At 37.0% G+C, this 134707-nt stretch overlaps 4 protein-coding genes across 12 annotated transcripts; 3 read left to right on the plus strand and 1 right to left on the minus strand.

The window, feature by feature from the left end:
• Positions 1-47793: 47793 nt before the first annotated feature.
• On the plus strand, positions 47794-49146 carry LOC137246368 (putative nuclease HARBI1). Its single transcript, XM_067777463.1, has 5 exons — positions 47794-47822; positions 47881-48200; positions 48261-48364; positions 48452-48740; positions 48802-49146. Exons 1-5 carry the CDS (start codon positions 47803-47805, stop codon positions 49050-49052), a joined length of 984 nt encoding a protein of 327 aa, XP_067633564.1. The 5' UTR covers positions 47794-47802; the 3' UTR covers positions 49053-49146.
• Positions 49147-55923: 6777 nt separating this feature from the next.
• Positions 55924-91300, plus strand: EndoB (endophilin-B). 2 transcript variants are annotated; one of them, XM_067771631.1, is made up of 7 exons: positions 55924-56171; positions 56490-56923; positions 57001-57064; positions 61313-61348; positions 61448-61638; positions 74176-74425; positions 74498-91300. In XM_067771631.1, the coding sequence occupies exons 1-7, from the start codon at positions 56094-56096 to the stop codon at positions 74633-74635; spliced, it is 1191 nt and encodes a 396-aa protein (XP_067627732.1). In that variant the 5' UTR covers positions 55924-56093; the 3' UTR covers positions 74636-91300. The 2 variants fall into 2 exon arrangements, with proteins under 2 accessions (XP_067627732.1, XP_067627734.1); XM_067771633.1 differs by lacking the exon at positions 61313-61348.
• LOC137243679 (protein MTO1 homolog, mitochondrial) lies at positions 90542-94000 on the minus strand. The gene has a single exon (XM_067771630.1). The coding sequence runs from the start codon at positions 93769-93771 to the stop codon at positions 91771-91773; it is 2001 nt and encodes a 666-aa protein (XP_067627731.1). The 5' UTR covers positions 93772-94000; the 3' UTR covers positions 90542-91770.
• Positions 94001-103893: 9893 nt separating this feature from the next.
• LOC137243682 (uncharacterized) lies at positions 103894-120998 on the plus strand. Of its 8 annotated transcripts, none has more exons than XM_067771634.1 (7): positions 103894-104049; positions 105856-106687; positions 106742-106849; positions 106909-106962; positions 107037-107556; positions 119142-119186; positions 119245-120998. In XM_067771634.1, exons 2-7 carry the CDS (start codon positions 106044-106046, stop codon positions 120913-120915), a joined length of 3042 nt encoding a protein of 1013 aa, XP_067627735.1. In that variant the 5' UTR covers positions 103894-104049; positions 105856-106043; the 3' UTR covers positions 120916-120998. The 8 variants fall into 8 exon arrangements, with proteins under 8 accessions (XP_067627735.1, XP_067627736.1, XP_067627741.1 ...); XM_067771635.1 differs by having other exon boundaries at positions 103905-104027; positions 105722-106687; XM_067771640.1 differs by having other exon boundaries at positions 103906-104027; positions 105915-106687.
• Positions 120999-134707: the final 13709 nt, after the last annotated feature.

A 134707-nucleotide genomic window follows, 5' to 3' on the forward strand; every position in this document is an offset into this window, starting at 1 on the left:
ATATTTCCGCTTGGAAAACGCTACAGTAATCCGGCAGCCTGTAGGATCTGCTTAACTCCGGATCAGCGCAGTATACCGCAGACCCTACTCCTTCCACTATTTTGGAACCATCGGTGTACACATGTATCGCCTCGTCCGCCATTTGCGCACCCTTGCGCCAACCGTCCACCTCTATTGTGGCCTTAAGATCTCCCTCAAAGTGCAGGTAGGGAATCATGTAGTCTGTTCGTCTTGTGACTGAGGACGCTATACTACTATGGCCATATGGTCGGCGCTCAAGCTGCCCCGAAGCATCGAGCCTGGTTGCGGTCGTTAACGCTTTGTTCTTTGCTACCAGGTCTACAGGTGGAATGTGCAGAATGGCATACAGTGCAGCCGTCGGGGTTGTTTTCAGGGCTCCCGTAATGCAAAGCATCGATAGTCTGCATACCCCCTCTAATTTTTTGAGGTATGTTGTTTTTTGTGTGGCTTTCCACCAAACAAGAACTCCATAGTATAGAATAGGGCTTACAATCGCTGTAAAAACCCAATGAGAAAGAGAGGGCGATAGGCCCCACGTACACCCCAGCATTCTTTTAAATGCATAGAGTGCGTTGAGGCCTTCTTGACCCTCTCCTCCACGTTGAGCTTCCATGACAGCTTACTGTCTAGGATGATTCCTAGATATTTTGTGCAAGGTTTCTCCTGTAAGGTCACCGCTCCTAACTTAGGCCTGGTCCAATTTGGGACCTTGTACCTCTTTGTAAACAAGACCATATCCGTCTTCTCCGCATTGACTTTCAGCCTGAAATTAGATGCCCAGGTATTAATATCCCGAAGCGCCCGATCCATCAAAGAACTAATCGTTGGAAGGCATTTTCCACTTATGACAATTGCAACGTCATCTGCGTAAGCCGTAAGTTTTACGGGTCCCTCATCGAATTGCCTGAGCAGTTGGTTGATGACCAGTGTCCACAGCAGAGGTGATAGCACCCCTCCCTGCGGCGTGCCCCTGTCCACTGATTTCGTGGCCTCGTACAATCCCCATTGTGATGTAATCTTTCTGCAATTTAACATGCAGCCGATCCATCTGATTAAGGCAGGATGTACTTTAATGTAATTAAGACCATCCATAATCGCCCATTTTGCAACATTATTGAAAGCCCCGGCAATGTCCAAGAAGACTCCTAGAGCATACTCCTTATATTCCAGGGATTTCTCTATGCTTATTACCACCCTATGCAATGCGGTGTCTACCGACTTGCCTTTGGTGTACGTATGCTGTGTTGTGGAGAGCACCTTTTCATCCACGTTGGACTTTATGTACACATCTATCAGCCTCTCTAAGGTTTTGAGCAGAAATGATGTTAAGCTAATGGGTCTATAGTCTTTGGGATACACGTGACCGATCTTCCCCGCCTTTGGTAGAAAAGCTACACGAGCAGTTCTCCAAGAGTGCGGTACATGATTCAGTCTTATGCACCCATCGAATATTATTTTAAGCCATTCCACGACCGCCCTACTTGAGACTTGTAGCATGGCCGGGAATATACCATCTGGGCCCGGCGATTTAAACTTAGAAAACGTCTTCACTGCCCACTCGATCTTGGTATCGGTCACCAAGCCCGGCACCACTAGCTCCGTGATCGAAGTGTGAGTGATGTCTGCTGGTTCTTCTAAACCGTCTCCCGATGGGAAATGTGTATCGAGAAGCACCTCAAGGGATTCCTCACTATCACGTGACCATTCCCCGTTCTCTTTCTTTATTAGTTCCTGGACTATGTTTCCCTTTGCTAGGACTTTTTTCAACCGTGCTGTTTCACTGGAGCACTCTATGTCCGTACAGAAACTTTTCCATGAGTTTCTCTTCGCCCTGGTAATTTCACGCTTGTAGATCCTCAGTAGATCCCTGTACTCGTCCCGACACGCTTCGCTTTCCGCGGTCTTTGCGAGTTTAAACATTTCTTTTACCTGTCTTCTTAGAAGACTCAGCTCATTGCTCCACCATGGCGGCTTTGCTTTTCCTCTGAATCTTCTTAGAGGGCAAGCTTTGTTATACGCAGTCATAAGCGTCCTTGTTAGGAATTCATTCGACTCCTCCAGTTCCTCTACATTAGCAACCTCTTTGGGTTGTCCCAGTTTCGTTTCTACATGTTTCTGGAATTTAGTCCAATTCGTTGCCCTAGGGTTTCTAAAGGTTCCTCCCTTCTCTACCCTCTTTAGTGGGATGCTGAAGCTTATATACGCATGGTCGGAGAAGGATGGTCTATCGAGAACCATCCAATCATACCTTGATATATCACGCTCGGAGCTCAATGTAATATCCAGAACATTGCTGGATGTTGGACCAATGTATGTAGGAACATTTCCCCTGTTGGCTATCTGCAAATTGGTTTGCAGGATGTAACAAAATAGAGATTCGCCTCTCTCGTTCGTATCTGCTCCTCCCCACGCATTGTGGTGCGCATTTGCATCTGCGCCTATGACCAACCGCCCTTTGCGCCCTTGCTCCTGTACTAGCCTTTTGCACTCCATCGGTGGAACCTCCGCAGCATGGGCCATGTAGCAGGACGCCAGGATAAATGCCTGCTTATTCTTTTGCTCAACGGCCACCGCTACGAGATCCTCGGTGGTGTAATTAGGCAGCATATATGAATGCAGCTGTTTCCTTACCATTACTACAGCTCGCACCCGTCCTTCCGTTTGTGCGTAGTAAACGCCAAACCCGCGCGCGCTAAGTCCAGAAACCTTTCCTCCCGATGAGAGCCACGGCTCCTGGATCAGCGCCACGTCAAACGAACCCTCCTCAAGGGTTAGGAGGAGTTCGCTCGACGCCACTTTACTGTGTTGGAGGTTTATCTGTAGGACTCGCAGCACCATTGGGCTGTTTGTCCCCCTCCAGCACCTTCTTCTTGACGTCGTCGTCCTCCTCTTGCCCTTTTGGTTTAGAGTATTCGAGGCCCCCTTCAGCCCCTCGTGAATGTTGTGCCGTGTGTTCCTCTGTGCGAGTCACAGCACCATTTAGCGGTTGGTCCTCTTCTAGCACGTTGGTGGTGACGTCGGGGACCTCCACCTGTATTTTTTTCCTTAGGCTTCTGAGGTCCTTTTCGACTTCGCCCACTTCCAGCGTGTTAGGATTTTTATCCTCGGGACTTCTTTTCCTGAGTCGCATGTAAATTTTGCCAGTGCCAAAGGACATTTTGCCAAACTGCGTGTACAAAATATCCTCCGCCTGCTTGTTTATTTGGAAGATGTAGAACTGACCATCCTCGGTAGGCCGAGATACAGTAAGTACCTTCCAATCCTGTGTCGGTATGTTCGGATTCTGTTTCCGCAGAAGTCGCAGTGTATCCTCCGACTTCATCACGCATGGTATCCATACCTTAACTTTTGGTACCGTGGGGATTTGCGCTTTATCCACCACCTCAAACCGCGCGTTCGTGCCTTGCCTTTGGAGGTTTGGAACGACTTCCTCCAGCCACCGCAAGCTCGCGATGTTGTCGCACGCTATCATCTTCACACCATTATACCATCCCCCCGAATCAAAGGTTGGAAGGGGCTTACTTGGTTGTTCCCGCATCATCTTAAGCATTAAGCTAATAAGCTCCCTTTCCACAGATCTCCACCTTTCAGTAGTCATTTGTCCGAACGGTCTGCTACGATCAACCAGCGCCACAGTCAGTGACTGCTTTGCCACATCACTCATCTTCTCGGGAAAAGCAGGAGTCTTAGTGTTATCTCCCTTTGGAACCTCCGAGAAAGCCGGAGTCTTAGCGTTATCTCCCTTTGGCTTATCTCCTACTTCCGTAGTTGGAACTTCCCTCTGACTGGCAGCTTTCGAGGTAGTTGCTACCTCGCTATTGGAACCAATCTGTCTTACAGCTTTGGGCCTACTTGTCTTGTCTATGCGACTGCCCTGCCTCGCGGCTCTAGGACTGGGTCCTTTCTGCCTCTTGAAAGCAGGCTTGTCGCCTTCTGCCGAACGTTGCCTCTTCATTCTGCCATTCGACGCTTCTTCCTCCTCGTACCGGTTGCAGAACCGAGGGTTTCTCGCAGCAAACCTTTTGAACTGCCTTCGACCTACTTCTACCGCTTCATGGGCCCATTCCAAGCGCTCGATCTCCACTTCTGTTGGGTCGGCCACTGCTCCCAAGCGTTGTACAATTCTTAGTGCTGCACGGTACTGCGAGAGAGCTCTTTTACTTCCTCTGCTCCGTACCCTTCTCCACTCTTCTACTCCGTTTTCATTTCTGTGCTTCTCCAACACGGAGTTCATTGAATCAGCACTACTCTCGCTCCCCGAGTCCGACGCATCGCTTAATTCGTATTTGTCGTCCTTGGATTGCGACTCAGTCCTCCTCTTTACATCCTCCTTATTACATTCAGGTAATGAGTTGTTCATCTTGGTCGTACGACCACCTGCCCGACAAGGCGGGCTCAGCGGTCCAGTATTATATACGGGGAAAGAACCGTCCGCCACAGCAGCGCCCCTTACTGCGGTAAGGCCATAAATACTTCCCGAGATGGCCCGGTATCGGGAAGGCTTACATGTAGAGCTGCGATTTTTCCTGCAACAACCTTTGAGTTGTCAGGGTTTATTCGTGCTCGTAGGGAAAGTTTTATATCGCTGGAAGATGAAATGCTCATAGGAAGAGCTTCTCGAGCTTTTCCTTCCAGTTTAGGTTTCAAAAATGATATTAGGGTGGATATTAAGTTTTCCTCAGCTAAACTTTCAACAAGATCTATTTTATCGATAAACGATTCGAGAGCCAGTGGGTCCCCGGAATAATTTTCACGAATTATATATAATTGTTACAAATGATTTTTTTTGCTCTACGGTAGCCATATTTGAATTTTTAGAAATACTCGCGTTTGGTTCTTTAGTGAATACGTATTGCTTATCTTGGAAAGTAAGTAAATTATCTAAATTATCTAACGCGTTTAAGGAAGCGTGCCGTTTAATATTTTTTCCGGAAACTTGCAAAGTATCATCTACGAATTCGTGACCTGATTCGTAATCTTTAATAATATCTTCACGCAGTAATGAAGTAAAATCTTGTGGAACCTTTATTTTGCATTCTAGCTTAGCAAAACATTTGATAGGCTGCTCTCTACAACGTACTATAATATCGTTGATGGATTTTACGTTAACACTACAAATATTTTCTAAGTTTAAAGATATAATGGAATTATTCGATTCGATAAGTAGCATTTGGCATTGATCGCCTTGTATGCTGATATGTAATGCATTAATATATGGGAAAAAAAGATTAATATTCAAAAATTCATATTTCGAAAACAACAAGCGTTGGCCAATGGATATTTAACCAAGTTGAAATATAAACTGCTCACTCGATACAGAAAAAGTTTAAACAAAAAACAATAACCGTTTTTTTTAAATATAAATTTTTGAAAAAAAGTCATCAGTTTTTACTAAATGCTGTTGCAATGCAATTGTTTATAAATTTAAATAAAATTAAAAGTAATAGCGAACATTTCAAAGAAAAAAACATGAGAATCGGTTAATTTTTGACAAAGTTATTGTATGCTGTAATGCATTGCATCAATAAATGGAGGGAAAAAATATTTAATATTCAAAAATTCATATCTCGAAAACAACAAGTTTCGGCTGATAGGCATTTAGCCAAGTTGAAACATGAACTGTTCACTCAATATAGAAAAAGTTTAAACAAAAACAAGTAAGGAAGGCTAAGTTCGGGTGTAACCGAACATTACGTACTCAGTTGAGAGCTATGGAGACAAAATAAGGGAAAATCACCATGTATGAAAATGAACCTAGGGTAATCCTGGAATGTGTTTGTATGACATGTGTATCAATTGGAACGTATTAAGGAGTATTTTAAGAGGGAGTGGGCCATAGTTCTATAGGTGTACGCCATTTAGGGATATTGCCATAAAGGTGGACCAGGGCAGCCTATAGAATTTGTTTTTACGACATGGGTATCAAACGAAAGGTGTTAATGAGTGTTTTAAAAGGGAGTGGACCTTAGTTCTATAGGTGGATTCCTTTTCGTGATATCGCAATAAAGGTGGACCAGGGTGCCTCTAGAATTTGTTTGTACGATATGGGTATCAAACGAAAGGTGTTAATGAGTATTTTAAAAGGGAGTGGGCCTTAGTTTTATAGGTGAATGCCTTTTCAAGATATCGCCATAAAGGTCGACCAGGGGTGACTCTAGAATGTGTGTTGTACGATATGGGTATCAAATGAAAGGTGTTACTGAGTATTTTAAAAGGGAGTAGGCCTTAGTTCTATAGGTGGACGCGTTTTAGAGATATCGCCATAAAGGTGGACCAGGGGTGACTCTGTAATGTGTTTGTACGATATGCGTATCAAATTAAAGGTATTAATGAAGGTTTTAAAAGGGAGTGGTGGTAGTTGCATATGTGAAGGCGTTTTCGAGATACCGACGAAAATGTGGACCAGGGTGACCCAGAACATCATCTGCCGCATACCGCTAATTTATTTATATATGTAATACCACGGACAGTATTCCTGACAAGATTCCAAGGGCTTTTGATTTCGCCCTGCAGAACTTTTTCATTTTCTTCTAATTAATATGGTAGGTGTCACACCCATTTTACAAAATTTTTTCTAAAGTTATATTTTGCGTCAATAAACCAATCCAATTACCATGTTTCATCCCTTTTTTCGTATTTAGTATAGAATTATGGCATTTTTTTCATTTTTCGTAATTTTCTATATCGAAAAAGTGGGCGTGGTCATAGTCGGATATCGGCCATTTTTTATACTAATACATAGTGAGTTCAGATAAGTACGTGAACTGAGTTTAAAAAAGATATATCGATTTTTGCTCAATTTATCGTGCAAACGGCCCAGCGGAAGGACAGACGGTCAACTGTGTATAAAAACTGGGCGTGGCTTCAACCGATTTCGCCCTTTTTCACAGAAAATAGTTATCGTCCTAGAATCTAAGCCCCTACCAAATTTCACAAGGATTTGTAAATTTTTGTTCGACTTATGGCATTAAAAGTATCCTAGACAAATTAAATGAAAAAGGGCGGAGCCACGCCCATTTTGAAATGTTCTTTTATTTTTGTATTTTGTTGCACCATGTCATTACTGGACTTGAATGTTGACATAATTTACTTATATACTGTAAAGATATTGAATTTTTTGTTAAAATTTGACTTAAAAAAAAAATGTTTGTTTTTAAGTAGGCGTGGTCGTTCTCCGATTTTGCTAATTTTTATTAGGCATACATATAGTAATATGAGTAACGTTCCCGCCAAATTTCATCATGATATCTTCAACGACTGCCAAATTACAGATTGCAAAACTTTTGAATTACCTTCTTTTAAAAATGGACGGTGCGACGCCCACTGTCCAAAAGTTTACTAATTTTCTATTTTGCGTCATAACGTGAACCCACCTGCCATGTTTCATCGCTTTAGCCGTCTTTGGTAATGAATTATCGCATTTTTTGGTTTTTCGAAATTTTTGATATCGAAAAAGTGGGCGCGGTTATGATCCGATATCGTTCATTTTAAATAGGGATCTGAGATGAGTGCCCAGGAACCTACATACCAAATTTCATCAAGATACCTCAAAAGTTACTCAAGTTATCGTGTTAACGGACGGACGGACGGACATGGCTCAATCAAATTTTTTTTCGATACTGATGATTTTGATATATGGAAGTCTATATCTATCTCGAATCTTTTATACCTGTACAACCAACCGTTATCCAATCAAAGTTAATATACTCTGTGAGCTTTGCTCAACTGAGTATAAAAAGTAATAGTAGGAGAGCTGGTAAGCATTTTTGAGCAGGTATTTGAGTCACAATGAAAATTATGTACAATGCTTTTTTAAAGGTATCTAAATATAGAAACGCAGAACTGGCTAAGGGGTGGCGGCGCTGAAACAACCCTTGAATTTAACAAAAAAATTAATTTTTGAATGCTAAAAATGTTTTTGAGGCACTTTGAAAAGTAGATATGTTAAAATTTAATATTTGAAAAATGTAAAAAGAAATAAGCCAAATTATTAGACTTGGTCTAAAACTTTGCCAGGTCGTTGCAAAATAATTTTTTTTTAATTGAAAACATGTTTTTGAGGCACTTTGAAAATTAGATATGTTAAAATTTAATATTTGAAAAATATAAAAAGAAATAAGTCAGATTATTAGGCTGGGTCTAAAACTTTGCCAGGTCATTGCAAAATATTTTTTTTTAATTGAAAAAATGTTTTCGAGGCACTTTGAAAAGTAGATATGTTGAAATTTAATATTTGAAAAATTTAAAAAGAAATAAGCCAGATTATTAGGCTGGGTCTAAAACTTTGCCAGGTCGTTGCAAAATAATTTTTTTTTAATTGAAAACATGTTTTTGAGGCACTTTGAAAATTAGATATGTTAAAATTTAATATTTGAAAAATATAAAAAGAAATAAGCCAGATTATTAAGTTGGGTCTAAAACTTTGCCAGGTCATTGCAAAATATTGTTTTTTTTTAAATTGGAAAAAATATTCTTGAGGCATTTTGAAAATTAAATATGTTAAAATTTAATATCTGAAAAATATAAAAAGAAATAAGCCAGATTATTAGGTTGGGTCTAAAACTTTGCCAGGTCATTGCAAAATATTGTTTTTTTTTTTTTAAATTGGAAAAAATATTCTTGAGGCACTTTGAAAATTAGATATTGTGACGAATATTAGTGACACTAAGTGATACTCCCATCACTAATGTGATACTAAGTAAATAAAGCCACAACAACAGTGAAGCAAGCTGCTACACTTGTATGTACGTAAACGAATAAATCATTATGTCTACACATATGTACGTACACGCAGCAGAAAAGAAATGCACAAACACATGCAGATATCTTATCTGAGATGCTCCCAAAATAATGCAATTGTAATTGTGAAAGTGTCGATCACAAATACACGCATATGAGAAGCTATATACGTGCATCTGTAGTTATAATTATATGGCGGTAACTAAGTAAATTCTGGAAACGCCTTGAAGATGCCACGAGGAAATCACAGAGTATAAAAGCACCAGCGGTAGAGACGCTGGAAGCAGTTTTCAGTTAAGCACGCCATCTGTCGGGCAATAGATCAGTTTCGTTTAAGCTATCAATCAGTTTGAGTTAAGCAAGTTATCAGTAAGCGAAATATAAGTGTTATTGTGAAGTACTTTAATAAAGGCCATTTTGCATTATTGAGGAGTGGAGTTATTTATTCAACAGTTTAGTGATTCGAACTTAGCAGAAGGTTGCAAATAAGAGGATTTGCAGTAAATTCGTTACAATATGTTAAAATTTAATAGGCACTTTGGAAACTCAATATCTTAAAATTTAATATCTGAAAAATATAAAAAGAAATAAGCCAGATTATTAGGTTGGGTCTAAAATTTTGCCAGGTCATTGCAAATATTTTTTTTTAAATTGGAAAAAATATTCGTAAGGCACTTTGAAAATTAAATATGTTAAAATTTAATAGGCACTTTGAAAATTTAATATCTGAAAAATTTAAAAAGAAATAAGCCAGATTATTAGGTTGGGTCTGAAACTTTGCCAGGTCATTGCAAAATATTTTTTTTTTAAATTGGAAAAAAGGCGGCCACCGTGGTGTGATGGTAGCGTGCTCCGCCTACCACACCGTATGCCCTGGGTTCACACCCCGGGCAAAGCAACATCAAAATTTTAGAAATAAGGTTTTTCAATTAGAAGAAAATTTTTCTAAGCGGGGTCGTCCCTCGGCAGTGTTTGGCCAGCGCTCCGGGTGTATTTCTGCCATGAAAAGCTCTCAGTGAAAACTCATCTGCCTTGCAGATGCCGTTCGCAGTCGGCATAAAACATGTAGGTCCCTTCCGGCTGATTTGTAGGGAAAATCAATAGGAGCACGACGCAAATTGGAAGAGAAGCTCGGCCTTAGATCTCTTCGGAGGTTATCGCGCCTTACATTTATTTTTTATTTTTTTTATGTTAAAATTTAATAGGCACTTTGAAAACTAAATATGTTGAAATTTAATATTTGAAAAATATAAAAAGAAGTGAGTGAGAATTTTGCCAGGTCATTGCAAATATTTTTTTTTAAATTGGAAAAAATATTCGTAAGGCACTTTGAAAATTAAATATGTTAAAATTTAATAGGCACTTTGAAAATTTAATATCTGAAAAATTTAAAAAGAAATAAGCCAGATTATTAGGTTGGGTCTAAAACTTTGCCAGGTCATTGCAAAATATTTTTTTTTTTAAATTGCAAAAAATATTCTTAAGACACTTTGAAAATTAAATATGTTAAAATTTAATATTTGAAAAATATAAAAAGAAATAAGCCAGATTATTAGGTTGGGTCTAAAACTTTGCCAGGTCATTGCAAAATATATTTTTTTTTTTTTGAAATTGGAACAAATGTTCTGCCAGGTCATTGCAAAATATTTTTTTTTTTAAATTGGAAAAAATATTCTTGAGGCTCTTTGAAAATTAAATATGTTAAAATTTAATATCTGAAAAATATAAAAAGAAATAAGCCAGGTTGGCTCTAAAACTTTGCAGGTCATTACAAAATAGTTTTTTTTTTTAAATTGCAAAAAATAATCTTGAGGCACTTTGAAAATTAAATATGTTAAAATTTAATATCTGAAAAATATAAAAAGAAATAAGCCTGATTATTAGGTTGGGTCTAAAGCTCTGTCAGGTCATTGCAAAATATTTTTTTTTTTTTAATTGAAAAAAAAATTCTTGAGGCACTTTGAAAATTAAATATGTTAAAATTTAATATCTGAAAATTATAAAAAGAAATAAGCCAGATTATTAGGTTGGGTCTAAAACTTTGCCAGGTCATTGCAAAATATTTTTTTTTTTTTTGAAATTGGAACAAATGTTCTTGAGGCACTTTGAAAATTAAATATGTTAAAATTTAATACTTGAAAAATATAAAAAGAAATAAGCCAGATTATTAGGTTGGGTCTAAAACTCTGCCAGGTCATTGCAAAATATTTTTTTTAAATTGGAAAAAATAATCTTGAGGCACTTTGAAAATTGAATATGTTAAAATTTAATATTTGAAAAATATAAAAAGAAATAAGCCAGATTATTAGGTTGGGTCTAAAACTCTGCCAGGTCATTGCAAAATATTTTTTTTTTAAATTGGAAAAAAAAATCTTGAGGCACTTTGAAAATTAAATATGTTAAAATTTAATATTTAATAAATATAAAAAGAAATAAGCCAGATTATTAGGTTGGGTCTAAAACTCTGCCAGGTCATTGCAAAATATTTTTTTAAATTGGAAAAAATATTTTTGAGGCACTTTGAAAATTAAATATGTTAAAATTTAATATCTGAAAAATATAAAAAGAAATAAGCCAGGTTGGGTCTAAAACTTTGCCAGGTTATTGCAAATTTTTTTTTTTTTAAATTGCCTTAGATCTCTTCGGAGGTTATCGCGCCTTACATTAATTTTTTTTTTTTTTATGTTAAAATTTAATAGGCACTTTGAAAACTAAATATGTTAAAATTTAATATCTGAAAAATATAAAAAGAAATAAACCAGATTATTAGGTTGGGTCTAAAACTTTGCCAGGTCATTGCAAAATATTTTTTTTTTTAAATTGGAAAAAATATTCTTAAGGCACTTTGAAAATTAAATATGTTAAAATGTAATAGTCACTTTGAAAATTAAATATGTTAAAATTTAGTATCTGAAAATATAAAAAGAAATAAGCCAGATTATTAGGTTGGGTCTAAAATTTTGCCAGGTCATTGCAAAATATTTTTTTTTTTTAATTGGAAAAAATATTCTTGAGGCACTTTGAAAATTAAATATGTTAAAATTTAATATTTGAAAAATATAAAAAGAAATAAGCCAGATTATTAGGTTGGGTCTAAAACTCTGCCAGGTCATTGCAAAATATTTTTTTTTTTTTTAAATTGGAAAAAATATTCTTGAGGCACTTTGAAAATTGAATATGTTAAAATTTAATATCTGAAAAATATAAAAAGAAATAAGCCAGGTTGGGTCTAAAACTTTGCCAGGTCATTGCAAAATATTTTTTTTTAAATTGCAAAAAATAATCTTGAGGCACTTTGAAAATTAAATATGTTAAAATTTAATATCTGAAAAATATAAAAAGAAATAAGCCAGATTATTAGGTTGGGTCTAAAACTTTGGCAGGTCATTGTAAAATATTTTGTATTTTAATTTTAACATATTTAATTTTCAAAGTGCCTACTAAATTTTAACATATCTAATTTTCAAAGTGCCTCAAAAACATTTTTTCAATTAAAAAAAATTATTTTGCAATGACCTGGCAAAGTTTTAGACCCAGCCTAATAATCTGGCTTATTTCTTTTTATATTTTTCAAATATTAAATTTTAACATATCTAATTCAAAGTGCCTCAAAAACATTTTTTGGATGCAAAAATTTATTTTTTTGTTAAATTCAAGGGTTGTTTCAGCCCCGCCACCCCTTAGCCAGTTCTGCGTTTCTATATTTAGATACCTTTAAAAAAGCATTGTACATAATTTTCATTGTGCCTCAAATACCTGCTCAAAATGCTTACCAGCTCTTAGACTATAACGTTTTTTGAGAAATTAATTTTTGAAAAAAGTCATAAATTTTTACTAACTACTAAACAAAATTTTTTTTTTAACTAAATGCTATTTTTTATAAAGTCATATAAAAGTAAATATAATAGCGAACATTTCAAAGAAACAATCACGAGAATCGGTAAATTTTTAACAAAGTTATTGACAGTTGAATAAATAGGTGAATAAAATACCGACTGCATTTTATGGAATTCATTTGCCGATAAATCCGAAAAAAAATTTTTTTTGAGGCAAAAAGAAATACACGTGTTTCATTATTTTGACCAAAGAACAACATATTAAAATGTCATCGAAATCAAAAATCATGTCCTGCGCGGAACGGGTGTCGTGAATGGAATGAGCCTAGGACATGATCAGTCTTCCTTATGTTATACAAAGATATGAAAAATAGTCGAAAGTTTTGCCAAAATATTGGTGGTTGGTTTGTTTTTTTTTTTTTTGATGGTGTGTTCAATTTATACTTAATATTTAAGAATTCATGAGCTTAACACCGGAAATGAAAAGAGGAACTTTACAAAAATAAATCTACATAACACACAAATCAATATAGAGACAGAATGTCTCAATTGTGTTGTTAGCGTAAAAATGAGATAAACTGAAATAAGCAAGAAAACAAATACAAGAAGGATAGCGTAGTGCTTAAGGCTGCTGCAGTTTAATTCGCGGTTCGACTCTCGGTGAAACCTTTGATAATATTACGAAATTTGTACCATCGCAATATGCCAGTAAATGTTTCTTTCTTTTCGGTTTCTCTTAAACAAACATAATAATTGAATATTCAATTGTTATAAGCCGGTATTAAGGTCATAAATCCTTAGTAGTTGCAAAACGTGTTTTATTTGTAAGTAAAAATTTAGCCCTTCAAGTCACCAGGGCCGGATGGGTTGTCTCCGGTACAACTCCAGCAAACAATCGAGCTGAGTTCTTTGTGGTTGTATAACATCTTCAAAAGAATTTGTGCTCTTAACCATATTCCACGGGGTTGGCACGATTCAAGGGTCACCTTTATACCAAAAGCTGGAAGGACTAGTCACGTGACCCGTAAAGACTTCAGACCGATTTTTCTGACATCCTTCCAGCTGAAGACACTCGAGAGGTTAATGGACTTTACACTAAGGGAGTCTTTGGAGGGAAAGTTATCGACATCCCAGCAAGCGTATGTTGTTGTAGCGATAAGGTTGCTCCCCGAAGGATTTGGGGAGTGTTACCGATGTTATGGTCCTTTGCCAGATACAGATCCGGTAGGCTCCGGTAACAAAGCACGATTTATATGGCCACATTAAAATTTTAGGCCATCCCTCCCTACCCCCAAGTTCCATGAGGAGCTTGGGGCACCAGAGCCTCGTCTGTTAGTGTAACAGGATTCGCCGCGGATAGGGGAGTTTGACAACTGAGTTTGGAGAAGCTATATATTGCGTAGGCAACCTGAGGGGCTGCGCTACACAGCTCCTTGAATCTGGTATTTTTAATTGAGTGTGGGCACATTGATTCCATCATCATCAATTGCGGAATAGGGCTCATCATTCCTGTACGGTACATCGCTGTCTCCATTTAGGAGAGCAAAGAGGTGTTCCCTTCATAATCCAAGTACTCTCTGTACATTGGTAACTTAAAACCTTTCGTCTGTCGTTGAATTCGGTACAATTTGCAGGCGTTATACCTGGTGGCTAGCATCTCAAGCTCCTCGCTTTCACGTCTTTCTGCCTCTGCTTATTTTTACCTGTAAAGGCGTCTCGCTCTTCTTGTTGCCATGTAGTCAGCGTTGTTTTTCCGCGGTCGCACGTAACAATTTTTTTCTTCGGAATATGCTCCCACTGCTCCTGTATTCCATCGAGTTGAGTTGTGCTTTCAATGAGCAGGTGTGAAGGCCGATTTGCGAAATAATTGGCAGTATGTTGCGTCTAACTTGTCTTGTGTTTTTTGTTCCTTGGTTTAAGCTGCGCAGAGGCGGGTGCGTATTTTGACTGCGACGAGATAATGTTCCGAGTCGATGTTAGGTCCTCATATCGTGCACACATCTAAAACACTGGAGGCAAACCGTCCCTCTATCACAACGTGGTTGATCTGATTACGTGTATTTCGATCGGGGACAGCCATTTAGCTTAATGTATGTTTGTATGCATGAACCTCGTGCTGGATATGAACATGTTTCGAGCACCCTTAAAGTCAATCAGCCTCAGTAGAAGTTTCATTGTGTACGCTAAACTTTCCGACAGTGGGGCCAAAAACATCTTCTTTTCCCACCCTGTCGTTAAAGTCGCTAAGCAACACTTGTATATCATGGCGGCGAAATTCCATTCTTTAAAATGACCAACGCACTTTTTAGAATTTGTCTTCACCCAACAAACTTCTTTCTTGATTAAAAATTGTTTATTAATTAAAGAATATGGGTTTCTCTTTCCAAAATTGGTAAATGGTTAAAAATCAGTCGATAACTACAAAAATTTTAGTCATATTGGTATGAAAAGGGTGGTTCTTAACTTAGACAACAATGAGCCAAGTAAACATTTCTGAGTCACTTTGATAAAACTAACATCTTTTTAACATTTGGATCAGGATAGTTTCGGAATTGCCACTGGGTTATTTTTGTATAATTTTCGTGCCTTTTTAGGAATAATATCGGGATTTATTTAATATTCATATCAGACCCATTCCTGGAGCATTTTAGGATAGTTTGGGAATACAAATACAAATACGAAATACTACGCTACTGTTAACTGATCATATCGATACTGATAAGGTATATTTTTGTGAATAGTTTATGACTCATATTGAAATTATTTCTTTTTCAAGAACCTTCTATATGGTAGGCGAGCACACAAATTCCTTAGAACGGCAGCCGCTGCACGGTGGGGAATTTCATCAATCTAGCTGGCCAAAAGTAGATTTTGCAAAATATTCCAATTTTTTTTTTAAATATACTCCCTGGCATTCCTAGATGTCCACTGAATAGTATACATACCCCAGAACCCATCTGCAACGTCAACGGAGCTAACCGCGCACATCTAAAGTTGTATAAAAATTGCATGCGGTTCAATGTTTTTTTGGATTAAAGAGCAATATACCCTTCTAACCTAAATACTTGTTAACTGGTTTAGCCTTAATCAAATCTAGTTACATTTTCTTTTAGGACAGGTAAATGTGTTTTTAAGTCATATGTTACATTTTTTATACCGCATGTTTTAACTGATTTATTCTATTTGTCATACTACTACTTTTCAATAATAAAATTTTTAAAAACCTTGCAGATATATCTTTTTTTTTCATGGCATATCATGTCAGTAATTTTTTGGCAATACATAAGCTTGTGTTTATTTTAAATTTTAATAACAAAAACGGCTGCGTATACACGCCCTTTTTGGGTGGTGATCAATTTTGTAAGAGACTGATACCCCTATTGGCAAAAGGTGGCAACCTTGTGAAAATATCCTCAGTGGCAACACCTAGGCGAAAAGTCTTAGAATGTAATACTATATCGATGTACCAAATTTGATTGAAATTGGTTAAGCCGTTTCCTATATGGTAGTGGATATACAAAGAAATATAAAAAAGGAGGTGAGGTGGCAACCGTAAGTGGCAACCCTACTTAAAAGTGTCAATAGAAATGCGTGGTAAAATACCTTTCGTTTGATACCCATATTGACATACATATCTCATGTAATGCCAAAAAATGACCTCGGGTCCCTCCGAAACCGAGCGCTTGATCCATAATCATTCTGCATGGAACACCATGAATTTACTGTCAAATATTTCATTTCATAACACTGCAGTGAGACAACCACTTTTTTAACCGAAATAACTGCTGTTTTATTTCTTGCCAGCTAGATTGATCAAATACCCCACCGTGCGCTGTTCGCCCGCGATAAGCCATAAAAAAATTCAAGAATAAATGAACCTAGAGTTACAGAAAGTTTCTTATACTTAAACAAGTGGCCTTAATAAATTTTACAAGTTTTTTCAATAAGTTTTAAAATAAAAGTTTACCAAGTAAAGAAAGTATATCTACCACTTTTACTCCAAAAAAGAGAAAAACGTTCCGAGTTAGATACACTAAAATAAATAACTACTTTGAGCAATTTACCTCCGATAAGATTTGGTTCGAGGTACTCTTCCAATTTGTGTCGTTTTTCTTTTTAATTTTTCTTATGAATTGGCGGGACGTGACCTACATGTTTTATGCCGACTCCGGACGTTAGCCTTGAGGCAGATACATTTTCACTAAGAAGCTTTTCATGCCAGAAATTCACTCGGAGTGTTTGCCAAACCTCTTTCTAGGGGCGATCTCGCCTAGAAAACTCTTTTAAAGCAAATAATAATACAAATCTTACGTAAACGCTCCGGTACCCGTTTTCTCAGGTGGTACGTATCAGTGGTTCGTTAATAAAAAAACGTGTTTATTAAAATATCGTCAACCAATTTAATAAATTAAACTAGCCAACCTTTTATTAAAAACATCAAAATATATTCTCTTATTATCTGGACTTAAATCATCATTAATAAAAGAACTAATCGCTCTCTCTCTCTCTTTAATGCCCAAAGGAAATAAAAACTACTGTCTGTCACGCTCAGAACCATGATACAAACAAGAAGGTAGTTCCACTCAAAATGTTTTGACATATTTGGGAATTTTTGAAGTTTCACAACGTTTGTTGTTTGGCCAGAAGCGTTGCCATACCGTTACTATTTAAGGCAAAATTGTGGTTTTTCAAGACGGAAATTTCCTTTAGGTTGAAAACGCAATGGTCATCTGAGACAATAATAATATGCTTTAGCACGATTTAAGTGCATATATATCGATTGAGAATACAGTAAAACATGCAATTTTACTGAAAAATAGTGGATAATGACTCATATCTTTATGTCAGCTTAACCCCTAAGCAGAAAAAATGCATTAAAAATCCTGTTGTTCTAGCATGACGCTATTATCATGCCGCTACAGTGAATATTTCTCAAGGCATGTTGAGAAAAAGTGTACCTCCAAAGTCTGCACAACTATGTCAATGCTAAAAAGGCACAGAATGTGTATAGGCGGGGCTGCCCCAAGGTGACTCCTGGTACAACGGGCAAAACCACTCATAACTAGTGGCTAACTTGCAGAGCTACAGGGTAATGTTCTCCCTAAAAAATGCTTTAACAATTCCCTCCTAAACCGCAACGGTTGAATTATACAATAAATAAGAAATGTGGACCTGTAGCCAATTTATCAAGGAATTGCGTTGTCGGTATATAAGGACCTCCTTTGAGCAAGCAATTGGCAAACGTGTATGTTTCGTCAAAATGTTCTGAACAAACGTCCCTTGCTCTGCATACTTCGATCTATGTTCCTTCCACCAAAACAATTTTCGGGAGCTCGAAAATCTTATTAAAACCCTTTTTTTCTAGGCTGATATTTCGTATTAAAATATTTCATTGTTTTTTCTTTTTTATTTAAAATAACTATGAAAGTAATTTAGTCGTACTCGTTAATATAAAATCCACCAAAATTAGAAAAATTCGTAACATTTTTCATTCTGGTAGCTTGTTTTTGGTGAAATTGTCATTGTCCCCGCAAAAGTCAAGTGGCTAATGTCACACCAAATAGAACTACCTCCATTTTTTGTATCATGCTCAGAACCATAAAAATTGTGTGAAGCAAAAATTTTTTTAACAACTTGCTTAATACAGTTGTGTGCAAAATTATTTTTATTCACGTGACACTTATTTTATCAAAAGTTTTTTCTTGTGCCATCCATACACCCCCACTAGGGGGTATGAGGGCTTAGACGAACTCCATAGCACCCGACTATGAGGCGGAGCGGTTTAGGGCTGGCATCTACGCCGTTTGGCCTCATAGGATCTCGGCGGGATGTCGATGACCAAGAACTACCAACCAAGAACCCCCTAACCAGGGTGTTATGCGGACCGTGCCTATTGGTATTTGAACGGAGCCCTCCCTCGGGAAGTATTGATGGCCTTGCCACAGTAAGGGGCGCTGCTGTGGCGGACGGTTCTTTCCCCGTATATAATACTGGACGGCTGAGCCCGCCTTGTAGGGCAGGTGGTCGTACGACCAAGATGAACGACTCATTGCCTAATTGTAATAAGGACGACGATAAGGGGAGGACTGAGTCGCAAGCCAACAACGACAAAAACGCATTAAGCGATGCGTCGGACTCGGTGAGCGAGTGTAGTGCTGATTCAATGAACTCCGTATTGGAAAAGCATACAAATAAAAACGGAGTAGTAGAGTGGAGAATGGTATGGAGCAGAGGAAGTAAGAGAGCTCTGTCGCAGTACCGTGCAGCACTCAATTAACATTAAGTCTCCGGCTTTCTCGAAGGTGCCAAAGAGAGATAACACTAAGACTCCGGCTTCGTTGATCGTAGCAGTCCTTTCGTACAGTTGACTAGTGAAAGGTGGAGATCTGTAGAAAGGCAGCTTATTAGCTTAATGCTTAAGATAATGCGGGAACAACCAAGTAAGCCTCTTCCAACCTTTGATTCGGGGGGTGGTATAATGGTGTGAAGATGATAGCGTGCGACAACGTCGCGAGCTTGCGGTGGATGGAGGAAGTGGTTCCAAACCTCCAAAGGCAATGCACGAACGCGCGGTTTGAGGTGGTGGATAAAGCACAAATCCCTACAGTACCGAAAGTTAAGGTATGGATACCATGCGTGATGAAATCGGAGGATACACTGGGACTGCAGATTTTGAATCCGAATATACCGACACATTATTGGAAGGTACTTACTGTATCTCGGCGTACGGAGGAAGGGCAGTTCTACATCTTCGAAATAGACAAGCAGGCGGAGGATATATTGTATACGCAGCTTGGCAAAATGTCCTGGGGAACAGGCAAAATTTACATGCGACTCAGGAAAAGAAGTCCCGAGGACAACAATCCCAGCACGCTTGAAGTGGGCGAAGTCGAAAAGGACCTCAAAATCCTAAGAGAAAAAGGGCAGGTCGTCACCACGAAGGGGTTAGAAGAGGACCAACAGCCAAATGGCTCTGCAGGTCGCACAGAGGAACACCCGGCATAGCATTTACGACCCGAGAAAAGAAGTCCCGAGGATACCAATCGCAATTTTCAAGAAGTGGGAGAGGCTGAAGAGGGTCTCGAAAACTCCAAACCAAAGAGGGAGAAATAGCCCAATGGTGCTGCGAGTCTTACAGATAAACCATCAACACAGTAAAGTGGCATCGAGCGAACTCCTCCTAACCATTGAGGAGTATATCAGCTTGAGTATCCCCCTAAAGAGGATAGAGAAGGAAAGAACCTTCAGAAACCCTAAGTCAACGAACTGGACTAAATTCCAGAAACAGATAGAAACAAAACTGGGACAACCCAAAGAGGTTGCCAATGTGGAGGAACTGGGGGATGCTAATGAATTTCTAACAAGGACGCTTATGATTGCGAAAAGCAAAGCCGCCATGGTGGAGTAATGAGCTGAGTCTTCTAAGAAGACAGGTAAAAGAAATTTTTAAGTTAGCAAAGACCGCGGAAAGCGAAGCGTGTCGGGACGAGTACTATGATCTACTGAGGATCTACAAGCGTGAAATTTCCAGGGCGAAGAGAATCTCATGGAAAAATTTCTGTACGGACTTAGAGTTCTCCAGCGAAACAGCATGGTTGAAAAAAGTCCTAGCAAGGGGAAACATAGTCCAGGGACTAATAAAGAAGGAGAACGGGGAACGGTCACGTAATAGTGAAGAAACCCTTAAGGTTCTTACCATCGAGAGATGCTTTAGAAGAGCCAGCAGACTGCACTCACACTTCGATCACGGAGCGGCTAGTGCCGGGCTTGGTGACCGATTCCAAGATCGCATGGGCGGAGAAGACGTTTTCTAGGTTTAAATCGCCGGGCCCCTATGGTATATTCCCGGCCATGCTACAGGTCTCAAGTAGAGCGGTCGTGGAATGGCTTAAAATAATATTCGATGGGTGAATAACACTGAATCGTGTACCGCACTCTTGGAGAACCGCTCGTGTAATTTTCCTACCAAAGGCGGGGAAGATCGGTCACGTGTATCCCAAAGTCTATAGACACATAAGCTGAACATCATTTCTGCTTAAAGCCTTTGAGAGGATGATAGGTGTGTAAATAAGACGTAGATGAAAAGCTGCTTCCCACAACACAACATGCGTACACCAAAGGCAAGTCGGTGGACACCGCATTGCCTAGGGTGGTAATAAGCATAGAGAAAGCCCTGGAATATAAGGAATATGCTCTAGGAGTCTTCTTAGACATTGCCAGCGCTTTCAACAATGTTTATAAATGGGCGATTATGGATGGTCTTAATTACATTAAAGTACATCCAGCCTTAACCAGATGGATCGGCTGCATGTTAAATTGCATGAAGATTGCATCACAATGGGGATTGTATGAGGTCACGAAATCAGTGGACAGGGGCACGCAGAAGCGGGGAGGGGTGCTATCACCTCTGTTGTGGACGCTGGTCATCAACCAACTGCTCAGGCAGTTCGATAAGGGACCCGTACAACTTACGGCTTACGCGGATGACGTTTTAATTGTCATAAGTGCAATGTGCCTTCCAAAGATTAGCTCTTTGATGTCAATGCTTAGCATTACGGGAGCCCTGAAAACAACCTCGACGGCTGCACTGTATGCTATTCTGCACATTCCACCTGTAGACCTGGTAGCAAAGAACATAGCATTAACAACTGCAACCAGGCTCGGTTCCTCGGGGCAGCTTGAGCTCGGAACATACGGCCATAGTAGTACAGCGAAATCAATCACAAGACGAACAGACTACCTGATTCCCTATCTGCGCTTCGAGGGATGTCTTAAGGCCACAATAGAGGTGGACGGCTGGCGCAAGGGTGCTGAATTGGCGGACGAGGCAATACATGTGTGCACAGATGGTCCAAAGTAGTGGTAGGAGTAGCGTCTGCGGTATACTGTGGTGATCCGGAAATAAACAGATCCTACAGGCTGACGGATTACTGCAGCGTTTTCCAAGCGGAAATATTAGCCGTAACCAAAGCAGTAGAAACACTGGAAGAGAATAGCTTAAGCTGCAACCGTGTTAACTTTTCATTGACAGTCAAGCAGCAATTAAGTCAATAATCTCGCATAGCACAGCATATAATTCGTGTTAGAGTTAAGCAGTCTCTGGAGAGAATCGGGACAGAGAGAAGCATATTGGGTTCCAGGGCATATGGGAATAGATGGGAATGAAAAAGCAGATGAACTAGCTAAAAAGGCCGCATCCCTGGAAGCTTGCTCCGTAGACGTCCCAGTTAGACTGGGCGAGATTAAGCGAAGGCGAGAGGTGCACATGATCGACCAAGCGGGAAAGGCGTGTAAAGTGTCGAAGATTATGTGTAGGTTTTACAAAATTAGACTAACAAAGTTAAAAGAGAGAGGACTATAGGAGAGAAGACTGTAGACTCATGACGGGTGTTCAGATTGGACACTGCCTTCTGGCGTCACATGCCTTTAAATTAGGGAAGTGCGGGTTGGAGGAGGAAACGATCGCGCATGTTTTGTGCTCGTGCCCTGCGCTTGCCAGGCTAAGACTCCAGCTATTAGGAGTGATAAAGCTGTCAGATCTAGAAGCAGCAAGTGGCTTAATTCCTAGGAAGCTTCTGGTATTTGCCAAGAGGACGGAGTTATTTTATTGTATTTTGTATTGACTGTAGTAAAATATATATATAGCCAACCAATTGTTTTTTGGTTTCTCCCCATATCCATAACTAAAAATATTTGAGTTGGTGAATTTAATAACTTTTTGTAGATTTTATTCATTGTTTTGGATAGGTTATGACTAAGAGGCATATTGTTTGTGGAATATGTTTGTAATTTTTTGCGATTTCTTCATTTTTATGAAATTTTCACGATTTTTACGTTAAGGCACCATTAATCGATCACATTGGAGGTGGTTTAGTATATGGGTATGGTTACGACTATGGCGTTAGGATTAAGGAAGTTTAGTTAGCCCTTATGGAAATCAATGAGATCGTTTAATGGTGCCATACCATAACGCTAAAGCCATAACCATAACATAGCCAACCAATTGGTTTTGGGTTTTTCGCCATATCCATAACCTAAAAGTATTTGAGTTGGAGAATTTATTAACTTTATGTATATTTTATTTATTATTTTGGATACGTTTTGACTAAGAAGCATACTGTTTGTGGAATATGTTCGTAAGTTCTTGCGTTTTCCTCATTTTTATGAAAATGTCAGCTATTTAAGATTATGGCACCATTAATCGATCACAATGGGGATGGATATGGGTATGGTTACGACTATGGCGTTAGGGTTATAAAGCTCTTTTTTGCAAAGATGTAGCTTATTTTATTCGTCCACGACCCTTTTAAAAATATTTTATATAAAAGTGGGCGTTAATTTTTCTTCGAGTTATGGCTCCCGAAGCATAGAAAATTGCGTAGTCATAAAAGGCGCGGTGCCACGCCCATTTTTTTAAATTTGAAGTTTTTCCTATTTATTGTTATAAATCCACTTGGGAAATGAAATACCGTTGTTATAAAGCTCTTTTTTGCAAAGATATAGCTTATTTTATTCGTCCACGATCCTTTTTAAAATCTTTTATATAAAAGTGGGCGTGGTCCTTAACCGATTTCGTAAATTTTTCTTCAAAGCATTCCTTATAGTAAAGGCAACCTCTCTGCGGGATTTTGTTACGATAGGTTTAACGATTTTTTATTTATGATTAATAATATTTGTAAAATTGATTTTATCACAAGTGGGCGGTGCCACGCCCATTTAAATTTTTTTTTTTTTTCAAATTTTCATCAATAGTCTCGATATCAGTCCACACGTCAAATTTCAACATTCTAGGTGTATTATTTACTAAATAATCAGGTTTTTTGTGTTTTCCAAAATGTTATATATATAAAAAGTGGGCGTGGTTATCCTCCGATTTCGCTCATTTTCAATACCAATCTACTCTGGGTCCAGATAAGCTCGTGTACCAAATTTGGTGAAGATATCTCAATATTTACTCAAGTTATCGTGTTAACGGACAGACGGACGGACGGACGGACGGGCATGGCTCAATCAATTTTTTTTTCGATACTGATGATTTTGATATATGGAAGTCTATAACTATCTCGATTCCTTTATACCTGTACAACCAACCGTTATCCAATCAAAGTTAATATACTCTGTGTGTAAAGCACGCTGAGTATAAAAACTAACGAAACTTTATCGGAAACTCAAATTAGCAAAACAATTTCCAACAAGAGAAAGAGAGACCAATATTGTCGTCAAAATAAAATAATTTGACATGTGTTTGTTTATGTTTTAAATTTTATTTTTTCATTAACATTTTTCACAACAAAAACAATGCCAATTATAATCATACGATTGTAAATTAGTATATAACATATTGCACAATAAACTTTTTTCTTTTTCATTACCATCAGTCAAAGGCTCAAGACGTATTATTGGCGACGAGTAGGTAAAATATTTTAAAAATAGCCAAAATATATTATATTTCGACAATTTGAAATAATATTTCACAATGACGGAAACTGAGCAAATAAAAATGGTTCATTCCTTGCAAATGCCGGAATTTTCAACAAGTGAAAATTGGGAGCTGTGGAACGAGCGATTGGAATTGCATTTTTTAGAAATCAAATGCAATGATGAAAAGGCGAAAATATCGAGTTTATTAAAATTGATTGGTGCGGAGGCATATAGCACGTTACACAGTATATGCAGCCCAATATTGCCATATAAAAAACGTACGCTGAACTATGTGGCATTTTATCACAGCATTTTATGGCCCCAACAATTTTATTTCAAGAGCGTAAAAAATTTTATGATTTAAGGAAATCGAACGAAGAAAGTGTATCCGTGTGGTTCGCCAAAGTTAAGAAATTTGCCCTTAAATATAATTTTGGCACTGCATTGGATCAAATTGTAATGGATAAATTCATAGTTGAATTACCAGCTCAAATTTTTGAAAAATTGTGTGAAGAGGACGAAATCCTTACATTGAAAACAGCTTTAAATAAAGCATTAATTAGGGAATCGAAAATTTTGGCAAAGAAAGAATAAATGGAAGGGACTGCCTTGTGCTGTGCGACACCGGTGCTCCGTGCTCACTCATGTCAATACGCACCTTTAGTAAAGATTTTTCGAATGAAAAGTTGGGATCATATACACTTCCATTGACAGGTTACGGTGGCGAATTATTGAAGACGATTGGTGAGTTTAAAGCAACTTGTAGTTTTAATGGCCAAAAAGTTCTTGGAAAACTAATTGTAACAGAGGCAGACAGACCAACCTTTCTAGGCAGAGATTTTTTGCGTGCATTTGGATTCGAGTTAGTTCAAAGTAAAAATTTTTCAATGCCTGGTAATTTCGTGAACTCATATAGTGAAATTATAAATCAAATTAAAAGTGAATTTTTTGAAGTTTTCATGAATGGTTTAGGAAGATACAAATTAGGAACTGTAAGTCTCAAAATAGATAAGGAAGCGACGCCAATTTTTTGTAAACCACGTACTGTTCCTTTAGCTTGGAAAACAGAGTTAGAATTGCAAATAAATGAACTTGTTAAGAGTGGCATTTTAATACCCGTTGATCATTCTGATTGGGGTACACCTCTAGTTCCAGTAATCAAACCTAATGGTAAATTAAGGGTATGTGGGGATTATAAGACCACTATTAATAGATTCTTGTCAGATTTCAAATATCCGTTGCCCAGAATTGATCAAATTTTTGCTTCGATGCAGGGTGGACAAATCTTCACCAAACTGGATCTGTCCAATGCATACAATCAACTTGTTTTAGACGAAGAATCACAGAAACTTTGCACATGGAGCACGCACAAAGGAATTTACAAAATGACTCGACTGCCTTTTGGAGTAAAACCAGCTGCTTCAATATTTCAAAAAACTGTTGATTGCCTCTTAAGTGAATTTGAAAAAGCATTCGCTTATCAAGATGACATTGTAGTCACTGGTTCAAACTTTGCAGATCATTTAAAATTGCTTAGGAAAGTTTTACACAAGATTCAAGATGCAGGACTCAAATTAAATATCGACAAATGCGAATTTTTTAAAGATAAGATTTCCTATTTAGGGTTCGATATCGACAAAAATGGTTTGAGCAAAAATAGAGAGAGAATCAAAAGTTTGTTAGATTCACCAATTCCCACTAATGTTAGTGAGTTGAAAGCATTCATAGGCATGGCTAGCTATCATTCAATGTTTATACAAAACTTTGCTCAGAAAATGGAACCGTTGTATAAACTGTTAAAAAAAGATGCAAAATTTGATTTCAATGAAGAGTGCAAAAAAGTGTTTTCTATCATAAAGCAAGAAATATGTTCGGATCGTGTTTTGGTACATTTTGATCCAAGTTTGCCTATAGTTTAATCGACTGATGCGAGTAATGCAGCGGTAGCAGGTGTACTCTCTCACATATGTTCCGACAGTAATTTGCGGCCAATAGCTTTCGTTTCCAGGGCGTTAAATGATGCCGAGAAAAGATATAGTACTATCGAAAAGGAAGCCTTAGCTATTGTATATAGTGTAACAAAATTGCGACAGTATCTTTTGGGTATGCCCTTTATTTTGCGTACCGATCATAAACCGTTGCTGGCGATATTTGGTGAACATAAAGGTATTCCTGTTATGGCTGCATCTCGTATGCAAAGATGGGCGTTGATTTTGTCAGGTTTTAACTATAAAATTGTATACGTAAAGGGCACTTTGAATAATGCTGACGGATTGTCCCGCATGACACAATCAACGATTGGTGGAACTGAACAAGATCCTAGCTATATAAATTACGTAGGATTTGTAAATGCCTTGCAACTAGATTACAAAGATGTTGCAAAAGAATCACGTAGAGATCCGATACTTTCAAAAGTAATTGATAGTGTTCATAATGGCACGGTATCTCAATTAAATGGCAACGAGTTTGAACCCTTTCGTTTAAAAGCAGTTGAGCTAACAGTAGAATCTGGCTGTCTTATGTGGGGATACAGAACCGTAATTCCCTTGAAATTACAAAAAGTTGTGTTGGATATTCTACACGAGTCTCATCTGGGAATAGTGAAGACTAAAATGCTAGCTCGTTCGTATATCTGGTGGCACAATATAGACAAAAATATAGAAGCCTTGGTTAAACAATGTGTTTCTTGTCAAAAGACACAGGCAAACCCTGAAAAAAGCCCACTAATTCCATGGGTACCAACAGAATCGGCTTGGAAAAGGGTACATATTGATTTTTGTGGTCCAATTAATTAATTTTATTTATTCATAATTATAGACTCTTTTTCTAAATGGGTAGAAGTTTTCAAAACTAAGGAATTAACGTCCTCTTTTGCTATAAAACGAATTCGTGAAGTTATTTGCAGGTTCGGATTATTTGACACCTTGGTTAGTGATAATGGTAGGCAATTTACGTCATCAGAGTTTGAGGTTTTCGTAAAAAAAAATGGTATTAACCATGTATTTACTGCCCCTGGACATCCAGCCACAAATGGTCAAGCCGAAAATTTTGTGAAAACATTAAAGAAGTCATTGTACGCTAATATATCTGCCAAAGATAGCATGGAGTTTGATACTTCCTTACAACGTTTTCTTTTTGATAATCGTATCACTAAACATTGTTCAACCAATGAGTCACCTGCTAAGTTATTGTTAGGTAGAGAGTTGAAGTCTCGTTTCAATTTATTAAAACCACCAGTTACGAAAGCTATGATTGAGGTAAATCAACATAAAATGATTAAAAATTTTAATGGCAAACGTAGCATCAAGCTTTCAGACGGGCAGAAGGTATATGCTAGAACATACAAGAATCCAAATAAAGCAAGTTGGTCGCCTGCGGTTGTTAAAAAGTGTTATGGTCCAAGAAATTATGAATGTCTATTAACTAACGAAAATCGCGAAATAAAACGACACATCGATCAAATAAGACCTCGTGAAGAGCTACAACTTGATGAAACTTTAAAAGAAAAGCCGAATGAGCCCGAATCGCAGTCAGAAGCTGGCCCTTCCATTTCCAGAACGAATGTTATTAATCAGTGCATAAACAATACAGCTGAAAATGGAGAGGAACAAGTTGAGTCAGACATATCGGCACCAGATATATCAAAACGCCCTGAACCTCGTTCAGCGGCCACTAAAGCTAAGGAACGAATTTCAAAGATATTTTAAAGTTTATTTAAAAAAAACATACATCTTTATAAATAACCAAATTTTGAGAATATTCATATGTTAATATAATTTCAATAATCACTAAACACAACTTAAGAGATGGGTTGTAATGTAATAGATTAGTGACTGAAGTATCATACCTATTTGTACCAGATTACTTATTATTACTTATTATCATTTTTTATTATTTCTTTTTGTGACGTTTACCATCATATAAAACGGTATAATCATACGATTGTAAATTAGTATATAACATATTGCACAATAAACTTCTTTCTTTTTCATTACCATCAGTCAAAGGCTCAAGACGTATTATTATGCATAAAATTTTCAAACTAAAAACAAAATTTTGATTTGTCAGAAAAAATTAAGAAAAACAACCGTATGTCAAAAAAAACCTAACGAAATAAAAACTGGCTCGTTTATTTTTCACAAACTAGATCAAAGAGGATAAATACGTGTATGTATTAGTTGGTTGAATAGTGGCATTCATATACGTACATATGTAGGTGGACCCACTACGACGTCGAACCTCAAAACTGTTATAAAATAACTCCGTCCTCTTGGCAAATACCAGAAGCTTCCTAGGACTTAAGCCACTTGCTTCTTCTAGATCTGACAGCTGTATCACTCGTAATAGCTGGAGTCTTAGCCTGGCAAGTGCAGGACACGAGCACAGAACGTGCTCGATCGTTTTCTCCTCCAAGCCGCACTTCCTACATCTGCTATCACTGACCAAGCCTAATTTAAAGGCATGTGACGCCAGAAGGCAGTGTCCAGTCAGAATACCCGTCATAAGTCTACAGTCCTATCTTTTTAATGATAGAAGCAACTTTGTTAGTCTAAGGTTGTAATACCTACACATAATCGCTTGAACCCACGCCTTTCCCGCTTGGTCGATCATGTGCACCTCTCGCCTTCGCTTAATCTCGCCCAGTCTAATTGGGACGTCTACGGAGCAAGCTTCAAGGGATGCGCCCTTTTTAGCTAGTTCGTTCGCTTTTTCATTCCCATCTATTCCCATATGCCCTGGGACCCAATATAGATGTATGCTTCTCCATGTCCCGATTCTCTCCAGAGACTGCTTACACTGTAACACGCATTTAGATGCTGTGCTATTCGAGATTATTGCCTTAATTGCTGCTTGGCTGTTAATATAAAAGTTAACACGGTTGCAGCTTAAGCTATTCTCTTCCAGGGTTTCTGCTGCTTTGGTTACGGCTAATATTTCCGCTTGGAAAACGCTACAGTAATCCGGCAGCCTGTAGGATCTGCCTAATTCCGGATCAGCACAGTATACCGCAGACCCTACTCCTTCCACTACTTTGGAACCATCTGTGTACACATGTATCGCCTCGTCCGCCATTTGCGCACCCTTTCGCCAACCGTCCACCTCTATTGTGGCCTTAAGATCTCCCTCGAAGCGCAAATAGGGAATCAGGTAGTCTGTTCGCCTTGGGATTGATGACGCTATACTACTATGGCCATATGGTCGGCGCTCAAACTGCCCGAGGCACCGAGCCTGATTGCAGTTGTTAATGCTATGTTCTTTGCTACCAGGTCTACAGGTGGAATGTGCAGAACGGCATACAGTGCAGCCGTCGGGGTTGTTTTCAGGGCTCCCGTAATGCTAAGCATCGATAGTCTGCATACCTCCTCTAATTTTTTGAGGTATGCTGTTTTTTGTTTGGTTTCCACCAAACAAGAACTCCATGGTATAGAATAGGGCTTACAATCGCTGTAAAAACCCTATGAGAAAGAGAAGGTGATAAGCCCCACGTACACCCCAGCATTCTTTTACATGCATAGAGTGCCGTTGAGGCCTTCTTCACCCTCTCCTCCACGTTCAGCTTCCATGCCAGCTTACTGTCTGGGATGATTCCTAGATATTTTGTGTAAGGTTTCTCCTGTAAGGTTACCCCTCCTAACTTAGGCCTGGTCCCATTTGGGACCTTGTACCTCTTTGTAAGCAAGACCATATCCGTCTTCTCCGCATTGACTTTCAACCCAACATTAGATGCCCAGGTATGAATATCCCGAAGCGCAAGATCCATCAAAGAACTAATCGTTGGAAGGCACTTTCCACTTATGACAATTACAACGTCATCTGCGTAAGCCGTAAGTTTAACGGGTCCCTCATCGAATCGCCTGAGCAGTTGGTTGATGACCAGCGTCCACAGCAGAGGTGATAGCACCCCTCCCCGCTTCTGCGTAACTCTGTCCACTGATTTGGTGGCCCCGTACAATCCCCATTGTGATGTAATCTTCCTGCAATTTAACATGCAGCCGATCCATCTGATTAAGGCGGGATGTCCTTTAATGTAATTAAGACCATCCATAATCGCCCATTTGGAAACATTATTGAAAGCCCGGGCAATGTCCAAGAAGACTCCTAGAGCATACTCCTTATATTCCGGGGATTTCTCTATGCTTATTACCTACCTATGCAATGCGGTGTCTACCGACTTGCCTTTGGTGTACGCATGCTGTGTTGTGGAGACCAGCTTTTCATCCACGTTGGACTTTATGTACACATCTATCAGCCTCTCAAAGGTTTTGAGCGGAAATGATGTTAAGCTAATGGGTCTATAGTTTTTGGGATACGCGTGACCGATCTTTCCCGCCTTCGGTAGGGAAGCTACAGGAGCAGTTCTCCAAGAGTGCGATACATGATTCAGTCTTAAATCATCAAAATATTATTTTAAGCCATTCCACGACCGCCATACTTGAAACTTGTAGCATGGCCGGGAATATACCGTCTGGGCCCGGCGATTTAAACTTAGAAAACGTTTTCACTGCCCTTTCAATCTTGGTATCGGTCACCAAGCCCGGCACTACCCGCTCCGTGATCGAAGTGTATTTGATGTCTGCTGGCTCTTCTAAAACGTCTACCGATGGGAAATGTGTGTCGAGAAGCACCTCAAGGGATTCCTCACTATTACGTCACCATTCCCCGTTCTCTTTCTTTATTAGTCCCTGGACTATGTTTCACCTTGCTAGGACTTTTTTCAACCGTGCTGTTTCGCTGGAGCACTCTATGTCCCTACAGACACTTTTCCATGAGATTCTCTTCGCCCTGGAAATTTCACGCTTGTAGATCCTCAGTAGATCTCTGTACTCTTCCTAACACGCTTTGCTTTCCGCGGTCTTTGCGAGCTTAAACATTTCTTTTACCTATCTTCTTAGAAGGCTCAGCTCATTGCTCCACCATGTCGGATTTGCTTTTTCTCTGAATCTTCTTAGAGGGCAAGCTTTGTTATACGCAGTCATAAGCGTCCTTGTTAGAAATTCATTCGACTCCTCTAGTTCCTCCACATTGGCAACCTCTTTGGGTTGTCCCAGTTTTGTTTCTACCTGTTTCTGGAATTTAGTCCAGTTCGTTGACCTAGGGTTTCTAACGGTTCCTCCCTTCTCTACCCTCTTTAGCGGGATGCTGAAGCTGATATACGCATGGTCGGAGAAGGATGGTCTATCAAGAACCATCCAATCATACCTTGATATATCACGCTTGGAGCTCAATGTAATATCCAGAACATTGCTGGATGTTGGGCCAATGTATGTAGGGACATTTCCCCTGTTGGCTATCTGCAAATTGGTTTGCAGGATGTAACAAAATAGAGATTCGCTTCTCTCGATCGTATCTGCTCCTCCCCACGCATTGTGGTGCGTATTTGCATCTGCTCCTATGACCAACCGCCCTTTGCGCCCTTCCTCCTGTACTAGCCTTTTGCACTCCATCGGTGTAACCTCCGCAGCATGGGCCATGTAGCAGGACGCCAGGATAAATGCCTGCTTATTCTTTTACTCAACGGCCACCACTACGAGGTCCTCAGTAGTGTAATTAGGCAGCATATATGAATGCAGCTGTTTCCTTACCATTACTACAGCTCGCAACCGTCCTTCCGTTTGCGCGTAGTAAACGCCAAACCCGCGCGCGCTAAATCCAGAAACCTTTCCTCCCGATGAGAGCCACGGCTCCTGGACCAGCGCCACGTCAAACGAACCTTCCCCAAGGGTTAGGAGGAGTTCGATCGACGCCACTTTACTATTTTGGAGGTTTATCTGTAGGAGTCGCAGTACCATTGGGCTGTTTGTCCCCTGTCTTTTTTCCCTTAGGCTTTTGAGGTCATTTTCGCCTTCGTCCACCTCTAGCGTGTTAGGATTTTTATCCTCGGGACTTCTTTTCGTGAGTCGCATATACATTTTGCCAGTGCCAAAGGACATTTTGCCAAGCTGTGTGTACAAAATATCCTCAGCCTGCTTGTTTATTTGGAAGATGTAAAACTGACCTTCCTCGGTAGGCCGAGATACAGTAAGTACCTTCCAATCCTGTATCGGTATGTTCGGATTCTGATTCTGCAGAAGTCGCAGTGTATCCTCCGACATCATTACGCATGGTATCCATACCTTAACTTTTGGTACCGTGGGGATTTGCGCTTTATCCACCACCTCAAACCGCGCGTTCGTGTCTTGCCTTTGGAGGTTTGGAACCACTTCCTCCAGACACCGCAAGATCGCGATGTTGTCGCACGCTATCATCTTCACACCATTATACCATCCCCCGTATCAAAGGTTGGAAGGGGCTTACTTGGTTGTTCCCGAATCTTAAGCATTAAGCTAATAAGCTCCCTTTCCACAGATCTCCACCTTTCAGTAGTCATTTGTCCGAAAGGACTGCTCCGATCAACCAGAAACGGCGGAGATGTCAGTCTTAAACAGCTCCGCCTCATAGTCGGGCGCTATGGAGTTCGGCTAAGCCCTCACACCAACGACAAGGTGCCTACCCTAGTGAGGGATTTATCCTCTTTGCTTTGACTAGATTATATTTTTCTTGTATTTTCTTTGTTTTTTGGAATATAGCTTACACACTTACACCAGCACTGAAGCCGTATTAGGAGGCAGTGCGACAAAAAATTGAAGAAAAAATACACGAAAATAAAGTAGTGTCATATAGGTAATAGTATTAATTTTCAAACTATATTATCTTTGATTTTTTCGTTATTAGGCTATTTTCTGAAGCATATTGAAAGACGATCATTCAATAAAAGTTTTCATCATAGTACAGGTGTACAAGTATGATATGTATGAGAAGGAAACAATTCCTTTCTCTTTCTAACACACTGCAGTTTGACACTTCGGTCAGTGTCAAACTAGCGTGGAACCCAGTTGCATCCCTGCAAAAATTGTTGGATTACGTGTTCCATTTTCTTCATGTTGCAGTACTCTAACAATACTCCGTTACAATGCGTCTGCGGACCAACATCAGCCGATCATTGCTCGTTTTTTAACAACCTTGATTACGACACGATGACGATCGAACAGAGTTGCCAAAAGTAAAAAATTGCATGCAAATAACTGATAATAAAATTTTACTATGGCAGCTCTGATAAAATGCAACCGCGCACTGTTTTTATGTATACATACTATAGCAAAGAGGATAAATACAATGAGCCGTCACTCGTTATTTTTTAGGCATTTACTCGATGTATACTGAGAGGTAGTCGCTACTTTTTTTTTGGGCGAGATGTTTATAAATGTCTTCTATACATTTTCGTGGGGCTTTTGTGTTTATTTTTCCGACTGTATTTAACTAACTTATTTAATTCTCTTTCCAAAAATCACAGTTGCGCAAGGGGCCTACACGGCATGGATAAATGCGAGACAATTAAAAATGTCCCTTTCAGAAAACATTCGGCATAAATTTTTTCAATTTCCAGCGAAATACTCGCCACAAAATAACGAGTGACGGCTCTTATTGTATTTATCCTCTTTGGTATGTATAGAGAAATATTAATTTCTTTATTCACGCAAATGCTAAATCACATAAGAATATTCGTAGTATAAAATGTAAAAGTTGTATTGCCCCCTTCATTTACTTTTATTTTAAATTAAATTCACTTCGATAATTCCTTCCGACACAATTCCTCTTTAGTACTTTGGCATATGATCCTCTGTGGGTGCTCCATGGAGTACTACAGTTAAAGTACTTTGGAAAGTACTCTCACGTATGTACTCTATGGAATACTTTCAAACAAAGCGAGAGTGGGATCACCTACTCCTCTCCTAGGACATCGCAATGTTAATTGGAGCACATTTTTTGTATGAATACATATTAGTTTTGGAACACTCCTATACTCCTAAAGGAGTATTCCTTACACTATTTATGGAGTACTCGCGTTTTTTGAAGGGATAGTGCAGGTTTACAAGTATGATATGTATGAGAAGGAAACGATTCCTTTCTCTTTCTAACGCACTGCTGTTTGACACTTGGGTCAGTGTCAAATTAGCGTGGAACCCAGTGGAACCTGCGTGGAACATGCGTTTGACACAGAACGAAGTGTCAATATTACCGGGCTTGCGTCGAGGGAAGCGACGCAGGGAAACAAAAAAAGGAGCAGAATATCAGATATGGGTTTCTGTGATGGTAATATTTTGAACGAATTTAGTATGAAAATGTAGTGCACCTATATGGGTGCTACAGAAAATTATACAAAAGTCTTGAATTGGGGTATATGAGGACGCGGAGTTATTCCAGCGTTAAGAATACAAACAGGGGTGCTAAGTTTTTCTACCCGTTCAAAAGTTATCCGCGAAAAACCGTTTGAAACCGAGGTCGACTGCAATAACCCGTCCACAAATGTGGAAAGAGAAATGAAAAGACGCATTTTGTCCTGTTATCAATAATACAAAGAGAAAAAGTATTCGAATTATTGGAAACGAGGCAAAAACGCGTCTATTAATACCTCCCCCGACGGTTTTGGTCGTGTTTTAGCAATCGTCCCCAATCACAATTTGTTAATTAAAATTGTCCAAAACATATGGATTTTAAAGAGAGATGCAATTAAGTCCTCATTTGAAAGTAAATAAGGATATTCCTTTGTAATATAACAATAAAAATTTTACGCAGTTTTCGTTAGCAGCTACTACATTTTTGGATCTAAGAAGTACAACAGTGCCAAATAGCATCCACAAAAAAAAAACGAACAAGAACAAGCATTTTATCAGATGAGCGTGGATGTGTGTGCTGCTACATATTCTACTTGTAGACCGTACTATGGTTTTCATGTATCTAATTTGTTATATTAAAAGGCATTTTTTATTTTCATCCTATCCTATTAAAAAAAAACTTCGAAATAAAAAATTCGAAGAGATTTTAGGCGGAGTGTCTCTTCCAATTTGCGTCGTGCTCCTTTTAATTTTTCCTATGCCGACTGTCGATTAGATTGCCAGACCATGCAATACTTTTCGTACATACGTAGACATATCAACCCTGTCAAATACAACTCTGAATGCGACTGAGCCATTTGAATGAAAACAGTCAGTTGAACATAGTGTACAAGTACAAGTGTGTTGACTTATCTGTCAAGCATTCTGACAGGCACTCGCTGGATTCGGAATGACAGCGAATTCAAAATGGATACCATTACCGAATGCTCCGAATGATTGAAAAATTGAAAAAGTCGAGACGATTGGTAGACAAAAATTTTGTCGTTGAGACCAAAAATGCGACTCTAGACCTGAGATTTCCATCAGGTGAGCAAGGCTGTTTGTAGTTTTGACGTTTATCGCTTAGTGAACACACTTGGTATAGGTACACTATGGTTGAACTCAGAGAAAGCACCAATTCGGTAACGTGGTAATGCGCTAATGCATTTAAATGTCATAAATTTATAAATCTATACAAATAACAGTCTCACTTTATTTCAACTATTCTTATTAATAAATATTGTTAGCCACGAAGGCATTTTAAATACAGTGTTTTTCTTAATACGGAGTAACTAGACGACACCGACTCCGCACGGCATCTGCAAGGCAGATGAGTTTTCACTGAGAACCTTTTCATGGCAGAAACACACTCGGGGTGCTTACCAAACACTGCCGAGGGGCGACCCCACTTAGAAAAGTTGTCTTCTAATTTAAAAAGTTTGTTTCTAAAATTTTGACGTTGCTTTGCCCGAGGCGGAACCCAGGATCATCGGTGCGGTAGGAGGAGGCGGCCATGGTATTCGAAATATGGTATATTTATAAAAAAATTGCTCAACTCTAATTTCGCTTTATTTCGATAATTGCAGATAGCATCCCCGTAAAAATTATAAGTGCGAGCATGAAAGTAGCAGCAACTATTTTCAGCATATTTAATAAGTTATTTTCCTCTATTATTTATTTTTAATACTTTTAGAAAATAAAAAATGAATGTGCCATTTTCAAAAACAAACAAACAGTTTACAAGTAAAAACGATTTTAGTCAAACAAAGTACATGCCTAAAATCTCTTATGGTCAACGACTGTTTAGACAATTTTTTATTGAAGGGTGTTTAACATTTTTTTTTTTTTCATATAAAAAAATAATGTTAGTAACCGACGCGCAAGTTCAGCCGATTTGAAACTTGAATTTTGTTAGACTTTAGTGTTAACGGCCCATTACTGATATTTAGCATAGACTTGACTTGACTTGGCGTAAACTTGGCAACTTAGCCACGATTATACTCCACTTAGCGCATACAATCTGGCATCATAATCAATAATTGTCAATTTGTATGACAAAATGTCAAAATGAAATTGAGACAAACAAATGGCATCTCAAAATGTAAACGTCACTTAGAACTTACATAGAAAATCAAAATTCAGGGCCCGTTACTGATACTTAGCATAGACTTGACTTGACTTGAGAACTGTCACTTACAGTTCTGTTAAATGAACATTACATGTTACTGATTACTCAAAATTTAGCAACACTTAACTTGATTTGGAAGTCTGTTGAATTTTGATTTTCTATGTAAGTTTTAAGTGACGTTTACATTTTGAGATGCCATTTGTTCGTTTCCATTTCATTTTGACATTTTGTCATACAAATTGACATTTATTGATTATGATGCCAGATTGTATGGGCTAAGTGGAGTATAATCGTGGCTAAGTTGCCATGTTTACGCCAAGTCAAGTCAAGTCTATGCTAAGTATAAGTAATGGGCCCTTTAGTCTGCAAACTCTAAATAGCCGTGTTTTTTTTACACGCGTATACGTTTAGTTTGCGCGTGAAAAAAAACGCCTATCCTCGCTTAGATAATGCTTAGGAAACCCATCTAGCGGCAATGGTTAAACAACACAGGGTGTAACGAAAAGCGGAGACACAATCCTCTGTTGTATTTCTGTGTATAACATATAGCTGAATCAGTTGTGATAAATAGTGGACGCGCATAGAATACATAGAATTAGTGCAGAGAGTGAAACATAGAGACATATTTCAGTTACATTGAAATTTAGTAGTACAAATTTTATGCGTAGGAATTTCAGAGGTGTATTTAAAGTTTGTTGTTGTTGTTGTTGTAGCAATGCTCGCCCCACCTAATAGCCGCGACCGATCACAAATTGTCATCAAAATCCTCTAACGGGAGTCCAAGGAAACTTGCCGTTTCAACAGGGGTGGACCATAAGGAAAGGGGTGTTAGAGGCGTTGGTTCCACATTACAATTAAAGAGATGGTTGGTGTCATGTGGGGACACATTGCAAGCAGGGCATACATTTTGTATGTCGGGGTTGATTCTGGATAGGTAAGAGTTTAGCCTGTTACAGTATCCAGAACGAAGTTGAGCAAGAGTGACACGCGTTTCCCTGGGGAGTATGCGTTCCTCTTCTGCGAGTTCTGGATATTTTTCTTCAAGTACTGGATTCACCGGGAAATTCGCGACATAAAGGTCCGACGCCTGTCTATGGAGTTCACCAAGGACCTGCTTGTGTTTTTCCGCTTCATACGGCTGGGTTCTTAGGTGCCGTATTTCCTCAAAATGCTTACGGAGATGACTCCTTAGGCCCCTAGGCGGTGCTGGTTCGTCAATCAGATGTCTGTTGGGATGCCCAGGTTTCTGGGTATTCAACAGAAACTGTTTGGTCAGCATCTCATTTCTCTCCCTGATGGGGAGTATTCTCGCCTCATTATGCAGATGGTGTTCTGGGGACATAAGAAGACAGCCCGTGGCGATTCTGAGAGCAGTATTTTGGCAGGCCTGTAGTTTCTTCCAGTGGGTGGTTTTTAGGCTTGGCGACCATATGGGTGACGCGTAGCACGTAATCGGCTGGCTAATTGCTTTGTATGTGGTCAAGAGCGTTTCTTTATCTTTTCCCCAGGTACTGCCAGCAAGGGATTTGAGGATTTTATTACGGCTCTGAATTCTTGGAACAATTGCGGTTGCGTGCGCACCAAAACGTAGATCCTGATCAAACGTCACACCCAAGATTTTGGGGTGTAGGACAGTCGGTAGCGTAGTGCCATCGACGTGGATGTTCAATATGGTCGACATTTGGGGCGTCCATGTTGTAAATAAGGTCGCGGAAGATTTAGTCGGTGACAATGCCAGGTTTCGCGAGGCGAAAAAACTGGAGAGATCAGGGAGATAGCCGTTTATTTTATTGCATAGCTCATTGATCTTTGGGCCTGGGCCTGTGGCCATTATTGTGCAGTCATCGGCGTAGGAAACGATAGTGACTCCTTCCGGTGGTGAAGGTAGCTTAGATATGTAGAAATTAAACAAAATCGGGGATAGGACACCACCCTGTGGCACCCCTTGTTTAATTCTCCTTTGTTTTGATGTTTCGTTTCTGAATTGCACCGATGCCTGCCGACCACCCAGATAATTTGCGGTCCACCTTTTAAGACATGGGGGAAGGGTAGACCCTTCCAGATCTTGCAGTAACGAGCCATGGTTGACCGTATCAAAAGCTTTTGATAGGTCTAACGCTACGAGTACTGTTCTATGGTGGGGATATTGGTTCAAACCGCAATTTATCTGGGTGCTAATGACATTTAGCGCGGAGGTAGTGCTATGGAGTTTTCTGAAGCCATGCTGATGAGGGGCTAGCTGCAAATGTGCTTGGAAATAAGGGAGCAAAATGGCTTCAAGCGTCTTTGCCACTGGCGATAGGAGAGATATCGGACGATATGACTCACCTACGTCAGCTGGTTTCCCAGGCTTTAGTAGCGGGACCACCTTGGCCATTTTCCATTTCTCGGGTATGACAAAGGTGGAAAGAGACAGGTTGAAGGTTCGCTTCCCAAGGCAGTCGGTTCTATGTACCGGAGCGACTCGGGATTTTTCCCGACCAAGGACTGTCATTTCAGTGTGACCCCATTTAATTTGTTTCGTCCCTCCCACAAATTGTCATCCTCCCAGCAGCTCCTTGCAGCAGGACTGCTACATATTCTCTTACTCCGGGAAGGTATCGAACCCAATCCGGGTCCGTCTCCTGACCCCGGTCCTGAGAAATGGTTTTGCTGCATTTGCCAGAAAAGAATCTTTTTAGGACGGTCATACTCTGTTCAGTGTGTCTCGTGCAAGGGATGGTTGCATCGGACAGGTTGTTCTGGGCTTGATCCCAAAACCCGACGTCCACGTAACTTTTATAAATCTTTTGTGGCTCCTTGCTGCTCACGCCCCCAAGGGCGTCCCGTAGTCTACGCCTAAGCGTATCCCCACTACCTTCCAGCACCTTCGCTGCTCAGCAAGCCACAACAAGTACCCGCTGCTGCTCGCGCCCCACGGCGCCAACAACTCAAACAGCTGATACCACTCATAACTACTACCTTCGTAGTAGAGCTGGTAGCAATGCTGAGCATCAGCCCCTGCCCCCGTCTTCTTCTCCCCCCCTCTTTTCTGGCAGCAATCGTGCAGGTCAGGGAAACAGACTCTTAGTCCCTGCCTCCGTTTGCACCGTCTGCCAGCACAGAATATATAGGTTTGCGACATCCGCTCAATGCAGCTCCTGCCTTGGGTGGTGCCACTTTCCTAGATGTTCTGGTCTCCACGACGGCAACCCCTCGACGGGTTTCATTGCGCCATGTTGCCAGGTCGCAAACCCAAATCATCCGGGTACCCCAATGCTTGCCCAAGGGCGCCCAGTCCCAAGGCCACAACAGCAATTGCGTCATGGCCTTCCACAACCTAGGCGTAGTCACCCCTCACTTACCCCTAGAGTGGCGGCGTCACCCCTCATGCACTTCAGAATTCTGCAGTTCAACTGTAATGGACTAACTGGGAAGATTACGGAGATAGTCGATTTCATGAAGCGGCACAACATCCGCATTGCTGCGATTCAAGAGACTAAACTCACAGCAAGATCTGCATTGCAGACCTGCTCTGGTTATAATGTCCACAGGAAAGACCGCGAGAGCGGAAATGGAGGCGGCCTCGCGTTTATTATACACCACTCTGTGCAATATCATATATTTGATCCTGGCATCGACCGCAGTGACAATGTCTTAGAACGTCAAGGCCTATCTGTCCGGTCAGGCGATGCAAATCTAGAAATCATCAACATCTACATCCCTCCTGTCACCTGTTGCCCCAGTGGATACCGCCCTAATATCGAGGCCTTACTCACTGGCAACAATCGCATTATCTTAGGCGATTTCAATGCCCATCACGACCTATGGCATTCAAACTTGCGGGCGGACAGTGGGGTGAGATGTTGGCGGATCAAATAGACGAAACGACGTTCTGCACAATAAACGGAGACGCCCCCACACGTATGGTAGGAAGCTGTCATAGCTCGCCAGAGATCTCAATCGTGAGCGCAGAACTCGTAAACTGCGTCAACTGGCAGCCGATGGTAACATTGGCATCCGACCACCTGCCCATACTTATTTCGTTCGAGCGTACCGCCGACTTCATCGTCACCGAAAAACGCACTTTCATAAACTTCAAAAAAGGAAAGTGGGAAGAATATAAATCTGCAACAGACAGCAGCTTTGCTGCCCTCCCTATCCCGACTGATGCCCGCCAAGGGGAGCGTGCCTTCCGTAAGGTCATTGAATCCGCCTCGGCACATTTCATTCCCGAAATCCGGCCCCACTTCCCGCGGAGGCCGCGAGCTTAGCGAGGGAATGCGACCTTATAAGCTTGATCCAGGCCGACCCCCAAATAAGGGATATAAACCAACGCATCAGATTGCTTGTGGACGAACACAAGCGGGCGAAATGGGAAGAGCACCTAAGAGGTTGTAACCTCTCTACCGGTGTAGGTAAACTTTGGTCCACCGTAAAGTCCCTATCGAATCCGACTAAACACAAAGACAAAGTTTCCATCACCTTTGGCGATAAGGTGCTGTCGGATGCGAAAAAATGCGCGAGCGCTTTCTGCCGACAATATATAATGCATCCTACGGTCGACAAAGATAGACGGAGAGCCAATAGACACGCACATAAACACAAACTCAGCGCGTCACCAATTACCATCACCGCTAGAGAGGTTGAGGACGCCATTGGTCGCGCTAAACCATCCAAAGCAGTATTTAAAGTTTGTCGCTTAGCAGTCCATATAAAGTTTAAGCGTAAACGTATATACATGTGAAAAAAAACACAGCTCATATAAAACTTTCCAAATTTTCATGAGAGTTTCTAAACATTTGTCAAATTTGAAAATAATTTAAAATTTTTTTGAAACTGCTGCTACTTTAATATATAAGTTAACACAAGCTAATGCTTCTCAATAATTCTGTCCGCGCATGGCCTGTGTCAGCGAATATCCATTCTCACGCTGACGGATAAGCCACAACGATTGCGTAACATGAGCAGTGCTATGAAACAACAATTTGCGCGCATGGCCTGTATCAGCGAATATCAGTTAACACAAGCGAATGCTTCTCAATAATTCTGTCCGCGCATGGCCTGTGTCAGCGAATAACCATTCTCACGCTGACGGATAAGCCACAACGATTGCATAACATGAGCAGTGCTATGAAACAGCAATTTGGCCTGTGTCAGCGAATATCCATTCTCACGCTAGCAGGTGCAGCTCAACGCTGGCAGCGATTAAGAACGCAAGCGTCTGTGTCGCTTTGGCTGCCTTCAAGACTAAGGTGCAGGGTTTTTAAGTAGGCACTTTAGAATGTAAGTTCAGTTAGTTTTTGGCATGACAATGAATAAAACGTATTATTGTAATAAACTCTAAACTGCAAATGACTTTTAATGGATTACCATGAAACGGTAAAACTGGCGCTCAACAACGGTAGAAAAAACGGATAACAACAAGCAGCAGTGACAACAAACATTTTTAGCATTTTTATTTTAAATTAAGTGGAGCAGAAAACAAAACCAAGCATAAGATGAAGAGAGTATTATCAATAGTTGTAAAACAGATGTAAGTAGAGTGTTGCCAAACAAAGAAATATGTGTCAATTAAGTGTTATCAATGTTTATAAACAAAAAACTTGTGTTTATTAAAATTTTTTTTTTAAATACGACCCTCTAAAAAAAAAACAAAAAAATGACGAAATTTTCTTTTAAAGCATCAAATTATCTGTAAATCTTTGCACGGGTTGAGTAGAATTAGATGTGTTGTGGACCAAATTTATTGGAATAAAATCAGGTAACCTGTTTCAGTTGTGCTGTAAGCCTATGAGTGACCAAGAATTAGATAGGCTATTTGAGAACATAGTGGTAAACAGAAGACAGCGTAACAGTGGTCAGGATAATTGGTGGACGAATAATAGGGTAACGACTGAGGAACGACAAATGGCTATAGAAGCAGATCAATTGAAAGCTCTTGTCGACACTGCTGTGGCTCATGCACTTTCAGTGCAAAGAGAAAGTTTCAAACAGAGACTGGCGACCATAAACCAGCGTCTAAACGACGTTAGCATTAGTGCACCCACAATAGAAACATATTCTGAAGCACAAATTGTCCCAGGTATCAAATGTGAGGAACCCCTTGACATCGTTAAATCTCTACCAGATTTCGATGGTAAACAAGAAAACTACGTATCATAGAGACAGGCAGCACACACCGCCTACAAAGTTTTTCAGGAATACGAAGGCAGCAGCAAACATTTCCAAGCTGTCGCCATCATTAGAAATAAAGTACAGGGTCCAGCCGACATGGTTTTGGCCTCATTTAACACCGTTTTGAACTTCAAAGCGATAATTAACCGCCTTGACTTTAGTTATTCCGACAAACGACCAATTTACTTGATCGAGCAAGAAATGTCAACCCACCGCCAGGGAAATTTATCTCTTCTCCAATACTACGACGAAGTAGAGAAGAAATTGACGCTTCTGACCAACAAAACCATAATGACTTACGAAAAGTCAATAGCTGCTTCACTTAATGAGAAATACAGATTGGACGCATTGCGCGTATTTATATCAGGGACCCAGAAACCGCTTAGCGATGTACTATTCTCAGCCTGGCCTAAAGATCTGCCTTCGGCCTTAGCACTGGCACAGGAGGTTGAATCGAACCATGAGAGATACCGATTCGCAAGCACCTATGCCAGGAGCCTAGAAGATAAGACACAAAAGCTAGACTCAAAACCACACTCTGGGGAGAAAGTTACAGGGGGAAGATACCAAACAAACGATATGTATCACTCAAAAAACCCTTACTTTAACAGAACTCGGGACTTCAACAACAAGAGTCCCCAGAAACTGGATAAGGTAGAACCGATTGATGTCGACACGTCACAACGCTTCCGTCAACCTACTGCAAGGCAGGAAAACACTGGCTCTTATCGATACCAAAGTAATCCAAATCAAAAATATCCGCAGGCTGTGAAAAGGCCAAACAATGGCTCTGGAAAATTTACAGGACCAAAGCAACAACGAATAAACTGCCTTTCAAGCGGAAATTCCACTTCTAATCTGGAAGATTCCACCTATAGTGATGTGGCAAACGCGGAAACATCAGCAATCGAGGGCGACCTTAACGATCCCGACCAGATAAATTTTTTAGACAGAACTCCCTGCTACCGTTCATTGAAAGAATAGTTGCAGGGAAGAAAATAAAATTACTAATAGATACGGGTGCATCTAAAAATTATATAAAACCCTTAAAATTCCTTAGGCACATTACACCGGTCGAAAAGTCTTTCTTGGTAAAATCAATTCATGGTTTTACTAACATTAAAGAAAAATGCGCGATAAACCTTTTTAACATAAATAGTACCTTCTTTATTCTTCCTTCTCTTTCAACGTTCGACGGAATAATAGGTCTGGATTTGCTTACGCAGGCAGACACGACTATAGATTTAAAGTCAAGAAAAATAATAACCAATGTTGGTTCAGAGGGTATAAAATTTTTAAAGTGTGCTAATGTAAATTTCACACGAGTAGAGGACATAGAGGTTCCTGAAATTGTGAGGGTGAAATTTCAAAGAATGGTAAAAAATTTATTGAAAGTTTTCTCTGACCCCAACGAGGCACTCCCATTTAACACAAACATAGTCGCCACTATTCGCACCGAGAGTGACGATCCGGTTTATTCCAAGCTATACCCCTATCCTATGGGCGTAGCAGAATTCGTAAATACTGAAATTCGCGATTTACTGAAGAACGGTATCATCAGACCGTCTCGGTCACCATATAACAACCCAATCTGGGTTGTTGATAAAAAAGGAACGGACGCACAAGGAAATGTAAAAAAACGACTTGTCATAGACTTCAGAAAACTGAACAAAAAAACTATCGACGACAAATATCCCATCCCGAACGTAACGGTTATACTATCAAATCTAGGAAAGGCCAGGTATTTTACAACGCTTGACCTAAAATCAGGATTTCATCAAATAACGTTGGCGGAATCCGATAGGGAAAAGACCGCTTTCTCAGTAAGTAATGGGAAATATGAGTTCTGCAGGCTTCCCTTCGGTCTGAAGAATGCACCCAGCATTTTTCAAAGGGCGATCGACGACGTACTAAGGGAACAAATAGGGAAATACTGCTACGTTTACGTCGATGACGTTATTATATTTTCAGAAACCGAAGAGGAGCATGTCGAACATATTGAGTGGGTCTTAAAAAGGTTACATGAGGCTAATATGAGGGTTTCTCGCGAAAAATCGCAACTTTTTAAAGAGGACGTTGAATACTTGGGCTTCGTAGTATCTAGAGGAGATATTAAAACAAGCCCTAGCAAGATAGATGCTATTCACAAATATGAGAAACCCTCCACTCTTTTCAACGTTAGATCATTTCTGGGTCTGGCAAGCTATTACCGTTGCTTTATAAAGGATTTTGCTTCAATAGCGAAACCACTAACGGATATGCTGAAAGGAGACAATGGCAAGGTTAGTGCCACTCAATCAAAAAAAATAAAAGTGGAATTAGACGAAAAACAATCACAAGCTTTTAATAAATTAAAAGAGGTCCTTACATCAGAGGACGTCATGTTACTCTACCCAGATTTCAGGAGGCCATTTGATCTAACGACGGATGCCTCGTCTTTGGGTTTGGGGGCGGTGCTCTCACAGGACGGTAAGCCAATTACCTTTATTTCACGAACTCTGAAAGATCGTGAACAAAACTTCGCAACTAACGAGCGCGAGCTACTCGCGATAGTCTGGGCCTTAAAAAGTCTTAGAAATTATCTCTATGGCGTAAAGAATTTAAATATTTTTACAGATCATCAGCCACTGACATTTGCGGTTTCAGACCGAAACCCAAATGCGAAAATTAAACGATGGAAAGCGTTTTTAGACGAGCACAACGCTCAAATCTTTTACAAACCCGGTAGAGAAAACCATGTTGCCGATGCTCTGTCACGACAGAACATCCACACTCTAGAAGAGGAAGGTCAATCAGATTTTGCTACAGTTCATAACGAAATATCGCTATCTTATATGGTGGAAGCATCCGAAAAACCGCTAAATTGTTTCCGAAACCAAATTGTTTTGGAGGAAGCCAACTTGAACCTAAAACGGAATTTTATATATTTCGGCGAGAAAACTCGTCATGTTATTCAATTCATAAATAAAGATAATCTCATTGAAGAAATTAAAACAGCTGTGAACCCAAATGTGGTAAACGCCATACATTGCGCTTTGCCAATACTGGCCAGCATACAACATGAACTTATAAGGTGCTTTCCGGCAACAAAGTTCTGGCACTGTAAAAATATGGTGACCGACATTGTAAATAAAGACGAACAGAGGGAGATTGTTCTTGCCGAACATAATCGAGCTCACAGAGCTGCCCAGGAGAATGTCAAGCAAATCCTTCGTGATTATTACTTCCCAAAAATGACCAAACTGGCAAACGAAGTGGTCGCGAATTGTAAGATCTGCAGTAAGGTCAAATACGATAGGCACCCACGAAAGCAGGAGTATGGTGTAACACCGGTCCCATCCTATACCGGAGAAATTTTGCACATTGACATATTCTCAACAGATAAAAAATACTTTTGGACATGTCTCGACAAGTTTTCGAAATTTGCTGTGGTACAGCCTATACCATCTCGAACAATCTCAGATATAAAATACCCAATTATTCAACTAATGAATATATTCCCAGGGACAAAGACTGTTTATTGTGATAACGAGGCCTCTTTAAATTCTGAAACGATAGCCTCGTTACTAAAAAATAGCTTCAATGTTGACATCGTCAACGCGCCACCTCTTCATAGCACCTCGAATGGGCAGGTTGAACGCCTCCATAGTACACTTTTGGAGATAGCCAGATGTCTGAAATTGGACAGAAAAATCTGCGAGACGACAGACCTTATATTACTGGCAACAATTGAATACAACCGAACGATTCATTCGGTGACCAATGAAAAACCGATTGATATAGTTCACGCTACACCAACCGACATGAGAAATGAGATAACCATGAAAATAACGAAAGCACAATTGGAAAGAAATAACCCTTCCAGACAGAATAGGGTGTTCGACGTAGGGGAACGCGTACTAGTAAAGACGAATAGACGACTGGGAAATAAACTGTCCCCTTTATATGTCGAAGAAAGGGTTGAGGCAGATCTAGGAACCACGGTTCTCATAAAAGGGAGGGTGGTCCATAAAGACAACCTGAGATGAAAACCGTAGAATATCTTTCAATATTATAAGGTAAATTAAAAGAAGGTTATTTTCCCCCATCTTTCAGGATCCCCATTATGATGCTCTCCATCCAAACGGCAATAGCAAAATTGACGGACTACTCGACTTCCGATTATATACCGATCCAGGATGGCGACGTAATAGTTTGGACACACTTCGGCTATCTTAAGCATAGCACCAATCTTACGGTATATAAAGAAATAGCAGAAGAAACGAAAGGACTAACAACGCATTTCCCCTTATCCCATATGAGAATGCTACTCGACTCAGACATTTCACACATAAAAGTTCTTTTAACAACACTGGACATTCACCATAGACAGGCTAGGAGTATTAACATTTTAGGTACTGCTCTAAAGGTGATTGCAGGAACACCCGACTTCGAAGACTTTGAAAACTTAAAATTTCGGCAGCAAGAGCTAATAGAATCAGAGGGACATCAGAGAGAAATAAACACAAGGATACAGGAAAATTTAAACCAGCTAACGGAAACAGTTAACAAAATTATTAAAAACGCAAAGGCTGTACAGATCGATACTCATCATTTGTACGAAACGCTGCTTGCGCGAAATAGAATCCTTATAACCGAAATCGAGACTTTAATTTCAACCATAACCCTTGCAAAGATAGGAATCATAAATCCCCTGATGCTAAACTCGGAAGATGTAAAAAATATTTTTGAGGCACGCTCTACAAATACAACAATTACTGACCTAATGGAGGTATCATATATCAAAGCCCTTTTAGATGGGGGCCTTCTGAATTTCATAATAAAGTATCCTAAACCTACATTAGTTTGTAAGAAAATTATTATTTTCCCTGTTCAACACAATGGAACTATCCTGCACCTTGGGAACAACAACAACGTTGCTGACTGTGGGAATCAAAATTTGGCGATTGGGAACTGCAACACAACACTCACAACAACTTTTTGCAAAAGATTGCAGCATCCCACATGCGCAAAACAGCTGGAGTGGCTTTCCGTAATTCGATGGTCGACACTCGTCGGTACGATACTTCAATTCGATATCGAACCCTCGACGAGGCCGTTTTGGTTTCCGTATTTCGATAAAGGCACTCTCGTTCTCATATTTTGGGAAGTGTTTGGAAAGTGATTTGTGGCTGTCAAAAAGTGTGTGCCATAAATAAAAAATAAAAAGCAAAAAATGTTTAATTGGCGTTATTTTTTGATTTTGGACGATTTTAGTGCGGAAAACTCATCAATTAATAGGAGAAAGATAAGAGATGCATCTAATCCTATGGAGTTGCCACAAAAACAGTAAGATTATACACATTTCAAAGAGTAAGTTTTAAATCTGTACATTTGCATTTCACAGCTTCCAAACAAAATACCGGCTAACCAAAGAGATTTTTATGGAAGTATTAAGAGAAATCAACCTAAGGGAAGGTGTACGAAGCACGTATATTCCTCCGATTTTGAGGCTAGCAGCAACACTGGAAATATTAGCAGGTGGCGGTTACCAATGGCAAACTGGTGGAGCACACACAGCACCAATGGGGCATAGTACATTGTCGAAGGTTTTTCGCAGTACTTTGGTATCTATGGATGAACATCTTTGTAGAAAGTGGATACTTTTTGAAAAAGACTTTCAGCCATGCAAGGAGTGGTTTAACCAAAAATATAATTTTCCTGGAGGTAATGCAGCTCAATAAATTAATTAATAACGAAAGTTTAGTTTTTTTAAATTCATTCCAGTCGTTGGTGCCGTTGATGGTACTCATTTGCAGTTGCTAAGACCTGTGGAAAATGAACATATATATTTCAATAGAAAAGGAAAGCATAGCATTAATGCAATGATTGTAAGTTTATATGTTCGTGCATACCTATATACATATGTTCTTTAGAACTGTTTATTGAGTAAACGCATTGGACATGCTTTATTACAGATATGTGATCATAAACTAATGATCAAAGCTATATGCCCACAATATGGAGGTGCTGCACACGACTCATTTGTGTGGAAGGCCTCAAAAGAGCGACTGGTAATGGAGCGAAAATACAACAGTGGGAATAGAAACTCGTGGCTATTGGGTGATTCGGTATACCCTCTTGAACCATGGCTAATGACCCCGTACCGGTTACGAGAAGATGAGCCAGACGAAAGGAAAAGCTTTTTTAATGATACTCACAGCAAAGCTAGGAGCATTGTTGAAAGAACTATTGGCGTTTACAAAGGTTAGTTTATTAATTAAATCTATTTTAAATATATTAACTTTAATTGCATCGTCCCGTTTAGGCCGCTGGAGGATATTATCAGACGACAGAAAACCAAGATATAGCCCAACAATTGTTGCGAAAATTGCAAACGTGTGTGCCGCTCTTCATAATGTGTGCATTAGCCGAAATATTCCTTTTCGTACCAACAATGAAGCTATAACTTCTAGGCAAGAAGGAGTGATAGAACCTACCCCACCAGACACAGGCAACCGAGAAGCAGATAGAATAAGAAATAGAATAAAAGACCATCTTTTCCATTCAGCTATGTAAGAATTTTATTTTAATTGGTAGCAAATAAATTAAAATTGTTTGTAAATTGCTAATAAATAAAATATAATTGCACTTCATTCTCGTAAAAGTTCACTCATAGGACGAATTAATTAAATAAAAAAATAGATAAACATTGTACTTATTTAACACATACATATAGGTAGCTTCATTTGTTATTCATTTTTCGTTTCAGCAAAGAGAGTTCAACTTTTACTTTTTCCAAATCCGCCTCCATTACTTGCACTTTAATTTTCTTATACTGAACTTCAATTGCAATTTGTTTTTCCATTAACTGCAGCTTCTTTTGTCCAATTTCGTTGCTTTCTTTTAAGAGCCTTAACATTTCAGTTTGAAATTTTTCCTGATTATCTATTTCTTTTTCAATAATTTTCATTTTGGGATCTGTAAGTTTTCTTGCTCTGGGAGTTTGTGGTGCCTCGTTGTCGCTTACTGATCCTGAAGTTATATTATCTCTTGGCGACTCACTTGGTGCTTTATTCTCGTCGTTGCTAGAGGAACTATATGCGCTCGAAATTGCTGTGAAACAGTCGTTTATGAATGCTTCTTCCGACTGCTTAGAAGAACAAGGATGGTCTGTATTGCTTCCATGTGACGTAGCGCCTGGAACTCCCAACAAATGTTCATTTATTTTTGCTACGGCAATTATTCGTTCTTCCGTGTCGTTTAAAGAAACGGCGTCATATGGACCACCGCCAGTTCTTTTCAAACTGTTCATGCGTTGTGTTAGTTTCCGTTTTGTGTTATATTTGTAGTCAGTCCATACCTAGAAGAAATAAAAGTATGTTGTAACCGCAAACAATACATCTTCAAAGAGAATTTGTATAATTTCTAATGCCACAACGCACTTTCTGCCATGCCTGCGTCACCTTTACAGGAGGGCCGTTACTATTTAGCAGGTCCGTTAATTTGCTCCATAGCTGTTTTTTCTTTGCGCGGCCGTTATTAGTATTTTGTAAGCTATTTTTAGCTAACGCATTATGCTTTTCCATAAATTCAACTAGTAATTTCAGTTGAGCAGCGTTTGTTTGTTGGCTCCTATGTAAATAAATATCAAATATGTTAAATCACAAAAATATTAAAATTTTTAACTTACATTTTGATGCGGTTAATAGCTGCGAAAAAGAAAAACGATAGCAAAATTGGTGTCGAACTGTTTACATCGAACGTTCGATACAACTCGACGATATTTTTTGTTAGAGAAAGCAAAAACGATACTTTGGCACTCGTTTCTGCTCGATATCGAAATACGGAAAGCCACCCCTGGATAGCGTTATTTTTTGAATTAAATAGATTGAGAGTTTGCTCGATTTTGTCTCTCTCAATAATAACAAAACAATCGTCAACATATCGGCAATAAAAACGTGGGAATAGAGAGCTATGAATTAGTTGTTCTTCAACTGTCTTCATGAACAAATTGCATAGAAAGGGACTTATACTTAAACCCATTGGTAAGCCCTCGGTTTGTTCATAAAAATCGCCTCTGAACTGGAAAAATGATTGTTTAATACATGTAGACGTTAAGTCAAATAATGCGCTGGCGACCGATGGATTAATGTTTTGTCTATCTAACCAAATTTTTAAAGAGTCCAACGAACCATTTCTTGGTACATTCGAAAAGTACGATGTTATATCGAACGATGCGAAGCATTCATTCATATTCAACTGCATATTTTTGATCTTATCAGTTAATTCAAGAGAATTCGTTATAGAAAAATTATCGAAACTTTTTAAATTCTTAAAGTAATTACTCAACCATGATGCGATATTTGCGATGGGTGAGGTGTAGCCAGCAATAATGGGACGAAATTTGTTACCAGGTTTGTGAGCCTTGTATAAACCATACAAACATGGCACACGGACATAAGATTTATGCATGTTTTTGTTCCACTGACGACCGAACAAATTAGCATACTTTTTACGACACTCAATCACCTGTTTCTTCATCTTTGGGAGAGGATTCTTCACTTTAGTATAATTTCCTTCCTCAATAAGAGCGATCATACCACTGTTGTAATCAATTTCATTTAGCACGACCACACAATTACCTTTATCGGCTTTTGTTACGTAGATATTTTTACGGTTTAGCGATTTTACCGTATTATAAAAAAACGTTGAATTGCTATGTTCTTTATACCTGGATTTCGACAATAGAGCTTTCTTTGCACAAAACCGTACATTTTCTGCCACTTCTGTATCCACTTTTCCGAGGGCTAACTCAGAATCCACTATTATATCCTGCTTTGTTGAAGATTTGTGCGGTAACGCGAAGTTGAGGCCTTTGTTCAGTAGACATATTTCATTCTCCTCCAGGGTCACATCAGATTTGTTTATAATTAGATCAGGGATGAACTTACTCGACGACTTTTTGGGCCTTTTTGTTTGTCTTAGCTTCCTCAACTTAATTCTTTTCCATTGCAATTGCTGTCTAGATAACCGGTCGATTTTCGCATTTAGTTTTATCAGGAAATGTTCCCAACGACCGGTTATCTAGACAGCAATTGCAACGGAAAAGAATTAAGTTGAGGAAGCTAAGACAAACAAAAAGGCCCAAAAAGTCGTCGAGTAAGTTCATCCCTGATCTAATTATAAACAAATCTGATGTGACTCTGGAGGAGAATGAAATATGTCTACTGAACAAAGGCCTCAACTTCGCATTACCGCACAAATCTTCAACAAAGCAGGATATAATAGTGGATTCTGAGTTAGCCCTCGGAAAAGTGGATACCGAAGTGGCAGAAAATGTACGGTTTTGTGTAAAGAAAGCTCTATTGTCGAAATCCAGGTATAAAGAACATAGCAATTCAACGTTTTTTTATAATACGGTAAAATCGCTAAACCGTAAAAATATCTACGTAACAAAAGCCGATAAAGGTAATTGTGTGGTCGTGCTAAATGAAATTGATTACAACAGTGGTATGATCGCTCTTATTGAGGAAGGAAATTATACTAAAGTGAAGAATCCTCTCCCAAAGATGAAGAAGCAGGTGATTGAGTGTCGTAAAAAGTATGCTAATTTGTTCGGTCGTCAGTGGGACAAAAACATGCATAAATCTTATGTCCGTGTGCCATGTTTGTATGGTTTATACAAGGCTCACAAACCTGGTAACAAATTTCGTCCCATTATTGCTGGCTACACCTCACCCATCGCAAATATCGCATCATGGTTGAGTAATTACTTTAAGAATTTAAAAAGTTTCGATAATTTTTCTATAACGAATTCTCTTGAATTAACTGATAAGATCAAAAATATGCAGTTGAATATGAATGAATGCTTCGCATCGTTCGATATAACATCGTACTTTTCGAATGTACCAAGAAATGGTGCGTTGGACTCTTTAAAAATTTGGTTAGATAGACAAAACATTAATCCATCGGTCGCCAGCGCATTATTTGACTTAACCTCTACATGTATTAAACAATCATTTTTCCAGTTCAGAGGCGATTTTTATGAACAAACCGAGGGCTTACCAATGGGTTTAAGTATAAGTCCCTTTCTATGCAATTTGTTCATGAACACAGTTGAAGAACAACTAATTCATAGCTCTCTATTCCCACGTTTTTATTGCCGATATGTTGACGATTGTTTTGTTGTTATTGAGAGAGACAAAATCGAGCAAACTCTCAATCTATTTAATTCAAAAAATAACGCTATCCAGTTTACGTGTGAATACGAATCAAATAACGAGCTCCCATTTATGGACCTAAAAATCAAACACAATGTCGATGGAGCTATCGAATTCGATATATATCGGAAGCCGACTTCAACTGATCGATTTATTCCAATTGAGTCCAATCATCATTACTCCCACAAACTAGCTGCCTTCAATTCCATGGCTCATCGGCTAGTAAACGTTCCACTCAGTTATGCGGCATACAAAAAAGAAAGAGATAAAATTGTGAGCATTGCAGAAACAAATGGATATAGCTCTAACAGTATAGAGCAGATAATTAAAAAGCACCACAACAAAAAAGAGCGAAGGGAGAGTAGCTCATTTTTTGATACGTTGGACGTTGAAAACAAAAAGACTTGGTGTAGCATGACCTACGACTCTAATTATTTTAACGATTTACAAAAATGCTACAGACAAATAAATGTGAATTTGGCTCCTAAAACAACAACAAAATTAAAATCATTACTTACATCCACAAAAGACAAATGCGAAAATTTGGACAAACCTGGCGTTTATTCAATCACTTGCTCCCAGAAAAACGACAACGGGAATGTATGCGGCGCAAAGTACATCGGCCAATCGACCCGCACTGTACGAATCAGATTACTTGAGCACCTAAAATATATTCAGAATATTGATCCGAGAAGTGGAATCGCTGAACATGCTTTAGCGAATGAGCATTCAATAAGTGAGGACGATTGCCAGTTAATTAAGTCGGAATGTAATATTAAAAAATTAAACATTTTAGAATCTCTACATATATATGTAAACAAAAATGATTCTGTAAATCGTGATACAGGCCCACTGTACTCGACTCTCTTCTCAGCATTCCAGTAAACTTAGATTGTTCCATATATTTTTATTACATATTACATACATATGTACATAATTACTTTTGTATTTTGTTGTTGTTGTTTAAACTCTCTTTTTATTATTTTCGCATTGCATTAGCTTTTACAAAAATTTTGAATGTTTGATTTTCATAGGCATACTTTGTTTATATTTGTAGACAATGGTTAGTTGATAACTAGAAACTGATGATGACACGTCGCGAGTGTCGAAACAATTGTTTTGCCAAATAAAACAAACATATATATATATATATATATAAACGACTATAAGGAGTTTCAATTTTAATTCTTTATTGTGTGAGTCGTTTACCGCTCTATATTAATTATCTAGTTCACAGGATAAGTATGGAAAATCTGCGCTTTATCGCAAAAATTGAATCAAGAACTATGACGGGGCCAACAATATCAGGCTTCGCTAGCATTATATTGATTATCGTTTGTTACACTCTAGTTAAAATATGGCAGAGGAGAAGGAAAAGACGCCAATGCCAAGACCTTCAGCATGTCATTGATAACTTTAAGAAGTCCGTGGACGGCCTTCACTTAGAAGGGGAGGAGTTAACACAAGCTAATGCTTCTAAATAATTCTGTCCGCGCATGGCCTGTGTCAGCGAATATCCATTCTCACGCTGACGGATAAGCCACAACGATTGCGTAACATGAGCAGTGCTATGAAACAACAATTTGCGCGCATGGCCTGTATCAGCGAATATCAGTTAACACAAGCGAATGCTTCTCAATAATTCTGTCCGCGCATGGCCTGTGTCAGCGAATATCCATTCTCACGCTGACGGATAAGCCACAACGATTGCATAACATGAGCAGTGCTATGAAACAGCAATTTGGCCTGTGTCAGCGAATATCCATTCTCACGCTAGCAGGTGCAGCTCAACGCTGGCAGCGAGTAAGAACGCAAGCGTCTGTGTCGCTTTGGCTGCCTTCAAGACTAAGGTGCAGGGTTTTTAAGTAGGCACTTTAGAATGTAAGTTCAGTTAGTTTTTGGCATGACAATGAATAAAACGTATTATTGTAATAAACTCTAAACTGCAAATGACTTTTAATGGATTACCATGAAACGGTAAAACTTATACAAATGTTTTATTAATTGATTAAATTTTCATTCTTGCTTCAACAATTACGTACTTTACTATATGGAATTTCATTATAAATTTGTTATGGTTTAATAAATAAAAATATTAACCTATCTATTCAGATAACGTTTGTGTGTTTTTTGTTAATTTTAACTGTGCTTGTAAATTTTGATTTACATAACAAATTTTATATACGATTATTAATACTAAATTTTCTACCGAGCTTTGCATTCGTTTGTTTTTTAACAATAGCTGTGTTTTTTATACACGCGTATACGTTTACATTTGCGCGTAAAAAAAACGCCTATCCTCGCTTAGATAATGCTTAGAAGACCCATCTAGCGGCAGTGGTTAAATAACTAGCTACAGCCACAGGGTGTACCGAAAAGCGGAGACACAACCCTCTGATGGCCATAGCGTATAACATATGAATCAGCTGCGATGAATTGTGGGCACACATAGAATACATATAATTGGTGTAGAGGAGAAGCATAGACAAATATTTTAGTTACATCTGAGTATAATGCGTATTGAAATTTAGTAGTACACATTTTAAGCGCAGCAATTTCAGAGGTGTATTTAAAGTTTGACGCTTAGCAGTCCATATAAAGTTTAAGCGTATAGACGTTTACGTGTAAAAAAAACACGGCTAATATTCGTATAACACAATTCTTTAACCTTACATTTTCTTAAGAGCTAATTAAACTTCCTTAACCCTAACGCCATAGTCGTAACCATATCCATATCCATAACCATCTCCATCGATCACGAATGGTGCCTTAACCAAAAAATCCTGAAAATTTCATGAAAATGAAGAAAAGGCAAAAAATTACAAACATATTCCACAAACAATATGTTTCTTAGTCGAAACGTATCCAAAACAATAAATAAAATATACAAAAAGTTATTAAATTCACCAACTCAAATATTTTTAGGTTATGGATATGGCCATAAACCAAAAACCAATTGGTTGGATATGATATGGTTATGGCGTTAGCGTTATGGTATGGCACCATTAATCGATTACATTGATTTCCATAAGGTAGGTTGTATCAGCTGTTTTATCTGGTTATGGTTATATGGTTATAAGTCACCATTAATTGGCCCTGCAGGCAGAACTGTTTTCGGGACTACCTTCTCTAGTAAATTTTTGATACCATAGTATTACGAAAAGCAACTCTGTGTTTTTGTGTTCTTCCCTTTCCATTTTTACAAGGCATATCAAAACTTTGCTTTCGTCTTGTTTCTTATTCTTATTAGAATCCAATGGGTTTTTTGCAGTCGATTTTTCCAAATTAAATTGAACGGAAATTAAAATAATTTTTTATAAATATTCAAAGGTACATAATTCCAAAAATAGGCAACAAATAATTCTAAAAACACCTATCAAAACTAATAACGCGGAAAATGAATATAAATTTACCAAATTTCAATATGAAAAATCTAGTAAAGGAGGCGGGGAGTACTCTTTCCAGAGTGGTGCAGGTAATTGTGTGTAGTATGCCTCCTGTCCTCTATGCAAAATATTGCCAGTGGGTGGTAAGTGTGAAACATAACACATCTGTTATGACACTACTATGCTCACGAATAAAATATTGTTAATTATTTGAAGGACTATGTGATTGCAATACAAAAGTAATATAATAACATTTAGCATTTAAAGACGACAATTTAAGGGGCAAACTTTGTTTTATTCTTTTATTTATTCTTTAATTTTTCGATAACTACCTTCACATCAACACTCCCAACATCGATTCGTAACAACGTGACGTAAATATGTATGTACTTGCTGCTGGTCATTAGCTAACGGAAGAAAAACTTGGTACTACCGAACGTACGGAATATGATACCGAGTTTCTAAATTTAGCTGAACGTGCGGATGTAACAAAAGCATGGACAGAAAAAATTGTACGCGACACTGAAGCGGTACTAATACCAAACCCACAAAATCGTATTGAAGAATTCATATTTGATAAGATCGAAAAGACGAAACCACAACGACTAAGCAATTTGGAACACTTGGCTTTGGATATGATTGAAGCTGGTGGAGATTTTGGACAAGATTTACCATATGGACAAGCTTTGATAAAAGTCGGACAAGCCGAACAAAAATTAGGGCAATGCGAACGCGATTTCATTGCATCTTCTGGTATTTGTTTCACACAGCCTTTGCGTAAATTTTTAGATGGCGAAATGAAAACCATTACGAAGGAGCGTGGCATATTGGAAACAAAGCGGTGAGTTGTAATTTGCGAAAGGTGCTTTACCTTATTTATTTTAATTATTGGTACTAATTTACACTTAAATATTGCAGGCTTGACTTGGATGCAAGCAAAAATCGTCTTAAAAAAGCTAGAAGTATGTTGGGACAGCAAGCGGTAAGTTAAATACAGCAACCAATGGTTAGGAATATTATATAAAAAAAATTACTTTACGGTTTAAGTAAAAAATAAAGGCGTTACCACACGCATCCTTTGACAGCTTTCATGGTGAAAGTAAAAGGCCACTCATCCCATTTTCCACACATCGGAGGAGGGACCAGGAGCATTTTTGAGATAACATCGAATTGTCATAAAGACAAGTGATACACTGATTGGAGATGAAGTTTCTGACGAAAGCATTGTTTAAGCAGCTTATACCAATTGCACACACAGAAACTTTATCGAACCACAAGTTTATTTAAAGCAATAATTAAGTTTTCATTTTCACATGGAGCCGCTTGCTTCATTAAGCGATCATCTGTCAGCAGCTTCAAAAAATTGTTAAAATAGGTAGTAGCCGTTTCCTCCTAAACTGTAAAGACAATCAAAATTAAATGCGTGCGCAACTGCTCATAAATTATGCCTAACCAAATATGTGCCTATTTTGGAAAAAGCCATGTTTTTGTTGTTATTGGTGTTGTATTAACGATAAAAACGTCACCTGCCTGGGGAAGCCGAGTGTCTGGTGACCCCAATTTCCTCATGGATCTAGGGGGTGGGAGGGCGGAATGACCTAGAAGGTATCATGGCCATACTACATCGTTCCAGAGAAGGAAGAGCTGGTACCTTAATGGTGCTTCTTACCGATTCCCCAAAACTCTCCGGCGAGTTTTCTTTTTGCTACAACAACACTCGCCGAAGGTTTTGGTGTACCCCAGCGGGCAAAGGATCATCAGCATGTATAACACTCCCCACAACCTTAGGGGAGTGTCCTTATAGCTACAATAATGTTTTGAGGAATGTTATCGATCTTGATGCTTCTTTTCCGTATATAGATCCGGCACGTTCTGGCAACACGCACCATTAAAGAACTAGCCAGACCCTCTCGGAAACGATTAATAAGACCACATTAAACCTTCTAAACCCTACCGCCCCCACCCACTGGGTCCATGATCGGATATCCCTCGCGTGGGTGAGGTTGACAATTTGTATTGCGCTTGAGTCCTTTGGAAAACCCATATTATATTTTGTTGCATTTGCAATTTTGAATTTTTTTCGTGTTTTTCTATTTTCGTAAATTATTGAAAATAATTTATTTTTGTGTGTCATTTGTTGCATTGGCAATAAAATCTGAAACACCAAACACAACCAACTCATACATACATGGCTCATTCCATTTCAAGACACCCGGTCCGCGCAGGACATGATTTTTGATTTCGATGAAATTTTAATATGTTCTTTGATCAAAATAATGAAACACGTGTTTTTTTTTTTGCCTCAAAAAAATGTTTTTTCGGATTTATCGGCAATTGAATTCCATAAAATGCAAGAGGTATATTATTCACCTATTTTTCCAACTGTCAATAACTTTGTCAAAAATTGACCCATTCCCATGATTTTTTCTTTGAAATATTCGTTATTATATTTACCTTTATATAAACAGTAGCATATAGTTCAAAAAAAAATTTTGTTTAGTATTTAGAAAAAATTTGTGACTTCAAAAATTTATTTCTCAAAAAAGGGTATTTTTTTGTTTAAACTTTTTCTATATTGATTGAACAGTTCATATTTCAACTTGGCCAAATGCCTATTAGCCAAAACTGTTTTCGAGATATGAACACAACATTTTTCCCCCCCATTTATTGATGCAATGCATTACAGCATACAATAACTTTGTCAAAAATTAACCGATTCTTATTCGAAAATTCATATCTCGAAAACAACCAGTTTTGGCTAATGGATATTTACCCATGTTGAAATATAAACTGCTCACTCGATATATAAAAAGTTTAAAAAAATAACGGTTTTTTGAAATATTAATTTTTGAAAAAAAAAAGTCATAAATTTTTACTAAATACTAAAAAAATAATTTTTTTTAACTATATGCAATTGTTTATAAATTTATATAAAAGTAAAAGTTATAACGAACATTTCAAAGAAAAAATAATGAGAATCGGTAAATTTTCGACAAAGTTATGGACAGTTGAAAAAATAGGACCGGGTGTCTTGAAATGGAATAAGCCACATATATTTTTCACTCCATTAGGCATTCAATAAAGCAATATGAGATAATTAAGAATTCGTATTGTAACGAATTTTGGGAAATTTTGCTTATTTGAACCTTCTGCTAACGTTCGAATAGCTAAGCTGTTGAATAAATCACTCCAATATTTAGTATTGCAAACTGGTCTTTATATAGATTACTTTGGGAGTAATACTTCACAATTATATTTCACAACCAATAGCGTGTTTAAATCAAACTGATTAGTCATTCCTCAGCTTGCGCTGCTTTTATACTCTCTGTTGCCTCGTCAGCATATTTCTCCAAAGGTCTAGACGTTTCACCTTCTAGAATCTCCTGCTTGGTTACCAGCGATATACATGTTTATGCGTTTCTCATAGTCATATGCGTGTGAGTGAGTGTGAGTAACTACTTCAACTGATGACTGCATGTGTGTGTCTCACAATGTTCGTTATAACTTTTACTATCTCTTCGCCGCCTTCTAACTATGTGTATAAATGATGATTTACATATGTGTTCACGTACTCCAGTGTGGCTCGCTTTAATGTTTTTGTTGTTGCGTGATTATTTACTAACAGCCTAGTGATGTCAACATTCGCCACAGTATTTTGTATGGAAGATTGAGTTCAATAAGACTTTAATGTAGAAAACTTAGCAAATTATTTCATTAAGTCTCTGTGTGAAGTTGGCATTAAGCTCGCCCATCTCTTGTTGTTTTAAACGCTCACTTAACTATACTGAATGTTATAGATGTACATATACTGTCCTCTGCTATGCATAAAACTAGTAAACGCTGTTTTCAGAGCAATCACTTTCAATATAAGTTTCAATCGAACATTTCGGTCGGTGGAGTTGCCGCGCAACCGGATGTCATTATCCATAAAATGATAGAAGTTTAGGGTAGGCCTCGTACTTTACCAAGGTAGATTGTATTAGCGTATACTTACGTGGAGCCTATGTTGGGTTGGTGGTCTACATAAAATTAGATCCGTTGAGCCTACGAGCACCTTGAGGTTAGGTCATCTTTGACAGGTACTTTAGACTGCGTAGAAAAAAAATACAAAAGTCCGCCCATGAATTTACAGCTTATGGTGCCAGGGTCTCTTGGGTTTTTTTTTTTTTAATTCTTTTTTGATCCCTGCAAATACAGCCGAAACTGTTTTTTTTTTTTGTTACTTTATTATTTAATGTATGAGTACCTGGGCGACCGAGCTTTGCTCGGCAATCTTCGAGTATGCGGCATAACATACTTTGTTCTACATGTCATCATCCTACTCAAAAATGTCCCTATTGTAATGAGGAGTGAAATACCTTTCGTTTGATATCCATATCAGCATATCTCATGCAGTTTTTTTTTTATTTCGAATACGTGGCAACCTTGTGAAACATTTTGAGTGACAACACCTAGGTAGAAAGTATTAGAAGGTGATACATTATCTTTGTCCCAAATTTCCTTTAAATCGTTTGAGCCGTTCCCGAGATCGTTCGGCTATACAAACATACAAATATACAAATGACCCTACTCAAAAATGTCCCTATTGTAATGCGGAGTGAAATACCTTTCGTTTGATACCCACATCGGCATATCTCATGCAATTTTTTTTAAATGGCAACACCTAGACAGAAAGTCTTAGAAGGTGATACATTAGCTATCATCCGGTGGCAAAATCCTGAGGCAGATATATAATTTTGCATGTAAATGCAACAACAACGATTTGAGCCAGATAAATCCAGATAGAAGTCTGATTCAATTTGTGAGCCAGATAACTTGTTAATTACTTCTTTTTAGGTTGGCAACGCGGCCTTTAATATACCTACTTTTTCAAAAATAGATGTCGCTGCTTAGCCTTTCGCTGTATGAGTTAAATTAAAAGCAACGGCGACATCTGCCTATCACATTTCACGTGTGCGAAAATTTCACGACATCTGCTTCTCAAGTCTCTCAATGATCCAGAGAATTCCCGTGAGAATTGAGCGTGAGCCGGAGCTGTAAAACTCACTGAAAGACGGCAATTATCTCTGTGCCAAATTTTATTTAAATCGGTTGAGCCGTTCCCGATATCGTTCGGCTATACAAACATACAAATATACAAGAATTGCTCTTATAAAGTTATAAGATTTTTTTATTTAACATCCAAATTAAATTTGTATTATTACATGCTGCATAAATATGGCACAATTAGAAAGATGGTGTCTCACCAGAGGCCATACTTGAGCAGGTACTTAGATGAGTTAATAAATTCGCTGTATCTTTGCAGCAAACAAGAAATTTTAACAGGCCTTTTAATTAAGAATATATTTATGAAAATATTTCACAGGCTGAACGTGATCTACGTGTTGCGCAAGCGGAATTCGATCGCCAAGCAGAGATAACAAAAGTACTACTTGATGGCATCAGTACTTCACAAGCTTCACATTTACGCCATTTGCACGCATTCGTTGAAACACAAGTACGCTATTATAAGAACTGCATGGATACAATTAATAATTTACAACGCGATTTAGCAAAGTAAGTACATACTGAAAGACAAATGTCTAGAACAGGGATCGACTGCTAATACGCGTCCAAAAATATTGAGAGAGTTGTCAGACACGTATTGACCTCGACAACAATAATCCGAAGGCGGAAAAGAAAAATTGTATCTCTGTCCGGAGTATTTGCAGTTGAGGTTGGCACTTTTCATGTGGTTGTTGTTATGTTGTTGCGCACTGAAAAAATTGTGTCTACAAGGAATTTTGCACGCATTCAACTTTAATCCCACTCCATTGGTGGACCGGCCAGGGCAATTTTTATAAGCGCGGCCGAAGGCCTCCACCACAGAAAGGTGTTAATAATTGTACAACGCCTGGGATCAGTGGTCGACCCAACAGAGGCCGAGATCGAGCGCTTGGAATACCCCCAGCGGGTTAGGGGGTCAGAATATACCCGCGGTAAGTATGCCTGTCGTAAGAGGCGACAAAAATACCAGATTCATGGGGCTGTGTAGCCCAACCCTTCAGGTTTCCAATGCAATATATAGCTTCTCCAAACCCAATTGTCAACCTCACCTATCCTGTTTCACTAACAGACGAGACTCTGGCGACCCCAAGCTCCTCATGGAACTTGGGGGTGGGGAGGGGTGTATGGCCTGAAGGTTTAATGCGGCCACATAAATCGTTCCCGAGATGGTCGGTCTAGCACCTTAATGGTGCTGTGTTACCGGAGCGTACCGGATCTGTATACGGCAAAGGACCATCACATCGATAACATTCTCCAAAGCCTTCGGGGAGCAACCTTATCGCTACAGCAACAACAACAGCGCTTGGAATGGGCTCATGAGTGTGTGAAGATGATAGCGTGCGACAACATCGTGGCTGGAGGAAGTGGTTCCAAACCTCCAAAGGCAATGCACGAATGCGCGGTTTGAGGTGGTAGATAAAGCGCAAATCCCCACAGCACCAAAACGTTAAAGTATGGATACAATGCGTGATTAAGTCGAAGGATACACTGCGACTTCTGCAGAATCAGAATCCGAATCTACCGACACAGAAGTGGACATTGGGATATATACATTGATATCCATTGTGTGGCATTATCACCAGTCTCAGTGCTATGATTCTAGCTCACCTGATATACGTTTAAAAATTAATTAAAAGATTCTCTAAAGAAATTCCGCCAGGTGCTAACGTAACCTAGCGCGACAACTTTTCTCATATTAGGAATCTCAACTTGAATACTATGCGGCTGGTAAATTAACACAAACGGGCAATTGGGAAGAGCACCTAAATAACTGCAACCTCTCTTGGGCGACCACAGTGGTGTGATGGTAGCGTGCTCCGCCTACCACACCGTATGCCCTGGGTTCAAACCCCGGGCAAAGCAACATCAAAATTTTAGAAATAAGATTTTTCATTTAGAAGAAAATTTTTCTAAGCAGAGTCGCCCCTCGGCAGTGTTTGGCAAGCGCTCCGGGTGTATTTCTGCCATGAAAAGCTCTCAGTGAAAACTCATCTACCTTGCAGATGCAGTTCGGAGTCGGCATAAAACATGTAGGTCCCGTCCGGCCAATTTGTAGGGAAAATCAAGAGGAGCACGTCGCAAATTGGAAGAGAAGCTCGGCCTTAGATCTCTTCGGAAGTTATAGCGCCTTACATTTATTTTTTATTTATTCTGTTGGGTGTCGATAAGCCGTGGTCAATTGCCAAATCCTTGTATAACCCGAAAAAACACAATAATATATTCATCGCCTTTGGCGATAAAACTCTGCGGACTCGAAGACATGCCTGCGCGGTTTTTGCCGGCAATTTGTAATGCTTCCATGAGTAGACAAGGCCAGATGACGTGCAAAGAGAGGGGAACATAAAAACAAATACGATTTTGTACCATCACCCCAGAGAGGTTGAAGAAGCCATGAAAAAAGCCAAACCTAAATCAATAGGTCCATATGGTGTAGCCAGTATTAGCAGTTTTTAAGCCTGGAAAACCGGCTAACCAAAGTGAGTTGTTGTTGTTGTTGTAGAAGTGCTTCGCCCATCCAATAGGTGCGACCGATCAGAAATTGTCATCAATATCCTCTGACGGGAGTCCAAGGAAACTTGCCGTTTCAACAGGGGTGGACCATAATGAGAGGGGTGTTAGAGGCGTTGGTTCCACATTACAATTAAAGAGATGGTTGGTTTCATGTGGGGACACATTGTAAGCGGGGCATACATTTTGTATGTCGGGGTTAATTCTGGATAGGTACGAGTTTAACCTGTTAACAGTATCCAGATCAAAGTTGAGCTTGAGTGACTCGTGTTTCCCTGGGGAGTGTTGCGTTCCTCTTCCGGAAGTTTTGGGTACTGTTCTTTGACTACTGGATTCGCCGGGCAATTCCCGGCATAAAGGTCCGACGCCTGTTTGTGGAGTTCGCTGAGGACCTACTTGTGTTTTTTGGCTTCATACGGCTGAGTTCTCAGGTACCGTATTTCCTCATAATGCTTACGGAGATGACTCCTTAAGCCTCTGGGCGGTGTTGGCGCATCAATCAGATGTCTGTTGGGATGCCCAGGTTTCTGAGTATTCAAGAGGAACTGTTTGGTTAGCATCTCATTTCTCTCCCTGATGGGCGTCCAGTGAGTTATTATGGCCTCATAAAATCACCACTTGAAACGCAAAAATATTTTTTATATTTATTGACTTTTGGCTGGCTCTAGGTCATTAGGAATAAAAACACATGTTTGTTAAGTTTTTCCCCAATATATTTCGGTTGCACATCGGTAACCGTTCTCAAGGGTAACTGCAATAATGTTATTATAAACAAATTTAACTTAAAAATTACATACAAAATTTTTGTAAACATAAACAATTATAAGCATTTACATACATTCATTTACACGTCTGGCTGCTTTGACGTGGAGCTCAATACTGTCCGTTTGTTTGTCAACAAGTGTCTGTAGATGTGTGCAATGTTATCAGTGTCCCTTTTGTAATTCATTCTTATGTTCGGCGGAATGTTTATTATATGTAAAATTTCCAATGTTAGGCGTTTGGTGTAGCATTGTTCTTGTGCTAAAATTGATGCTCTTTCGAAGTTTGGAGAATGGCCGGTAGATGCACAGTGGGCCATTAGTGCTGTTTTCGCGATGCTTGAATGCTGACATTGTTTGAAGTTCGATTTGTGTTGTGATACTCTAGTTTTTAATTTCGACTTTGTTGTTCCTACGTATACATTGTTACAAGTTTCGTGTTTGCTTCCGTTACAGGGGATTTTGTAAATTAGATTGCTTTTTTCCATCGGAGGTATTTTGGATTTTGTATTATTAAATATCTTGTTTTAAGTGTTTGTGGGTTTGTGTGCTATTTTTATAGTTTCTTTGTTGTAAATATTTGATCTTGTTAGCCGTTCTGATAGATGTGGTACATATGTGACTGATTTATACATTTTCGGGGTTTCGTCTTTTTGCAGATTTCTCGTAGTTTTTGCTCTCTTTATTAAGGTTTTTATAATATTTTCTGGAAAGTCAGATCCAGTTCAGTTCCACGAACACCGTCCTATGATGGGATAAGATAAGACTCGCCTTCGGTAGCTGGTTTGCGAGGCTTTAGTAGCGGAATTATATTTGCCATTTTCAATTTTTCGGGAATAACGAATGCCGGTTCTTCGCACCAGAGCGACTCGGGATTTTTTTTTCCCGATCAAGGGCCGTCATTTCAGTGTAACCCCAGCCACTAGGGTGTGAAATATTTGCAAACCTTTTTCCACTGAACACCCAATTAAAGTTTACTTAAAGTCTGAAAACAAATTATTAAAGCCATAAAATAATTGAAATGAGCAGAGCTCACAGAGTATATTAATTTTGTTCGCATGACGGTAACCTGTAACAGCATAAACTAATCGATATAGATATAGACTTCTATATATCAAAATAATCCGTCCGCCCGTCTGTCCGTAAACACGATAACTTGAGTAAATTTTGAGGTATCTTGATTAAATTTGGTATGTAGGTTAGGTTAGGTTGAACTGACCGGTCCATGAGACCTCACATAGACTGATTGAGTCCGTAGTGTTACCAGAAGTTTGTTTTAACGACCAATGTTATAAAATACAAGAAGCTTCCTAGGACTTAAGCCACTTGCTGCTTCTAGATCTGACAGCTGTATTACTCTTAGTAGCTGGAGTCTTAGCCTGGCAAGCGCAGGGCACGAGCCCAGAACGTGCTCGATCGTTTTCTCCTCCAACCCGCACTTCCTACATCTGGTATCACCGACCAAGCCTAATTTAAAGGCATGTGACGCCAGAAGGCAGTGTCCAGTTAGAATACCCGTCATGAGTCTACATTCCTTTCTTTTTAATGATAGAAGCAATTTGCTATGTAAGTTCCTGCGTAGTCATCTCAGATCGCTATTTAAAATGAACGAAATCGCCCACTTTTTTCGATATCGAAAATTTCGAAAAACCGAGAAAGTGCGATAATTCATTACAAAAGACGGATAAAGCGATGAAACTTGGTAGGTCGGTCGACCTTATGACGCAGAATAGAATATTCGCAAAATTTTCGACAATGGGCGTGGCAACGCCCACTTTTAAAAGAAGGTAATTTAAAAGTTTTGCAAGCTGTAATTTGGCAGTCGCTGAAGATATCATGATGAAATTTGGCAGGAACGTTACTCCTGTTACTACATGTGTTCTAAATAAGAATTAGCAAAATCGGATGACGAACACACCCACTCTTTAAAAAAGATTTTTTTAAGTCAAATTTTAACAAAAATTTAATAATTTTACAGTATATAAGTAAATTATGTCAATATTCAACGCCAGTAATGATATGGTGCAACAAACTACAAAAACAAAATAAAATTTCAAAATGGGTGTGGCTCCGCCCTTTTTCGTTTAATTTGTCTAGAATACTTTTAATGCCATAAGTCGAACAAAATTCACCAATCTTTGTGAAATTTGATAAGGGCATAGCATGGCGGCCACCGTGGTGTGATGGTAGCGTGCTCCGCCTGCCACACCGTATGCACTGGGTTCGCACCCCGGGCAAAGCAACATCAACATTTTAGAAATAAGGTTTTTCAATTAGAAGAAAATTTTTCTAAGCGGGGTCGCCCCTCGGCAGTGTTTAGCATGCGCTCCGAGTGTATTTCTGCCATGATAAGCCCTCAGTGAAAACTCATCTGCCTTGCAGATGCCGTTCGGGGTCGGCATAAAACATGAAGGTCCCGTCCGTCCAATTTGTAGGGAAAATGAAGAGGAGCACGACGCAAATTGGAAGAGAAGCTCGGCCTTAGATCTCTTCGGAGGTTATCGCGCCTTACATTTATTTTTTTATAGCTTCTATGACGATAACTGTTTTCTGTAAAAATGGACGAAATCGGTTGAAGCCACGCCCAGCTTTTATACACAGTCGACCGTCTGTCCTTCCGCTCGGCCGTTAACACAATAACTTTAGCAAAAATCGATATATCTTTACTAAACTTAGTTCGCGTATTTATCTGAACTCACTTTATCTTGATATTAAAAATGGGCGAAATCCGACTATGACCACTCCCACTTTATCGATATCGAAAATTTCGAAAAGTGAAAAAATGCCATAATTCTATACCAAATCCGAAAAATGGATGAAACATGGTGATTGGATTTAATTTGATAACCATATCATACAAACACATTCTAGAGTCACCCCTGGTCCACCTTTATGGCGTTATCTCGAAAAGGCGTCCACCTATAGAACTATGGCCCACTCCCTTTTAAAATACTCTTTAATACCTTCCATTTCATACCCATGTCATACAAACACATTCCATGGTTACCCTAACCCCAGTGGGTTAGGGGATCAGAATATACCCGCGGTAAGTATGCCTGTCGTAAGAGGCGACTAAAATACCAGATTCAAGGGGCTGTGTAGCGCAACCTTAAAGGTTACCCTAGGTTCATTTACCTACATGGTGATTGTACCTTATTTTGTCTCCAAAGCTCTCAGCTGAATGTAATGTTCGGTTACACCCGAACTTAGCCTTCCTTACTTGTTTTTTTTTTTTATAGTTTATCTAACGTTATTTAAGCACTTAAAAAAATAAATAAAAACTCCAATTTTCCACCTAAATATGTACATTTACATATGTATATCTATGTATGTATATAGTTAAAATTGCATTGACTTAACAAATGAGTGTAAAAATTAAGTTAAATACGTCAATCGGTTTGCAGAATGTGACCTACAAAGCCACGCCTACGTATAAACAGCGAAGATGTGGATGGGCCTCCCAATACAACTAATCAGTCAATAGTACATCCAACTGAAGAGACGAATAGCAGCGACATCGATGGTCATTTTGATGATAGGGAAATAGATAGTTTTCAAACAATTGATATAAATAAGGAAATTCTTAATGTTAATGAAATTCCGAAAGTTAATAATAATACAAATCCATTTGAGACAGCAACGACAACAATTTTAGAAAAATATGAGATCGAGTTTGATACTAGTGCTATAACATCGGTTTAAACTAGAGCAAATGTAGGGCTAAAGAATTGTGGTATACGAATATTGTTAAAAAACAAACGAATACAAAGTTCAGTAGAAAATTTAGCATTAATAAGCGTATATAAAATTTGTCATGTAAATCAAAAATTTACAAGCACAGTTAAAATGAACAAAAAACACACAAATGTTACCTGAATAGATAGGTTAATATTTCTATTTATTAAACCATAACAAATTTATAATGAAATTCCATAAACTAAAGTACGTAATTGTTGAAGCAAGATTGAAAATTTAATCAATTAATAAAACATTTGTATATATTAAAGTAGCAGTTTCAAAAAAATTTTAAATTATTTTCAAATTTGACAAATGTTTAGAAACTCTCATGAAAATTTGGAAAGTTTTATATTTAATCTCTGAAATTTTTTAGAGCTTACGATTTCTCGAACATGTTCGAGAAGAGATTTCTCGCGAGTCTCGCCTTCTCGCGAGATTCTCGAACCTCGAATTACTCGTAAGGCTCGTGAGATTCTCGCTGTTTTATATAGAGCTTACGATTTCTTTGGAGCACAAGCCAAAATGTCCGCAAAACCACAAGTAAAAAACCCCGAAATATATAGAATATTGCCAATGCAGCGACTGAATTGAAAGTCGAGAAGATCGCTAGTATTACGAGTAATTCGAGATTCGAGAATATCGGGGGCCTTACGAGTATTTCGAGAACCTCGCGAGATTTACGAGGACTTCGAGACACGAGAATCTCGCGAGAAGAAGAGTTCTCGATTTTTCGGGTCTCGAAAAACTCACTTGTGTTCGAGAAGAAATCGTAAGCTCTAAATTTTTTAGAGTTTGCAGACTAATTAACTGAAGTCTAACAAAATTTAAGTTTCAAATCGGCTGAACATGCGCGTCGGTTACTAGCAGTTTATTATATAGTATAACTTTTTTTATATATGAAAGAAAATGTTAAACACCCTTCAATAAAAAATTGTCTAAACAGTCGTTGACCATAATAAGAGATTTTAAGCATGTACTTGGTTTGGCTAAAATCGATTTTACTTGTAAACTGCTTCCTCAAAAAACTTCGAAAACCTCAATTTTGCAAATTTTTCGAAATTGGCACATTCATTTTTTTTTTCTAAAATTATTAAAAATAAATAATAGAGAACAATAAGTTATTAAATATGCTAAAAATAATTGTTGCTTCTTTCATGCTCGCACTTAAAATTTTTACAGGGATCATATCTTGAATTATCGAAATAACACGAAATTAGAGTTGAGCAATTTTTTTATAAATATACCATATTCAAAATTTTAGAAACAAATTTTTTCAATTAGAAGAAAACTTTTCTAAGCGGATCGCCCCTCGACAGTGTTTGGCAAGCACTCCGAGCGTATTTCTGCCATGAAAAGGTGCTCAGTGAAAACTCATCTGCCTTGTAGATGCCGTGCGGAGCAGGCATGCTTAACCAACGAACCGATATCATTTCGTTACGATAATTAACGTTAATAAACGAAACAAAGTCATTTCGTTTCGTTTATTAACGTTAAGAACGTCAAATTAACGAAATAATTTTGTTTCGTTTTCTGCCATATCAAAACGAAATCAAATCGTTTATGTTGATTATTAATTTCAAACTATGCTGGCAAAGCTGATTGATGGCGGAGTCATTAAAGGTGAAAGCATTAGCCAATCTGATTGCAACTTTTCTCATGAATTTTGACAGTGCGAACATTTCTCAGAGTATTTTTGACATTACCACCAACGAATTACACAAACAAATTACATGGAGTTTGTGTGTGTATGTCCGCTCGCTGTTACCACCTTACGGCTCGACCATGGCTATAGCATTGCCAGCACAATTCAAACATAAAGTATCACGTGTTTGTTAACGTTTTTAACGTTAACGAAAGCTTTTCGTTTCGGTTAAAAACGAGATACAATTTATCTTGATAATTTCTTTATCAATAATATTTCGAAGTGTTTCAACAGAAACGGTGGAAATTTTTTGATAAACGATTAGCTTAACGTTAAGGTGCATCCCTGGTGCGGAGTCGACATGAAACAAGTAGTTCCCGTCCCACTAATTTGTAGGAAAAATGAAAAGCAGCACGACGCAAATTGGAAGAGACGCTCGGCCTAAAATCTCTTCGAATTTTTTTATTTCGAATTTTTTTTGTAATAGGACAGCATGAAAATGAGAAATGTCTTTTAATATAATAAATTAGAGTACATGAAAACTTTTATTGAATGATCATTTTTGAATATGCTTCAGAAAATAGCCTAATATTGAAAAAATCAAAGATAAAATAATTTAAAAATTAATACTATTACCTATATGACACTACTTTATTTTCGTGTATTTTTTCTTGTATTTTATCTTCAATTTTTTGTCGCACTCCCTCCTAATACGGCTTCAGTACTGGTGTAAGTGTGTAAGCTATATTCCAAAAAACAAAGAAAAATACAATCCAGTTTGTTAAAAACAAACGAGCCAATTTGTATTTCGTTAGGGTTTTTTTTTTTTGACATTCGGTTGTTCTTTCTTAATTTTTTCTAACAAATTAAAATTTTGTTTTTAGTTTGAAATTTTTCTGATTAAATACACAACTAAAATGAACTTTCGTATGAATTAGGTGACCAACCAGAGCGCGAAATAACTTTTCAGTGTTATTTGCATTGTTTTTGTTGTGAAAAATGTTAATGAAAAAATAAAATTTAAAACATAAACAAACACATGTCAAATTATTTTATTTTGTGGACAATATTGGTATCTCTTTCTCTTGTTGGAAATTGTTTTGCTAATTTGAGTTTCCGATAAAGTTTCGTCAGTTTTTTAAATGGTTTTATTTATGTCGACTTGACAGGCTGCACGGCCGTTGTGAACTAATTTTGTAATTAAAATTTAAGTAACGTCCCGATAAGCTACAAGCTTGAAACTTGGAATAGAGTTCAGAACCCGATGACAATGCATTAATAAGAAAATATCGTCGCTTGGTGGCGCAAGGATCGGGATATTCACAAAAATTGTATTTGTGGTCCGATTTAGCTCATATTTGGAACTCATAATATATACGAGAATAGAAAGCGACCTATGAAAAAATCGCCGCTAGGTGGCGCATGGATCGAGATATTCACAAAAATCGTATTTTTGGTCAGATTTGGCTCATATTTGGAACAAATATTACATACAGTCCTGTAGAAGTGACATCAAAATATTTTGGAGTTCGGGGAGGGACAATACGTGGCGCAGAGTCGAGTAAAGTTTTTGGAAGGATTAAATGAACTAATTAGAATGAGAAATAATAGGAAATTAAATAAAGACTAAAAACTTGAAATTAAAATAATTAAAAAGAAAATGTTGTAAGTTAAACGGTTTTATTGAAAACAATACTTACACAAAATAATAATAATATTAAAAGCTATAAAATAATTAGGTAGGTCCTAGGTACTAGTCATCACACTCCTCATCAATCTAGGGCGTTGATCACACAACTAAATAAAAGCGTTGGACGCGCCAAATTTCTATTGATAGTCATATATAAGACCAACTGAACCTTAATCAGGTTATGCTACGCCTCATATTTTTAGAAATTTCACGCGACCAACGCTTTTATTTAATTGTGTGATCAACGCCCTAGATTGATGAGGAGTGTGATGACTAGTACCTAGGACCTACCTAATTATTTTCTAGCTTTTAATATTATTATTATTTTATGTAAGTATTGTTTTCAATAAAACCATTTAACTTAAAAAATTTGTTTTTAATTATTCCAATCAAAAATCAAGTAGTGCCATATAGGTATATGCGGCAGAAAAAACGCATTTGAACCAAAATAAAATGATAGGTCGGTGCTTATAACCCTTAGGCCCGATTTCACCATCTTCAGTTAAGTTAGATTTTACCAGGTTAGAATTCGAGCTCAATGCCTATAACAATAAATTGTATGATAATTGTTGTTTTTTTTCTTTAATTTTTTATAATTGAAAAGATAAATTACTTAGATTTGACCTGGAAGATAGCAATCTATTAGATAGTTTTATTTGGCATTTTCGTTTCGTGAATATTTTGTAAAACAAATCCGAACAAGATATTGTGATTACGCGGAAATAGCCAAACAGCTGACTTCTGTTTACACTTTTTCCTTGCACTTAACTGAGACGCGAAGCTTCAAATAGTATGGAGAAAACGAAAATTTCGATAACTTATAGATAAGTGACTAACTGAAGATGGTGAAAACGGCCCTAAAATTCACTGGAGGATAGCAATCGTTCAGATAGTTTCATTGCGCGTTTTTCTTCTCCCCAACACCGGGTGCCCAACCGCCAGTTAAATCGATAATTGTGAATACTTTGTAGGACAAACAAACAAAAATCTATTGTGAATACACGAAAACCTACAAAACTGCTATTTTTTGCTAAAACTTTTGTCTTGCACTTAACTCCATATAATTGTATATGGGAAATTTATTCTACTTTCCGCATGCTTCAAATAAATAATAATACTAGTTTTTATGTTTAATAATTGGTTTTAAATTTTGAACTAAAAATCTAGATGTGGTTCGGGGAAAACACTTTGTAAATAACAGGCACCCTACTTTTGGACAAAGGAGTTAAATTCTGCCAGCTCTCATAGAACTGACCTGGAGCGTTTCTATGAGATTTGATCGTGATCTAGAGTAATATAGCTCATTAGAACATGCTTAAAACATTAGCTATCATCCGGTGGCAAAATCCTGAGCGAGATAAATAATTTTGCATGTAAATGCAACAACAACGATTTGAGCCAGATAAATCCAGATAGAAGTCTGGTTTAATTTGTGAGCTTGTTGATAATTTGTTAATTACTTCTTTTTAGTTTAGCAACGCTGCCTTTAATAAACCTACGTTTTCAAAAATAGATGTCGCTGCTTAACCTTTCGCCGTATGAGTTAAATGAAAAACAGTGGCGACATCTGCCTATCACATTTCACGTGTGCGAAAATTTCACGACACATGCATCTCAAGTCTCTCAATGATCCAGAGCATTCCCGTGAGAATTGAGCGTGAGCCGGAGCTGTAAAATTCACTGAAAGACGGCAATTGGCATATCTTCAATACAGGGTGTAGTTTTTGGAAATATATACATAAGAGAAAAAATATACTTAGCTGTTTTTACAGGGTGTCGAAAAAACAATCCTCAAAAGTAAATAGTTTTTTTTTCGAATTTTTATATAAACATACTTTTTTCTATTTATTAATTTGGGAAAAATTTAAACAACATGACATCCGGACGGACAGGCAACAGCTGTTTCGATTATACCTTGTAAATACATTTAAAGCAATGAGGGCAATCCCCGCTTAATTCATACAAATGATAATTTTTTAATACCTAGATGATAATTAATCTAATCTACTAAAAAAATTTCATTACAAATTTATATTTGTACTAAGACATTGCACTTTCTGCTTAAATTTTGTAGATCTTCGAAACTTGTTAAAACATTATTAAAAAAAGTAAATATATAAAAAAAAAGTAAATATATATCTATTTATTAAAAGAAGAACATAAAATGTTATATGCAAATGCGTTCTAGCTCTAGTCTTAATGCAACTAACTATTAAACAACTATAAAATGTTATAAATAAATAACTATTGTTCCAACAATGTACAATAATCTTCTAATTTATTTTTTATTATATATTAGGGCGTGTCAAATTGTATGGGGAAAATGAGGAAAAAACTTCAGGTGCACATCCAGTTTCTGAATCTATGGGTCATACTGAGTAATATTATCCATGGGACCATAGGTCTGAAATGAATTTCGAGCCTCCCTAATTTTGTTAGAAAATTTTATATCCGAATTTGACATTTATTTTCATGTATTTTATTTGTGAGAGCCGCTATTCGCGTTCGGATATAAAATTTTCTAACAAAATTAGGGAAGCTCGAAATTCATTTCAGACCTATGGTCCTATGGGCAATATTACTCAGTATGACCCCACCCTATTATACATGCTGCGCAAACTTTTCTTATAACAAACTAAAATTTTAAATTGTTAGAATAGAATGCTTAATGGGATTTTTTTATATCCTACCCTTTTATATTTAATTAGTTTGGGAGGCCCAACTCCATATGTGCCCATCGATATCTACAATGACGATGATGTTAGTGGCAATCATAGCGCCCCGAGTGGCATTGGATTAAATGCTGCTAGCGGTGTTAGCAGCGCTGGCGCTGGTGTTGTACCTAGTGTCGTTAGTAGGCGTGATCCCTTAGTCAATGCTGATCAGATGAGACGTGCACGTGTTCTATGCGCCTACGATGCTAAGGATCATACTGAATTGAATTTAAATGCTAATGAGGTGAGCTGCAAGATATTTCAATTGAAATTTTCACATTTTTAATCAATTTTTTTTTTTACGAATTTATATTAGGTAATTTTTGTAACCGAATGTTCACCAGTAAATCCAGACTATATGTACGGTAAGCAAGGCTTATTGAAAGGTTTGGTGCCACGCGCATTTTTGGAAATGCTTGATGATGAACAGAATGAGACAAATAATGTTTATTAAAAGAATAGTAACTATAGTAAAATAATAATTTCATATCTATATATGTATGTATGCACTATTTTTATCCAAATACTGGAACAACTTTGAATAAATAGGTTTAGAAACGAAGCAATGTTAACGAAATCCAAAAAATACTCAATATATTGATTTAATTTAAATTTAAAACGTATATACACTTGTAGTCAGATAAATGTTTTAAACAGTAGTTTATTTTACACAATTACAAGTAAATTTTTTGTACTTAAATACGTTTATTTGCTAAAACATAACAAAAATCCAACTCCAAAGCAAACCGTATATGGGCAAATCCCAACAACTTTTACTTTTTTGGATACTCGGGTTTTACACACGGGCAAATAACTTCAGGCCAGAAAAAAGTGCAAGCACATTAAGTTTAACCTTTTGACTATCCGATCTGATGATTTTAAAAATCAAGAAAGTTGATAGTAAGTTTTTGCAGAACTTCGAAACGTAAAAAACGTCGATTTTTAAACTTTTTCAACCGCTGCACTTAAATTTTTTTTTTTTTTTTGAATTTTTTCTATAAAATTTTGAGGCATCGCTGAAACGCTATGAAATTTAAACTGAACGTTGCTTTTGAGACCTAGATTCTAAAATTATGAGCAAAATTAATGTGCCCCTCCAATACTCAAAACTATCATCAATCAAAGTAGCGACACTTTTTTTTTGCCATTTTCAATATTGACAGTTTTTTGCTTATAGCTTTTTGAGGGAACTGAGTATTGAAATTTGGATTATGCACGATAATAGCCTATCACGGACTAAAAATACCTAGTGCTTCAAATTGGATATGCCCCTCTCAGTTTTGAAGGTCGAGGCAGAAAAGTGGAAGCGCTTGGTTGCGTAAATCTTTTTCAGGAGCATGTTACTTTTATCACTTCATATCCGTTTGTTAATTTTTTCTCTACACCAAAGTAGTATACCATCAATTGCCTCATCTTGGAATATTCACGCAAGGAAAGTTATTGATGTTTGTACATGGGGCAAATATACGAAATTTTCGACAAAAATTGGCAATCTTGACGATCTTGACGAAAGTGCAGAAAATTTTTTTAACCAGGTTTTATTTAAAAGTTAATGAAAAGAAACACAAATTTAGTACAAAAATAAAAAAAATCAAATAACTTTGCTCTGCGTAGCCTCAAGATGTGGGAATATCGATTTGACAACTATAAAATAAATAAATGTAAGGCGCGATAACCTCCGAAGATATCTAAGGCCGAGCTTCTCTTCCAATTTGCGTCGTGCTCCTCTTGATTTTCCCTACAAATTGGCCGGACGGGACCTACATGTTTTATGCCGACTCCGAACGGCATCTGCAAAGCAGATGAGTTTTCACTGAGAGCTTTTCATGGCAGAAATACACTCGGAGCGCTTGCCAGTCACTGCCGAGGGGCGACCCTGCTTAGAAAAATTTTCTTCTAATTGAAAAACCTTATTTCTAAAATTTTGATGTTGCTTTGCCCAGGAGTTGAACCCAGAGCATACGGTGTGATACGCGGAGCACGCTACCATCACACCGCGGTGGCCGCGTGACTTACGTATGTTTTATGAAAATATCAGCAAATGAAGGAGAATGCGTGAAAATATTTCAGCATGCACATAGCCTATCTTTAGTACTATTTTGTTGTGCTTAATTACAAATTACGCTTTTGCATTTACAATTCTCATTTACAAGAGACTATTATTTTGAACTGACCTTTTGCATTTACAATTGACTAATCCTATTTCCATATGAGGCTTCCGTATTTATATCTGGCGCTTACTCATTTACAACTGGAAATGGTGTAGAATTGGTTGAAATTTTTTGTATAGACTGGTATATCTTATTACAACTTTAAACGACCAACTCTTGTATATTTGTATGTTTGTATAGCCGAACGACTTCGGGAACGGCTCAAAAAAAAATTTTTTTTCTCCAAAAAACCAAACTTTGCCGGAATTCCCCATATACTTTACGTTTGGTAATAATTTTGACTCGGCAGCCAATCTAAAAATGGCATACTCTGAGCTATATTGCACAAATATCGTTACAACAACAACATCAATATAGCGCAGAGTATGCCAGTTTTTAAACGGTTTTATTTGGCTTGAGTTGACAGGCTGCTTGATAGTCATAAGTAAAACCAACTGAACCTTAATCAGGTTATGCTACGCCTCACATTTTTAGAAATTTCACGCGCCCAACGCTTGTATTTAATTGTCTGATCAACGCCCTAGATTGATAAGGAGTGTGATGACTAGTACCTAGGACCTACCTAATTATTTTCTAGCTTTTCGTATTTTTATTATTTCATGTAAGTATTGTTTTCAATAAAACCGTTTAACTTAAAAATTTTTTTTTAAATTATTTTATTTTACATTCATAACCTAAAAAGTTTTTTGTACTAAATTTTGTTACTAAATTTTGCTAAGCCTTGGTTATTTTTCAAGTTCTGCAAAGCAAATTTGAGTGAAACAAGTTTGAAGCTTGCTAATTTATAAAATATATTATACCAATTTTACACAGAAACTTAATGGAATTAAAATTTCGTTTAATTGTATAATACATTTTTTTCTTTTCACACAGGCCCACTTGTTTCATTAACATCTGTCAGCAGCTTCAAAAAAGTACTATGCTTTTTACAAAAAATAGTTAAAATGATTGACAGCCGTTTCCTCTTTAACTTTAAATACAATCAAAATATGTGACCCGGCCTATGAAAAGATGGCTTATGACTAAAAAAAGAAATTGCGAGAAACAGCTGTTAACAGCTGTTTTTTTTTAGTCATAAGCCACCTTTTCATAGGCCGGGTCACATATAATGCATCTAATTCTAAGATGTTGCACCTAACCTAAGATGTGCTTATTTCATAAAAAAGCGGTGTTGTTGTTGTAGCGGTAAGGACACTTCCCGTAGGTTTTGGGGAGTGGTTTCGATGTTGATGGTCCTTTGCCAGATATAAATCCGGTACGTTTCGGTAACAAGTACCATTAAGGTACTAGCCCGACCATCTCGGGAACGATTGCGTATGACCACATGAAACTTTCTAGGCCATCCCGCACACCCACCCTCTAGATCCATGAGGAGCTTGGGGTCGCCTCGGTAGCCTCGGCTACTAAAGAAACAGATTTAAAAGAGCCATATTATCTTATTATATTTTGCTGCAAAATATTGAATTTTTCTGGGGTTTTTCTATTTTTGGAAATAGTTTATTTTTGACTGTCATTTGTTACATTGACAAAATGCGAAAAACCAAACAAAACCGACTAGATTTTTCACTTCATCATGAATAAATATATGCAAAGCGCGATAATCTCCGAAGACATTTTTTAGGCCGAGCTTCTCTTCCAATTTGCGTTGTGCTCCTTTTAAATTTTTCTACAAATTGGCGGGACGGGACCTACATGTTTTATGTTGACTCCGAACAGCATCTGTAGGGCAGTTGAGTTTTCACTGAAAAGCTTTTCATGGCAGAAATACACTCGGCGTGTTTGCCAAATTACTGCCTACGGGCGACCCCGCTTAGAAAAACTTTTTTTTTTAATTGAAAAAACTTAAACAAACAATAATTGAATATTCAATTATAATAAGCTGGTGTTAAGCTCATGAGATCTTAAACATTAAATTGAAAAAAAAACTTTTTTTAGTTTTTGCTTTGCCCGGGACATGTACCCAGGATCTTCGGTGCGGTAGGGGAGCACGCTATCACCACACCACTCCATTAGGTATTCAATAAAGAAATAATCAGTTAATTAAGAAGTTGTATTTTGTATGAAAGATTAACTTCAATAAAGGCTTTAATGTAGACAACTTGACTAATTATTTAATTAAGACTCTGTGTGAAGTTGACATAAGAAATAAACGTTGACTTATAGTAATTATTATTTATTTCATGTATTTATTATCAAAAGGTTAGTACAATAAGATCTAAGATCATTTAAAAGAATACTTTAATTATCGTTGGATAATTATTATGAAGCAACGTTTTTGACACATTTTTGAATTCCGACAACGTTGTTTCTATTGGAACATTTCAGATAATAATAAAATTCGATTTCTGGCTTCAAATCCATTTCCGCACTGCAATTGAATTTCATAACACCTCCAATTAGTTAATATTAAAAAAAACGTGACAAAATATTTGAATTTAACAACCTATTTAAATACAACAAGTTTGTGCCATTTATCTGACCACAACTGTATGCTTATTATATAGACAGTATTCAAACTATATAAGTAGCATGTGAATGCTGAACATATAACTGTGTAACGCAGATAACTTTTTTAGCAAAAAGTTGAAAAGTATAATGCAATTTCTATATGCCATAAAAAATTTTGCATTACAACGTTTTGTTTGTAATAGAAGTAATATAAACTTCGGAAAGATATAATAATTAAGGCTTTGAAATCTTAAAAAATCACAATGATAATCACAACTACGCCTGATAAACGAATTGACATACAAATATAACTGTCCTCATATGTATTGTAACCAATTTTGGGGACTTCGTGATAATTATGCACCTTCTATTAACGTTCGGATCGCTGAACTGTCAAATAAATAACTCCAATATTCAGTATTGCAAAATGGTTTATATTTAGACTACTTTGGGAGTAGTACTTCACAATTATACTTCACAACTAATAGCGTGTTTAAATCAAACTGATTAGTTATTCATCAGCTTGCGCTGCTTTTATACTCTCTGTTGCCTCGTTCGCATATTTCTCATAAGGTCTAGACTTTTCACGAACATGGAATAGTTGTATCGCGTACTTGGTTATTTAGCTATATGAATGTGTATATGTGAGTAACAACTTCTGCCCTTAGCTGATGACTACATGTGTTTTTGTGACATGTATGTGTGTGAAATGTTCTTGTACGTAAGCGTGGCTGCTTGCTTTAACGTACATATGTGTGGCTGCTTGCTGTTTTTGTTGTTGTGCTTATTTACTATCAGCATAGTGATGCTAATATTCGCCACAGTATGTATAAACATATATTCATAATTGACATGCTTCAATGTTTTATTTGATTGACAATTGCATTATGAAAATACGAATCGGACCCGTGCGCATATTGCGCAACTAATATACACGTCTCTTATCAAATAATCGACATAAATCACCTGTTCTATCAATTAAAACTTACAACATCTTGCACTGCCATCTAGCGTATGATAGCAACTGCCGGTAATGCAGTGCAAATATTCCCAATAGTGCCATAGTACAAATAGATTACTTTGTGTGCTCACAATCGTTTATTTTTAACAAATTATTTTAATAAAATATAGCTAAACAAAAGCACTACGACCTAAATTGCCCAAAGCTCGCTAATAGCCCGAATCTCCATTTTTACAACCAAAACTTTATTTATAGATTTGGATTCCGAAAAAGGGGCCCGTACATAAAAACAGCAATTAGAAATAATATATGTGATGATGCGGAATATTTTTCAAATGTCTTTGTTAAAGTACTTTTTACAATTAAATTTGCGTTATTAGTACATGTCTTCCAAAATTTGAATAAATATTGCACCAGTATTTCCACGGGATTTTCGAATCAAATAATAATAAGCTTAAAATTACCGAACTTCGCTTTTTGTGCGGCTTCGTACATGTTCACATTTGATATTCGAATTTTCCCTGTCTCAAACTTGCTGAATGCTTAATGCGTTGGAAAATTTTTGCTTAGAATTGATTTACTAAAAATTTAAAATTTATAAAGTTTTAATATATATTTTCTGATTAAAATATATAAAATAAAGTACGTTCCAAAAACTGTGCTAAAATGCATTTACAATGCTCAATTTTGAAACTAATTGTTTATTGATTCTAAACATTAACACGTTTAAACATATCGTGCAATAATTGCATACAACAAAGCTGAAATTTGTTGATCAATGCAATTTTATTCAAAAACAGCAATTTTCGCTCTTTAAAAGTTGTTTGTGTAATTGGTACGATAAAACGAGTGACTTAACTTTCTGAAAACAATTTTCTTGTCTTTTTAATTTACTTGGCGAGCTAAACGTATCCAAAACAAAAAATAAAACACCCAAAAAGTTAATAAATTCACCAACTTAAATATTTATAGGTTATGTAGTACATGGCGAAAAACTAAAAATCATTTAAGTAAATTTTTGTGAAATAAGTTTTTATTGTATTTAGTTGCTATTTTGGTTTGAAAATAAATTTAAAATCAATTAGGAAACTGCTCAATTTGCATACATATACAGATAGAATAAAATATATATTTCGCATTTATGAAAATTAAAGTATCTAAAACAATTTGCTACATAGTAAGAGCTTTGTCAATTCAATTAACTTTTAAGTAAAAATAGAAAAAAGTTATACGATTAAAAGCGTATATTTTTTGTTTCGAATAAAAAAAAAAAGCTATATATATTAGACTGGGTCGATTTATTAACCATTATCGCGCCATCGATTTTTCGATAGGATTTGGGCTCAGGAAAAAAAGTTCCACTACTCATATCCAAAAAAATAATTTTCGAGCCTGCGAAATTTCATTTTTTTTTTTTTACTTTTTTCGACTTTGATTTTTAAGGTTTTTTTCATGACCTACTAAAAAATTTTTCATTTGATTATAAAATTTTCATGTATACCCTGTCCGACCCAAAAATGTTCGTTAAAACGTTGGCGATAACAGTTTTTTCAAAAAATAAATTTTTTTTTTCAAAAAACTGTTATCGACAACGTTTTTAGCAGACATTTTTGGGTCGGACAGGGTATACCTATGAAAATTTTTTTAGTAGGTCATGAAAAAACCTTAAAAATCAAAGTCGAAAAAAAGTAAAAAAAAATGAAATTTCGCAGGCTCGAAAATTATTTTTTTGGGTATGCGTAGTGGAACTTTTTTTTTCCTGAGCCCAAATTCTATCGAAAAATCGATTGCGCGATATCGGCTAACTTTCGTCCATACAAATCGACCCAGGTTAATATATATACATGTAGTTATTTTAAATATTGTGACATTTACACATTCCAATACTTTCTCAGAATTGAAACTTATTTGTTTTTTTTTTTTCTACTTCTTCAATATGTATTACTTACATAAGCCAAATGTTCAAATCTATAATGCATTATAATAAAACAATTTTAATTTCAAATAAAACAAAAAAAAAATTTATTTAGTACAATTTTTTTCACTATATGAAATTCCTATTTAAACTAAAAATTTATGGACGATATTTGATCTTTACAATTTGAATTGATACCTTAGAGATTTTAAATGTTTTAATAAATATTACGAATAATGATTATGTCCTTTCTTCTAAGTCTAAAACATTGACATGAATATATGAAAGACTTGCAGTTAAAATCAAGCTTATATTTGAGACAGTAAAAGGGCGAAAATACAAAAAAATACAAAAACAAAAAGCAGTAAAAACGCGGTAGCTCACTTCGAAATCATATGAAAGCTTTATGGATTGTCTACTTTTGACTGCGCTTGTTATGTATTTCTGGCTTCTACGGCTGTCAATATATGTAAATTTGCTGTTTTTTAGTTCCATCTGGTCATATATTATATATATACAACTTATATGCTGATCATAAAAAGTTTTATATATATTTTAATATGGTCAAGTTTACTTCTACTCTAATTAAGAACATCTATGAATAAATATTTTCGATATTCTTTTTATATTAATGCTATAAATTTATTAAAAATATTTCATTAAAAAATAATTATGTACATGAAATGGTACAATATACGATCAAAGGATTTTGACTAAAACTATTAAAAAAAACCTCAAAATATTTTTTTAATTACAATAAATTTAAAAGTAAAAATTTAAATATTTTTTTAATTACAACAAATTTAAAAGTAAATACTTAAACTAATTATTAAGAATTCATGAGCTTAACACCGACTTATAATAATTGAATATTCAATTATTATGTTTTTCTAAGAGAAACTGAAAAGAAAGAAACATTTACTGGCATATTGCGATGGTACCATTTCGAAAACCGCGAAATTCGCGGTTCGAATCTCGGTGAAACCTTTGATAACATTACGAAATTGCATATTGAAATTGAATATTGAATTATTATAAGCCGGTGTTAAGCTCATGAATTCTTAATAATAAGTATAAATTGAACACACCATTAAAACAAACAAACATAAAAAGTAAATATTTAAATATCTATATATTAATATATTCATATTCATAATAATACGCTAACAAAATTTCCGTACAATCATTTGACAGGCTGTTTCGCATACTTAGCATACGTAAAATCATATAAAAGTTATATAAATCGATTCGTTTTGATCAGCCGCAGTGCATAGGCCTATTTTTGGTAACAAATATGACTCTATTTGTTTACAATTAATAGAAAAAGTTTTTTGTAAATTCGAACAGTTCATACAAATATCGTAAGTCATTTTCGTGCACAAGCGCGCCATCTTTGGGAACAAGTATCTAAGTGATCTAATGCGAATTTCAAAGACCTAAACCTTTATACACAAGCGCGCCGTCTTTGGGAACAATTATCTATGTTTTCTAATGTGAATTTCAAATTTTATGTATACTCGCTAAATTCGAATGCACAAATGTTTCACCTACATTCAAATATGGTTCCCCATTGTTGCCGCTTACCTATAATAGTCTCTACCAAAATCCTAAAAAATTGTTCCAAATTATTTTTAGCGTACCAAAAAATCGAAATAGAATTAATTTTTGACCGGCCCATTTTTTGTGGCAAATTTCACTTAAACGTAAATACATAAGTATTTATTTAACAGATTCTTTGTTTTTTATTTTAGTTGTTTTCAAAAAAACATGAAATCGCAATTAATGAGTTAACTTTTGTTGAAACTAACTAATTTATTTATAACAATTAATGGCAAATTTGCCCGAAAATGTTTTTGCATTTGCAGATTTAATCCTTATTTTAGATAAAGTACGTCGTATACTGAACAAAAAAAAAGTTACAAAAATATAACATTACATTTTTTATATTGCCTTCTATGCTAATTTATTTTAGTTCTTATTTTATTTTATATTCTCTTATTTCAAATTGGTTTGTTATTATTTAAATGCAACTTGACTGAATCGGAAAATTTCACGTTGTATATTAAACGAAACAAAAAAACGTCCCAAAAACGGTTTTGATTTTAGGTCAAAGCGGTTACCGGCATCATAGCGGCCGTATTGCATAGGCAGTATATTACCCACTATCTATATATTAATACGCTAACAAAATTTCCATACAAACAATTGACAGACGGTTTCGCATAGTTAGCATACGTAAAATCATATAAAAGTGATATGAATCGATTCGTATAGATCAGCCGCAGTGCATAGGCCTATATTTGTTAACAAATATTACCCTATTTGTTTATAATTAATAGAAAAACTTTTTCGTAAATCCAACAATCTCTCCAAATATGGATATTTACTTTCTTGCACAAAAGCGCGCCGTTTCATTATTGAACAAAGAACTTTTTGAAGTATCAAAAAGTACCCAAAACTCCCCTTTGTAATTTTCCTTATACCTAATTGTATCTGAAAAAATAAATTTTTTTTTTCAAAAAACTGTTATCGACAACGTTTTTAGCGGACATTTTTGGGTCGGACAGGGTATACATATGAAAATTTTTTTAGTAGGTCATGAAAAAACCTTAAAAATCAAAGTCGAAAAAAAGTAAAAAAAAATGAAATTTCGCAGGCTCGAAAATTATTTTTTTGGGTATGCGTAGTGGAACTTTTTTTTTCCTGAGCCCAAATTCTATCGAAAAATCGATTGCGCGATATCGGCTAACTTTCGTCCATACAAATCGACCCAGGTTAATATATATACATGTAGTTATTTTAAATATTGTGACATTTACACATTCCAATACTTTCTCAGAATTGAAACTTATTTGTTTTTTTTTTTTACTTCTTCAATATGTATTACTTACATAAGCCAAATGTTCAAATCTATAATGCATTATAATAAAACAATTTTAATTTCAAATAAAACAAAAAAAAATTTTATTTAGTACAATTTTTTTCACTATATGAAATTCCTATTTAAACTAAAAATTTATGGACGATATTTGATCTTTACAATTTGAATTGATACCTTAGAGATTTTAAATGTTTTAATAAATATTACGAATAATGATTATGTCCTTTCTTCTAAGTCTAAAACATTGACATGAATATATGAAAGACTTGCAGTTAAAATCAAGCTTATATTTGAGACAGTAAAAGGGCGAAAATACAAAAAAATACAAAAACAAAAAGCAGTAAAAACGCGGTAGCTCACTTCGAAATCATATGAAAGCTTTATGGATTGTCTACTTTTGACTGCGCTTGTTATGTATTTCTGGCTTCTACGGCTGTCAATATATGTAAATTTGCTGTTTTTTAGTTCCATCTGGTCATATATTATATATATACAACTTATATGCTGATCATAAAAAGTTTTATATATATTTTAATATGGTCAAGTTTACTTCTACTCTAATTAAGAACATCTATGAATAAATATTTTCGATATTCTTTTTATATTAATGATATAAATTTATTAAAAATATTTCATTAAAAAATAATTATGTACATGAAATGGTACAATATACGATCAAAGGATTTTGACTAAAACTATTAAAAAAACCTCAAAATATTTTTTTAATTACAATAAATTTAAAAGTAAACATTTAAATATTTTTTTAATTACAACAAATTTAAAAGTAAATACTTAAACTAATTATTAAGAATTCATGAGCTTAACACCGACTTGTAATAATTGAATATTCAATTATTATGTTTTTCTAAGAGAAACTGAAAAGAAAGAAACATTTACTGGCATATTGCGATGGTACCATTTCGAAAACCGCGAAATTCTCGGTTCGAATCTCGGTGAAACCTTTGATAACATTACGAAATTGCCTGATGATGAATTCGTGGCGGTTTTCGAAACGGTACCGTCGCAATATGCCAGTAAATGTTCTTTCTTTCTTTTCAGTTTCTCTTAGAAAAACATAATAATTGAATTTTGAATTATTATAAGCCGGTGTTAAGCTCATGAATTCTTAATAATAAGTATAAATTGAACACACCATTAAAACAAACAAACATAAAAAGTAAATATTTAAATATCTATATATTAATATATTCATATTCATAATAATACGCTAACAAAATTTCCGTACAATCATTTGACAGGCTGTTTCGCATACTTAGCATACGTAAAATCATATAAAAGTTATATAAATCGATTCGTTTTGATCAGCCGCAGTGCATAGGCCTATTTTTGGTAACAAATATGACTCTATTTGTTTACAATTAATAGAAAAAGTTTTTTGTAAATTCGAACAGTTCATACAAATATCGTAAGTCATTTTCGTGCACAAGCGCGCCATCTTTGGGAACAAGTATCTAAGTGATCTAATGCGAATTTCAAAGACCTAAACCTTTATACACAAGCGCGCCGTCTTTGGGAGCAATTATCTATGTTTTCTAATGTGAATTTCAAATTTTATGTATACTCGCTAAATTCGAATGCACAAATGTTTCACCTACATTCAAATATGGTTCCCCATTGTTGCCGCTTACCTATAATAGTCTCTACCAAAATCCTAAAAAATTGTTCCAAATTATTTTTAGCGTACCAAAAAATCTAAATAGAATTAATTTTTGACCGGCCCATTTTTTGTGGCAAATTTCACTTAAACGTAAATACATAAGTATTTATTTAACAGATTCTTTGTTTTTTATTTTAGTTGTTTTCAAAAAAACATGAAATCGCAATTAATGAGTTAACTTTTGTTGAAACTAACTAATTTATTTATAACAATTAATGGCAAATTTGCCCGAAAATGTTTTTGCATTTGCAGATTTAATTCTTATTTTAGATAAAGTACGTCGTATACTGAACAAAAAAAAAGTTACAAAAATATAACATTACATTTTTTATATTGCCTTCTATGCTAATTTATTTTAGTTCTTATTTTATTTTATATTCTCTTATTTCAAATTGGTTTGTTATTATTTAAATGCAACTTGACTGAATCGGAAAATTTCACGTTGTATATTAAACGAAACAAAAAAACGTCCCAAAAACGGTTTTGATTTTAGGTCAAAGCGGTTACCGGCATCATAGCGGCCGTATTGCATAGGCAGTATATTACCCACTATCTATATATTAATACGCTAACAAAATTTCCATACAAACAATTGACAGACGGTTTCGCATAGTTAGCATACGTAAAATCATATAAAAGTGATATGAATCGATTCGTATAGATCAGCCGCAGTGCATAGGCCTATATTTGTTAACAAATATTACCCTATTTGTTTATAATTAATAGAAAAACTTTTTCGTAAATCCAACAATCTCTCCAAATATGGATATTTACTTTCTTGCACAAAAGCGCGCCGTTTCATTATTGAACAAAGAACTTTTTGAAGTATCAAAAAGTACCCAAAACTCCCCTTTGTGATTTTCCTTATACCTAATTGTATCTGACTGCACAACTGTATTCATTCCATTCTCATTCATCCCTATGTTTTGCATATTAGAATCTTCAACAGTTACAGCTAGCTGTACATTCGGTACAGTACCCTCTGTTACACTTACATTTTCCACAAAATCTTTATTCAAATCATCTTTAGTATTTTTGTTATTGTTTATACCACTATCCATATTTTTGTCCACATTTTTATTCTCTATAGTTTGATTTTGCTGAGTTTTAGGTACACCTTTCGGTACAATTTTACCTTGAAACGGTATTTTAATCTGCTCTGACCTAGTTTTTTTTTAATAAGTCTTTTACCACTACCGTTATCTGTGTCACTGTCGATCTCACTGTCCAAATTTTTGTCACTTTTTGGCCTATTTTGTCTTTTTATCCCACTACGCACCCTTCTCTGAGTCCTCCCCTCCCCAAACCATCTTACGGAAGGATTGGACCCAGAAAAAAGCCCGTCTAACTCATCAGACACCGAAGTGTTCTCCATTACACCAATTTAAATATAAGTATGTTAAAATCATGAAAAAACTCACCAGTTAGACAAGGCATACAAACCTTACTTTTTAACACATACACTAACTTAAAAACAACTTAAGTTAAATTTATAAAACAAAAATTAGCCGCTTCACTCGAGAAAGAAAATCTTTTTTTTTTTCTTCAATCCGTTTTGTTAATGCTGATTTGCTGCTTATAAAAATGTTGCTCCGTGACTATATGTTATCTGCTCTGCGTCAAAATTGGAAGTGAAGTTTTATTAAGTTTATTGTTTTGCGTTTAGCAGCGTTGCCATAATACCGTTATTGTTTAAAGCATAATTATAATATTTCGGGATGAGTGTTTCTTTCAGGATGATGATCATCTGAGCCAGTAAAAATATGTTGTAGCACGAGGACGAAAAATTCTGTTGTTCTAGCAGTGGCAAGACACCAATTTCGCAAGCACTTTCTTATTACCTTTTTACCATGCCTATTATCAAGCCTCTTCGGCAGATATATCCCAAGGCATTTGGTTTACAATGTTAGGTATGTTGAGAAAGAGTATATCCAGAAGTCTACAGTGAGTGACAAAACGCCCTCGCTTTAAAGACAAGCGTGTGATATTTCTCAATGGCATGTCAATCTTAAAAGTGCATAGAATGTGTATAGGTTACCCCAAGGTAGTCCCTGTTACAACGAACAAAAGAATTCGCATGTCTACTCGCAGAACTGCAGAACTACAGACAACTATTCTCCCCTCCTCTAGCGCTACGCTTGAATTATGAAATAAGTTTTAATTTATCACCATTCAATTTAATAAAAATAGCATTAAATTATTCTAAACTCCTTTAAAATTGTGGTGTCGCTTTATAAAGACCTTCATCGGACGAGCAATCGATGTTTCTGAATGGTCTGAGCAATGGGTACTTTCATTTTGAAAGACTGCATTTCCTTACATAGCATGCTTAAATCCATTTTTCTTTCACCAAAGCAATTGGCGAGAACTTAAAAAACTGTATATGTACTTTCTGTTCTAGACTGGTATATCGTATTTCCACTTTTAATTTTTATTTAAAATAACTAAAAAAATAATTGACTAGCATGCGCAGTGGTGTAGTGAGAGTGCGGCATTTTGCCCCGGGTGCTATTTACAGGGGGCGCCAAATGGTCCGCAAAGTAGAACTTCCTGGATAATTTGTATTTTTATTATAACTGTTTTCTGGAAAATAATTATAAAAATTATTGTTCTGGCTTTGAGCTCGAATAGAACTTTGAATCCTTTATCAATACGCCGATAAAAGACAAACAAAAAAATACAATTTATTATCTTATTCTTAATAAAGCTCGTTACTTTATGCTTTACAAGTGTTGGCATAAATAGTGTTATAAACAAATATGTATTATTAAATAAAAAATTGTTAATTAAAAATTAATTTAAAGGAAAGAATATGAATTATACCCATGCATAAACGCGTTAAATATATGTACACCAACTGTAATCCTGAATATACATATATACTAACTTTAAACGAAAAGATGTTATTAAAAAATAAAAACCATATCCATAAAATATACAGCAGAACGCGTCGCAAAAAAAAAAAATTGTGAAATTCGGCGTCTTAATTTGAAGCTTTTGTTGAAGGGTTTTCGGAAATATTTTTAAAAAATTGTTTGGTCCTTCGAAATACAGTCAAAATTATTTTTTTCTTAGTGTAAGTTGGTTATTTGACATCCGATTTCTTTTAAATTGAAACGTCATTATTTTTATTTTTTTTTATTTAAATATTTTCCTAGCACAACAATTTGGTAAATTATTTTACAGTGCTAGTCAGGAATTGTAGATATGTAAATTTAAAATGAATAAATATGACAACAGAATTGACAACAAGTAAATAAAACAATACAACAATAACATAAGTAAAAATAAAAATAATACGTATTGTAACGAATTTGGGGAAATTCCGCTTATTTCAAACCTTCTGCTAACGTTCGAATCGCTAAACTGTTGGATAAATAACTCCAATATTCAATAATGCAAAATGGTCTTTATTAGACTACTTTGAAAGTACTTCACAATAACACTTAACTTCACAACCAATAGCGTGCTTAAATCAAACTGATTGCTTACTACTCAGCTTTCGCTGCTTTTATACTCTCTGTTGTCTCGTCCACCCATTTCTCCTAAGGTCTAGTAACTTCTCGAAACTCATGCTTGATTACCATCCATATATACATGTATATTTATAGTTTATAGTCTCTCGCATAGCCATATGCGTGTGTATATGTGAGTACTACTTCGGCTGATGATTGCATCTGTGTGTGAGTTATCTCTTCGTTGCCTTGTATGTATTTGGTAAATGATGATTAATGTGTTTATGTAGCTTGCTTTAAGGTTTTTGTTGTTGTGCATTTATTTAGTGATGTGAAGATTCGCCACAATAAGTATTTGATGAAATTTGAAGCTTTTAGCCGTTAAAATTGGACAGATTTTACGGCTTATATGGGATATATGCTATATATACGACCGATTTCTATGATTTTTTGACACAACAATATATGCTATATATGTAACCATTTGGTGAAATTTGAAGCTTCTAGCTGTCAAAATCGGGCAGAAATATACCTGCACACCATATCTGAAAATTTGGGGGACTAGTTTCCGTTCAAACATACAGATGGACATTGCTAATAAACTCAGCTCGTCATCATGATCATTTCAGTTTACTTATTGGTGGGTCTATCTCTTCTCCTTTAAGGACTTACAATTTTGAGATTCGGCTGTATTTCGAAGACAAAAAAAATTTAAAAAATGTTTTCCAAAACCCTGTCAACATAAGCTTCAAATCTGGGGGCGGACTTTACAACTTTTTTTTTGTATGGGGACCAACCCAGTCTAAAATGCAGTTATGTATTCATAAAAATATTAAAATTAAAAAAGGGCCTCGTGCATGTGGCAATAATTTATTTTTAGCAATCAATTATTTTATATGTAGTTATTTTATTATTACGTATTATACAGTAATATGGAAGAAATTGTAAGTAAAGATGTTATATAGAATTTTTAGAAGCACATATCGCTCATTTACTTCAATAGTGTCATAACTTAAAAAACACAATTTTCCAGGAGAGCCATTCAAAGATTTTAACTGCCATATGTTGCGCATATAAAGGCATATTTTCATTTTTATAGCACATGGTAAATTTTTAACCGATCACAAAGATTTTTTTATACAATATAGATCATGATATTGGGTACGTTTATATGTTATTAACTCAAAAGTCATTTTTTGTGGGTTATGACACTATTGAAGTAAATGAGCGATATGTACATACCTACTTACAAACATTTATACTTAAAATATGCTTAAATCTGAATGTACCTTAAATTTTGAAAAATGGTGTTTCTCAAGTTATTGTTCTAAGATACAATATTGACAGACGTACATACACATAGTAGCATAGTACGTTTTAGAAAACCATACATGTTTATATAATTTTAAATTTTTTTTTAATTTACAGTAATAAAGGCTCGACTTTTTAGCATAAAAAACACATCTGTTGCAAAACATTAAAAAAAATTGTATTTATTAAATTTGCTTCATTTCCGAAAAACACTTAAAAATTAATTAAACGTATATATAATTCAAAAAATAACATCTATAATTATAAACTATAAAATAAAATGATAACAGCACTAGTGATTAGCTTTGTTCTTTGTGAAGTAAGAAGTGCGGTCTCTGGGTTTTTTTTATCCTTTTTCTTTTTGGTACGTTGTTGTTGTTGTTGTAGCGTTAAGGTTGCCCCCCTTAGGCTTTGGGAAGTGTTATCGATGTGATGGTCCTTTGCCGGATACAGATCCTATACGCTCCGGACCATCTCGGGAACGATTCATATGGCCACATTAAACCTTCAGGCCATCCCTCCCTCCCCACCACCAAGTTCCATGAGGAGCTTGGGGTCGCCATAGCCTCGTCTGTTAGTGAAACAGGATTCGCCGCGGATAGGTGATGTTGACAATTGGGTTTGGAGAAGCTATATATTGCGCTGGCAGCCTGAAGGGTTTTCCATACACAGCTCCTATAATCTGGTATTTTAGTCGCCTCTTACGACAGGCATACCTACCGCGGGTATATTCTGACCCCCTGACCCACTGGGCTCCTTTTGGTACGTATTATGCACTCATCGCTTCTGGTATACGTTTAACATGTTTGAGCAATCGTAGAATTGTTGCTGGTGTTACACCCTGTATACGACTTGCTGCCGCTATAGTCTGTGGTTGTATGAGTGACAACTTTTGTCGTTCTTCATTCGACAGACTTAACGTTTTGGCAAAGTAATCAATATTAGTTGGTATTGCCAAACCTTCATCTCGCCGTACATCTTCGACATCTCGTTGCTGTTCGGCTACAAAATAGTCATACAATGCCTCTATTTTTATACGGTCACATATAGCAGTTTCATTTTGTAGCCAACGCAATTCGTCTGGCTGTAAGTCTATCATTTGAGCTAAACTTATATTGTCAGCAGGTATGCCAAGCATATCAAAAGCGCTTTTTTCCACAGACGCTTTAGCTTCACGTAATCCCAACATGCGTCGCCAATAATTGGAGCCATATTGTACATTTTTCAATTGTTCTATAGCATGCTGTAGTTTAATTTCTGTTGCTTTGAAACACTTATAGCGTTGTTGGGAAACTAAGCCACAACGATGACCCTTCTCGGTTAGTCGCATATCCGCGTTATCCGGTCGCAATGAAAGACGAAATTCTGCACGGCTGGTAAACATTCGATATGGTTCATTGGTGCCCAATGTAATTAAGTCATCAATGAGTACACCGATGTAACCTTCGGTGCGGCTCACTGTTAGTTGAGTGTAATTAGCATCTGACGTTTGTACATTTTTTGCTTTACCTGCAGCATTCGCACCCGCAATTATACCTTGAGCTGCCGCTTCTTCATAGCCCGTTGTACCATTAATTTGACCAGCAAAGTATAGGTTTCTTACACGCTTAGTCTCTAAGGTGGTGACTAACTCACGTGGATCAATATAGTCATACTCAACACCGTAACCTGGTTGCAGAACTTTAGCTTGTTCCAAACCTAGTATGCTATGTACCAACTCTATTTGTTGCTCGTATGGCAGCGTACATGACAAGCCCTGTGGATAGATAAGCTCGCTTTGTATGCCCTCTGGTTCAAGCCAAATTTGATGTACTTTTTCACCAAAGCGCAGAACTTTTGATTCAATAGAAGGACAATAACGTGGACCTGTGACTTCTTCGGTCACATGTCGATTAACGTGCAAGTTCTTGCGCACAATATCATTTACACGTAAAGTGGTATATGTTAAATAGCATGGCAATTGCTCACTTGCTTCAATCCAGACGCGATCGTTCATGTAGGAAAATGGCATTGGTGGATTATCTCCCATATGCTGTGCAAGCTTGCTATAATCAATACTGTCTTTAGCAATGCGCGGTGGTGTTCCAGTTTTTAAGCGTCCCATACGAAAGCCAAGTTTTTCCAAAGATTGGCCCAGCGCCATAGCTGGTTCATCCCCAATTCTACCTGCTGGTCGAACATCAAGTCCTATATTAATGTTGGCGCGCAAAAATGTGCCAGTTGTTAGAACGACGGTATGACTACGCACAATTTCGCCACTCTTTAAGACGACGCCTTTGCAAAGCTGTGAATTGCCGTCGTCTTGCGCTTCAATATATAGATCATCCACAGCTGCACACCGTATCTCTAAATGTTTCATATTGAATAATTCTCTCTGTATTGCATGTTTATATAGCTGACGATCAATTTGTGCTCTTGGGCCCCACACAGCTGGCCCGCGCTTGCGATTAAGTACCTTATATTGTACACCCGACACATCACAACATTTTGCACACAATCCATCTAAAGCATCGACCTCACGCATCAAGTGCCCTTTTCCAATGCCTCCAAAGGATGGATTGCATGACATTTCTCCAATTGTCTCCACTTTGTGTGTTATGAGCAGTGTACGTGCTTTCATCCTTGCTGCTGCTGCACATGCTTCTGTTCCGGCATGACCACCTCCAATGATAATGCAATCGTAGATCGTTGCAACTTCTTTGCCGGTTGAGTTACATCTATACTGGTTAAAGCCTTTAACTGAACGCCCATATCGAAAAAATCGTAACATTTTGTGTTAAATTTTAAATGTAGTCTTAAGCCCGGAAGTGGTTTATTTATTTTAATCAGCTGTAGTTTGTTAATGTTTACAACTGCACAAATATGAGCCAGCCACATGGCGGAACGATACAAGGTGGCAGCATGGGACAGCTGATTAAAACTTTTTTTTATTTTAACATAACCGTATACAATAACAAATCACACACAGACGATTGTGCATTCACGAGTTCAAAATTGCTACGTTCTGTGGATCTACGTCACACTTGACTGCTTGAGTGAATGAAAGAAAGAGAGAAAACAACAAGAGCTAAAAGCTGGAGTCATTGGTGCCGTTTGTCGTATCGCTGTAGTCGTATCCCTAACGTAATCAGCTGTTTATTGTTACGACGGTAAACCAAAACCCAATTGGTTGGCTACGATACGGTTACGACCTTAGCGGCACCAATAATCGATTGCATTGATTCTCATAAGATTGGTCGAATCAGCTGTTATAAGTTTACCGATACGGTTACCGATAAAGCACCAATGTCTCCAGCTTAATTGGTTGGCTACGATAAGGTTACGACCTTAGCGGCACCAATAATCGATTGCATTCATTGTAAACTTTACCAAGTAGCGCGACTAACAGCTGATCGCTCACAATTTGTACACACACACAAACATCACTAATGGCCATATTACGGAAATCTTAGGGAAATTGAAGTTAAATTTTTAAACAGACATAAAATGTTATAATTTTGGAATATATAGCATCTAGGACACCTTAATTGCAGTAATTGAAAGAAAATGTTTGCTTATACTCAAGTATTTAATTATATTTTCTAAATTTATCTTTAATATTGATACAATGATTGATCCAATGCAACTCTGGTCTTCCTACTGTTCTTCATTCCACTCCATTCGAGTGCCTATTTTCACGGCCTGCGAGTGCCTTCCACTCTATTCGCAACATAACCTCGAATTAAGCTGCCAAACGTCAATCGGCTATTCGTTTCTTTTCAGACATTTTTGATCGCTGAAAGAAATTTTACTCGATGTTAACCGAGAGATAGTCGGCCAGTTGCCTTCACATCTTGTCCGCAATTTGACAGCGAGGTGTGGGGAAATAAAAATTGACTGAGTGGAAGTTGAGTTTTGGTTGAGTGTGGCTGCTAGTGATGGACGATATGGCGATTTTGAGCTATCAGCGAAAATAGATATGGCTATTTTTGAATATCGGCTATTTTTTATAGCTATAGCGATCGATTTATTTCAACAAGCGATTCCATACAGAAGAGCGATTTTGAGCTATCGGTGAATATAGGTATGGCTATTTTTTACAGCTATGGCGATCGCTTTAATTTATCTTTAATAAGCGAATCTGCAATTATTTGTATACTTGTATAAAAAAAATTAATGTTTAACTCTTTTTACCAGAGTAGATTGAATGTTATACATTAATTTATACTAAATTAAATTTTATTAGAATATATGAACCAAAATTGGAATAAAAAGAAAAAAGTATGTACCTTTAATTGTAAACTAATGTAATGTGAAATTCTAATTTTCTGAGATGTTATGATATATATTATTAACTGGCTGACGACAATATGTTCAGACTCGTATTACACTCAATGAGATGAAACTAGCTGAAATAAATGTATATGAATCTTTGTTTTATAATTTTGTTAATTGAAAATGCTTTGATTTTTAAATGTAAGATGAATCAACCCGAAATAAATCTGTATATGTAACACCATAAAAACATGATTTATTTACTATATTATACTACACCGATGTATTCAGAAATACTCCGTATGAATTTATTCTGAAAGTTGTATTTGGCTGCATAAATTTGTACAGTAAAGTGAATCAATTTTTAATTAAAAATACAGAGGAAAAATATAGCAAATTCTTCAAACTATTATAAAAATATTCTTTAGCAGAAAATTAGCCACCCACTGCAGTGCCCTAGAAATTAGCCGGAGAATTCAACCATATACAAACCATATGACAAATCTTGAATTGCATTCTCCCAAAAACCTTAAATTTTGAGTTAATCTGTTTACAATAAGACGAGTGATATATGTTTCTATAATTCTTTTATTTTACCATCAAAAACACAAATTTTATAAAACTGTTAACGGCTACTGCCTAGAAGTATGAACTTATGAATAACACAGGCAATCAATCTGAGGCCAAGTCTAAAGACCCATGTCTATTTGGCGTCACATAGTGTAATTAAAAACAAAAAAATTCAGTCATTCCATTTCTTTTATACATTTCATGAAATTAAAGTTTAAACTTATATTGCTTGTTTAATATTTTGACAAATATTAATTATTTTATTATAAATGCTTAAATATAAAATCAAAATATAACGAATTTTATATTTTATGATTGGCGTTTAAAAAGATAAGGATTTTAGCCTTTTCATCATCTAAGCGCATTCTTCTCTCGCTTAAAATAAGGCCGGCTTGAGAAAAAAGTCTTTCACAGGGAACCGATGTTCCTAAACACCCCAACTTTTCGCGAGCTATAGGAGATAGATTGGGATACTTGTAATTGTTTTTCTGCCACCATAAAAAAGGATCAACTTTTCGTGCAATTACAGTTTCTTCTATATACCTCTGCACTTCGATAATTGCTTTTGAATGAGTTGTGCCTTGCGGTCTCTTTGATCTTTGCGTTGATTATTTTTGAGTTCGATCTTTCGCTTGTCTGTAAAAATTACCCAAACCACGTGGCTGCTCTTCTAGCCGACTTCACAATGTCGTCGTTCTAGTTGTTGCACAAGTTTGCTTTGTTCCGTTCGCTGTTTCGGAAAGTAAAGCACACAGATGAGCAATGATGAACGATATCTCCCTATCGATGATTGCATCGCTGCTATTAGTATTAGAATTCCATGCTGAAGGAAAATCGCCAATCGCTATAATCGCTATTGGCGATCTTCTGCCAGAGGTGATTGTCATTCAAAAGAATCGAATGAAGGAAAATAGCCAATCACTGATATATTCGGATTGCAATAGCTATAGCTATTAGCGATTTGTCAATAGCGGCGATGCAATCACCAATAGCGAAATATCGAGCCATCACTAGTGGCTGCAACTTCTGCAAAATGTCAAAGCAGCTAAAATGAAAATAATAAAGTGAAAATGTGAAAAATTGTGTAAATTGGTAAAATAAAGTGTTAAATTGTGTTAAAAATGTTTACTATTTTAATAATAATTGTGTTCAGTGCAGTGAAGTGGTTAAAAAGTGTAGAAAACTACATAAGTGAAGTGAAATTTGTGCAAAGACATTGTGTGTGGCATGTGCACACGTATGTACATATGTAATTATGTGTGTCATAAATATGCAAAAGCCAAGGGTTGTGTTTTGTGAGTGATAACAGTGATAACATTGATAACAAAATAAGTATACTTTTATCAATAAATTGAACTTGTGATTTTAAAAGCAGTTCATTTATATATAATTGTATATGAATTTTGAAAACAACATTGTAAAAAAGTTTGTTAAATAATTAAATAAATAAAATAATTAAATTTGCTCTAAGCATAAGCTAACAAATGTTTGTACATTCACATGTTCAAATAAAAGACAAAGTTTGTTTCAATCAACCACTTCCAACAAAAATTATTCTTACGCACAAGCATATGTACAAATCTATGTTCATATGTAAGCTAAGAAATATTTTTATATTCGCATGTTGAACAATAAAACAAAATTCCCTTCAACCAACCATACGCACAAGCACACATGCATATGTACATATGTATGTATGCTCATGTTTTGTATGTACATCGCAAAATCCTGAAAACTAGCTTCCTCTTGATTTTTCATTCATAAATGCTTCTTCTTAAGTTGTCCAAATTGATGATAGAATTTTGCAATTCGGCAACATGGCATTTGATAAAATCGTCAAAAGACAAATTTTTGCGATTTTATAAATTCCAACTTCGATGCATATTAGGGGGATTCATTATGGCGAGCATAACTACTTTCATAACCCCGCACTTTTCCTTTAAACTAATACCAAACTATTTATAAGCCTGTATGAAAGTACTAATATGGTAGTAAAAAATGCAAATAAACATGCACAGATATTGCCTAGTAAATGTCCACTAACATATTAGCAATATAATCTAAAAATTTCCATCCATTGTTCATATAAATTATTGCAAATAATTTTCCCATATCCTGAATTGCCGAGTTGTCACAGCTTATGGGCATTTTTATTTGCTATTTGAAACCCCCTATCATATTCTGCCGAAAAATTATTCGCGCAGTAAACATGTATGGTTGCAGCAACTGTGTTGCAACTTCTACATAAGAGTGGTGTTTTACCCGTTTCTGGCCCGAATTCGCACTGTGACGTCATACTGTATATGCTGACTTGTTTATCACATGTCAGTACAAAGTAAGAATTTTACATTATTTTCATAGAAAAAAATTAATATATGGGAGCGGCGAAATAAATTAAAGTAATTTTGCGAAGAAATATAACATTATTTCGCAAAAGAGCAATAAATTCGTTTATTTTAATTTTATAATAAATTCCCCTTTTAGCTGTGTGTTATTAAAGGTATAAACGGCAACACTTTTAACCACCGACGACACATAATTTGGCTCGTGCCTATTGTATTTCGTCGGCTAATTGCTACGAGCATTGATATTTACATATCCATGGCCGTATACGCGGATTGCCATAATTGATTTGGTCGCTTCATAACGCGTAAAGCGGCAAGTTGTTTTATTAATATCTTAAGACACTGCCACAGCATAAAGCGACCAAGGTTTTTATACATGTCTGCCTTTAATTGGAGTATTATTGAATATGTATATATGTATGTACATTTGTACTTTTTGCTTTGGTTTGTATATTTTCAATGATACCAATGCTCAACATCTGATCAGCAGACACATGTGTTTTGTGTATTGTTGGTCTTATTTGCATATTTAAGGGTTGATTTGAGGCAGGTCGAATGTATTTAAGTTTGACTTGGCTTATCAAACCTGCCTTTGAAAATATTGAAGTACATAGGTACTTACATCATTGTACTCAATAACAAATATAAAATGCTTTAGGGAATTTCTTTATAGGTACCTCCCCTCCCACCGATGGTCCAAATAAAAACTAAATATTTTTTTATTTATTCAATTGTTATCAAATATTTTATTTATTTCAATTTTTCAATTTATTAATAGTTCATACTTCATACATTTTATGCAAATTAACTATTTATGAATATACAATGGATTTCGTTTGCACAGAAATTCCTAGTGTGCAAATGCCGTCGGCAAAACACTATTTGCATGCATATTTGAATTTGCATACATTTTCCTAACATTTTAATTTATTAACAAAAGGGGAGGGGATAATTCATAAATGTATGATTAATTTACATACATTTCATGAAAGGGCTTATTTTGGTTATATGAATAGGTTTTTGTTTGTAAACAAACAAGCAAAATTTCTGCAATTTGCTGCAAATACACAAAAACTCAAAATCTGCAAAGAGTTCAAGTAAATATGGATACTCATTTCATTTTGGCATATTTCCCCACATTCATAATGGCCGTCGAGAAAATACACCACAAATGAGTAAAATGAAATACGAATATAAATGGGCAACAACTGGCCGACTATGTCTCAGTCAACATTCGTTGCTTCGTTCCAGCGAGCAAATTCGCTACTTTTTGCCGATTGACGTCTCTTATTATATCTATCCTCTTTGGTATAGGAGTGTTCCAAAACTAATATGTATTCATACAAAAAATGTGCTCCAATTAACATTGCGATGTCCTAGGAGAGGAGTAGGTGATCCCACTCTAGATTTGTTTGTGAGTATTCCATAGAGTACATACGTGAGAGTACTTTCCAAATTACATCATCGAGCACCCACAGAGGTTCATATACCTGCAAAAATCGACCAACCGAGTGCTCCAAAATTAATCACTATTCATACAAAAAATATGGTCCAATTAACATTGCGATGTCCTAGGACGGGACCATATACTCCAGCTCCGCATTACATCAGAGGAATCCATGGAGTACCCACAGTCCAATAAACATCATGTAGTGATTACAATCGTTAAAAACGAGCAATGATCGGCTTACAATATGTTCGTGTAGAAACATGAGTTGGTCCATTGCTGCATTATAGTGCAGTATAATGGTAAGTACTCCAGTGGACCACATGATCCAACGATTTTTGCAGGGATGCCAAAGTACTAAAGAGGAATTGTGTCGGAAAGAATTATCGAAGTGAATTTAATTTAAAATGGAAGTAAATGAAGAGGGGCAATACAACTTTTATATTTTATACTACGAATATTCTTATGTTATTTAGCATTTGCGTGAATAAACTAATATTCATTGTGAATGAAACTAAGTGTGATATCTTCTGCATAGACGTCAAAATTCCAAAGTGATTGGATCACCTGAAATTTAATTCACTATCGCTGTCTCATTCTGTATCTCTTTCTATCACCCGCTGAAAATAGGCGCCGCCATATTGAACACCCTGTTAAAACGCTAAAAAGTAGCCATATTGAACATCCTGTCAGGCAGTTGACAGATAAGATATCACACTTAGGTTCATTCACAATGCTAATATTTCTCTAAACATACTATAGTATGCATGGCGGAACGATACAAGGTGGAGGCTGGTGACATACCTACAAACATAAGTAAAAATTTCATGTACTTTGTTTTTGTAAATTCGATGGACAAATGTCAAAATCGTACTGCGCCGGAAGTTGATGCATCAAATCAAATAAAAAAAGTTTATAATCAGCTGTCCCATGCTGCCACCTTGTATCGTTGCGCCATGATAGTATGTATACATAAAACCAGTGCGCGGTTGCATTTTATCAGAGTTGCCATAGTAAAATTGTATTATCAGTTATTTGCATGCAATATTTAATTTTGGCAACTCTGTTCGATCGTCATCGTGTCGTGATCACTGTCGTTAAAAACGAGCAATGATCGGCTGATGGTGGGCCGCAAACGCATTGCAAAGGGGTATTGTTAGAGTACTCCAACATGAAGAAAATGGAACACGTAATCCAACAATTTTTGCAGGGTTGTGCTATACGATATATTGTTATCGATTAATGGTGCCTTAACCTAAAAATCGTGAAAATTTCATAAAAATGAAGCAAACGCAAAAAATTACAAACATATTCCACAAAAATAAATCACTTAGTCATAACGTATCCAAAAAAAATAATAAAGTATACAAATTATTAAATTCACTAACTCAAATATTTTTAGGTTATGGATATGGCGTTAAACCAAAAACCAGGCATGCTTAACACACAAACCGAAATCATTTCGTTACGATAATTAACGTTAATAAACGAAACAAAGTAATTTCGTTTCGTTTATTAACGTTAAGAACGTCAAATTAACGAAAATATATATTTTTTTCGTTTTCTGCCATATCAAAACGAAATCAAATCGTTTATGTTGATTATTAAAAGAAAAGTATACTTGCGGTTTTTATCGACTTAAAGAGAGCATTTGAAACTATAGCCAGAAATATAATGGTTAACAAATTGGAATTAGGGGCAACGAGCTGCAGTGGTTTCAGAGCTTTTTAGGTAACCGAAGGCAAAAAACAGCCATTGAGTCGGTTGTCTCGGATGAGGTATTGACAGGAATTGGATTGCCACAAGGATCGGTTTTGGCACCGGTCCTATTTAACATATATATAAATGATATATCTTCGGCGCTAAGACATAGTAAAATAAGGCTTTTTGCGGATGACGCATTGTCGAAGTAAGTGAAATTGATATCATGTTAGCTAGGAGCAAAATGCAGGAAGACTTGAACACCCTATACATGTGGCTTTGTAACAATAAGCTTAAACTTAATGTTAATAAAACCCACTTTGTGGTCATATCTGGAGCGATGAATAAGGAATCTTGTAATATCGAGCTAAAAATAATGAACTCAAACATTAACGAAGTTAAAACTTTCAAGTACTTAGGGGTTCAGACGGATAATAAATTAAAATTTTATGATCATATTGATTATATAGTTGCCAAAATAGGCAAGAAAATTCGTTTTTGGAAGAGGTCATGCAAATTTATCAGTAGAAAATACAAACTGAAAGTGTATAAATCCATCTTAGAGCCATATTTCATATATTGTCCAACAATATTCTTTATGGCCAATGTAACTCAGGTAGATAAGCTACAAGTTCTGCAAAATAAAGCTATGAGATTTATATTAAACATGAGGTATGATACTCCCATTAATAACATGATAGAAGCACTAAACTGGTTGAGTATAAAACAGCTTATATTCTACCACAGTATGAAATTTGTATTTAATATTAAGCACGGTAAATTACCAACATACCTCAGCGAAAAGCTTATATATGTAAATGATGCACATTCATACGTAATCAGAGAAAACAATTTTAGATTACCTCTTTTCAAAACAGAAGTGGACAAGCAAAATATATTTTATAAGGGCCTGAAATTTTTCAATGAACTTCCTAATCACATAAAAAGGAGTAATAACTTCAATACTTTTAAAAAAAGTTTATTCGAGCATTGTAAAACCCTTCCAATAAGATAAAGTTTTTTCTTTTATTTTTTTACATGATATACCGATACTGGAGCGCGAAAAGGGAATGGTAATATTGGTAGCAGAAAAATACAATGCACCCGGCCCTAAGGAAAAGAAAATCAGTCGCCACCTGTAACTCCAGACAGTTCCAACAACTAATTTCGCTGGAATTCGGTATTGCCATTACCTATATTTGCTGTTGCTGGTCGGAAACACTCGCATTCCGACAGCATTAATATAACAATAAAATTATATGATGTGTAACCAAAATAAGGTCAAACAAAAGTTGGAGCAGGGGGGATTGGAAACACGTCCTTTTAAACCTCCCATTATATTTTGAGCTGTGCTGATCGGAATCTTCATGCATTCCGACAGCGTCTTTACTAAACAAAGTTGAGGGGTGATTGGTTACACGTTGTTTTCAATTTCCAACATCCAAAGACATGTTTAGCTGTGTTATCGGAGACCAATACATTCCGACAGCTTAAAATACAAATATAATTGAAAAATATAAGTTCCAAATTTTGTTGCCTTAAGCTGGGAGCACTGGAGGATTGGAAACGCGTCCTTTCCAACTTTCCTTAAATGACTGGCTCCCAGACTCGGCTGTTTGTTACGCCAGTAAATATGCTGATCGGAATCACATGGCATTCCAATAGCATATTCAATAGAAATAAGTGATATAATAATGAATTGCACTTAGTAGTTTAAGTTTTAGGCCTAAACAGCCGTAATAATAAATAAATTAAATTAAAAATTAATTTCAAACTATGTTGGCAAAGCAGATTTATGGCGGTGTCATTAAAGGTGAAAGCATTAGCCAAGCTGATTGCAACTTTTCTCATGAATCTGGACAGTACGAACATTTCTCAGAGTATTTTTGACATTACCACCAACGAATTACACAAACAATTTACATGGAATTTGTGTGTATGTCCGCTCGCTGTTACCACCTTACGGCTCCACCATGGCTATAGCATTGCCAGCACAATTCAAAGATAAAGTTTCACGTTTTTGTTAACGTTTTTAACGTTAACGAAAGCTTTTCGTTTCGGTTAAAAACGAGATACAATTTATATTGATTATTTCTTTATCGATAATATTTCGAAGTGTCTGTGGAAATTTTTTGATAAACGATTAGCTTAACGTTAAGGTGCATCCCTGCCAAAAACCAATTGGTTGGCTATGGTATGGTTATGGCGTTAGCGTTATGGTATGGCACCATTAATCGATTCCATTGATTTCCGTAAGGTGGGTTCGATCCATGATGGAATAATAGAAGGTGGCGCATTGCGCATGTAAACATTATTTTAAAGGCAATTTTTACGTCATTTTCCTTTAACTCTTGTTTTTTTCTCTCTTTCTTTCATTCGCTGAAAAAGTCAAGTGTGACGCAGATGCACAGAACGAAGCAATTTTGAACTCGTGAATGCACAATCTTATGTGTGTGAATTGTGAGTTCGATGAGCTGTTTTATGTGGTTATGGTTTTATAGTTATAAGTCACCATTAATTGGCCCTTCAGATGCGTTTAGGACGAAATATATCGATATACTAAGTTGAACGATGTTTTTTTGCCAGCTCTTCTTTATCAGCTGATGAATGGCAAATTTTGTGGCGGTACATTTCCGAGTGGAACATGTTTTAGTTATATAGAATTAAATAAAATAATGTGTAAAATCAATTTTAGCAGCTCGCATATATGTATGTACGCGAACAAATATTGGTAACGTTTTACAAGACGGTGCACCACCTAATTTTTATCAAATATCAAAGGTGGTGGTAATAGTGCAGTTTAAGGTACCCACCGAAATTTGGGCCAAAATTTTCGAGTGAGGTATCAAAAGACGCGTATTCACGTCTAGATCAAGAATCTGAAAGCAGAAGTTAATTTGGTAATAGTCTAGTTGAGGGGTCGACTGCTAATACGCTACCAAAAATATCGAGAGAGGTGTCAAAAGACGCGTATTAATCTCGATAACAATAATCCGAAGGCGGAAAAGAAAAATTGTATCTCTGTCTGGAGATATTTGCAGTTGAAGTTGGCGATTTCCATGTGGTTGTTGTGTTGGTACCCACAAAAAAATTTGTGCATCACCGTGGCGGTAGCCACGGTATTCCACACACCCGGACTAGGCATGGTGTAGCCCAGGGTTATTTTTTATAAACGCGGCCGAAGGCCGCCTACGCAGAAAGGTGTTCTGCGCAAAAGTCCAAATATATCGAGAGAGGTCTCAAACGACGCGTCTTGACATCAGTATTAATAATCCGATGGCGGAAAATAAAAATATTAACTCGTTCACAAGATATTAACGAAAACCCGAAAAAAGACCCACGGGTACCTCCGAAACCGGGGGTGGGATCCATAGTATTTTTGCGCAGAAAATCTTTCTGAGTTGGCGGCCTTCGGCCGCGCTTATAGAAAATAACCCTGGGCTACGCCATGCCAAGTTAGGGTGTCTGGTATAACCGTGGCTCCCGCCACGGTGATGCACAAATTTTTTTGGGGGTACTAACAACAACAACCACATGTAAATCGCCAACTTCAACTGCAAATATCTCCGGACATAGATCAAATTTTTCTTTTCCGCCATCGGATTATTGTTATCGAGATTAATACGCGTCTTTTGACACCTCTCTCGATATTTTTGGTAGCGTATTAGCAGTCTACCCCTCAACTAGACTATTACCATAAAAAATTACCAACACCGGTTTGGAGACCAAAACTATATCCGCGCAAAACACTTATGTTCACAATTTTTTTGGTGGGTACGACAACATTATAACAACCACATGAATCGCCAAATTCAACTGCAAATATCAGAGATAAAATTTTTCGGTAATTGTGCAGTTTAGTGGCTCCACCCTAAAATTGGGCCTTTTTTTTTAAAAACGCGCATTCGCGTCTAGATCAAGAATCCGTAAGCGGAAGTTAACTTTTTTTACCAGTTCAAAAAATATTATCCAAAAACCGAAAAAAGACCCGCGGGTACTTCCGAAACCGGGCATGGGATCCATAGTATTTTTGCGCAGAACACCTTTCTGCGTTGGCAGCCTTCGGCCGTGCTTATAAAAAATAACCCTGGGCTACGCCATGCCAAGTCCGGGTGTGTGGTATAACCGTGGCTACCGCCACGGTGGTGCACAATTTTTTTGTGGGTACAACACAACAACAACCACATTAAAATCGCCAACTTCAACTGCAAATATCTCCGGACAGAGATACAATTTTTCTTTTCCGCCTTCGGATTATTGTTCTCGAGATTAATACGCGTCTTTTGATACCTCTGGATATTTTTGACGCGTATTAGCGTGTCATGCTGTCGTAAAGAATTACCAAACCGTACCGATTTTTTGCTTATAACTTTTGACAAAAAAATTTATTTTTTCGCTTTCAGATTTCAAAAACGGAGGTCGAGACGCGTCTTTTGATACCACCTTTGATAATTTTTGATAAAAATTAGATGGTGCACCGTCTTGTAAAACGTTAACCAAATATTTAACGGGCGACCGATTATGGTTTTGGTTTTAGTGGTCCATTCATTTATTGCTGCAACATCATTAAACAGCAAATAAGTGTCACATTCCTAGGGGGATAACTGTACTTAGAAACCAACAAGATTCAGGTCATCACATAAAGTATTGATAGTTAAAGCCGATCACTGTAGCTGCTTAAATGTTCATGTTTATATTGATTTAATAACAACGTACAAAAATATAATGGAGCTGCCACCAAAAGACACCATCATTGCAACAAACGATCTATCTGCAGAGGCCAAAGTTGTTCATCCCATAGAGCAGCTTTCAACCAGTACAACTGCCTCGAGTGAAATACCTCTGCTCAAGTCTAGTAATCAAAATTTAACATCGTTACAACAAAAGACGCCACGTGAAAAAATACACATACAGGAAGTTAAAACTTTTCGAATAGACTCAAATTTGCTAAATAAGCAAATTGCACACCAAGGTGCACAGATATCGTTGCAGAATATATGTCAGGCGATTGAACAAATGCCGGAGCCATATGTAAAAAATGCGTTTACAAAACCTCCCAATTTACAAACAAATCAATCTGTTTTAAAGCAAACTCAACCATCATTGTTAATTTCAAAACAGTGTCATACACCATCAAATCAAATACCTCAGAAACACATTTTTCCACCATCACAAAATCCCTTAAATATTCCAATAAAAATTTCACATACACCAGTTATCAATAGGCCTAACGCTCACGCTACTCAGGAACAATTCGCAAAACAGACGAACCAATCGTTAAAGCCACCGAAGCTCAAACAATTTACAAAGCGTCTAACACTGAAAGACTTGGAGGGAAAATTGTATGCGGAGGAACAATTTGTTGAATTGTAGGTATCCCATTTTTAATAACGATTTTTTTTTTATTTAAAAAACTTATTTAGTATAAATGAAGCTTTATATGATAACGAGGAGTTGGCGCGAAAAAAGGTTATTGCGCTGGACAACTCTGATGATGAAGACGAGCCTAAAATTGAAGAAAAAGAACTTGAGTGCGTATATATTTACTATATGTTATCCAGTTATTTCATTCATTATATTGAACTAATAGGTATTTACTAGAAATGCGAAAAACCGACACAATTGCAGTTCAAACAGATGAAGCGTAAGTTACGGTCAAATTAACGCACAAATGTGATTTCTAATTTAATTTTTATTTATTTATTTTTTTTTTTACAGTGCTGAGGATCGTATTAATTGCGGATTTATAAATATTTCAAAATGCGGACCTATTCGAAATTTTAATCTTCGTTGCTTTTATTGTGATGCTGAATATCCATTATCTTTTTGGTCCGTATTTACAGAACATATAATGAGAACACATTTTGAAATGGAAGAAGCTTATGATAAAGACGACAAAGATCAGCCTAAAGAAGCGGACGAGACAAAATCTATCGCATCTGAAATGGATGTTTTTCATGATCTAGAAAGTGTTCTTAGTGATGACACAATACATGAAAAAGTGAAGGTAGAAAAGGTAGAAAAAGTAGAAAAGGTAGAAAAGGTGCATGCTGTGTCTGATGCACCTGATTATATTAACTATAATCCTAAAGAAGAGGAAATTTTACCAGAGGACTTTAGACACAAAGTACAATATTGGGATGATTCGGAAAGCGACAGTGATGTTGAACAAAAGTGCATGCGCTTAGATTGTTATGAACCACTGGAAGATCACTGCTACACTGTAGATTGTTTTGAAGTAAGTAATATGCAAATATGTATAAATATCTCACAGCCCTTTCGAAAGAATAACCCAAAAATAACGTTATTTTTGAGCTCTCTTTGGCATTCATTTAACTATATGGTCTATAGGCTTTGAGGCATATAATTGCATTGTAGATCAGCGTAGAGATAGAGCAATGATTGTGCCCATTGTGCAATATCCGAAAATTTGGCCGATATCTCAAAACTTTGGGCTCTGTCACATTCGGACCAATATATCCAGTATAATTTGACGTAATCGTAATTCGAAAATATACAAGCTTCAGATGGTCTAGACTTGGCCATAGGTATTTTTTTTTTTTTATTCAGATGTCAGAAAAAAATTTATCTAATTGGTCCTATTAAAAACTAAATGAGAAAGCGGCACTTGAAAGTATGCTATAAATATTACAAGGTAAAACCGGTGAGAGCCGAAATGACGTTTAAAAAAATTTTAAAACTCACTGCTCTCACATTTTTATTTTTTTATTTTGGTTTTGTTTTCATAACAAAAATATAACAAACTGTAATATATTTGGTAATTCTATACAACAGCACGACAGTCTTAATACACGTCCGAAATTATTTAGAGGGGTATCAAAAGATGCGTTTTGGATCCAGGATCGCGAATCCGAAAGCGGAGGTAAACAATTTTGGGTCTGTCAAGAGAAATTTTGTAAATTTTCATGTGGTTGTTGTAACTTTGATGATTTTGTTGTACCCACAAAAAAAATTGTGAACATAGGTGTTTTCCGCGGATATAGTTTTGGTCCCCAACCCGGTGTTGGACCCACCCAAGGTAATTTTTTATAAGCGCGGCCACAGGCCGCCTGTTACCGTCGTTGCCGTTATGCACGCAGCCAAGCGGATAAATAAAAGTAAAATTTTTAATAGAACACTGTGCTTTTAATTTCAAATATCAATACGATTACGTAAAGCGAATCAATTTAATATGTATGAAAGCGAAAGGAGTGAACTTTAAAAATAATTTGTATCAAACCGCTGACGACAAAATGACTACTGCCGTTTTAGTTTCCTATTAACAGCTATTAACTTTATGTATATACATATGGATAAAGAATAACGTGAAATGAGAAAATAGGAAAAGACTTAATACGTATGTTCATGTGTATGTATATTAGTTAAATAAATGTGTATAGCGTCAATATTTAAATAAAATAAGTAAAGTACTGCCTCCTTAACTAGACCTTAGACGGCGGTAACATCCCCTCCACCGTAAATGAACCCTGTCCGGCAAGTTTACTATTTGAAACGCCGACGTCTAAAACAGCTATCTCGTGACAGGTCGTTGGAATATGCCCTTATTTGTCTTGACTATGGCGGACCTTACTTGACCGTCCTTAGCTACATGCACATCGATTATGATACCTTTAGGCCAACTGTTGCGCGGAAGGTCAGAGTCAACTATTACTGCTATATCGCCGATTTTAACTGGGTCTCGCTTGCTGAACCATTTGTTTCGACGAGATATCATTGGCAAATATTCTTTGGTTCAACGGCGCCAAAACTGATCGGCAATTTTTTGTGTTTGATGCCACCGCTGGCGTAAATCTGAATTTTCGTTAAAAATTGGTTTATACCCATCTGATGATCCCATCAGCAGATGATTGGGAGTGATAGCCTCATCATCGGTCGATTCGACGGAAACGAAAGTAAGGGGTCGGGCGTTGATGATGAACTCAACCTCGTTAAGCGCGCATCGGACACTTTCGTCGTTGAATTGCACCGTAAAGTACGTTTTTTATAGACCTGATTAGTCTTTCCCAAGCGCCGCTCATATGCGGTGCGCCGGGTGGATTAAATTTCCACTTGATATTTTCATCCATAATTTTCATCGCCGCCTTAAAATTAGTCCCGTTATCTGAGAACATCTCGCGGGGTGTTCCTCGTCGCGAGACAAAATTTGCTATAACCATAACGCATGAGCTAGCGTCCAGACTGTGTGCCACCTCAAAATGAACGGCGCGAATAGTGAGACACGTAAATATTACGCCCCACCTCTTTTCTCGGCGCCTTCCAACCGACACGTATAAAGGACCAAAGTAATCGATTCCCGTAAACGTAAAGGGTCGCTCAAATGCCGCAAGCCTAGCTACTGGGAAAACAGCCATCTGTGGCGCTTTTGGTGTGGCACTGTTATTTTTGCAAACTTGACACAATTTTTGAACTTTACGGTACATCACTCTAAGACGTGGGATGTGGTTCCTTATGCGATTGATCACAGTTTCATGCATTTGGTGGTGAAAGCGTTCATGATGCCACCCTACAAGTAAAAACGTAATATGATTTTAAGGGAGTATGATAACGTCGCCATGATTGTTTAGGTGTTCTGCCCTGCCCTTGCTTCTAAGGATCCCGTTTTCATCTAGGTAAACATTAAGAGCAATTAGTTCACTAGTTTTATGAACAGGCTTGCCGCGTTGAAGATTATATACTTTAACAAAAATGTGCGTGCGACTTCAAGCATTTCGCTTGTTACCATTTCGGGCTTTTTCATACTTTTAGATTGTGCGATCAACCTTTTTATAAATAAAATAAATGTAGCCATGGCACGTTGCAAACGTTTTCAACATGAAAAATAGTTAAAATCTGGTGGACCTACATCAGGTGTTTGGATAACTAATACGCGGTGCCTTATTTCAGAGTCTTCTTCTTCAGCTTTCTCGCGTAGTTTAGTAACAGGCCAATCATCACTATTGGATGACAACAAATCCGGCCCTGAGAACCATGTCTTCTCTTTCACATGTGAAGTAGTCTTCGTGGGTTCAGAGTAGACGGCACCCATTTCCACTGCTCGACGTTAGTTTGTTCTAATATTTCGCCAATACGATGCATTACGAATTGTTGGAAACCTTTAGGGTCCATACGCAGCCATCTTAGCGTGGTTTTGGAGTCAGTCCAGTAGAACTGTGATGTGGTTCGTATACGGTGTACACTTAGAATGTGTGTTGCTAATCTCACGCCGACAAGAGCAGCTTGCAGTTCTAATCTTGGGATCGATAGTGGATTTAGTGGTGCAACCTTCGCTTTAGCTGCCACTAACGTAACAGTCGTGGTATCAGTGTGTACTACGCGCAGATAGCTTACGGCGGAATATGCCTTTTCACCTGCGTCAACTAACGTGTGGAGCTGAACCTCAGTTGCGGAGCTAAGTGACGTTGAGTAACATCTCGGTATACGTATGTTTAAGACGACGGGTATCACAGCCTTCCATTCGCACCACTTATTGTATAAAAACTCAGAGAGCGGCTCATCCCAATACAATCCAGAACGCCAAATGTCTTGTAGCAGGATTTTGAGGCCCATAGTGTAACATGAAATAAAACCCAACGGATCGTATATGGACATTAAGACCTGTAGTGTTTCCCTTTTGGTTGGCACGAGGGGCTCATGATTACATCACGGAGCATTCGGGAAAATCTGAAAATATATCTAAACACATCGTTAACGGGGTCCCAAAGCATTCCTAGAACCTTGGTAGTCGAGCCCCACTCTCGGGACGTTTGGCCGATTTTAGGATTTGATTCTAAATTTCTCAGTACTGACAATGAGCTTGATGACCAGTTGCGCACGTTAAACCCAGCGGCTTCATGTATTTGCTTCTCTTGTGTTGACAACTCGATAGCTGATTGTTCGTCATCTGTGCTGTCGATAAAGTCATCGACGTAGTGATATTTGTGGATAGCCTCCACCGCTCGGGGATACTTGTTGCGAAACCTTTCGGCGTTTTTGTCGCGCACAAAATTTGCGATACATGGGGCGCAGCTTATTCCAAAACTGAGCGCGCACATTACATATGAGCTGGGATGGATTTCGTCATCGTTGATGTCACACCACAGGAACCGTTGAGCATGCATGTCGCTCTCTCGAACGTTAATTGGATGGAACATGTCCGCGATGTCTCCACACACTGCTATCTTACCCACTCTGAAGGCCAGTAAAACATTTACCAAAGAGTTGAGTAGGTCGGGTCCACTCAATAAAAAGTCGTTAAGCGAGGCGCCGTTTGATCTAGCAGCGGCATCCCATACCAGACGTATTTTCCCCGGTTTGTTGGGATTTTTCACTAAAAAAATTGCCAAGTACCATACCTTTTCATTAGCGGCTGCCACTTCGTCCAATGTTAACTTGCGAGCATAGCGTTTAGTGACGAGATCATCAATTTTTGCTTGAATCGTAGCTTTCAGGCTGTGTTCTTTTTCGAATTTATTCTGCAGACACATATGTCGACGTAGCGCTTGATTATAACTTTCTGGTAGGCGTAAATTATCTGCGCGCCATAACAGTCCGACCTCGTAGTGATTGTCGTGCTGCTTACAAGTTTCGTTCAATATTCGCATGGCCCGCTTATCGTTTTCAGATAAGAGATGCGTCGGTTTGGGATTTTCGATTTTAAAATATTCCTTCATTACTTCATGTACCTGCTGATCGTTTTGTTGACAGTCGCAAGTATGTACGTTTATGTAATATTCGTTTTCGTTTTTGGCAACGCTTCCTTGTAGTGTCCAGCCGAGCCGGCATTTGGTTGCTATTGGATCGTTGGTTCTACCCTCTTATTTTTAGAGGTACTGCCAAGCGCCAGTTGTTCACCCCAATTAAAATTTTCGGGTTCGCGTTGTTGTATGATCCCAAGGTTGGCCCTTTTAAATACGGGTACTTCGATGCGATGTATTTCACATTTAACGATTGCGTAGGTAAATTCAAAGTTTCCACGGTATGTACGTCCTTTAGGGTGAATTTATGGCCATTTTGGTTAGAAATATCTATTGATGCGAGCAGCGAATTGCTTTCCGTACGAGTGGTATTGCCAGTCCACCTCAAGCACAAAGGACTTAGTTCACCTTCTATGCCTAGGTTCTTGAACAAGTTCTCCTCGATGAGTGTAATGGCAGAGCCCTCATCTAGGAATGCGAACGTTTTTATTACATTGTTTTTTGCATGAATATTTACAGGCACGATTCGAAAATATGAGTGCGCTTTACTATCTTCACAGATATGTGCGTTTACCTATGTATTTGCATTGGTATTGTTTGTACTCACGATTTGCTTGGTAACCTCTACCTTGCAGTTATGTAATAGTGGGTGGTGTTTTGCTGGGCATCCATCTATACCGCAACTTTTGAAGCTCGAGCACTTTCGGCGATATACGCGTAGGCATATACGACAAAGGTTTTTCTCGCGTACATAATCCCACTTGCGACTGAGCGATGTGTTTTTAAAAACTTCGCACTCCTCGACTTTGTGTCTGTCACCGCCACAGACGTAGCATTTGTTGGCTTCTCTGTGAATACCGTCCCTTCCAGACTCGGCCACAATGTGTGTGTTGATTGATGCGCTGTTTTTGGTTGGAGCAAAACTGACAAGTGTACTGGCTGCTTCTGCTATCTGGTACAACCAGTCACTAAACAACTTGACTACCGGTAAGTCGCTACTCTTTGGGTACATTGCCCAATTTAATTTATGATTATTCAGCAATTTTTCTAATAATTCTTTCACCAAGAATGGATTGTGCATGTGTGCATGCATTTGACAACTCTCCATTGTTGCACATATGTTCCGTACACTTAGCGAAAAATCTATAAGCATTTCTAATTTATCTTTAATTGCCGGCATATTTCTTGCTTTATTAATAACGCGATCTAAAATATGTTCCGGACGTCCAAAGCAAATTTCGGGAACCATATCTGGTAAGCACAATTTGCTTCTCACCATTTCTTTTGCTTTACCTTTTAAGCAATCTTGCAGTCTGATGAGATTTTCTGCATTTGAAAACCCAGCTGCCGCTATACTGTTTTCGAAGCTGCTTATGAATAGTGGCCAGTCTTCGGGATCGCCACTAAAATTTGGTAGCCTCTTTGGTATGACGTGTCTTGCAGCTAGTTGTGCTGAAGTTGGTGAATTTGCAAAGGTGTTTGTATGCGTGCTTAACATTGGAGACTCTTGCCCCGCTAATATTTTATATTTCGAATCAATGAATTGTTGTTGGAGTTTCATTTCTTCTTCCAGACGTTGTATTTGCAAATTCTGTTGTGACACTCGCGCTGCCGCTGAATCGCTTTTCATACCAAATGACATTAAATTTGGCGCTGAAATACCAACGTTGTGTAAGTTTTGGCGGTTGAAACTATTGTCAAAATTTGCCCTTTGCTGGTGCGCAGGTAATAACGATGACGTCAAAGCAAGATCAAAATTTTAGAAATAAGATTTTTCAATTAGAAGAAAATTTTTCTAAGCGGGGTCGTCTCTCGGCAGTGTTTGGCAAGCGCTCCGGGTGTATTTCTGCCATGAAAAGCTCTCAGTGAAAACTCGTCTGCCTTGCAGATGCCGTTCGGAGTCGGCATAAAACATGTAGGTCCATCCGGCCAATTTGTAGGGAAAATCAAGAGGAGCACGACGCAAATTGGAAGAGACGCTCGGCCTTAGATCTCTTCGGAGGTTATCGCGCCTTACATTTATTTATTTATTCATTATTGGCGCAGGCATTCCCGCTACCGAAGGAATAAAAGCAGAAGAATTGGTGATGATGTTCGTTGTTGGTGTTGTTATCACGCGATTTGCTGATGTTTGTTGCCCGTATGGGATATTTCCCGTGCCGTTGTTATTGCTGCTGGCTGTAGCAAAGGTTTTGTCGCCGCTGTTCCGTATATTGGAGGTGCTGTCGACAATGCTGGTGCCTCTTTGTTCACCGTTGTAGTTGTAGCGTTTTGGATGCAAACTTCGCAACTCCAATCTTCATTTGCGATAGTGCTATCCACGCCTACACAAACGAAATGAAACCAACTATCGCAGTGATCACACTGTACCATTTCTTCATTATCTGGCTGGTCACATTTATTGCAGAGATAACTTCTTCCCATTTTGATGTAAAATTACTCTTGTTGATGAGACGTATGCGGGTCGAGCGTGAGTTGGTAGAAATTAAAATTTAATTAACCACGCGGTAGATTTAAGCAATTTTACCGAGAGTTTTCACGCACCGCTCGCGATTAATTTATTAATATAAATTTATTTTTAAAGATTAGTTACCGTCGTTGTAGTTATGCACGTAGCCAAAGAACACTGTGCTTTTAATTTCAAATATCAATTCAATTACATGCGCGAACTTAAATACGATTACGTAAAGCGAATCAATTTAATATGTATGAAAGCGAAAGGAGTGAACTTTAAAAATAATTTGTATCAAACCGGTGACGACAAAATGACTACTGCCGTTTTAGTTTCCTATTAACAGCTATTAACTTTATGTATATACATATGGATAAAGAATAACGTGAAATGAGAAAATAGGATAAAGCCTTAATACGTATGTTCATGTGTATGTATATTAGTTAAATGAATGTGTATAGCGTTAATAGTTAATTAAAATAAGTAAAGTACTTCCTCCTTAACTAGACCTTAGACGGCGGTAACACCGCCAATGCAGAAAGGTGTTCTGCGCAAAAATACTATGGATCCCACCCTCAGTTTCGGAGCACTCCGTGGTTATTTTTCGGTTTTTCGTTAATATCTTTTGAACGATCTAAAATTTTTATTTTCCGCCCTCGGATTATTGTTGTCGAGGTCAATACGAGTCTTTTGACACCCCTCGGTATTTTTGGACGCGTATTACCAGTTTCATGCTGTCGTATAGAATTACCATATATATTTGCGTTCTAACATTAATATTATGATATTCTATCCAAAGCCGAATTTTTTATTGGTGGAAATAACCAGAAAATAAGAAATCTCAATGGTGAACCGCATTCCAGAATTTTCAATTCAAGAACTGTATTGTGGTTTACCGCAAAAGGAATAATCAGGAATTTTCTTCAACAAATTGTTTAGAAATGTATCAGCGTCTGCGCGACGAGAAGAAAATCCCGACTTACCGCCAAGGTGCACGGAAGAGATACATATCTACTAATAATAACAATTGGTGTGATATATATCTGAGATTAAGGCCTAACTTTCTATCCAATTCGAAGCCTACTTATCGTGTATTCGTTTTTCTACGAACTGGCTCACCAGGGTTAAAGACGGGTGGTCTCCAACATTCGCTTCTTAATTAGAAGAGGTTAAAAAGTAAGGCATTTTCTTTTGTCCCTTTGCAAAAATAACACGTGTTGAGGCATCCATTATATTGGTAACTCATATTTTTGCCATATATGTACATAAAAACCGATTTCAAAACTTTTCGAAATATTTTTTCACTTATTTCATAAGCATTTTATTTTTTTGGCATTAAAAAAATGAAAATGTCAAACCAACAATTTTTTTTGTGTTTACTTTGGTTTGGCATTTCCACAAAGTTTAAGAGAGTGATTTAAAAATTTTTTTAAAAATCAAAAAACCATTATGGCCGCCAGGAAGAGTAAATGGTTTTACCTGGTAATATTTATACCATGCTTGAAAGTAACAACAGCCAATTATAAATTAGAAACTGTAATTTGGAATAGTCTATTGTAAATGAGAAAACATCAGATGTAAATGCGAAAGCGTCATATGGAAATGAGAATAGTCAACTGTAAAAGCATAAACTGAATATGCCAAAGCGTCTCTTGTAAATGCAAGAGGTTGGTAAATTCATTCATTCTTCGCGATATAAGGGTCTCGAGTGTCGTATGGCAAGAGCAGGCGATGCTCCCCCAGCGGGTTAGGGGGTTAGAATATATACGCGGTAGGTATGCCTGTCGTAAGAGGCGACTAAAATACCAAATATATTCAAGGGGTTGTGGAGCGCAATCCTTTCAGGTTGCCAGCGCAATATATAGCTTCTCCAAACCCAATTGTCAACCTCACCTATCCGTGGCGAATCCTGTTTCATTAAAAGCCGAGGCTCTGGCGACCCCGAGCTCCTCATGGATCTAGGGGTGGGAGGGCGCTATGGCCTGGAAGGTCGTATGTGGTCATAACAAATCGTTCCCGCGATGGTCGGGCTTGGTACCGGATCGTACCGGATCTGCATACGGCAAAGGACCATCAACATCGATAACACTCCCTAAGGCCTTCGGGGAGTGTCCTTAACGCTACAACAAAAACAACAGCAGGCGATGCTGATGCTTAAAATGGCCAAACGGATTGAGCACCGTGCCCTCCAATGCTAATTCACATCGAGACTCTTAAGTAAAGTAAAAAAATAAATGCAGGAACACATTAAAATACTGACTTACGTATAAAAAAAAAATAAATGTAAGGCGCGATAACCTCCGAAGAGATCTAAGGCCGAGCTTCTCTTCCAATTTGCGTCGTGCTCCTCTTGATTTTCCCTACAAATTGGCCGGACGGGACCTACATGTTTTATGCCGACTCCGAACGGCATCTGCAAGGCAGATGAGTTTTCACTGAGAGCTTTTCATGGCAGAAATACACTCGGAGCGCTTGCCAGTCACTGCCGAGGGGCGACCCTGCTTAGAAAAATTTTCTTCTAATTGAAAAACCTTATTTCTAAAATTTTGATGTTGCTTTGCCCAGGAGTTGAACCCAGAGCATACGGTGTGATACGCGGAGCACGCTACCATCACACCGCCGTGGCCGCGTGACTTACGTATGTTTTATGAAAATATCAGCAAATGAAGGAGAATGCGTGAAAATATTTCAGCATGCACATAGCCTATCTTTAGTACTATTTTGTTGTGCTTAATTACAAATTACGCTTTTGCATTTACAATTCTCATTTACAAGAGACTATTATTTTGAACTGACCTTTTGCATTTACAATTGACTAATCCTATTTCCATATGAGGCTTCCGTATTTATATCTGGCGCTTACTCATTTACAACTGGAAATGGTGTAGAATTGGTTGAAATTTTTTGTATAGACTGGTATATCTTATTACAACTTTAAACGACCAACTCTTGTATATTTGTATGTTTGTATAGCCGAACGACCTCGGGAACGGCTCAACCGATCTAAATAAAATTTGGCGCAGAGATAATGTGTCACCTTTTAAAACTTTTTACCTAGGTGTTGCCACTCAGAATGTTTCACAAAGTTGCCACCTATTCGAAATTAAAAAAAATTGCATGATGCCGATATGGGTATCAAACGAAAGGTATTTCACTCCGCATTGCAATAGGGACATTTTTGAGTAGGGTTGCCATTTAGGGTTGAGGTAGTTAGACGAAATAATACTCTACTTACTCATATTCTATTAAAGCTTTAAAGGAGAACATAAAAGTTAAAAATCTTCTTAAAAAAATCTTTCGACTTAATTTTCTTAATTTCACACACGCTAATAAAATTGAAATGCAATATCAAGGCACCGTAGCAAATTCTAGCAAAATATATTTAAATGCATATTTTTGGCAAATATGAAATGAATAACTGCAATTTCTCACAGATTACTTTTAGAAAGATTTCTTACCATAGCAAAAAGATATCTCACCATGTTAATTTGCTACCGTTGAACACTAGAGGCATATGTTCAATTTGGAAACGACATCTAACCATTTAACTACATATATATTAAAAATACATAACGTTCGAAAATTCGAACATTTCGATAACTCGGACCGGGCTGGTTTTCATTAGTTCGAGTTTTCGCGAGTGCACTGTACTTCCAACAGATTGCACTTAGGGAAGTAAGTTGATATTTAATTAAACTAACTGATAGTTATCATTCGTGATATTTACATGTTTTTGGAATGTAATAAAATTGTGAGACTTTTATAGTGTATAACTAAAAAATGTTTGAAATTAATAATTCGCCGCATGACATGTGTACATATAAAAAAGTAGAGTTTGATTAAGGCTAAGTTTATGATCGAGCGTAATCGCATCGCGCGATGCGACGAAAATCGCTGTTAGCGATAAATTATATTAGTGCATATGGAGATGTTTATGACAAAGCGATTTAGCGTAAAGCGAATTGAGGGATTACAAGCGACAAAAGCGACGAAAATTTGCAACCGGAATATTTTGATCCAGTTGAGCGAAATTAGTGAAATAATATGGATGTTTTTATTGAAAATATGCGTGACAAGCAGTGTTTGTGGTATTTGCGTTATGCAAATTACCACAATCGCGATTAGATACACTTGATATTTTTTTTTTTTATGTATACTTTTTTTAAATATTTTTTTTTTTTGTAACATATAGCTATTTTCTAATTATAAAATTTTACGAGTTAATGTACCCATGTTGCTTTCTCTACACTGCCAAAACGTGAATAAAAAGATGTTGAGTTATATTGTTGAACATTCCATCGCTTGCGATTTCGCTCTACTATAAACACTCAATCGCCAGCGTAACGCTAGCGAAAATTTAACAAGCGATGGAGCGTTTCTCGTCGCATCGCGCGATGCGATTACGCTCGATCATAAACTTAACCTAATGATGACATGTAGAAAAAAGTATGTTATGCGGCATACACGAAGATTGCCGAGCAAAGCTCGGTCGCCCAGGTACTAGAATCTTAATTTAGACGATGTCAGAAAATTTTTTTTTGTAATTGTTCCTATAAAAACTGCAAATTTGTTGACTTTTGACTCTGTTGAACAAATTTTTGATATGTATAAACTACCAATTAGTGGAATTTTTATTTTTACATATTTCATATGATTATATGATGTTTTTTTTTACAGAAATTAAACAATAAACAGTTCGAAGATTATATTCCTATAAATGAGGTATGTGTATACAACTTTCTTAATAGCAGTTGTGATATTGTTAGAATTTCTTTTTTAGATTAGTTTCATCAAAACACCCCGCAATATTGTGATAGATTTTTTGGATAATTTGAGAGGCCTTCCTAGTTTATGGCAATATCGCAAAAGATTTACCGACAATTATGAGAAAGAGCTTAAAGTTCTATTGCGTGTAATGAAAGAGAAATGGCAATTGAATATCAAAAGGAGAAATATGCGAAAAAATTTAGAAAGTATAAAATCTTGGTTCGCTAGTATGACACTATTAAAAGAACAGCAAAGCCAACAATTTCATAAACACACTTTTATCGAGTACTATAACAAATGTGCAGAATATCTCACGCATGCGCTTACAAAGGAGCCATTATCGGTTAAATGTGAAATGTGTAATCTGGTTTGTTCTGATATTATCACACTGCAAGTCCACAAATTTCGTAGGCATGCAGTGGGTCAATTACCATATGGTTGCAATAAGTGCGACAAACGCTTCGATTTTATATATAAACTAATTAATCACATACAAACACATATAAGAAGTGTAAAAACTAAGAAAAAGGAAGAGATGAAAGGAATAAATAAGGAAGAGAAGAAAATGATTAACGAACCAAAACTACCCATCATGCTACCACCACCACCCGCACCGGCACCCATAATAAACTTTCACTGTTTTGAATGTGAAGAAAATTTCAGCTGTGAGAATGAATACAACAGACATTTGGATATACATCCTAAGGGAAATTGTCCGTATTTTTGTGATGAATGTGGACGCCGATTTAAAAGTGTTCCACAACTAAATGTACATAAAAACCGTCATCAACCGCCCAAATATCAATGCGAGCTTTGTCCGAAAAAATTCTATACCATATTTAAATTTAGAATGCATACAGATGGGCATAAAGGTATATATCATTATATGTGTGAATGGTGTGGTCGAACATTTTTGTTACAAAAAGATTATATGGAACATCGTCGTTACCAACATATGGGCTATGGACTTTGTAAAATTTGTAATCGTGAATATAAACACTATTTTATATATACTAGACATATGAAGACTCAGCATAAAGTAACATTTGGTACAAACGAAGAACTAAATCAGCGTAGAAGACCTAATGCAAAAGGTAGACCTGTCTTAAAAAATAGAAAGTATGAACGTATAATAGATCCAGTAACGCAAAAACAACGTCTCAAATGTCCAAAATGTGATGAAAGTTTTGTGAGATATGAGACGGCGCTTAAACACCTTAGAGAATTTCACAAATGTCATGTACCTCGAAAACAAAGACGACATTCAGAAATTAGGACATTACCGAAAGTATATAAGAAACGTGTGCGTAGCAAGAAAGCTAAGAATGTCGCTGTTGATATAAGCACCGATGAAGCGGCAGCAGCTGTTAATGCCATTTCAGAATTTACAAACGTTAAACTCGAAAATACTGATTATGATAATTATGAACTTGGCCCAAGCACATGTGGCATCAATGTAATCACGGGTGACAAAAATGCAACAGGAATTTCATTTGAAAAGTTTATTAATGATATTTCTGTGAAAAATAGTTTTTCTTTTCAATCTACCAGTAATATGTTAGGCATGTACCACCAAGCAGGCATTGAAAAAGTGGAGGTACCATTGGCCAAAGTCGAAGATTTTGATGGTAGCGGCTATGAGTTTATGTTGAACGCTAATAATCCAGTGGTAAAATTTGCATAGTATGTAAAAAATTTTGTACAAATGTATTTGTAATTTTAATGGTAATACATAATGATATGCTACATATCTATTCCATATCTGTATATATATAAAATTCAAATTATGTCTAAAGGTATACATCGCGTCCTCATGGAACTTGGGGTGGGAAGGGAGGGATGGCCTGAAGGTTTAATGTGGCCATATAAATCGTTCCCGAGATGGTCGAGCTAGCACCTTAATGGTGCTGTGTTACCGGATCTGTATCCGGCAAAGGACCATAACATCGATAACACTCCCCAAAGCTTTCGTGGAGCAACCTTATCGGCACAACAACAACAATAGAGGAAAGTTAAGGGAGGAGAAAAAAGTGGGATTAGAAAAGAGAAGAACCGATAATGTAAAAGGGAGCAAATACGGTGAAGAGACAAGGATCAAATAAAGAGGGGAGGGGAGAGGCAAGAAGTATTTTTTTTCTTTTGAAGAAGTTGCAATATGACAAATGCCTCTATTTACTGGTAGAGTAAAAACATCGAAGGGAGGAATATTACGGAGGAGGAGAAGGGGTTCAATTATTTATCTATATCTTATTTATAAAAGTGAAAGTCAATTGAAAAATTGGGTTGGTTTCATATATTTTAGTAAAGGTTTATAAAAATAAAGATATTGGGGGAGGCAGTTGTAGTGGGAGCGGGACTAGAACTGGAAGTGGGAATGGGAATGCGAAGTTAAGCGGAAGGTAGGAGTGGGTGTGGGAGTAGGAAAGGGATTGTGAGTGGCGGTGAGATTGGTGAGTGGGAGGCAGACAAATACAATAAGAATTGTAAAAAGTAAGGAAGGATAAGTTCGGGTGTAACCGAACATTACATACTCAGCTGCCAAATTACAGCTTGCAAAACTTTTACCTTCTTTTAAAAGTGGGCGGTGTCACGCCTATTGGCCAAATTTTACTAATTTTCTATTCTGCGTCATAAGCTCAACCCACATACCAAGTTCCATCGCTTTATCCGTCTTTGGTAATGAATTATCACACTTTTTCGGTTTTTCGAAATTTTCGATATCGAAAAAGTGGGCGTGGTTATAGTCCGATTTCGTGCATTTTATCGTGTTTATGGACAGACGGACGGCCGGACGGACCTGGCTAAATGAATTTCTTTTTTCGCCCAGATCATTTTGATATATAGAAGTTTATATCAATGTCGATTAGTTTATGCCGTTACGGGCAGAGCTGTAAAACTGTGCAACCATTTGAAATTTTAAATCGTGGATTTAAGAATGCTTTCTCTTCATTCATTCCTTGATAAGTAATGTGGCTTAAAAGTCAACCCATTCTTCATTCAGTAGGGGAAAAAAAGAATGCACTCCTTAACTTAAGAAGGAATGAAGTAATTGAATGAAACCAGGCATGCTTAACGAACGAAACGATATCATTTCGTTACGATAATCAACGTTAATAAACGAAACGAAGTGACTTCGTTTCGTTTATTAGCGTTGATTATCGTAACGAAATGATATCGTTTCGTTCGTTAAGCATGCCTGAATGAAACACAAACATTTTTCAACACAGAATAAGCCTGCAAAAATTGTTGGATTACGTGTTCCATTTTCTTCACGTTGGAGTACTCTAGGTCATCATTGTACTCTAGCCACTGATGACATGATACGAAACTTTTATTCTCTCTCAATTCGTTTCCAGGAATGGGTCTTGAAGTTCATTCGATTGTAAACAAAAGTTCGTTCGTTTCCAAGAATGGGTCTTGAACATCAGATGGCTATAGAGTTGCCTAAACTACCAAAAAAAAAAAAAACTCCAAGAAATTCGTTCTGTTTCATTATTTTCAAAAAATCAGCAAGTAAGGTGATAAAAACTTATTATAATTTATAAAAAAGGCAAAGTTTTGTAGAAATATTTTGTGGTAGATAAGTGAAAAAATATGAAATAATATATTTCGATTGCGTTGCTTTGCTTTGTTGCGCTGGCACCGCCATAAGATAACAATGAACGGCTAGCCCCTTTTTCACTTTGATGCGACCAAAATGTTTATTTACATACATATGTATATCCACATACAATAAAAAACGCAACAAATTTATAAGAAATTACGAAATTAGATCACTTGGTGAAGTATCTGCGTTGTCGTCCGCAAAAGGCTGTTAATTATACATGTTGCGTTAACCTATACGTATACCTACAATTTATCTCAGCTGCCAAAAGTGGAATGTTGCAACGCTCCACAAAAACCTGGCCTTTATGCATCCATTTACATCAATGCGAAGACTAAGAAGCTGACTTTTTCTCCAATCGAAAGCTGCTATCAAAACTCGTTTCGTGTGCAGCCCTTCGATGAAAGGTGTTGTCACTGATAAATTTTCCACGGGTGAAAAATAGTTATTTTTTCTTCGGATTTGTAATCCTGACAAAAATTCGAGTTTTTTGATATCCCATTTGACAATCTTGAGTAAGTTTTCAGTGAAAATTATAAATTAAACCTTTGCCATGTAAAATACCCCAAAGTTATTCTGAAATACCCAAATTTGATTTTGAGCATGATGGTATCTATGGCCAATATTATAAAAAATGCACATTTTCACGCGCTCTCAGAGAGCGAGAAGTTTCATATCATGTCATCTGTGACTCTACCCTGCAAAAACGCTCTCGTCATTCCACGTCATTTGACTAGTCATTTGACAGTCATAGGTTATTTTCATAATCACATTTGCTTGGGCGCGGGTAAGTTTTGTGACCTAATTTTTTGTAGGGTAGCCACTGATGACATTTATCAATGATGCCACTCCAAACAAAAATGAATAGAGCTGAAAATGGGGATTTTTGACATACATTTCGGCGATTATAGTTTCAATCATTTAATAAAATGATAATCGTAAAATATTTATTTCCTTAAAGTTATTTTACTATAATACGACTATTTAGAGTTAAATAAAAACAAATCTAAGTAAAACTAACATTTCGATTAAATTAATTAGTCAAATATGGTAACGCATTTAACTCGCAGTGAAAACCATATATTCTTTTGAAATTTCAGTAAATCGGACCTATGATATAATAGTTAACATTATTTAATGAATAGGGCTTATCCTACATGTCTGGCGTTCCAGGTTCTGTGATCAAAATGGACTGGTTGCATCGGGAGTTCATATTTACAAAACCTGTTTTTAGTGATAACTTTTGAATGGGAAATAATATTTACCCTCCGCCTTCGAACTAATAATACTTACACTAAAACAAATATTTTTATCCTTTTTCCCATAATTTTTGAACGCTATTCTACAATTGTAGGTCAAACTAAAGTTTACCAAAATTTTTGGCACGTTTTTCGTTTTGGCTGGCACATTTTTTGTTCTGGCACCCGCTTCAGCTGGCGCGAGGGATTTATCTGTGATTGTTGCCAGCAACAACTAGAAGATAAATCCCTCGTGAGAGCGTAAACAAAAGATTCGTATCAATCTAATCTATGACTCTAACAATACTCCTTTGCAATGCGTTTGCGGACCATCATCAGCCGATCATTGCTCGTTTTTTAACGACCGTGATCACGACACGATGACGATCGAACAGAGTTGCCAAAAGTAAAATATTTCATACATATAACTGATAATAAAATTTTAGTATGGCAACTCTGATAAAATGCAACCGCGCACTGGTTTTATATATACATACTATAGTATAGAGAAATATTACCCTTCAAAAACGCGAGTACTCTATAAATAAGGTAAGGATTACTCCTTTGGGAGGATAGGACTGCTCCAAATCTAATCTGTATTCATACAAAAAATCTGCTCCAATTAACATTGCGATGTCCTAGGAGAGGAGTAGGTGATCCCATTCTCGATTTGCTTGTGAGTATTCCATAGAGTACATACGTGAGAGTACTTTCCAAAGTACTTTCACTGTAGTACTCCATGGAGCACCCACAGAGGATCATATGCCAAAGTACTAAAGAAAAATTGTGTCGGAAAGAATTATCGAAGTGAATTTAATTTAAAATGAAAGTAAATGAAGAGGGACAATACAACTTTTATATTTTATACTACGAATATTCTTATGTTATTTAGCATTTGCGTGACCATAACCCTTACAACGCACCAAGCACCACCGACAGCGCCTACCATTACAACGCGCAATCACCATCGTCGGTACAACCACCACCAGTTGCAACGAACATAGGCCTGCGCCACTACTGTCAACAGCAACAACAGCAGGGCCGACGGACATAGGCCTGCTGCAAATCCCGACTACGACAACCAACAACTACATTTAAAGCGGTGAGTTCGTTCCGGATACGGACAAGTATACGCATTTGTACTCTTAATTTTCTTCACTTTCGACTCTGCAACAACATAGAAATGTTAATATACAAACATATTTAAACTTAAGCTACAACACAATTAGACAACTTTCGCTTAAACATAATGCATTTGTAATTTAATTTAATTGCTGTATTGAGATGTTAGCAACCCTTCTTTAGACAAGTTATTTCTTTACATCCGCACAGAGCTTTCTGAAATAATTTCTTATTTTTTACTACAAAAAAAGGGGTTTTTTTTGCACTCCAAATTATCGTGTCATTAGTATAGTGCTGCTATTTGTAATTCATTGGCAATAAATTTGCCTATACCAGACGTATGCATTCAATGATTTTTTTTTTGATTTACCTTTTTGGAAAAGGTTGTGGTGTGCATACGATTTCGTATAAACCTTGTGATGCGCACTTTAATTAAAGAGAAAATTCCTTTTTTTTCAATACAATCCTTAAGACCTTTACACTTATACTTGTCTAAAGTTGGCGAACTACCGATGTACACTACTACAGACTAAAATATGTCATCATTTGTTTTCTTTTAACTGTTTTTTTGAAAAAAAATTCCGCACAATTCAGAGCAGGGACTTAAGCCGTTTTCACACAGAAACTTAACCGAATCACAATTCTAATTAATGAGACAATTAAGTGTCCCTTTTCATACAGGACCTTTGCTTAATTAAGCGAACAAAAAGGAAAAATATTTGGTTTTTACCAAAAATGGTTAAAATGGGAAGCAGCGTTCTTTCTTAACTATAAATACATCAACATATAATGCATGCGCAACTAATCATAGGTGTTGCCCCTAACCAAGTATGTGCCATATTGTCTTAGGCAGCGAAAATTAAAATTTGATTGTTCTCGCGGCTTTCTATTTTCATAAATTATTGCAAACAATTAAGTAGTGATTGTTATTTCTTACATTGACAATAATATTCGAAGTACCGATTAGGCATTCAATAAAGCAACAATGAGATATTTAAGAACATGCGTTTTGTATGGAAGATTTAACTCGGTTAGGGCTCTAATGTAGAAACTGGACTAATTATTTCGTTAAGCCTCTGTGTGAGATTGGCATTAGTAAGCCCGTAGGTAAGACAGTTATTTAACGTACACGGTAGGATAGATATAACATACCATATAAGTAGTGTCATAGTTCTGCGACACAGTTAAGACTTGAAACAAAATTAAGGAAAAGAATAAGAGAGGGAGTCGCGAATCTTTTTTGGGTCGCACAATCTAATGTACAGCTATAAAAGAAGCTAACGGAAGCCCTAAATATACCACCCATTGGTAAAATTTACGTGGAATTACCCAGCTCACATACACATTCGTAGTGACAACACCGATACATGCATTGATTTTATTTAATTAGTAGCATTTAACACATGAATACCAATACATAACCCTAAATACTAACACCTACCCCTAAGGTACTAATAATCCAACAAGTAGAACATTTTTATTTCCTCCGTTTCATTGTTTTAATGTAGTTGGGTGCGAGTATCCGTACTTTCAAATTATTCGAAGCGAATCTGATCGAATAATTCGAACAATCCTATTAATTAGAGTAATTTAAAGGAGTGCAGGCCATTTAAAATTTTGGGGTGATTATTTGCACTTAAGTTTTATAGGAATAACAGGATTTTACTAACAAAATAAAACAATAGTACCAAGAATATCTAATTGGTTTAAGTTTTTATAATAAAACATTTATTATAAAAAAGAAAAAAAAAAATAATAATAGAATGTATACCAACGACCTTCTAGCGTTGTTTAAGACACAAAACAATTCGCTTAATAAAAACTTAAATTGTTGAAGAGGTTTAGTTAAAATGACCAAGAACTATTATTAAACTTAAATTTAAGATAAGCATAGAAAACTACGAAAAATTGTAGTATTATTATTTTCCAAATTGCAAAAGGGATTTTCTCTAAGAAGGTGAGAAAAGTCAAAATAATAGAATCCAAAATGATCAAAAAGAAAGCTAAAACTTGTTTTAGCTTAAAGTAAGCGTTAAATTGAAATTCTATTCTCTTTTATATACATAGGATGAACTATAAATAAATCTTTGTAAAAATGGGAATGCTGACTTCCATATTTATTAAGAAGGCATAGGGTAATACAAGTAAGGGGCCACCGAAAATTTAGGTGCGTCGGTGACCATGGATTTTGAGGGTGGGTTAAAGCACCGGCCGTCGCAACAACACCCGCGGCGCCCCTATGTATATTCGGCCTTTCTTGTTTCCTTTTAATTTTCAGCGTTTTTTTTTTCAGAGTTAGTAACCGGTCGTTTCCGGTTCGGTTAGTTTTTTTTTAATAGTTTTTTGTAAATTTTCGGTTTTTTTGAAATTTAAATTTTTTTGAACGTTAACGGTCTGTCCGTGGCATCCGGTTCGACCGGATGTCATTTCATTTTGAAGTTATAAGCGTTTTGAGTCGGTCTCTGCGCTTCTGTCAGGTTTTTTTTGATTTTGACAGTTGACCATTTAAGGTGTAATTAATCGTGGCTTATAACCGTAAAACCGTAACCAGATAAAACAGCTGATCGAACCTACCTTATGGAAATCAATGTAACCGATTAATGGTGCCATACCATAACGCTAACGCCATAACCATACATAGGCAACCAATTGGTTTTTGGTTTTTCGCCATATCCATAACCTAAAAATATATGAGTTGGTGAATTTAATAACTTTGTGTAGATTTTATTCATTGTTTTGTATACGTTTTGACTAAGAGACTTATTTTTTGTGGAATATGCTTGTAATTTTTTGCGTTTTCTTCATTTTTATGAAATAATTCACGATTTTTAGGTTAAGGCACCATTAATCGATCACAATGGAGATGGTTATGGATATGGGTATGGTTACGACTATGCCGTTCGGGCTAAGGAAGTTTAATTTGGCTTTTAATAGGCATGATAGGAACTTTTTTCTGTTTATGGCGCAGGAACAGTAAGGTTGGCAAGGACCCGCCCCAGCCGACAATGACTAGCCACAGAGCACCCCCAGATCATCCCGACTGCCTTCCTTACTGCTCCATCAAAGATGCGATTCCATAACAAATACAAATCTGCTCAAGTAAGATAGAATTCAACCAAAACAATTTCAATCTCTGCTGTGCAAATAGCCAGAGAGACTATTCTCAACCACTCGGGTCTTATATTTATATTCCGTCAAAAACTGTTAAAATATCAGCTGTAAAAAAACTGTAGTCCGATGGAGCCAGTCAATAATCTCTGAAGAGTTTCTCCCAATGGAACTTTTTTTTTTGTGGCAGAGAGAAGGAAAATGGAAAAGGTGAATCAGGTGAATAGAAGAAGCCTGAATCACTGTAGGACGATGCCATGGAAATAGACATATGTTTATCGAAATTCTCGGAATTAGGAAGCTCCAACGAAATCGCCGATGGATCTATGTATATATTGTTGTATTTAAATGACTTAAACTCAAGAATCTGTTTTTGTTATATTATCGACAAAAAATATCCACAATTTACTCTATTTGGTCAATGCACAATGTGTTCATTTACAAAATCCATTTTACAACAATAGCAAAATAAGTAGTAACATTTTGACATATAGCAAGAAAGCAATCATGGTGAATGATAACTAAGTGTGATATCTTCTGCATAGACGTCAAAATACCAAAGTGATTGGATCACCTGATTTGTAATTGCCTATCGCTGTCTCATTCTGTATCTCTTTCTATCACCCGCTGAAGATAGGCGCCGCCATATTGAACATGTCAAAACGCTAAATAGTAGCCATATTGAACATCCTGTCAGGCAGTTGACAGATAAGATATCACACTTAGTCATCATTCACAATGAAAGCAATAGATTGTCTTTGCGAAGCTTCAGCCAAATTCGACTATATCTTGATATTCAATAATTATAAAGCTGCAGACATTGGTGCTTTATCGGCAGAGCTGGGTAAATTCAATTCCATTACATTACCCATTACATTCCTCAGTAATTGGAAAAAGTAATCAATTCCTTTCCTCCACGACAAAGGAATTGATTACATTTCAATTCCTCAAAAAAAATACCAAAAGTAATTTCGTTTTTTGAGGCTCAAGTACAAACATTTTTTTGCTTGTAATTGAAAAAAAAAATACTTTGCTCAAATGTAATTTCTGCCCCAGTACTTTCGAAAGGAATTGAAAAAGTACTTTCGAATTTCCCATTCCATTCCTCAAAGGAATTGCGAAAGTAATTGAAATACTACAAGTGTATAGGAACTTACGCGGGTTGATGTGGGTGACTTTTCGGGTCACACTTTTCATTATTTCATCAGATTTTTCTTTTGAGTGGTAACTGGTAAGGGATCTCCTCTCCTTCCTCCCCTATCAAAGGGTAGTGGCTATAGGTAAGCAGCATACTTTTTAATTTTCTTTGATTCATTCAGCTGGCATAACGTAAATACCAATAATGTTCCGGAAAACTTTTTTCTCGTATTCTTGATCTTTTGATCCATCAATAGTTGCCTCTTCTGAACCATATTGTAATAAATAATATTAAAGCAGACAATGACAAATCGTCCGTATAAACGTATAAAACCTCAGAAGCATTTGAGGTGAAGTAGGTATAGCGGCACCAGGTGCTACTAAATTTCTCAATGCCATATGCTTCTTAATATTTAAAAGTTTGCGTAGAAATGATGCATCGCTTCGCCTCCTTCTTTGAAAAGTTTAGTGGTCAGATGTTCTTCTGTGCCTCATTGATTTTAAGTCGGGATATTTGCATTTCCACCTCCTCACAGTACGATGTTGTCCTCGCTTTTGGCAATAAGGAGTTACGCAAAATTTGTGAGTTTTTAAGTAATGGTATCCCCATTATTCCAGGGGCTGAAACTGTTATTCCTTTTATAATATAAGTCCTTGCAAAACTATTAATTTTGGACTTTAAACATATTTGGATGAAGAAAAAAATTATTTTTGGGGTTTTTATTTTTTGAGTCCGATAGAACTAGGTAAACTCGGACTTTTAAAAATAAAAGTCCCGATATAAAAGTTGAATCAAGACTTTTATTTTTTAAGGCCGAAATAAAAGTCCCGCTTGATAACGAAGAAACGACTTATCCGAATTAAAAAAATTTGGTACCAATCGATTATCCTGGATTCCTAAAATTTAAAACCTTATGGACTTTTGAAAATTTCTGTTAATAATACTAGAAATTTATCATAAACAAACTATATCGAAAATCTCGTAGTATAAATGGTGAACTTGCAGTTTTTTTGCAATAAATTTCGTTCCAATACAACTATTAGAGTGAAAATTGGTAAACCGCATCCTGCTATGATAGGAAAGCTTTCCAAAAAAAGAAATGGTCATAATCGGTCAGTAGCCACGCCTCTTTCTGTATATAGAAATTTCCGCACAGAACATGCAATATTTGAGTATACCCGACTATGAGGAGCAGCGGTTTAGGACTGGCATCTACGCCGTTTCACCACATAGTAGGACGGCGGAATGTCGGTGACCAAGAACTGCCAACCCCCTAATCCAGGGTGTTATTCGGACCATGCCTTTTGGACGATTTGCAGCCAGAGGATAAATTCGAATGAAGCCTTCCAATACCGGGCCACTCCGGAAGTACTGATGGCCTTACCACAGTAAGGGGCGCTGCTAGGGTTCTTTCCCCGTACATAATACTGAACCGCTCAGCCCGCCCTGTCGTGCGACCAAGATGAACGACTCATTATCTAATTGAAATAAGGACGACGATAATGGGAGGGCTGAGTCACAAGCCAAAGACGACGCATTAAGCGATGCGTTGGACTCGGGGAGCGAAAGTAGGGCTGATTCAATGAACTTCGTGTTGGAAAAGCATACAAATAAAAACGGAGTAGAAGAATAGAGGAGGGTACTGGGCAGAGGAAGTAAGAGAGCCCTGTCGCAGTACCGAGCAGCACTAAGAATTGTCCAACGCCTGGGAGCAGTGGTCGACCCAACAGAAACGGATATCGATGAATGGGCTCATGAGGCGGTAGAAGTAGGTCCAAGGCAGTTCAAAAGGTTTGCTGCGAGAAACTCTCGGCATTGCAACCGGTACGAGGTGGAAGAAGTGTCGAATGGCAGAATGAAGAGGCAACGTTCGGCGGAAGGCGAAAAATTTGCTTTCAAGAGTCTGAGCGGACTCAGTCCCAGAGCCGCGAGGCAGGGCAGCCGCATAGACAAGATAAGTAGGCCTAAAGCTGTAAGACAGATGGCCCCAATAGCGAGATAGCAACTACCTCGAAAGCTGCAAGTCATAGGAAGGACATCACCTGAAAGATGGAGATCTGTAGAAAGGGAGCTTATTTGCTTAATGCTTAAGATGATAACGGAATAACCACGTAAGCCCCTGGTGTGAAGATGATAGTTTCCGCATCACGAACATGATGTGGCTGGAGGAAGTGGTTCCAAACCTCCAAAGCCAAGGCGCGAAGTTCGAGGTGGTGGATAAAGCGCAAATCTCCACGGTAATATACCGGCACAGGATTGGACATTGGGATCTATACATTGATTTCCATTGTGCTGCAATATCACCAGGCTCAGCGCTATGATTCGAGCTCACCTGATATATGTTTAAAAATTAATTAAAAGATTCTGTAAAGTCTTTATCTAACCCAAAAAAACACAACGATAACACAGGCCGACAGCATCTTTAACCCAGAAAACGGACTATATATTTTCGAAGGATTTTCATGCTATGAGTCGAAATCTGGCCTCAAAATTTCTCTATCAGCTCTGGTTTTCGAGATATCCTAACCTTAATGTGCCTAACCCCTAGAAACCACCCCTACCACACCACAAAATTTCAAAATGCGATATCTCAGGGAAAAAATATTTAAGCAAACAACGCCATTTGAAAGAAGAAGACTTGTATTTAAAGATGGCATCCTTTAATATTGGTGAAAGAAAACATCTGCAAGATTACATAACCTCAAATATGGGCAAAAACGGTGTTTTTTGCACTTTTAGGTTAGGATATCTCGAAAACCAGAGCTGATAGAGCAATTCTAAACCTTCAGAGCATCATAAACCTTCGAAAATATACAGTCCGGTATCTGGGTCTGAATGTTGGTTAAATTTTGTCGGCCTGTGTAATTTATCCATCGCCTTTGGCGATACAACTCTTGTGACTCGAAGAGATGCGTGAGCGGCTTTTGCCGGTATTTTTTAATGCCCAGAATTTTTAATTCCCCGGATGAGGTGAACATAGACACAAACACAACGTGTGACCCGTTACCATCACCGCACAGAGTTCGAAGAAGCCATGAAAAGAGCCAAACCTTCTAATTCAATAGGTCCAAATGGAGTAGTCATGCCAATGCTAAAACATCTTGGCACTGAGGAAGAAAGCTATCTGACGCACGTTTTCGAGCCTGGGAAACCGGCTAACGAAGGTGAGTTATAACGACCGGTATTACTCTGTTCGCCAGTAGCGAAGACATTAGAATCCTTCCTGATCCGTTTAGTGCGAATCTTCGCCTAGCCACTCATCAGCATGGCTTCCGCAAAATATATAGCACTACCAGCACTGTCAAAAGCATTTGACACAGTCAACCACGGTACTATACTCCAAGATATAGAAGATTCACCCTTTGCCCTTTGTATAAAAACATAAACTGCAAATTATCCGAACCTAGCCGGCCAAATCCACGGTCACTGTTTTGCGACGTGGAATATTGGACGTTGACGTCGATGGTGTTGCGTTACCGATTGTCAGCCATTAAAATATCTTAGGAGCAACATTCGGTCACACTCTCACCTTCAAGAAGTATGCCATCGAAGTTGTATCTAAAGTACAAATCCGCAACAAAATCCTCAAGTCGCTTGCCAGTAGCACTTGCGGAAAAGATGAAGAAGCATTGCTAGCCACGTACAAAGGAATTGGCCGGCCATTCAACAGAAAATCTAAACTACGATGTTACAATCTTACCATAACCCTCCTCATATATGGCGAGAAGAAATGAATTGCAAGTCACGGAAGGCAGTGCTTGTGTTTTAAAAACATTTTCTTATGGTCCAAAAAGTTACAATGGCCTCATAAGATCACCACTTGAATCGCAAAAATATTTTTTACACTAAGAATTCTTCAATTACTTTTGCAATTCCTTTGAGGAATGGGAAATTCGAAAGTACTTTTTCCATTCCTTGTAATTGAAAAATTTTCAATTACATTTCCAATTCCTTTCCAAAGTACTTGGGCAGAAATTACATTTGAACAAAGTATTTTTTTCTCAATTACAAACGAAAATTTTTTTGTACTTGAGCCTCAAAAAACGAAATTACTTTTGGTATTTTTTTTGAGGAATTGAAATGTAATCAATTCCTTTGTTGTGGAGGAAAGGAATTGATTACTTTCCTCAAGTACATGTAATGGGGAATCGACGGGTACTGATTACCTAAAGTAATCATTACTACCCAGCTCTGTTTATCGGCAACCTTATAACAGCTGATTCGACCAACCTTATGGGAATCAATGCAATCGATTATTGGTGCCGCTAAGGTCGTAACCATGGTTCAATTATGTACAGGTTGGCTCATCTCATCAGCTGATTTTATTTATGTCATTGCATGGTCGAAGGGATTGTCAAAAGGAGATGGCAAACTCAAAATGAAACCAACACATTGGCAACATTTTACTTACACATACAAAAACTGCTAAATTTTATGTTTCCATTCCATACCATTCGCACCAACACCAATACACAGATTTTGACAATTTGAACAGACATATTTTGTTGCTTTACAGATGAGCCAACCTGTATATAGTTGAACCATGGGTCGTAACCGTATCGTAGTCAACCAATTGGTTTTTGGTTACCGTCGTAATGATAAACAGTTGATTACGTTAGGGATACGACTACAGCGATACGACATACGGTACCAATGACTCCCGCTTAAGCCGGTGTTCAGATTATGAATTCTTAAATATTAAACTACTTGAATAATTAGAAGGGGATATTTTACTATTGACCAATTTTACGCCTTTTTTGCACCCACCTCCTAAATTGATTTAACATATCTGATGGCAATGAAAATATACAAAAAAATAACATTGGGGAAAAAGTATTTAGTACTTAATGGAAAAAAAGTGTGCATTCATTTCAAGCATAGATTAGATTGATACAAATCTTTTGCTTACGCTCTCATATTTTCGCTCTCACGAGGGATTTATCTTATAGTTGTTGCTGGCAACAATCACATATAAATCCCTCGCGCAAGCTGAAGCGGGTGCCAGAACAAAAAATATGCCAGCCAAAACGAAAAACGAGCCAAAAATTTTGGTAAACTTTAGTTTGACCTAAAACTGTAGAATAGCGTTCAAAAATTATGGGAAAAAGGATAAAAATACTTGTTTTAGTGTAAGTATTATTAGTTCGAAGGCGGAGGGTAAATATTATTTCCCATTCAAAAGTTATCACTAAAAATAGGTTTTGTAAATATGAACTCCCGATGCAACCAGTCCATTTTGATCACAGAACCTGGAACGCCAGACATG

Source organism: Eurosta solidaginis, chromosome 3 (genome assembly GCF_040869045.1).
Source record: "Eurosta solidaginis isolate ZX-2024a chromosome 3, ASM4086904v1, whole genome shotgun sequence".
In the NCBI taxonomy this organism is placed as follows: Eukaryota; Metazoa; Arthropoda; class Insecta; order Diptera; family Tephritidae; genus Eurosta; species Eurosta solidaginis.

What these genes read in the sequence shown, in the direction of transcription:
- LOC137243682 (XM_067771634.1), top strand. Translation starts at nt 106,044, where the DNA reads ATGGAGCTGCCACCAAAAGACACCATCATTGCAACAAACGATCTATCT. An exon ending in GAGGAACAATTTGTTGAATT is followed by an intron (nt 106,688 to 106,741) that starts GTAGGTATCCCA and finishes AAACTTATTTAG; the next exon opens with TATAAATGAAGCTTTATATG. An exon ending in ACACTGTAGATTGTTTTGAA is followed by an intron (nt 107,557 to 119,141) that starts GTAAGTAATATG and finishes TTTTTTTTACAG; the next exon opens with AAATTAAACAATAAACAGTT.
- EndoB (XM_067771631.1), top strand. Translation starts at nt 56,094, where the DNA reads ATGAATATAAATTTACCAAATTTCAATATGAAAAATCTAGTAAAGGAG. An exon ending in CTCTTTCCAGAGTGGTGCAG is followed by an intron (nt 56,172 to 56,489) that starts GTAATTGTGTGT and finishes GCTGGTCATTAG; the next exon opens with CTAACGGAAGAAAAACTTGG. An exon ending in GGCATATTGGAAACAAAGCG is followed by an intron (nt 56,924 to 57,000) that starts GTGAGTTGTAAT and finishes TAAATATTGCAG; the next exon opens with GCTTGACTTGGATGCAAGCA.
- LOC137246368 (XM_067777463.1), top strand. Translation starts at nt 47,803, where the DNA reads ATGGAGTTGCCACAAAAACA. An exon ending in AAAATATAATTTTCCTGGAG is followed by an intron (nt 48,201 to 48,260) that starts GTAATGCAGCTC and finishes AATTCATTCCAG; the next exon opens with TCGTTGGTGCCGTTGATGGT. An exon ending in AACTATTGGCGTTTACAAAG is followed by an intron (nt 48,741 to 48,801) that starts GTTAGTTTATTA and finishes CGTCCCGTTTAG; the next exon opens with GCCGCTGGAGGATATTATCA.
- LOC137243679 (XM_067771630.1), bottom strand. Translation starts at nt 93,771, where the DNA reads ATGTTACGATTTTTTCGATATGGGCGTTCAGTTAAAGGCTTTAACCAG.